Below are 144,179 nucleotides of genomic sequence, written 5' to 3' on the forward strand. Positions count from 1 at the left end.
AAGGGAAGGTGAGTAGGGGATGGGGTAACTGGGTGATGGCCATTAAGGAGGGCATAGGATGTGATGACCACTGGGTGTTATACACAACTGATGAATTGTTGAACACTATATCTGAAACTAATGATGTACTATGTGTTGGCTAATTGAATTTTTAAAAAAAAGAAAGTTGAAACATTAAGGGTAGATGACCTCCCTCAATAAGTAAAAATATACCAAAAGGAGAAAAAAAACTAAGAATATCTTAGTTTAATATCTTAATATCTTAATCTTCTGTAAAACATAGCCACTGTTAACAGTTAATTAACATAAAGTTATCATTAAGCAAACTATATTAGAAACAATGGTAACAGATACTCAAAATAAAAAATACATACCCTTCCTAATTTTTTTTTTAACCACACCACACTATCATCTATGCTTCTGAGATTATGACTGTCTGATCTTTCTGGAAGATTCCATAAAACAGTGTGCTACTGCATGTCTTTTTTGACTCCCCCAACTCAGTGATATCTCCTTAGTGGCTTGAAGTAGGTAACAGTGGAGTAACACTGTGAGTAACAGCAAATATCACAAATCAGGGCTGGACTGTTCTATTGATTGACTCTAACTTTATGACAATGAAGGAGGAAAAAATGCAGATTAGAAGTTTGCTGTGTCTACAACCATTCATTGTGGATAGCACAATGTTCTTCTGGTATTCAAAAACCATATCCGATTCCGCAAAGAAGTGCTCTTTGTCATTTCTGAGCAAATGAAGTTTCAGCATTTGTCTTTGTGGTTTTCACTTTCATCTACTCATTAATGTAAATTAAGATACCAGTCAATATTCATGTCAAAATTATACACATTCATCAACTGAAACCATAATACTTTTTTAACTATGTTAATGTATTACAAAGGGAAAACTTCTAACTAGAATATTGGTCTGTCAGGGCATCCAATGGTAACATTACTATTTGTATTTTCAAGCCTGGACCTCTGCATATTTGTCAAAAACGTCATAAAAAATTTACCTTCATATATTCATGTTCACTAGATAACATAGCCAGATTTGTCAACTTCTCTTCACTTCTAGCTCAAGAATGCCTCTAAATAATTTTATCATCTTTCTTACATATGAAGCAACATACATGCTACCACTGGAAAAAAAAACCTTAAACCTTAGAAAATATATGGCGGTGATTCCCATTCACAATAATTTTTAGAAACTGTAATACTATCCATGTCTTTTTTTCTCCAGGATGTATGCCAGTGGCTTCAGTCAAAAATATTTTCACTAGAATATTTTCACGTTTCAATTCATCATTTCTCTAATACTGGTTATGACTACACATTTTTTTTCTTCTGCAAACATCAGAGAAAATGGGGGCATGTGGGTGGCAGAGCCAGTTAAGCACCAGACTCGGTTTCGGCTCAGGTCGTGATCTCAGTGTCCTGAGATCAAGACCCTCTTCAGGTTCTGTGCTCAGTTTAGAGTCTGCTTGGGATTCTTCTACCCTCTCCCACTGCTCCTCCCTCCACTTTCTCTTTCTCTCTCTCAAATAAATAAATATTTTTAAAGTTCAGAGAAAATGGCTGAATGATAACCAATTGGGCATTATTTAAATCACTGCTTTAGAACAAGCATCAATTCTTATTGAAAACCACAAAGGCAATCATCTATAGTTACTACAGTTTTTTTGGGGGGGGGGTGTAGTGGCAACGTAATACTGGCATCTTGCTGTTCTTTTGGCATTCTTCTTTGAAACTTTTTTTTCTATGTGAATGTCCATTTTCTTATTTTTTTCATTGTTGATGTTACATAGTATCTTTTCCACATTTCCTACGTGCCTCCCTTCAAGAAATGATTTTAAAGCTTAGAGTTTCACTGTACAATGTTCAAGGATGATTCTAGCTGTCTGCAAATTTTTTATCTGATAAACTTCATCAACAACTTCACACCAGAAAAAAAAGATAACTACAAAAATCACATACAGCCATCATTATTTATTTTGAATAGCTGTAAATGCAGGAATATGGACTCTCACAGAGTAGCAAATCAACTCAGTTGAAAAGCGAGCTCCAACGATTCCAAACAATCACAAACTTACCATTGAAGAGGGGTCTCTGAGTCTATGTGTATCACAGGCCAATTATGTAATGAGCAGAACTTCAATTTACCTCCATATAAAATACAATGTTTATTAATGTTAATAATGCTAATTTTGGAGCTTACATCTATATTTTTATGACTCAGTAGTAAAACTGTGGTAATTATTTGGAACTTAAGCTGACAAAATATTCATTTGGTGAGGAGAATTTTATCACCAGTTTTTTTTTTTTTTTTTTTTTAGAATTTCTAATGCATGGTGATAACGGAAGCAGGTTAACTTTTAGTCAGGATTGAAACTGATTTTAAATTCTCTACAGAAAAATCCCTGCCCCCTCCCTCATTTTTTGCATCCAGAGGTGGCCTCTCCCATAACCTGGCCTTTACTTGGTACTTCCTGTGCTCTCAGACAGTTGTTACAGACATGAGCATAGAGCAGTTCTCAACCCCAGCACTATCAGCATTTGGGCTGGATAATTTTCTGTTGAGTCAACAGTGTCCATATAGCTAAGGTCGGGTATGAAAAAGTCTGGTAGGAAGCAACACTACAGAGTAAACCTATCTGGTAAGGCTTCTAGATCAGACAAACAGAAATGTGAGCAGACAAAGGAGGAAGGGGGTCACTGGCTCTGCCAACACATTCAGACGAGTCAATACTGGCAACAGAAAGGGGTGATATCTCATACCCTGAACACTCTAAGGTATAGTTGAGTACCTAGGAGGTCACTGATGACCTTGACAAAGACAGTTTCAGTGGAGGGGTAACAGGAATTCAAAGAGCAGTGCATTGAGGAATAGGTGAAAAGTGAAGAAGCAGAGATAGCACTTTCAAAATCTCAACTACGAGTTGGGGAAAATAACAGAGCTTCCTTCTCTAACCCTAATCCTTACCAGTAAAACAGCACTGATTTCCTTCGAAGAGAAGCTAAAGGAGCAGCCAAATCTAACTCCCCACACTATATACCTCATCTCTCTCGGCCCCAATGGACACGTGACCCAAAACATTTGCTACAAATCCCTTGCTCCTTGATGGTCATGATCATATTAAATACATTTCCTCTGAACAGGCTTTTACATCATTCGCTTGATCCTGTCCCAAATTTCCACCTTATGGTTTAAATATAACTGCTGCAAATTTTCCTTTAAATGCATAAATCCTCAGATGTTTTGAGACCCACTTCTTCTAGTCTATAAGTTCCAGAATGTTAGATTTTTGCCTTAAAAGATTTTCCTTCACTTTTTAAAAATTTTAGTAACTTAAGGGAACTATCATTTTTGGGGTGTGTCAGTGGGAAATATATTTATGAAACTTAAAAGCCTTGGGATGCCTGGGTGATTCCATCAGTTAAGCATCTGCCTTTGGCTCAGGTCATGAATCCAGGGTCCTAGGATGGAGTCCCACATCAGGCTCCCTACTCAGTAGGGAGCCTGCTTCTCCCTCTGCCTGCGGTTCCCCCTGCTTGTATACACATTCTCTTTCTCTCCCTGTCTGACGAATAAATAAAACCTTAAAAAAAAAAAAAAAGACATTTAAAGGCTTTTAACTTCCACATCTAACAATGTTTTTAAAAACTTCAAGAATGTGTGAAAAATCCTTTATATTACTTAATGAAATAAAATGTCTTTTATTACCTTGCTTTTATATGACAAATTTCCTTTGCTGAGAATTTTCTCCCGATCCTCTATTGTTTTAAGCATCAGCCTTCTTCAAAAAAAGAACACAAACTTATCTCCTCTAGGAAGTCTTCTCATTGATTTGTTCTCTTTCTTCCCTATGATATTCTTTCCACAGCACTTAATACAGTTGGCCTTGGTGTTAGAATTATTAAAGTCATTACTCTGTAAATCCATGGTGAACATGGAAAGGACAACATCTTAATCATTTATCTCCTACTGAAACCACTATAATGCTTTGCAAGGTAATGTTCAAAAATGTTGATTAAAATGAATCAAAGCCATATATTGAAAATTAATATACTGGGCTTTAATAACACTTTCTGGACTTAAATTAGTATAGGCTTTGTTGCATAATCTTGAGCTTATCTTGGGTTAACTGGAGAATAACTAAAAGAAACAAATCATATGTAAGAAGGGATATATATTTTATAAAGTGCATTCATTCATTAGTTACTGATCAATAAATAATCAACCTCATAGGATTGTTGTGATGATTAAACAAAAACAGTGTAGGTTCTTAATATTTACCTCTCAATAATTTAAACTGCTATTATTTTCCATTACCTCATTTGATCTTAACAGTAACTTTGTGAGATAGGCATAGTACATAAGATGGAGTCATATCTTAGGAGTAACAAATGTGCCTGAGGTCATAGAGGTAATAAGAGGGCAACCCAAGTCTCTTGACATAAAATCACCGGTGGCAGTTTTATTACAACTTCATGATATGAAAGTATAAATTACATTAATAATTTATGATTACTGTGCTATTCTTTCCCATTCACCGAATTATTTATTGATCAGTAACTAATGAATGAATGCACTTTATAAAATATATATCCCTTCTTATATATTGATGAAGCTCTAGAAACGAGGTGAGGTTCGGTGGGCTGAGGTCCGGAGCCGATGACCAAGAAAGAATTCTTGAGACATCTTTGGTGCAAAATGGGGGTTTATTAAGCAAGGGGACAGGACCCCTGGGCGGGAAGAGCTGCTGCCCTGGGTTGTGATAGATGGCAGGTTATGTACCTTGCGGTTGGGGGAAGGTGAGGGGAAGAGAGGTTTCAAGGGAACTTTCATATGCTAAAGAGGGCCTACAAGTTGCCGGGATACCAGGATACTGGAGGCCCTGCGGCTTGAACAATATTGTCTTTTGGCAAGCCATTCACATTTCTGCTATCAAGTGTCTTTGTTAGTGAGATTTGGGTTTAGAAGAAATTTAACTTTATTTAGGGCTTGAGGAACTGAGTTATTGGCCTCTGGAAATTGTGCTATTGATAAGGTAACTTCTTTGTTTGTAGATCTCTAGGACATTTGTAAACCAAGGGAGACTCCTATCTTGTAGGATTGTGATTTCTGCAAGTTAACTATTTGTTTATAGTTTATGGCAGTTAGGGGTGCCTGAGGAATGTCACACACATTACCGAGGGGAAGCGGGTGGAGAGGGGGTGCAAGGTGCCAGCTTTTGCTTTGTCCTCAGCCAGCCTCCTGCTCCCTCATCATTATCATTCCCATTTTCATAAAGAAAACTTGTCACAGAGAGCTTACATAATTTGCCCAAGGGTACATAGTTATTAAGAGGTAAATTAAAATTTATCAGATAGTCTGACTCCAGAGCCAAACCTCTTAGCCAAAATACTACATTGCTAACTGTCAGCTCCATTCCTCCAGATTTTGTAAAACTTGGCTATATAACATTAACTATCTTTTTCAAATTTTTAATATCCAAAATTCCTAGAATGGAAATTTTTCTTTAGCTTTCCTAAAGATATAATAACAAATCTAACCAAAACTCTCCACAAAAATTCAAATGAAATTTAGGCAAAAAATAATCTGTCAGAGGATTAATTAATAAACATCTTAGCCTAGTGACTTGCCTATTACTGTCTTCTACACAGTAACTAGTTACATTCTTCAGTACGTTATATATACCTTTAGATACATATATATGTGTGTATGTATATATATATTTATTTATATATAGATTTATTTAAGATACAGACTCAATTCTTAAATAAATCCACTAGTAGTTCACCCAGAGGGTTGATTACTGGATAGTAATTCACTCCAAATCAAAAATTAAAAACTGAGGCGTTAGTCTTAGGCATTTAAGAAATACAAAAATCTGATAGATCCAACGATTTTCATGCTATCATAAGCCATTTACTTAGACTGCTTTCTTGAACCTTCCAAATTTCAACTGTAATGTGAAATTTGGAGAACAACACTGCCATCCAGGGATAGAGAACTGAAGGTGCAGAGCCAGAAAACGAAACACTTAGCACAGTGGTTCTCCGTACTGAAACACTCAGCTGTATAGCTATCTGTTGTGAGGGAATTACTAATAACTGTTCAAGTACAAAAGATTACGAATGACACCACAGGCTTAAAAAAATGACAGGACTCCCCAAAGCTTCTCTTTCACTGACTCATTCAGTTAATAGAAAGGTGTAGAACTATAATCACTTTGTTAATACCAGCCCATAACTTGCCTTTTAAAAGCAATTTACTGAGGTAAGAATCATATACAAAAAGCTATCCACAATTAATATGCTCAACCTAATAACTTTGGAGGTAACTATTTATCAGGAAACCATAACCACAATCTAGGCCATTAGTATATCCATCACCTCCCACTTTTTTCCTGCTCTTTCTTATTGCATACTGCCTTTTTTTTTTTTTTTTTTTTCTCTCTTGAGGATAAAAACACTCAACATAAGGGGCTCCAAGGTGGCTCAGTCCTTAAGCGTCTGCCTTTGGCTCAGGTCATGACCCGGGGTCCTGGGATCTAGCCTCATGTCGGGCTCCCTGCTCCACGGGAAGTCAGCATCCCCCTCTCCCACTTCCCCCTGCTTGTGTTCCCTCTCTCTCTCCCTCTCTTTCTCTCTCTCTCTCTGTTAAATAAATAAATAAAATCTTAGGAAAAAACCACACTCAACATAAGAGCTATCCTCCTGGCAAATTTTTAAGTACATAATATTGTTAACTATAAGCACTATGCTGTGCAGTAGATATCTAGGACTTACTCAACCAAATAGCTGAAACTCCTTATCCTTTGACTAATACCTCCCCATTTTTCCCTCACTGGCAACCACAATTCTACTCCTTCCTTCTCTGAGTTTGACTGCCTTAGATTCATGTAAGTGTTTAAGGTAGTATTTGTCCTTCTGTGTCTCATTATTTCACTTAGTGTAAGGTCCTAATATCAATTGATATCTTCATATCTATCAATAGAAATGACAGTCATCATGAATGTTAAAGAAAAGATTATTTTTCAGATAATTTTCTTTTCTCAAAGAAAGTGTCCTGAATTGTGGGTCCTCCCCTCAATCCATATACTGAAGCTAAAATCCCTAATGTGATGGTATTTGGAGATAAAGTCTTAGGGAGGTGATTAAGATGAAATGAAGTCATAAAGGTAGAGCCTGAATCCAACAGAATCATTATTTTTAAATGAAAATCAATGGACATCAGAGAGAGAGAGAGAGAGAGAGACCAGAGAATTCTCTCTTTAGATGCGTACACTCTAAAGGCCATCTGAGGACACAAGAAGGCGGCTGTGTCTGCACGCTAGGATGAGAACCTTCACCAGAAGCAAACATGATGGTACCTTGAAATTGGACTTCTACCCTTCAGAACTGTAAGAAAATAATTTCTGTTGTTGAGCCACCCAGTATGTGGTATTTTGTTTTGGCAGCCTGAGTAGCCAAATAGAGTAGGATCTGACAAACTCTTGAGAAACCTGAAACTGGAAAACTGGATTCCCATTCAACATGCTGGATCCTTATTTTCATTAAAAGAACACTGTAATAAGGAGGAAAGAGGTGTTACTTTTAACGATAATAAACTTGTTGTTTCATATATCTGACACCATTTAACTGATCCAGGTTAACCCTTAAGAAGGAAAAGGTAAAGGTGGTTTGATGCGTTGCTTTTGAGAGAAACCTATAGTTTCTTTTTCTTTTAAAGATTTTATTTATTTATTTATTTATTTATTTGACATACAGAGATCACAAGTAGGCAGAGAGGCAGGCAGAGAGAGGGGAAGCAGCTCCCTGCTGAGCAGAGAGCCCAGATGCAGGCTCCATCCCTGGACCCTGAGATCATGACCTGAGCTGAAGGCAGAGGCTTTAACCCACTGAGCCACCCAGGCACCCCCTATAGTTTCTTTAATACAAAAACATTGTTATTACTAGAGGAAATGTGAATAGCTTAATAAGAGCAGTTTAATAGAATCATCTTTGCAAAGAATCAAGATAACAAGATATCAGGGACAATGGAAAATTACTCATCACTTTTAAAATAAGCATCTAAGTTTGCCAAGAGCTTATATTATAAAAGAACAGTCTCTACAGAAAAAAAATTAAAGTTAAGCTATTTTAAATCGCATAAAAATGATCTGCTGATGAGAAATTAGCTTCTGTTGGGAGCTACAGAAAGGATTCTTTAAAAGGATGGATGGAACTTAACCTAATCTTAAAAAGTAACCATTGAGAAAGCAGAGCTGGCAGAGGGAAAGGCCAAGGAGAGAGCCTGGGCTAAGAAAAGATAGAAAACAAACATTGACCTGAGAAGACTGTGCTGGCTGGAGAAGTGAGGTATTGGATAAGAGGGGTGGTCCACAGAAAACACTAAGAGCCTTTAAGAGCCACAGATAAATTTCATATTAAGAACACATTTACTGAAGTACTATGCAATCATAACAGCAGCTTTCTCCCCAGTGAGAGGACACATTTTCCATAAAGCTCTACGCTTATCTTTAAGGTGCCCTTTCCCATGTGTCTATGAATGGAGTGTCTACCACCTGCCTGAGTTGAAGAAGCCATTACAGTTCAGAAGCTCAGCTTTAAGAAGGAGAGGTAAATGAATAAGAAGACAATTACAATTCAGTGTATGGCTTGTTAATGGCAAAACTACTTTTGTGCAACATGATTCAAATAGGAAGTCAACTATCAAGGCATTTGTGCCCAAATCACACATTAAACTAAAAGAATACCAACCCAAATGCAAGTATGATTTAAAGTAATTTGAGTACAGAATCATGACTTATGAAAACGGGCTCTGGGTATGACTGATAGAGGCTCATAATGAGGCCTAGCTTAAATGTTCTTTCATCGGTCCTGAAATTACTCATTTTATCTGTGAATCTGAATTTTGTATGTGAAATCCAGAGAGACAATGAAACTTATTTCAAGGGTTCAGTCTCGGGTCATCTTTGGCCCTGCCTCCTACATCCTCCACTTGAGTACTCTGACTTCTTATTTTCTTGTCTTTGCCCAGCAACTGCTGACATCTTTTTCCAAAACACGCATCCACACTGAGTCCTGGGGTGCAGGTCCCCAGTAGCTGTAAGGGTCTGCAGTAGACCCACCCATATCCCTGTGCTTGAGAGAACACATTAAATACCAAATAAAAACACATGGCATGTCAAGGGACACCATGGAAGAAACAAAACAAAACAAAAACTCTTTCCTACTTTTTGAGTGAGGGGTCTTGCAATTTCACTTTGCACTGGGCTCTGCAGATTTGTGTCACCCATCCCGCAGTCCTGTGGCAGTGGTTGGCCTCAGCTGGACAATTACTGGTGAGACACCTGGCTCCTGGCAAGTCAGTTTCCCCATCTGTAAAATAAGAATAGTTCCTATGTCCTTACATTTCTGTGAATATTTTGGAGATAATTCATGCAGAGCTTCTGCCCCAGACTTTGATCCATTTTAACGATCAACACTACCTGGTGTTAACTACTAATTAAAAGATTACCTAGTGCAGATTTACTCCCTAATGTCTCCTCTGCCTACAGAGTAATACTTCAAACCAGCTATTCCCACAGGCAGTTTCAAATGTGCTTTAAACGTTTTTGCTTTAAAGGTTCTACTTTTTCATCTTGGTTTTCCCTTATGATTTTTTAAGATTTTATTTATTTATTTCACAGGGATCACAAGTAGGCAGAAAGGGAAGCAGGCTCCCTGACCAGCAGAGAGCCTGACGCGGGGCTGGATCCCAGGACTCTGAGGTCATGACCTGAGCCAAAGGCAGAGGCTTACCCCCACTGAGCCACCCAGGAGCCCCCTTGGTTTTTCTTTAAATTTAAACATTGATTACCTAAATTTAAACCTTATTACATTGTGCAGAAAAAAAATATGTTCGTGCTTCAGCTACAACGGGAGCCTGGAGAGAAAAAGCTGTATCCAACAAGGACTGCTTGTTACAAGCACAGGAATCTTCACAAACGCTAGATTAAAAATTCAGAGCAAAATTTGGTCACTGAACTCTACTTTCGTAAAAGGGCTTTCACCTCCCCACTGGCACACAAAAACACGATCCTTACAGAGCCGGGCCACGTCTACAAACGAAAATAATAAAATCAGCATCTTAAAGAACTTCTAAACTTGGCAAGGGCTACGGGGCACCCTCCGGGCCACCTGCCCGCGCCCGGTTTCCGCAGGAACGCGCGGTTCCAGCCGGTAACACGCCCCTCCGGAAGTTGTTCTCACTCACTTCCGTTCTCCATCTCCCTATTGCTCAAGCGTCGGCCCGAACGCGCCGCGGATGAGTTTTGGGCCGCAAAGGCTGCCGTAGAGGGGCGTGGTGACGGAGCCAGGATTTCCCGGTTCACCAATCGGCTGCCGCGGGGTCTTCTCAGACCTACCATGGCTCAGCCGGGGACTCTCAACCTTAATAATGAGGTAGGCGCCGGGGCCCGGGGGAACCTGTGGGGCTGCTCTTCAGGACCGCCACAATGGCTTCTCTGGGTCTTTCTGAGAAGCACGTGGTGTCCTGAGGGCGAGGGTGGGGAGTGCGGCTGGGGCAGCTTCTGGGTGGGCCCGGGGGGCTTTCCCGGACCTCGGAGCCTGGCCACAGTAACTTGGCCTCACGGTTCCCAGGTGGCTGCAGCAAAACGCCTGTTTCTGGTCTTCGGGCCGCACGAATTTTTATGTGTGGGATGTTGGGAAGATCATGTAATTTAATATTCAGTGCCCTCGTCTGTAGAACGAAGCTCCTGAGAGTAGCTTCTTTGCAAGGTTCTTGTGAGATTTAAGTTAATTGGAATATGGGAAGCGTTTGCACAGTGCCAGACCGCTAATCAACTCTCTCCGCATTTCCTGCCTTTTGTTGGTTGCTGGAGGTGAAGCGGAGGGCTTGCGAGCTCTTTACTAAGGGACTGCTCATCTTCAGTGCGATCCCGTCGCTTCTAAGGACGTACGCCCGCGTTTCTTACTCCAGCTACTCTCCCATTTCTTTCTTCCATGGACGCAAAGTTTTTAGGAAGAGTTGGTTATACTTTCCCTCCCTAATTCCTCTTCTCTCCTTCTTTCTTAAATTCAGTCTGAAATCAGGTGTTTCCCCTTATCACTGCTAACAAAATGTCGGTGTCACTAGGGTACCATTGCTGCCTCTGTCCCCTTTCCACTTTGTGGTTCTATTTACGGAAGTCATTAGACACCTGAAGACTTAAAGTAAGCTGAAAAAGCAAGAATCAAATGAGGACCTCGCAGCTACTGCAAAGGAAGTCCTTTATCTTCTTTATTCAGTGGCTTTTCAAGTGTTTGCCATGACCAAGACATAGTGTTCATGTTGTACAGTTGTGTGTAGACCTACTTTCTGTTTCCAAGCAACCTATGCTCGGATGGGAAAGGGTAGGCAACACCCACCGATGGTAGAGAATCATGCCGGGAAAAACAAGGAGTGAAGAAAGGTTGCCAAAGAAGGCAAAATGAAGTGATCGTTCTGTCTTTAAGGATCTTACACTTAACTGCAGTCAGTGATTCAGCGGAGGAGTAGAAAGCATTCCAGACAGGGACTGGTATAAGGCAGGAAGAGATGGTAGGAGGAAACCCCTTGGGTGGTATAGGGCTAGATAACTCTCCATTGATGAGAACTTCTGGGATTGCGTAGAAAATAAAACTAAATGATGTTACTGCCTCAGTGCCAAGTTAATTAGTCTGAATTTCACTTGAAAGTGGAGTACAGAATATAGAGAATGGGGAAATTCTGAAGTTGTTTAACATATGTGCATAAACACAGATTAAGTGAGTGCTACTTCCAGAAAACATTGGGTGGGCTTTTTCTCATCAGTTTGCCTAGGACGTGACATACAGCTTCTTTGGAGTGAATCCTTGGGCATTCTTTGAAATACTAGTGAGCGTCCCATTCAATTTTGAAATTGCTGTGAGAGTACTAATGAGAATCATTTAGGCCTCTTCACTTAAGATGTTTTCTTTTTCCACTAATTATCAGTCCTCTTTAAAGCAGTGAAAATTTGATCTTTAGGAATTCCTCACAAATTCACCTCAGTCTGGGTGGGTTGTCTGTTCCTTGTGTGACCACTTTCTACTCTTTTGTTTTTAAAGATTTTATTTATTTATTTATTTATTTATTTGACAGAGAAATCATAAGTAGGCAGGGTGGGGGGCAGGCTACCTGCTGAGCAGAGAGCCTGATGCAGGCCTTGATCCAATGACCCTGAGATCATGACCAGAGCTGAAAGCAGAGGCTTAACCCACTGAGCCACCCAGGCGCCCCACTTTCTACTCTTGAAGCATTTGTCTACCTCTTTCTCTGTTTTCATGTTATCTCTCTACCAATGTATGTGCTCTATGATAATGTTTTCCGGTGACTAGATGAGCTTATCAAATTAGGAAGTGTATATATCCCATGTTAAAGTAAATCTTACACATTCTCATATGAAGGTGGGGGGGAAAGGACAGCGAAAGTGGAAATGATGGAAGGTGTTATAATGGGAGAAAAATATCTACAAAGGGAAAAACAAATACAGATTTGTCTACATAAAAACTGCGAAACGTCCCCAAATTTAAAAAAAACAGCCAGTTAGAAAAAAATGTATAGCAAATATGACAAATAAGTGGCAAATGTCATTACTGTAAAATAGTAATTAAGAGAAACTGCCTCTTAGAACATTGATAAAAGAAATGAATTAACTTCTCCAAGGAAGAAATGTATCTGCAAAAAAAGTTCACATTCACTATTTTAATGGATCCATTACTTTTTCATTATTGTCCCATCCTAGTCCAAGTTATTCCGCTCACCAGCACTACGCTGCTAGCCTTCCAGCTACTGTCCTGACTCCTCTGTCTCCCCAGTCTGATGTCCACCGTGCAGCTGGAGTTCTGTCTTCAAAAGAGAAATCTAATCTCATGACTCCCTTGCTTACAGCCTTTTTGATGGTTTCCTGTTGCTTTTGGTAAAGACCAGTCTAAACAAGGCCAGTTTCGTCTCCCCCTTACAGTATATTACTGCTTCCCGCCCTCCTTCCCCCCTTTTGAGCCTCACTGGCCTTCTCCACTAGGTAGTATAGCACTGTTACACCTCCTTTGCACAAGTTCTTCCTTCTACCCAGAAACCCCTTTTTCTTTCAGTCCATTTCCTATTTCTCCTTTACTTGTTATTTTCTCAGGGAAACTGGGTTGGCTTTCATTTTACTCCTTCTAGAAGCTTCTGTAACACCTTTTACTTATTTTTAGCACTTCAAAGAGTTGCTGAGAGTATGTGTGTGTGGATGTGAGAGATATCCGTGTTTCCTCCACCTGTCTGTAAACTTTTGCTCAGTATCATATCCTCAATACTGATGTGTTCAGTGAGAAACTTGAAAAACTTCAGCCATCATTTTTATGATCCTTAATAACTTAAATTAGCTCTCCTTAACTGGGATTTAGGAAGTCTGGGATCCTGTAACTACCTGATATTATGTGTAAATTGGTGTTTGTGTGTGTGCCTCTTGGGGGAAAAGAGTCCATAAGTTTCATCAGATCCTCAGACATTTATAAACCTCTGATATTACCTTTGGGATATTGGTACTCATTATCTGTGCTGATTTTTAATTATGGCTTTTTCTTTTATTTATTTTTTATTTTTTTTTAAAGATTTTATTTATTTGACAGAGAGAGATCACTAGTAGGCAGAGAGGCAGGCAGAGAGAAGGGGGCAGCAGGCTCCTCGCTGAGCAGAAAGCCCAATGCTGGGCTCGATCCCAGGACCCTGAGATCATGACCTGAGCTGAAGACAGAGGCTTAACCCACTGAGCCACCCAGGTGCCCCGGCTTTTTCTTTTAAATAGTTCTGTGGCCATCTACTTTATAGCATGTTTAATTTCCCAAAATGTCTGTTTTGAACATAAAAAGCCTGCCTGCATAGGTACCTATTATTACATTATGCTAATTTTCAGTATCTTTTACCTTTAATGTTTTTATTCTTCTCGAAAAATTTCCAAGGAGAAAACCTGACATTTATAGATGACTTCCTGATTCTAAGTTCTTAAAGTAACATTTATTCTTGAGTATATAAAATCTTACCTTTCTAATTTTGCCTTTATTTTTCTTTAAAAAAAAAAAAAAGATCATGTTTTACTTCACCTTATGATTATTTATTGCATTTTCTTATTTTGACCAATACTTTACATGGACTTTGAAGTGAGAATATTTAACTGACTTATAGCATGTTCCCTAGTCTCAAGCATGGGATCTTGTTTATAGGTAATAATGAGTAAATAGCATTGGGCAGATGAAACTATGGACAGCTCAACTTGAGTTACTTTATGTTCACATGATGGAGGGAAATCTCCTAACTGTACACTTTGTTCTTCTCCCTTTCCGTTAGAACTAGAGAAAGGACGCAGAATTGGAAACAACAGCACCCTAGCATCTAGTAAATAAAGAATTTGTTAAACCAGAGCTGAATTTGCTCTAGTCAAGTTGCTTTGGGCAGCAGTAAAATGCAAAATCAGCCGTGGGGAGTGAACCAGTCTAAACATGTACTTTAATTCTGTAGGAGGGCCAAGGACCTTTATGTGAAGCAGACATTGCTGTTAGCAAATTACGAAGAAGCCCACTCACTTTCCACTTTCCATAAGATAGTAAAGGTAGAATCTAGAGTGCCGGAGAGGGGCACCTGGGTTGCTCAGTGGTTAAGCCTCTGCCTTCGGCTCAGGTCATGATCTCTGGGTCCTGGGATCGAGCCCCGCGTCGGGCTCTCTGCTCAGGAGGGAGCCTGCTTCCTCCTCTCTCTCTCTCTGACTACTTGTGATCTCTGTAAAATAAATAAATAAAATCTTAAAAATAAATAAAGTGCCGGAGAACAAAATGATTTGCCTCCACATACTGTAAAAGATAAGAATGTCAAGAACTATATTTGTGTGTGCTTTTGAAGTTACATAGCTCCTATTTCATAGTTGAGTGTGTAATACTTTTTAATATTTTTTTCCCCAAAGTAATAAATCAGGGTCTATCCGTAACAAGAGAACCATTTTCTCTTTGGTTGTTAAATTATTCTGGGAAGTTTTGCTAGGTGGCAGCATATGCTCAATAATGATTCAGTTGTAGTTAATCACCAAGCATTCTAGCATTCTTTTAAAAAAGATTTTATTTATTTAGTTGACAAACAGAGATCACAAGTAGGCAGAGAGGCAAGGAGAGAGAGAGAGGGAGAAGCAGGCTTCTTGCCAAGCAGGGAGCCCAGTGTGGGGCTTGATCCCAGGACCCTGAGATCATGACCCGAGCCCAAGGCAGAGGCTTAATCCACTGAACCACCCAGGTGCCCCGCATTCTAGCACTTTTAAATTGCTGCTCATCAAAAGTAAAAATAAGTCAACGGTGAGTTATCATCCAAATGGCCAAATTAGAATCCTTCTTTATAATTACTACCACAGTAATTAATAATAAGTAATTATACAATAATTAATTTTGTCAACTATGATGTAGTTCAATCATATCAAAAATAATATAACAAATGTCCTTATGATCTACTTCTTGTATTTATCAAGTGTCAATATTTTGCTATATTGTAATGCTTAATTCCACCCACCTTCTCTGTCTCAGAAGTAGTTCTTACTCATTCAGTGTAATTTTCTCATCCACAAATTACAAATATATGTAATTTAGTAGCATATATCAGCATTTATTATGTTATATATGCCCATAAAATAAAATATTCTGAATATTTTAAAATGTGCATATGTTACTGTATTAATGCAGTGTTACACCACAAGTATCATTATAAAAGTTACTTTTCAGGGCACCGGGGTGGCTCAGTCCATTAAGCTTCAGACATTGACTCAGGTCATGATCGTAGGGTACCGCAATTGAGCCCCACATTGTGCTCCACCTTCAGTGGGGAGTCTCCTTGTCCCTCTGCACCCCTTCTCCTCCTGCATGTGTGCATGCTCGCTCTCGCTCTCTCTCTCAAGTAAGTAAATAAATGAAAGCTTTAAAAAAATCCTTAAAAGTTACTTTTCACCACACAATTTTAGGGTTTACTCATGATAATACATGCATATCTCCTGCATTGATTCTAGAATACCACATTGCTTGTGCTTTATTTATATGCATTATTGTATCTCGTATGCAGTGTTTTATAGGAACTCCGCAGTGAACAGTTTTATGCATAGTCCTTCCCTGTTGCTGGAGGTGTAGCTTCGGGGTGGATTCCTAGAAGTAGGAATTTTGTTAGATGTTTCCAGAGTTTCCCAGAAGGAGTATACCAATTTGTATTTCTATCAGCAGTATGTGAAGAGTGCCTGTTTTGTAACAGCCTCATGGACAGAATGTTGTCTTTTTTTTTTTTTTAATTCAATCGGATTGATGAGTAATAAGCAACTAGAAGTTTTAATGTACTCTAAGAAACTTAAGTACACTCAGATTTTTTTTAGCACTCTAAGCTCTCTCAAAACAATATTAGGTCTTGGAAGAATTGTTTTCTAACAACTATGGGTTTTTGTTAGAAATTAATTTAAATGCATGGCAGAGTCAATGAATTACCAAAAGTGGCTGTCTAGTTGACTGGCTTTTAGATAGTTAACTGTCAGTTCAAAGTAGTATTTACTTTTGTCATTGGACCATAGTTTGCTCTCAGCTTTATAGATCAGAAACTTGCCATCTTTGTCACCCCCAAAACATAGCTCATTCTTTCAAAGTCAAATTCATATTAACCATAGCTTATAAGAGACTATAAAAATGAGGAAGCTAGTTTATTAAATATATCTAATGTAACACAGTAATGCTCACATTGTAGAATATCCTTTTACTAAATACTGATCTACCTTGACTACTTGAAATGTAGAACCATAGGAAGGAGTTTTAGTTATTATAGTTTGTTGTCGGGCTGTGATACATTTGTCCTCATAATTGAGTTATCCAGTACAAACTGGATTTCTCATCTCTGAACTGGGGAACACTTCTTACTCAAAAGGCTTGAATCAGACACTGCCAGCTTTTGCTCTTTGTGACTCCCATTCCTGTGTTTATGTTGACCCTTCCCCAGATGCCCACATGGTCTTTTCCCAAGCAGATATATTAGCTTTCCACTTAATGTAGTTATGATCATATTTTTGTACTGTCTACCCAAGAGGTGATCCAGGTTATATTACTGGGTTGAGATTTTACCCTTACAGAGGGCATCTGCTTGTGTAGGTTCTCAGTGACCCCTCACTTTCAGCACATGTGTTTGTGTGTGTGTGTGTGTGTGTGTGTGTCTTTGTGTGTCTTTTTCTTTTGCTCTTACAGATTAAATGCATTATTTACTACTTGGAAGCCCTTAGCTTGGGTTTGGCAGTCTTACTGATGACTAGAGATTTGTCCTTCATTTTCTTTCTTCAAACTCTTCCCTTTCACTTTTTCATTTTGTTTCTTTGTCAGCACATTTCATTCCATTATTATACCTCTGTTTTCTCCTTGCTGTCTTTCTCTTTCCCTCCTTCCTTCCTTCCAGACAGTATCCTACCCTTTTCACATTTCTAACAATGGTAGTTCTCTTTGCTTTTGGTTGGGAAACCAAAGCACATTGCCCTGAAGTAGTACATTGGCCTTCTGACAGTAGGTTTTAGGCCTGTTTGTTGACTTGTGGGTTTTCTGTCAACCAACTTCCTAATTCCTAAGTGCAAATGAATTTTGAATCCTAACTGAGAGGCTCTTGATACCTGTTTGTCAGTTTTGCAAAAATAAAGTTAAATGCTTGAAGAAAGGTAAGTGCTTGGGGTGAGCAGTTGTGAGAAAAGTAAAATATTTCCATTGTTACATAAGATGAATGTACTTATTTTTCTAATATATTAAACTTAATCAAATTTTCCTACTGCCTGCACACAAATACTGGAAAAGTAAAAAAGTTGAAAAGGATTTTTTTGGTTTTGGCATGGAACTACATATATAAAGCATTCCCTTTTCTTTTAGAATTCCCTTATGCAGTAATGACAAACATAGTACTTCTTAAATTGGAATTTTAAAATTGGAGTTTGGCTTTCCCATGATTGGAATGTAACTGAGGAACCACTCTGCTAACTGCAGTTTATTAGTTCAGTTCAGTTGACAGCAGTTAACAAATATCATATCATTATCTTATGTACCTGTGGACTACAGCAATTAGAAACAGTTGCTAATATATTTTAGTGCATACTTTATAACTCACTATTAATTTATCTCATAAGTGACCTTCAAGAAAAATGTGTTATAAATCCCCATTTTGCTGCATATGAAATGTAGCAATTTTGGCATGTGGGTGGCTCAGTCAGTTAAGGTCTGCCTTCGGCTCAGGTCATGATCTTGGTGTCCTAGGATTGAGCCCTATGTCTGGCTCCCTGCTCAGCAGATATCCTGCTTCTCCCCCTGCTTGTGTGCTCGCTCTCTCTCTCTCTCTCTCTCTCTGTCAAATAAATAAATTTTTTAAAATGTTAGAGTTTTTTTTTTTTTTTTCAGTTAAAATCTAGTCTGAATGGCTTTTTATTATGCAAGTATGAATTTTTTTTCTAAACCGAACTTCAAAATAAATTCCAAACAGGTTAGTATATCTGGTAGGAAAGAAACCTGATCACTCTGCACTTTGTTAATATATTAGATATTTGAAAAAATGAATGAACAAGTGAGTATTAAAATCTTTCTGGTCATTTATTTAACAAATGCTTATTGAAAACTCATACTGTACCATCACTATGTTAGGTATTACGAAGTAATGTTTAGTAAAACCAGACACTTGACCTTCATGGAATTTATAACCTGCTGGGAAGAAGACATATCAGATTGTATTCAGATTACAAATGAAGTATTTAACTTAAAATAATTGTCATGACAAGTTCTAGAAGCACTCCTAAGTACTTATAAAGGGGAATTTTAACACTGTCTGAAGACAGAAAAGATTTCACTGAGAAATGGCAGTTGATCCAAAATCAGAAGGATGAGATGAAAGAGTGGTAAAGAGCATTCCTACCAGAGAGAACAGCAAGTGTAAAGACTTGGTGGTAGGTGGAAGCATGGTGGAGATAAAGGATTAAAAGTAGGCCCATGTGGCCATCCTAAGACAAACTGCAAACAAAGGGAATTAAGTAAAGGTCCATCATCAGATCTGTGTATTAAAAAATGTATTCTAGGGTGCCTTGTGGTTCAGTTACCAAAAGCGTCTGCTTTTGGTGCAGCTCATAATTCTGAAGTACTGTGATTGAGTCCTGAATTGGACTCCGTGCCTACTAGGGACTCTGCTTCTCTCTCTCCCTCTGGTGTGTGTGTGCACACTCACTCTCTTTCTCTCTCTTTCTGTCAAATAAATAAAATCTTAGAAAAAAAGTATTCTGAGTTGTGAATAACTGGTTGGAGAGGGGCAAGAATGGATGTAGACAAACCAATTACCAGTAACTCACCCAAGAGAACGAGAAGGTCAAGATATGGGGAAAAGTGGTACAGTTTGGGATATAATTGGAGATAAAATTGACACAACTTGGTAACAGAGTGTGAAGAATTTAGAAAAGAAAGCTACTTAAAATGAGCCCTAGGTTTATCATTGAACAAAAGGATTGTTCTTTTTCCTGAAATATAAAACAACAAAAAAGCAATCCATTTGGGAATGAAGAACATGGCTTCAAGTGTGTGTTGTAGATGATTTTAAGCCTGCTGAACAGGAAATACCAAGTAGACAGTTGCACATTTAGGTCTGGAGCTAAAAGAGAGCCTTAGCTGAAGGCAAGAAATTACTGAGTCATCTTGTTTAGGTGGGAAATGACAGTGTACACAGGTAAGACCACTTAGGTCTAAAAAGTATGTTGTGAAAAGAAGAGTCGGCTCAGGACTGCCCTTTGAACTTAAAACTGGTTGGGATGGAGGAGTCTTCAAAGAAGAGCAAGGTCGAGTGACGAGAGAGGATGGAGGGAATCCTGGAGAGAATTCTAAGTGTCCCTTCAAAGGAGAAAATGGTCAACAGTGTCACATGCTGCCTAGATTGCAAGTAAAGTGAAGCCTGAAAAATTCCTGTTGGATTTGAGGGACTTTTAGAAATCATTGATGTCTCTTGTAATAGCTTAGGGTGGACTGATGAGAATGGAAATCCAACGGGATTATGTGGTAAGTAGAAATGGAGTTCGGGAGTTTGAGCCTCTCTGAAAGCTTGGCTCTGAGGCAGTTGTAGAGAGAGGGTACTCCTAGTGATCTTCATAGTAAGAATGTTTTGTTTGTCTTGTCTCTAGTGAAAATGAGTCAAGCATGATTAAAAATCAATAGAAACAACCATGTAAGAGATCGACAGTGCAAGAGTAAAGGGGTAGTGTGTATTACGGGTTCTAAGAAAGCAGAAAAGATGAGATCCAAAATACAACCGGAAGATGAATGTCACGTATTGGGTAGGAGAATAGGTTAATAGAGGAGAGTAGGTGATAAAAGTAAATTTGCATTCATTGTAGTGGAAAGATGATGGTTCCCCTTTGATGTTCATTTTCTCCATAAAATTGGGAAAGAGAGAAGAGGAAGGTCAGGTGTTTTAGAAGGCAGGTACAGGTTTAAAATAGTCATTGTAGAAGGAATTGAACAACAAAATAAAATAGGTTTCCTAAGAGTGTATAGGAGCCCATTTCGTGTTAGTTATAATGAATTTATTGTAGATAGAATGTCTCAAGTATTCCCCAGCTCTTGCAGGGGCTGCGATAAAGAACTCAGGATGAGGGGTCCTGGGTGGCTCAGTTGGTTGGGTGGCTGATTCTTGGTTAGCTCAGGTCATGATGTGAGGATCCTCTCTCTCCTCCTTCTGCCCTTCCCCCTGCTGACTTTCTCCCTAAAATAAATAAACGAATCTTGGGGGGGGGGGGGGGAAAAAAAAAAAAAAACCCCAGGATGATTATTTCATCCAGGATTAGCTAGAGTAATTGCTAACAGGAAGGATAGGACAGTTTAAGGTATTAGCAAGTATTGATCATGTACATAAAGTGAATAAAAGGAAAATTGAAAAGAACACGACCAATCATTTGAGAGAAAGTATAGGGGTCAGTGAACTATTGGTCCCAGTGAAGTCAAAGATGGTGGTGGTGTGTTAAGTTGAACAAGGAAATAGGCATTTTGATCTCAATGTAGACTATTTAGATTAATGGTTATAAAAATGGATCCCTTATGAGTGATAACAAGGACTACAGTGTTACCTTGGACGTAGGTGCTGAGACTGAATAGATAAGGTCATGAAGACAGGAAGTCAACAAGTGAGGGTATGATAACGGATAGGCTTTATTACATGGACATCTACGTCACCCAGAATGGTGGGAAAAGTTAGGACAGAGATAAATTGTAAGCTGATTGACAGTATCTTCACTGAATAAGGGGGTGAAATAGACTGAGGGTAAGAGACGGGTTATAGCCAAATGCGAGAGCCTTAAAGAAACAGGATGATGTTGATGTTGCTATTTTGGCAAGGAGAATTTGAGGGATTGTATGTGCCAAACACTCTAGCAATGCTCAGAAAAAATGATTTCGGTACCACAAGGTCCTGTCCTCTAGGAGTGCCCAGACTATAAAAGAAGTTGGCTATGTGAGCAGTCAGGGAGACTACAGTAAGGTAGATGCTGCCTATAAAGTATACTGGGAGTGTGAAGGTTGGAGGAGTTCTCTCCATCTGAAGAAGTCATTGGAAGACTTCTCAGGAATATCTTATCTGAATTTTATATGGTCCTTAAAGTGGAGAAAGGGAAGAAGAACATTCTAGGAGGAAGGATAAGATATTTGACTAGTAATAACAACAGACAAAATCTAAACTCAAAATGATAGCATCCTGATGTACTGAGTACTGTTGTAACATGTAGTTCATCATCTGAATATTTCCATTTTTTGGACAGTCTTTCTGGGGTTTTTTGGTCTCGGAGTTCAGCACTGTTTTCTAACGGGATGATTTAAAGCATCTGTCAGTGTGCGTGCATGTACGCATGCACCCTGGTGTTTTTCACATTTCTTTTAAAGTTAGGTTTGAAATTTATTACTAGAAACAAATGGAAGGGTTGCTGTGTAAATAAGTAAAATATTATCACTTTCACACATTTGCTTTTGGTAACATAAACATTCAGTAAATTCCTGTCATTATGGGTAAAGCTCCGTTTTAAATTGCAAGAGTGCAAAGATGAATGTGATGCTCTCTGATCGCAGGGAACGCAATCTTTTATTATGTTCAGGCACAAAATATAAGTGCACTATTAAAATACTAATCACTGAGAATGCTGTGACCTTTTAAAAAATCATAGCTTATTTCTCTTAAGTCTTCAGACACATTTTTAGAATGTTGATTTACTCTCTTACAGAAGAAGTTTGGTTTCATCAAACTGTGAATATGGTTGAAAATTTGGTTAAAGTTATTAGACTTAACCTGTAATATTCAGACTAAAAATAAAGTGATTTTCATCTCAAATTAAGAGAGAACCTTTCTAATTTTGGTTTTATTCCTCAAAGGTTGTGAAGATGAGAAAAGAAGTGAAGAGAATCCGGGTGTTGGTTATCCGAAAACTTGTCAGAAGTGTTGGCAGACTGAAGTCAAAAAAGTTAGTCACTTGAAGTCATGGTCCTATGACTAATAGAATGTCAGAAGTTGTTTTTATTCAGTATTTACAAAATTTGAGGGTGGGACCAGGAGGAATAATTAAGTATCTTACTCATATAACACTTTTTTTTTTATATGGAGAGAGGATCTGAGTGGGTTACAGTGTGCTGTGTCAGCATGTCCTTGCATAGTTTGGGCCACATTTGCTTAAAAATCACAATGAATTCTGCTGTTTTTTCAGAACTCTCCTTCTGGCCTTTTCAGAATGAAAGTCCTTCAGAGTTATTTATCTATTTTATGTTATTGGAAGTTATTTTAAGATATTGATATACTGTAATAAATCTAGTAATACCTTGAATAAATTACAAAGATTTTATATCAGTTTATTCCTTAAATTGCTAAATAATTGGAAATCTTCATTACCTTGTGGAAGTGTTTATGAAAACATTATGTTCTATTTTTAATAATATTTTGTAATTTCCTTATCACTAGGATTAGAGTAAGCTTGTTGTAGCTTTTACACTTTCAGCATACTTAGTTTTCACATATATTTTGTTCCTGATTAATTTCTTGTTCTATCATAAATAACCTTTCTCTCTGATGTAATCAGATATTCCTTTTTAGGTATTCCTTTAGTTCCAGAGAACAAAATTTTATGTAATAAAATTACATCTGACCTTTAACTATAGTTTATGAAGTTACATTAAATGCAGTGTGCCATTAAGCAGTTGATTAAAATCTATTATTTGGCTATCCATTAAGGAATTAGAAGGCCTGCTGTGTCTCAATAGTAATCATCATTAATATAATGCCAGGTAATGCTTCTGTGTGCCAAAAACTTGGGTTTGTTGATGGAATTGGTGTTGGACAGTGGGATTGTTCAAGGCAGTGCAGGATGACAGTGTTTGTTATTTACACATTATGCTTTTCTAAAAGAAATGAAGAGACTTTTAATTATGATTGGACTCGAAAATACATGCTTTTCCTGGCTGACAATATATTGTCATGTATTTTTTACAGGGGTACCGAAGATGCAATGTTAAAAAACCAGAGGCGGGCACAACGACTGCTTGAAGAAATTCATGCTATGAAGGTAGGCCTTGTGTGGGTGTGTATACATAGGTGTGTTTCCGTGTCTCCTCTCAGCTGTGTGTGTGTGTGTGTGTGTGTGTGTGTGTGTGTGGTGTTAGTTATTTGAATATTATTGCCAGTTGACTAAGATTTAATTTTATGGATCTGTTTGGTGAAGAATGTAGCACATTTAGAAAATTGTAATATGTTTAAGCTTGCATTTTTTTCATGTTTTTTACTGAATTTGTTGAAGTTCTAGAGTAATTTACATGGAAACTATGCCAAACTAAACTCATCTGTGTTTAATAATGCCTCACGCCTGAGATTTTTATTTTTACTCTAACTTCACACATAAAAAGTCTACGTTAAGTTCGAGAATGAAAGCGTTCTTGCTATTTGGTAATGCGGACGGTGATATCGGTGGCTGACATCATGCTTTTCCTATTGCCAACTCAATAAATTTTTGTGTGGTGGTGTCAGAGTTTTATTCAGCTCTGTAGTAACTTGAAATAAAATTAGTGCTGGACCAAAATGATCCATATTTTTGTTTCTTTCAGCCAGACTCTTCACTAGCATAATTTTTAGGTCTTCTCACTCCTCTTACTTTGTGGAAACTTTCATTTACCAAATGACATACTATTAAATGTCTGGGAGACTGTTTTATTGCAGAACTTAAAAACAACATTTGGTACCAGCAATTACCTTAATTGCAGGGTCATTTTGCATGTATGTTTAACTATTACATTTTGGTATAACTTCCAAGTTTTGAGATAGATAAAAGGGCAAGAGAATTCCCTAACAATATTTTAATTGAGTTAGATCATCAAAGCTTCTCACCATTTTTTTCCTTCGGAAGGGATGATACAGTGTTTTACAGGACAAAGTTATCACAGTTAATCTGAGTAGAAATAGAGGTGGACATGATTCTTTGTTGAATTTTTTTTTGTTGCGTATTTTTGTTTTATGTTCACAGGTCTGCAAAATTCGCAGAATCCATTTGCTGTATCTTTTCTTTCTCAAAGATTTAATCCCCCTTTTATCTAATCATTCAGTCAAAATATTTGTTTGTGAGTCCTTATTATTGTTTGTGTCAGTATGGATCACACATGATGTGGGCTTTTTCATGTACCTTTTTTTCTGTGAAATTCCTCTGAGAAATACAACCTTTATAGAGATTTCTGTTTTGAGTGTAGCACTGAGATAGAAAATTACGATTTATCCCATTTTTTTCTTTCACTTTCTCTTAACCAAGGTCCTTACTTAATTACATTCCTTACCTAAATTTTTCCCTATAATTTCTTCTGAATAGTCATTTTTGCAGTCCTAAATTATTCATATGCTTTGAACTACTGTGTAACTGCTGATTTTCTCTTACCCTAGAAAGGATATATTATATACAATAAACCTATATACAATGTATGAAGAGTTTGAGGTTAAAATATATTTGTTAATCTTCCTTCCTATAGCTCTTGATAGTGAATTTAATTTAATTCGAAAGAAAGTCCTGTTTGATCTGTATGTGAAAGTTGTTTTCTCTTATTCTTAAACCTCATCAGCAACAGGAAAGCAGGCTGAATGATAATTAAAGTTTATAGTTTCACAAGATTGCAGTGTTGTGACCTTGTTTGTTTGTTTTCCTAGTTTACTATGATTATTTAAGACCACTATGGGATTATTGCCTCATAGAAAGCTAAAATTTGTAACCTGTATATTCCTTGCAATTGTAAAATTAATAGTATATATATGTCTATATATACTTTGAATTCTTTTTAGTAGTGGTGTAGATTGGATACTTTTATATCAACTTTTTTCATAGTGCTATTTAAAAACTGGATTACACTAAGCCAGAATAAAAAGTATACTAAAAAAACTGTACACTTTTCTTACATTTGAAATTTTATTTCTCATTCATGATTCTTTTACAAAATTAAGCTACTTTTCTAGAAGAATCAAAGGCATAGAGGATTTTTAAAAATTGAAAGGTCATTTGTGATTTCTTAATGAAGTGTTTATCATCTACATGGGACTATCAAAGAAATAGTCACAAACAGAAAACTTACAGTCTCAAATAAATTTGGAGAAGAACCTCTACTTATTTGTTTTTCCAGATGATTTTTTTCTTTGGCTCATATACCACTACATTTTTACAGAGTTGTTCATGACATATTGTCCTATACTTATTTTCTAAGATAATAGGGTATTTTGTTGCAAGCTGACTTCCTCAAGAAGAAAACCTGAGATATTTTTAGAAATGGGAGTTGGTGTTTTCTGACCAAGAAAAAAAATGCCCTGATCTTTACGATACTATAAAATCATAGGTTCTAATTTTATAGACTGTAATGTATGAATACCAAGTCTTTGCTGCCTTTTCTAATAGTATTCATGCTTTTTACTTTGCTGTTAGTGTAAATACTGTCTTCCTAAACAGTTCTTTTTTCTTTGGAAATTAACGTAGCTTATCAACTTTTACTGATTCCTTTTAGCTAGAAAAGGAGATGGTAAAATTGAGACATACACTGAAGTCAATCAAAATGTTCAAGAAATTCCTTCTTAAATAGTAAATAAAATGACTGGCTTCTACTAAGCATTTACTATGTGCCAGGTAGTATATTGTGTGTTTTATATTCACTATCTTGGGAAGTTGGTATCATTCTTGTCCCAATCTTACAAAATACGAAAATACAAAAATAGAAATACAAAATACAAATACAAAATATGAAACTTCTTAGAGAAGTCAAACAGCTTGCCCGAGGTCAAATAGTTACTGGGTGGTGGGCTTCCAAATAGATTATGAAGTGAATGTTACTAACTACTTAATTATGCTGCTTCAGTAAGGCAAGAATTTCCTGAAATGTACCTAGATTCTAGTGTCCTAGAGATTGGATGAGAGAATATAATAATAAACAGGATACTTGTCCTATAGGGGACAAAGGCCTAAAGATTTACATGTTTTCAAATTCTTTAATTCCTTGCAACTAAGTATATTCAGTTACCTCTCTCTGCTTACTATTCCTTACTTATTCCTCACCGAGGCTATTACTCTTCCATATGTTGGTTTTCCTGTGTGCTCTCTATTTTAAAACTTCCTAATTTTGTTTCCATCTTCCTTTCTTTTGATGTGCTCAGATCTACTCAAAGCGAACTTTGAGCTTGCGTCAGATGTTAGGATTGTCTGCTCTCATGCCCCTTCATAACCTATTTCTAAGTAGTTGGCATTAGTGGAGTACAAATAGGAAAAACGGTTTAGGTTATGATAATATTTATATCCCACCATTTGAATTTCACCTCAACTCTGTAAATTACACAGATTCTTATTTCACAGGACATGTTTAGAAAAGTTCTGGGCTGCATACACCCACTGGATTATATGTTTATCATCATATATTTTCATATATTAATTAACATTTTGTACATTTCTGGTTGTATTTGCTTTTTAAAAATTTGCTGAGAAATTTCTCTGTAATTTCATATACTTTTGGTTGTTTTCTCCTATGAATGCCATAGAGTAAAAGATGCCTTATTTTTCCTGGAAGGATACTGTGCTAGTTAGTTGTATCAAATTAACAGTTCACTTAATCCTACTAAAGTAACAGTATTAAGTTTGTCCTAGATCATAATTGTTTTTGACAGTTTCATCTTTTGCCTGTACGCCAATACAAAAAGTCAAATCAGACACATATTAGAGATCTTACCTATAGTCCAGCTTTGCTGATAGTTTCAGGGCTCTGCTGTGAAATGCACGTGAAACAAGGAGAGAGATCTGGGAATCTGGGTGATTCTGCATGTCCTTTCTACATCAGACAGGCACTTTCTGGGCAAGAGTAAATGATTAGGTCTCTAAATGAGGAAGTGTAGTTATTTTCATAGCAAAGAGCATTTAGGTTTTGAAACTTCTCCATTCTGTTCCCCAGGGTTAGATGGCTTAAATTATTTTCTCCGGTGGGTCATGCCTCATAAGTCTGTAGATTTTTAAGTTTGTTTACTGTAGGCATCCTTACAAGGGACAGCTTCCTAAGAGCATTTTTCAGGTAAGGACTTTCCTCCTAATAAAAATCATTAGTCGGTTCACCAGGAGGACCAGTTAACAACATATTTTTTTTTTAAAGATTTCATTTATTTATTTGACACAGAGAGAGATCACAAGTAGGCAGAGAGGCAGGCAGAGAAAGAGGGGGAAGCAGGCTCCCTGCTGAGCAGAGAGCCCGATGCGGGGCTCGACCCCAGGACCCCGAGATCATGACCTGAGCCGAAGGCAGAGGCTTAACCCACTGAGCCACCCAGGCATCCCGACAACATATTATTAACAAGTAGGGTTAAACTCCTTCACCTGCTTTTTCTGGCGTTTCTTCCTGATAAAGTGAATGGAATGCAGGACAACTGCATTCATTCTACCCTGATTTGTAAGTGTCTTGGCTTTTTTTTTGTTTGTTGGTGTTTCCCTCCAACTGTTTGGAAAATATTTCAAACCTTAGAAAAATTGTAATTGTGCAATATAATAATAATACTACAGTGTGTCACATCCATGCTTGCTAGTGATGTTGAGTTCTAGTCATTTGGTTTGAATGTTTTCTGCCAGCTTTCTCCATTTTAAAGGCACCTTTTTCTGTTTGCAATTATTAAGTAATTTGTGAGTTGATAAACTTTGAAACTTTGTGAATATCCTGCAGTCTTTCATCCAGTGATAAATGTTCTGTGGCTGAATCGTTTAACAGTTTTTTTTTGTTTGTTTGTTTTTTAAAGATTTTATTTATTTATTTGATAGAGATCACAAGTAGGCAGAGAGGCAGGCAGAGAAAGAGGAGGAAGCAGGCTCCCTGCTGAGCAGAGAGCCCGATGCGGGGCTAGATCCCAGGACCCTGGGATCACGACCCGAGCTGAAGGCAGAGGCTTTAACCCACTGAGCCACCCAGGTGCCCCGTTTAACAGTTTTTTATTCTCTTTCTCTACTAGAATGTTTTTTGTTTCTCTGAGAAGTTGGTAACTCATTAAGGAGACTTTTTACAGATACATACACGTATGCATCACAGAGGATATTGATACTAGCCATTTTGCCTGTGGAGAATGACAGCGTTTCTGTTTCTGGTCTCTTCCTATGCTGTGTCCTTTTGGATATTACCCTCGACATAGTACCTACGTTAAGTAGTAGAGATTCTGGGTTTGATTATTTTTCTATAAAGAGTGTTTGTCTTAGCAGTTAACATTTGGGGTTAGGCATTATCCGCAAACTTTTTCTTTTGTAGGCAGCAGCTCCAGCCTCAGTTCAGACCTTTTTTGTTCTCAGACGTGCTTTGAATTGGTTCTTCACGTGAGTAGGTCAGGTTTAAGAGTCTCTTAGGTGGTTCTTTTCCTTCTGGGTTTCTTTCCCTGCTCTCTCAGTAGTAGTGTCTTCTGGCCGTACTCTTCCATAATTATTTCTGCCACTGCTCTTGAACCCTGAGGACTGCACTTAGCCTCCGCTCTGAAGAGATGGTAGCCTATTTGTATAGCTTCCCATCTTTACATACGGCTTAGTCAGCTTAGACTCCCTATCAGAGTCTTTCTGCTTCCGTTTACTCTCCGTTACCTTCAGGCAGGGCTTTTTCTCTTATGTCCAAGTTTTATGGTTGTTGCTGGGGGAAGTGAGGGACAGCGGGGTTAATTGTATGATCTGTTAATATCTTAGTCTCATACCCAGAAGACGAAGTGTGCAAAGTTGGAATTAACTGCAAGTAGCCAAGGAAAGAGGCCTGACCACCCCAAGACACTGTAGATTTAGATCTTAGCAAGATGAGGAAGAATAAGTCAAAGAGATTGAAAAAGTGTAGCCAGAAGAAGAAAAAGAGCCAAGAAAGTGTAATGTCTAGGAAACCAAGAGACTGTTTGAAGAAGGGAGTGATGAACTAGGTGGCTTTGGTGGTGGTAGTGTTTTCAAAGGTAGCAGTATTATTTTCAATGGGTAAACCCCTTTCTTTGATCATAATGATTGATGGCTTTTTAAAGTTGTAGTTCCTCTCTGGCCTCGCCTCATTTGCAGAACTGTGCTGAAAGGACGAAAATGGTTTTTGTTCTTATGCATTTGATCCTAAACATGCCTTCCCTCCTCCCCATCCCCATCCTGTTTCTTATCACTGAGAAGGTGTCTGACAAACACTGAAGGCTCAATTTGTTTCAAAGTCCCGTTTTCTTTCTTCATCTCTAAAACCTAGAAGCTGCAGACAGTGTTCCAAGTACAGAAGAGGTGTAATATTTCTCTTACTCGTCTACTTCCCAGATTCCATGAGCATATGTGCATTGTGATCTTTTATGGCTATAGGATCCTCAAGAATCCATACTATGACTTACAAGTCCCTTTTATAAATCTCTACTCTTTATATAGATTATTTTTCTCTAGTGCATTCAAGAAATCAGATAGTAAATAATTAATTGAAACCTTTAAGTTATCTTTAAAGATGCCCAGTAGAAACTCAGCATGGTATTTTTACCCAGAGGGAGACAAGTAATGCCCTTCTCTGGAAAAGTGGAGTCATCGAGGCACCCAGGAGGGTGGTACCACCTGCATGACTATTGAATTTTTCTCCTTTATTTCTACTTGTCCCATCACATTTTCTCTTCTCTTTTCTATCCCTGTTCACTTTTCTCTACTATAGTTACTGGTAATACCTATTTTGGTGGATACTTTATTAAATTAAATTAAATTATTTATTTATTAAATAATTATTAATTATATATTAAATAATTATTAAATTAATAGCTCATACAATAGGTGAAGGGATAGACTGAGCAATGTAAAAAATCAGTGGCCCTTAGACTAAGATGCATCTGAAAAATATCTCTTGTTGGAGAGGACGTCATGACATGGACAGGCAGTCTTACTCACTGTTGGTGGGCATAAAAGGTCATATGTCCTTTGACACAGATATTTGGCAAAATGGCTAATGTGTTTATTCTATCTTTTAATTGCAAAGCTACAGTTGACAAGTTTTTATATATTATTATAATACTACTTACACTTCCTAAATTCTTACTTTACTAAATTGCCAGTTACTTATTTATTTTGTATTTTTGGTAGAGTAAGGCCCTTCTAGACATTTACCCCTTTAGCATCTAATATTTAGTAATGTTAATAATTGTTTTCAATATGATCTTCCTTGTATTTTGGTATTTTAAGAGTGAGATGTGGTGAAACTCTCTAAGGTTTAAGTCTTTGTTTCTTCAGAAACTAACCCTAGACTGATATTTTTATTCTTACTGGTCGCCGGGGGGTGGGGGGGGACGGGGCTGGTTTTTCCTTTCCCCTTCTATTCAAGGCCAATGCCTCTTGGTTTGCCATGTTTCTTTCTTTTGCCCCTTTTATTACTTATGCCTTATCTCACTGATAGCTTCAGACTTTTTCTTAATGTGGGTGTTCCTCAGCTAATAAACTTGTTTAGTTTGTGCCTGAACACCCATCATCCTCCTTTAACTGACTCTCACCATCTTTTCCTTAATGGAATAGCTTCTTTGTTCCTAGTAGTATAGCCACTGCGATCTTGACCTCCTCATTTGCCATTCCCTTCGCAAGGCTGAGTTTAGCTTCTCCCTATCTGTTCATCAATATCCTTGAATAGGATTAACTCTGACCTGTACGCTGGTGTTCCCCTTCAGTTAGTTCTTTAGCTTCTCACACTATACTCTCCATTCTGGCCACTCACAAGTTTAACTACTATCACTATTCTGGACACTGTAATCTCTCTCTGAGGCACATCTTTCCCATAAGATGTGCGCTCTTAGATTTAGCTCCACTTACGTGTTTGCACATGCACCTGAAACTGAACATTTTTACCTGACTCACTGAGCTAAGCTGCAGAGGACTATAGGTTTCTTAAGTCTAAGTGCAAGAACTTATCCCCTTGCCTGAGGATAGTCGGGATGTAGAGAGCTCTCAGAAACTTAGCTGGATTGTGTAGGTGTTTCCTTCTTGCTCCTTTTCTCTTCATTTTGTGCTCCTCTCTGCTTTTCCTCAGTTTCCACCCCAGCCCCTCTTCTCCCTCTCTTTCTCTCCAGCTCCCCAGACAGCTTTCACTCCCTAGATGTGTCCAGGGCCACCTTACAGTGGCAGCCTTGACTCCATAATTCTTGCATCTTCTGTTCAAGGGAAGAACCTATTCTGGTTGAAGTCCTCAGCCCGTCCTGAATTAATGTCCATCACCGGTCTACCACCTGGGGCCCAAGCTATATGGTACAATAGAGAAGAGACAGTGAACAAGCAGGTATTCTGAAAGATACCAGTGTCTGAGTATTGGCCCTAACATTTTGTAACTCACCATGACCCTCTTTTTCACATGGTCTTTTCTTCTCTTCCTGGTTTTGGTTTTGACACTATTCATCTAGTTTCCTAACCCAGAAAACTAGGAATCACTTTGCATTCCCTTCTTCCTTAGCTACCTGCTACTCCCAAATCTTGTTTGCCAAATCTGTTAATTCTCTCTTCTAAATATGTAACCACGTATAATTTAGGTGCTGCTGCTTTCTAACATGGATCTGATCAGGAGTCCCTCTGGCATGGCATACAAAGCCCTGTGTGATCTGTACTCTGGCTCCTCCCCTCCACTTCTCTCTTCCATCAACCACATACTTTCTGTGCCAGCTATACTGAACCCCAGACATATCAACCTATTTCCTGCCTCCTTGCTGTTGATCAGGCTTTTTATATATGTCTATCACCTGAACAAAGACTTACTCTTTACTTCAACCCTTATAAGTTACTTGCTTTTGGAAACTTTCCCTCATACCATCACTCTGACCCCAGACTTGTTCTCCGCCTCCTCTGAGCAGTCTCTTACCTTGTATCAATTTCTTCTGTCATATAGCAGTCTCCTTTCATGCCATTCCTTCCTACTATTTAGACCTTCTTTAGAAAATTGGTGGTTTTACTCAAGTCTCTGTCCCCGGCACTTAGTAATGTGTCAGGTACATAGTGGATGTTGTCTAGCTAGCTGACTGAGTGAATTTTAAGCAATTTTTATTTTATTTTATTTTTTACTTTTATTGGCCTTATTTAGAAGGTCAAGGTTGTGGGGCACCTGGGTGGCTCAGTCGGTTAAACTTCTGCCTTCAGCTCAGGTCATGATCCCAGGGACCTGGGATTGAGCCCCGCATCGGCAAAGCCTGCTTCTCCCTCTCTCTCTGCCTGCTGCTCCTCCTGCTTGTGTGCTCCCTCTTTCTCTCACATAAATAAATAAAATCTTAAAAAAAAAAAAGAATGTCGAGGTTGCTCTGCATCTTCACAGATAAGTAGATTACTGACCCATGACTGAGAAGAGTCTAAAACCAGTCATCGTTTTTAATGTTAAATGTCAGCAACTGAAAATGAATAGGCTCTTCATTTCACACTCACCTTAGCCATTGCTCTTAGACCATCTGCCTTCTAATTTAGTTTTTTTAAAGGCAGAACTCTTACTGCTTCTAAAGCAGAGTAGGGTGCCCAGATTTAATAGCCTTCTGTACTCAACTTGTGACATTTGAAATGATAAACAGTGGGGTTATTATGGACATTGGGGAGGGTATGTGCTATGATGAGTGTGGGGAAGTGTGTAAACCTGGCGATTCACAGACCTGTACCCCTGGGGAAAAAAATATATGTTTATGAAATGATAAACAGGAAGTCCTAGCAGTATTTTAGAAGATCAGTATATATTGCTCTCCTCACACTCATGAAGCAGCATTTAGAAACAGATCATCACATAGGAATTTCATTTTGCTTCCCAGCATGTGGTTTCTGTGGCTTTAAGCCAGCATTCTGAATAAGTTATATTCCTGAAGCCCTTAACGGTATTGCATTATTAAGCTGTGTTGATATGAAGATATTTTATCAAGTCTCTGGTAGCCTTAAAATACTTTCATCTTTTCAGTAAGAGCATTTGTGGCAGATGAAAGTAGTACCCATCCTTGCTTTGAACCTGTGTGCTTCTATGTGAAAACAAAGGATAAGTTAGAGGTCCTGGTTGGCCCAAGTGATGAAAATGTGATTAGCATTTACTGAGTCATTACATACACCTAATTTTAAAATAAAAAACTGACTTTGGAATTGCTTCAGTTGAGATCAGCCTAGTTCAAAGGGAAGTGAATGTGTAAATAGGATTGAGGGGTAGGAAGTAAAAAAAGAGTATCACATGGCCTTTTAAAAATTATTTTGTATTTCTTTTTGTATTGTTTTTATTTAATTTTTTAAGTTTTGTAATTCTGGAAATTTGAACTTAAACCTTGGCAGAACATTCCTACTAACTGTGAAAGTACCCAAAGCCCTTTTCAACTATTAATTTTAGAAATTTGGACAGCCAATACCACTATCATAATTCCAGTACAAAATAATGTGGTGTTTGAGAAAAGAAGCAAATATTACAACATACTTTGTTGGAAATCCACAATGGGAGAGAACAGGCCCTAGGGAAAAGCAGCAATAACAACAGTAAATAACTGGTCTTCCAAAATAGGATTTTCTTTTTTATTTAAGCGAATGTCACCTGAATTTTGGTTAAATGGAGACAAATTACATTGAAACATTTACAGTTATTAACTTGAACACATACCCTACATTGTTAGATTCCTGTTGTAATGGAATCCATGTATGCTTTCTGTTCTTTCCTGTATGTTGGAATAGCTAGTATTAGTGTTTAGGCTACTCAAAGAATTATTTCGTGATAACAAAGCTTAATGATTTCTGTTAAGACTCAGTATATTAAAATAGAACTTGTGGGTTTGGGTTTAGTTAACCAATAAAAATTATTCTACTGTTCATCAAAATCTACAATAGCATCCTAGTTCATCAGTGGTCTTCTTAAAATCCATAAACTTTTCAACCAGAAAAGAAAAACAAGAAGTTACAAGTGAAAAAAAAAAATTAGGAATTTCCAGAACAGCTGTTATAAATTATTATATGCTCAGGTTAGTTAAATACATTTTAATTTAGAACCTACTGCTATGTATATAGATAAATCAGTTTCTCCTGTCGGGGAACATACTGTTCTGTGGGAAACAAACAAGCATATGAATCTATTTAGGATACATACTATACCAGTATTATAACCACATAGTGGTAGAAACCCAGGACGGGATCAGTTAGTATAATTACTTACAGGACTTAAGGAAGACCTACCTTAGTGAATGGGGGATACTGAATTGCGGCTCTAGGAATAGGTACGATTCTGCTTTGGAAAAGGCAGTTTCCGTAAAGAGAGCACACCAAGAACAAAGCATACAGGTCTGAAAGTACGTAGTGTGATTGGGAAGGAGGGCTCAATTCTCTTTTCTTTTATGGTATATAGCACATTGAACTGTGATTATTTCTTTATATGTCACCTTTTTTGAGAATACGGAATTACTCAGTGCTAGTGCATTAATTGGCAAAAAGCAGACATTCAGCTAATATTTCCTTGGTGAATTAATATCCTGGGTAGAATATGGTATGAATGGAATCACAAACAGTTGACGATAGTGCCCAAAATGGTAAATGAAATTAGAGTTGAAAGCCTTTTAGGAAATGTAGATGGTCAAAGGTTTTTGAGTCATCATATTTGTTTTCTGGCAAGGTAAATCTGAAGGACTGTGGAAGATTGATTTAGAGGGGAAAAGGGATCGGAGGCAAGATAACTAGATAGGAAGCAGTGACTGACTTAATTTTTTCCTGCACGTTTATTAAACTTGTCTCTATGGAAGGTCATATGCCATATGTTTCGTTGTTCCTGCTCTGCAAAAATCTGACACTATCAGAGAAAGAAGCTGGTGCACACAGTTTTAAAAAGAAATTGGTTTTAGCTAGTAATCAGGGAAGGTTTCCTGGGAAGAGTGACCAGTGTAATAAAAAATATTAATGTATTTACTGAATTGAGTATTTCCTTGTTATTTTCTAGTTGTATTCTAGTTAGATAGCAGGATACAATGCAACAACTTCACATCCCAGACTTACATATTATTTCTAGCCCAAGGAAATGCAACCTCGTATCTTAGAACACTGCTGCTCATAAACAACTTAATAATAATCTTAGTGGTTGTTGAGCGCCTCCTCTGTGCCAGACACTTTGCTGCAGCCTACTCGTATTCTTCCTAATCTGCATAGGAGCTCTCCAAGGTTCCTCTTTAGCTCCGTTTTACTGATGTATAAACTGGGGGTTTAAGGGATAATGGCTTTGCTTAAAGTCACATACCCTTGATCAATAAAACCAGAATTTAGTGCAAATCTATCTGAATCAGTGGTCCATGTTCTTTACTAACCTTAACCCCTTTAAGTATTAAATGTATAATTTTATCAAGAATAACTGGGTATTATGAAGAACTGTGCTTTTGCATTATAATTTTAATGATCACTATTAATAGAAAAGCGAAAACAATGATCAAATAATATATCATTATTGCTTCTTGGGGAAAAAAGTAGGATCTGTTCATAATTTGACGTAATTAGAGTAGTTGAGTCTTTCTAAAAGATAGAGTGCCTTATTATCTATAGATTTTGTGTGTGATTTTAGTATTTAGAAGTATTAAACTAAACACCAAAATAATTGCCTTGGGACCATGAATTACGAGCAGTGATTAGGTTTCAAAAAATTTCCATTTCTTGGAAAATTTGGTATTATATTTTAAACACATTCTAATGTAATGTGACTCTAATATTAATTGATAAAGACTTTTTAAATTGTTAACACACGGAGATATGATCAAGAAACAAATATGGATTTTATTATATGCCCTTAAAAAAGATTACAGAAACTTGAAGATTGTAGAGAAAATACTTTGAAGGAATAACAGTTTGACTTCCTTGGGAGTTTGGAATATTTTCCTTTATATTTTTTAGTTAAAGACCACTCTCAGCACATTCCCATATTCCTCTTAGCACATCTCTATATCTTAGTCATATTTCCAGAATTACAGGAAAAAACTGGCTCAGTCACGTAGTGTAATTTCCCTAAGGCTTTTTGATGTATTCCCAAGTTGATTCACTGAGGGGAAAAAAATGTGCTATGGGCTTAGGTAATTGTCCATTAATTTTGAGGTTTTGTTTCTGGTTGGGCAGGGAAAGCTAGTAAATATATGTAGATGAAATATTTTAGGAATAAAAATGCAAATATAGTATTTCAGACCAAGCTGTAATTTTGTCCTCTTTTTATTTGATGTACTCGGTAATAAACTAATACCTCTATACCTGCCACCTCCACTAATTTTTTTTTGTTCTTAACTTGTTATCCTGAAAAAACATAAAAATTAAGTGGTTTCAAGCCTTTCATTTACTCCTTATAAACTTGCCACAGTATGTTCTTCTAAATAACTGCTTAGATTCTGCATCAGATACAGTAAACTTTTCTCCCCAAGGCCAGCCATTTCTTTAAAAGAGATTCTCTAGAATGAAGAAATCTGTCCCCACTGACTTCTCAGAATCTTCAGGTTGAAGTAAATGCTGGACCTTATCTCTGCCTACCTCCTTAGAGTAAATAGAAGTGCCAGGAACAGTGTAGATTTCTTTTTTTTAAGTGATGAAAAAATGTAATTCAGTTTAATCAATTGGGCTAAACAAGCAATTTTGTCTTGTTTTCTGAAGGGTATTTTTACTGTGAAAGGTGGGGCTATATAATGACACGATGGTTTTGGAGCTTCATTTGGCTGAATTATTTGAAATCTCCCGTGAGGTGAAATCCAGACTTCGAAATACTGAATTATGTAAGTTGTTTTCAGTATTTGCCCATTGAGATTGTAATCATTTTCATATCAGTAATTATTTCAACCAAGATTGGATATGAAAATAATTTATAGCAGAAAAATGTTCACAGTTTAGTTGTTAGAATATGAGGATGTAATTTTAAATATGAAAGTCAACTTGGAACTGAAGTGAGACAGTGCTATTTGTAGACATTTAGTAATTGCCTAACTGGCTGCCAGCAAAAACCTGACACTAGTAAAATTTCCTAGTAGTAAAACTACTTTGCTTTATTGTATCACTCTCCTGCTCAAGAACCTAAATTCGCTTCCTGTTGTCTCCTACACCCAGTCTAATTCCTCATGCGTATTAAAAGCTTTTTTGTCACTTGGCATCTCTCATACTGAGCAGCTTTCTCTTTCATCCCTATTTCTGTCTGAATACTACAGGCAGCATTATATTTCTTGCATGTAAATATGGATTCCTGTTTTTATGATCCTCTAGCTCTATCTGATTAGGCAGCAGTCACCACCACTTCATGTATACTCTTAGAAAACTAGAGTGAATCATTGTTCTAGCCTTCATGAACCTCTAAAACAGTGGTTTTGTTAGGGGAGGCACGGGGGTAAGTGCATGAAGATTCATGCCTGGGGACATAGATCATAGTGGATGGGAGGTATATGTGCAATTTGAGAAAAGTCCCGTGGTAATTTGTATCTTTTTATTGTTCCCACCATTGAGAAGTATAGCACTAAATAGAAGTTGCCTTGCTTATTACTTCATCTTCAAATATATATACTTAGCTAATGAATTTTTAACAGTCTGTTGCATTATATTTTCCTTTGTGTTATTAGGAGGATTATTTTGAAAATTAAACTCTACTCTTTTTGTTTTTGTGGTTTTTTTTTAATATTTTTGATGGAAGTATAGTTGATGTACTTTATATTAGTTTCAGGTATACAACAGAAAGATTCAACATTTGTACATATTATGACACAATCACCATGGTAAATCTAGTTACCATCTCTCAGCATACAAAATTATGACAAGTTTATTGGCTATTTTTCCTATGTTATACTTTTCTTCCCTGTGACTTCTTTATTGTATGACTGGAAATTTATACCTCTTTATGTCCCTCCACATCTCCTTTATCCATTCATCTGTCAGTGGATACCTACACTGTTGGTCTTGGTTATTGTAAATAATGCTCTGATGAACATAGGGTGCACGTGGCTTTTCAAATTAGGTTTTCATTTTCTGAGCATAAATACCTAGAAGTGGAATTGCTGGATCATATGGTAGTTCTATTTTTAATTTTTTGAGAAGCATCCATACTGTTTTTCACAGTTGCTGTACCAGTTTATATTTTCACCAAGAGTGCACAAGGGTTCCCTTTTCTCCAGATCCTCCTTACCACACTCATTTTTTATCTTGATAATAGACAATCTGACAGGTATGAGATGGTATCTCATGGTGGTTTGATTGTCATTTTCCTGATGGTTAATGATTTTAAGCATCTTTTTATGTACCCATTGGTACCTTAGGGGAAAAGCTCTCAGTTTTTTCCCATTGAGGATGATTTTTTTTTTTTTTTTAAGATTTATTTGTCAGAGAAAGAGAGGGAGAGAGAGCGAGCGAGCACAGGCAGTCAGGTGGCAGGCAGAGGCAGAAGGAGAAGCAGGCTCCCTGCCGAGCAAGGAGCCTGATGTGGGACTCCATCCCAGGCTAAGCCAAAGGCAGCCGCTTAACCAGCTGAGCCACCCAGGCATCCCGAGGATGATATTCACTATGGGTTTTTCATAGATGGCTTTGATGATACTGAGGTATGTACCCTCTGTCCCTACACTTTGAAGAGTTTTGATCAAGAAAGGATGCTGTCCTTTGTCACATGCTTTTTAAAGCATCTATTGAGAGTATCATATGGTTCTTGTGCTTTCTTTTATTAATGTATTGTATCACATTGATTGATTTGCGGATGTTGAACCAGCCTTGCAGCCCAGGAATAAATCCAAGCGTGGGTTTATTTCTGGGCTTTATTTTTTTTTTTTTTCCCATTGATCTACATATTGATTTTTGTACGAAGACCATACTATCTTGATTACTATAGCTCTTCAGTATTGTTTAAAATCTGGGAGTGTGGGGCGCCTGGGTGGCTCAGTGGGTTAAGCCGCTGCCTTCGGCTCAGGTCATGATCTCAGGGTCCTGGGATCGAGCCCCGCATCGGGCTCTCTGCTCAGCAGGGAGCCTGCTTCCTCCTCTCTCTCTGCCTGCCTCTCTGCCTGCTTGTGATCTCTCTCTGTCAAATAAATGAATAAAATCTTTAAAAAAAAAAAAATCTGGAAGTGTGATACTTCCTGTCTTTTCTTTTTTACTCAAGATTGCTTTGGCTAATTGGGGTCTTTTGTAGTTCCATACAGATTTTAGAATTATTTGTTCTAATTCTGTAAAACGTGCTATCTGGATTTGGATAAGGATTACGTTGAATCTTGGATTGCATTGGGTAGCATAGACATTTTAACAGATTCATCCAATCCATGATGATGCTCTAACTTTCCTTTTATATGTTCCATCTTCCATTTTTTTCATCAGTGTCATAGTTTTTCAGAGAAGATCTTTCACTTCCTTGATTAAATTTATTCTTAGTTATTTTCTTTTTGGTACGATTGCAAATGGCATTGTTTTCTTAATTTTTCTTTCTGATCATTGTTATTAGCATGGAGAAATGGAACAGATTTTTTTATATAGGCATACCTTGTTTTATTGTGCTTCTCTTTATTGCATTTCATAGATACTGCATTTTTTACAAATTGAAGGTTTGTGGTAAACCTGTGTTAAGCAAGCCTATTGGCACCATTTTCCAGTAACATTTTCTCACTTCATGTCTCTATGCCACATGTTGGTAATACTTTTGAGATTTCAGACTTTTTCATTATTATATTTGTTATGATGATTTGCATTCAGTGAATACAACTTGCTGAAAGCTTAGATAATGGTTAGCAATTTTTAGCAATGGCTTTTCTAAATTAAGCTATGTACGTTGTATTTTAGATATAATCCTATTACACACTTAGTAGATCACAGTTTAGTATAAAGATAACTTTTATATGTGCTGGAAAACTAAACTATTTATTTGACTCCCTTTATTGAGATATTCATTTTATTTCAGTAGTCTGGAACCAAATCCACAATATTTCTGAGGTAAGCCTATATTGATTTTGTATCCTGCAACTTAAAGATTTCATTCAGTATCAATATTTATATCAGACTTTAAAACAATAGCTGTAAGAAGAAAAAAAAGGATATTACAACTAACAATGAAAATACAGAAAGCAAAATTAGAGAATCGATTCCATTTACTATAGAACCAAGAACCTTAAGATACCTGATAATAATCCTAACTAAAGAGGTAAAGGATCTGTACTTGAACTATAGAACACTCATGAAAGAAACTGAAGAAGACACAAAAAGATGGAAGACCATTCCATGCTCATGGATCAGAAAAATAAACATTGTTAAAATGTCTGTACTACGGGGCGCCTGGGTGGCTCAGTGGTTTAAAGCCTCTGCCTTCGGCTCCGGTCATGATCTCAGGGTCCTGGGATCGAGCCCCCCATCGCGCTCTCTGCTCAGCGGGGAGCCTGCTTCCCCCTCTCTCTCTGCCTGCCTCTCTGCCTGCTTGTGGCCTCTCTGCCTACTTGTGATCTCTCTTTCTGTCAAATAAATAAATAAAATCTAAAAAAATAATAATAATAAAATAAAATGTCTATACTACCTAGAGCAATCTATACTTTCAATGCCATTCTGATCAAAATTCCAAAGGCATTTTTTAAAGAGCTGGAGTAAACAATCCTAAAATTTATATAGAATCAGAAAAGACCCCGAATTGCTAAGGAGATGTTGAAAACGAAAAGCAAAACTGGGAGCGTCACATTGCCTGATTTCGAGCTTTACTACAAAGCTGTGATCACCAAGACAGCATGGTACTGGCATAAACACAGACACATAGACTAGTGGAACAGAGTAGAGAGCCCAGATATGGACCCTCAACTCTATGGTCAAGTAAACTTCAACAAAGCAGGAAAAAATACACGGTAGGAAAAAGGACAGTTTCTTCAATAAATGGTGCTGGGAAAATGGGACAGCTATATGTAGAAGAATGAAACTTGACCATTCTCTTATACCATACACAAAGATAAACTCAAAATGGATAAAACACCTCAACGTGAGGCAGGAATCCATCAGAATCCTAGAGAAGAGGCAGTAACCTCTTTGATATCGACTACAACAACTTCTTTCAAGATATGTCTCCAAAGGCAAAGGAAACAAAAGCAAAAATGAATTTTGGGGATTTCATCAAGATCAAAAGCTTCTCCACTTGAAAGGAAACAGTCAACAAAACAAAGAGGCAAACCACAGAATGGGAGAAGATTTGCAAATGACAGTACAGACAAAAGGCTGATATCCAGGATCTATAAAGAACTCAAACTCAACACACTCAAAACAGATACTCATGTCGAAAAATGGGCAGAAGACATGAACAGACACTTCTCCAAAGAAGACATACAAATGGTAACAGACCCATGAAAAAATGTTCATCATCGCTGGCCATCAGGAAGATTCAAATCAAAACCACATTGAGATACCACCTTAACACCAGTTAGAATGGCCAAAATTAACAAGACAGTAAATAACGTGTGTTGGAGAGGATGTGGAGAAAGGGGAACCCTCTTACTCTGTTGGTGGGAATGCAAGGTGATTGCAGGGTCATAGGGAAGCTCTATTTTTAATTTTTTAAGGATTAAAAATTAAAAATTTAATTAAAAAAATTTAAGGATTAATTTTTTAAGGATTAAAAATAGAGCTTCCCTATGACCCTGCAATTGCACTACTGGGTATTTACCCCAAAGTTACAGATATAGTGAAAAGAAGGGCCATCTGTACCCCAGTGTTCATAGCAGCAATGTCCACAGTCACCAAACCGTGGAAAGAACCAAGATGCCCTTCAACGGACGAATGGATAAAGAAGATGTGGTCCATGTACACTATGGAGTATTATGCCTCCTTTAGAAAGGATGAATACCCAACTTTTGTATCAACATGAATGGAACTGGAAGAGAGTATGCTGAGTGAAGTAAGTCAAGCAGAGAGAGTCAATTATCATATGGTTTCACTTACTTGTGGAGCATAAGAAATAACACGGAGGACATGGGGAGATAGAGAGGAGAAGTTGAGTTGGGGGAAATTGGAGGGGGAGACAAACCATGGGAGATTGTGGACTCTGAGAAACAATCCGAGGATTCTGAAGGGGTGGTGGGTGGGAGGTTAGGTGAGCCTGGTGGTGGGTATTATGGAGGGCAGATATTGCATGGAACATGGGTGTGGTACATAAACAATGAATTCTGGTACACTGAAAAGAAGTTAAGAAAAGTAAAAAGAAAAGTGTATTACATAGGGGTAAAGGAGTCATCCCAACAAGAAGATAGAACACTTGTTAATATGTACGCACCTAACATAGGAGCACCTAAATATATAAAGCAAATATTAACTCATACAAATGGAAAATTGACAATAATATGATAACAGTAGGGGACTTTAATATACCACTTACACCAATGGATAGATCATCCAGACAGAAAATTAATAAGGAAACATTGGCCTAGAGTGACACATCAGAGCAGATGGACTTAATAGATAAATCAGAACATTCTATCCAAAACAACAGAGTTCACATTCTTCTCAAGTTCACATGGAACATTCTCCAGGACAGATTGTATGTTAGGCCACATAACAAGTCCCAATTAATTTAAGAGAATGAAATCACACCAGGCATTTTTTTCAACTATAGTGGTTTGAAATTATAAATAACTATGAGAAGAAAACCAGAAAAAAAAAATATATATATGGAGACTAGATAACATGCTATTGAACAACCAGTGGGTAAAGCAAGAAATCAAAGAGGAAATCAAAAAAATACCTTTAGACAAATGAAAATTGAAACACAGTGCTCCAAAATCTATAGGATACAAGGAACGCAGCTTTAAGAGGCAAGTTGATAACAGTACATTCCTACCTCAGGAAACAAGGAAAATCTCAGAAAAGCTAACCTTAACACCTAAAGTACCTAGAAAAAAACAAAGCCTAGAGTTTGTAGAAAGGAGGAAATAATAGGGATCATAGTGGAAATAAAACAAAACGGAGACACAGTAGAAAAGATTAATGAAACTAAGAGGTGGTTCTTTCGAAAGATAAATAAAATAGATAAGTCATTACCAAGACTCATCACCAAAAAAAGAGACAACACCCAAATAAATAAAATCAGAAGTGTAAGAGAAGTATAAAATGCAAAGATCATAAGACTACTGTGAACATTTCTATGCCAACAAATTTGACAGCCTATAGGAAATGGATAAATTCCTAGAAACATAAAATCTTTCAAGACTGAGGAAGAAATAGAATATCTGAACAGACTAATTGCTAATAGTGAAATTGAATCAGTAATCAAAAAACTCCCAACACACAAAGTCCAGGATCACATGGCTTCACAGTTGAGTTCAAAACATTTAAAGAAGAGTTAATTCCTGTCCTCCTCAAACTACTCTAAAAAATTGAAGAGAAAGGAACTCTTCCAAAGTCATTCTATAGGACCAAACTTACTCTTTTGCCTAAAACAAAGACACTGTATAAAAACATACAGGCCAATATCCCTGATGAAGAAATAGTTGATTCAAAATATTAGGGAACCAGGGGCACCTGTGTGGCTCAGTGTCTCTGCCTTCAGCTCAGGTCATGATCCCAGGGTCCTGTGATCGAGCCCACATCGGGCTCTCTGCTCAGTGGGGAGCCTGCTTCCCCTTCTCTCTCTGCCTATCTCTCTGCCTAGTTGTGATCTCTGTCTGTCAAATAAATAAAATCTTAAAAAAATATATTAGGGAATTGAATTCAACAGTAGAGTGAAAGAATTATACATCATGGTCAAGTGGGACTTACTCAAGGAATGAAAGGGTGGTTCAATATCTGCAAATCTTATACAGCATGATATACCACATAAGTAAAATGAAGAATAAAAATCATGGTCATCTCAAGAGATGCCCAAAAAGCATTTGACAAAATTCAGCATCCACCTATGACAAAAACTATCAGGTGGGTAAAGAGGGAACTGTACCTCAACATGATGAAAGCCATATATGATAAATCCACAACTAACATCATACTCATTGGTGAAAATTTGAAACTTTTCCCTCTAAGATCAGAACAAGACAAGGATGCCCACTCTCACCACTTTTATTCAACATGGTACTACACAAGAAAAAGGAAAGAAAGTCATCCAGATTGCAAAGGAAGAAGTAAAATTGTCACTGATTATTGTTGTCATGATACTATATGTAGAAAACCCTGAAGCCTCTAGCTTGTGTTTTAAAGTCTGTTTTATCCGATACAAGTTTTGCTGCCCTAGATTTCCTTTCGTTTCTCTTTGCGTGGACTATCCTTTTCTATCCCTTCACTCCATCTATAGGTCTGAAGTGAGTCTCCTATGCAGCTTATAGGGGGGTCTTATTTTTTTTTTTATCCATTCATTCATCCTCTATCTGTTCATGGGCGTATTTAGTCTATTTACATTTAAAATAATTATTCGTAGGTATGTACCATCAATAAATTTTTATTGGGATATTTGTCTTTTTAGACAGTGCCTGGTGTTCTGCACAGTGGAAAGCTCTCAGTAACATGTTTCAAATATTAATATGCACATCTAAATAAATAGGTTTTTAAGAGGTTATATAGTAAAGAACAATTAGATTTTTCTAATCAGATTGAAGATTAATCTTTATCATAGTTACTGGTGAATTTTTTAGTTTACTTTTTTTAATCATTTGTCTAACAATAATGTTTGAGACTGTTGTTCATTTTTCATTTCAGGTTTAAGAATTTGAATTTCAAAATAAGTTCAGTGTGTTGATATATTTTAAGATATAGGAGACTGCAATTAAAAAAGCAAAGAAGAATAAAGCTGCTTGTGTCACATCCTAAGGTTTACAAGTCGGGTTGATACCTTTTTTGTACTTAATGTCTAATTGTGTGTTTTTTAGTCTGTTCCTTTATCTTAAAACTGGAAATATTTCCTATTTGACCTCCTTGCTGTGGGGATTATATCCATAATGGAATCCTGAACCTACAGGTAAGATAATGGTTGTCCACAGGAAGGAACCAAATTCAACAGACAGTACAGGAGAAAAAGCAAAATGGGGATAAGAACATAACAGAAGCATGACGAAGAGGCCCACAGTGTCGGATGACTCTGAGCTGTCTCCTCTAAGCAGCAGAGGCTGGAGATGCCATTAGTTGCAATAGGGAACACAGGAATAGGTAAAGGAGGAAGACAGATATTTTATTTGGGGAAAAAAAAATCCCTTGGCAATAAAGCAGAGTATACCTTATTGAAGTTCCATCTGGTAGAACTGTATTTAGGAAACAGTAGAACAATATATAAGAACAGTTTTGTTGTCGCTGAAGGGTAACCATAATGAGATTTCCATCTGTGGAAAAGCATGAAGATTTAGATGTCAGTAACTCTCTCACGAGCTATTTCAGATTCTGTATTTCAGCGAAATACATTTCTTGCCTCATTTCCAAGTAGACTCCCCCCCAAAAAATCTATAAGAATTCAGACTTCTCTTGTTACCCTTTAATTCTTTGTATCTGGTTTTACCCCTCATAACCTAAACATACTCCAATTTTAGTCACATTTTGTCTTCTATTTTATGAAGTTAAAAGCTCTACCTTAATGAGAGCCTCTTGGAATTAAAAAAGTCAGCATGGTTACTGCCTCCAAGTTACTTTTTGTCTTGACTCAGTCTCCCTGCCCACAGTGTGATTTGGAACAGTTTGATTGCAAACTTACTTCACCCACTGACTCAGAGACAACACTACAGTGGTTATCTAGTTATGAGTCAGAAGATACGGGTCTCAAAAGCCTCTGGAAAAAAGAAGGAAAGGGAGATAGCCCAATAATCAAAATTGGGATTACCTCATTCCAATTAAATTCACCATTTTGAATATAAGCAAAGCAGTAGTATCCAGCATAATGTGGAATAAAGGAACTGGAATATTCTGATTAATCTTGTTAATAGTGGATGACTACTTTTAATGTAGGAAACTTGAACAACTTTACTTGAATGTGATGAGAAAAGAATGAAAACCATTTCTGATTTATCACGACTGACAACAGAATATGGCAAAAAGCACAATGTGGTGTTTCCAGGCCCAGCCTTGTTGTTAATACCTTGAAAGGATCTCTTAAACTTTCTTGGGTTAACATTTCCTTTTAGGCTCATTGGTTCACTGGAAGGATTCACAATACTCAAAAAAAGCTTATATTCTCACAATAATAATTTATTACTGTTCAAGGATACAGATAAAAATCAGCAAAAGGAGAGGCACCTGGGTGGCTCAGTGGGTTAAGCCTCTGCCTTCAGCTCAGGCCATGGTCTCAGGGTCCTGGGATTGAGCCCCGGTTTGGGCTCCCTGCTTCCCCTTCTCCCTCTGCCTGCCTCTCTGCCTGCTTGTGATCTCTTTCTCTCTCTGTCAAATAAATAAATAAAATCTTTAAAAAAAAAAAAATCAGCAATAGAAATGGCAAGTGAGGGAAAAGTCCAGAAGATACCAGGCATAAGCTTGAATCTTGCTTCCTCTTCCAATATAGACACATGGACATACCCCCAGCAGTCATACGTGACAACACTTGCAAAGTGTTTCCAACCAGGAAAGCTGACTTGAGCCTTCGGTGCCCAGGGTTTTAACCTAAAGCCAGTCATGTAGATGTGAATTACCTGCATGGCTGCCCTCATCAGTGACTCAGACTTAACCCTTCCAGAGGGTTATTAGCCCAACATTATTAGCTCAACTCTCTGATCAAATTGGTATCCTGTGTTCCAAGGGCTCAGAACTCATCTCCAGAAGCTGGCCAATGGCCAGTTCTAAAGATACACCTTTTTCAGTTATGTACAGAGTTTGAGCAACCCAGGCCTGCTGAGTTAACCCTTTTCTGCATGGGTGTAGAATTACATAATAGCATAAGTGTCTTGCAATTTTAATGTTTTAGTGAATGGAGTGCTAATTCCTCTCATATAAATTATAAGGAATTTAATGCTTTATTTCATCTTTGAGATGGATTGGATAATTCTAATTATTTGAAAGCTTAAATAAAAAATAAATTATACTGATGTTAGAAAGTAAAGCTGGATTGAATCTTTAACAACAAAAGAAGTTGTGTTTTACACAAGTCAACACAGAGCCCTGCTCACTGATGAGTAAACTCCCAAGTGAATAAAATACCAAGATTAGGATTTTCAGACTTGAGTCGTAAGGAAGTCAAAGGAAAAGAAACTACTTAAGCCCAGTTTCAGAAGCTAAGTCAGCATTTGATTAGTAAATTACTGGTATTTTTCTATTTCCCTTGCGTTGGTGATAACTTTTTTTTTTAAGTGAAAACACTATAGGATTTCTCTACATTTGGATAAAATTGCTCAGGTTTTACTTGTCTAATTTAGCATGAATCTTTTTTAGAGTTGTTTAGTGCAGTATTCCATATTTTGCATCTGTAATTTAACTCTGGTATTTTCGTTTTCCTATTGTTTATCCTTGATCCATGGTTTTCTAGTTGCGAATGGCTTTGTGTTTTTGCCACTTATCTTTTTTTTGTTGTCACTTAATGTGTTTGCTCATATTTATTGGATTTTAAAATGTTAAAAAATTTCTTTTCCTAAATTGAAATGTATCTAGGTAGTTTTTTCCCTACATCCATAATGTACAACTTTGGTATAAAATTTGCAAATTGCCACATGGAAGAATGTTTATTGTTCTACATTTGAAATTGTTGAATATTTGACATATTCAATTTAAAATAGAGAAAAACCTTTCTAAGATTTAAGAGAACTACTTTTATCTGGAAAAAGGCTTTAGAATTAATTTTATATAAAAGAAAACTAAGTGTTCTTAGTTATTAAAAACTAAGTTATTTAGAATTAACTCCATACACTAGAAATTGCATAATGCACGATTATCCCACAAGCCCTGAACTAGTGTCTTTTCTCTCACATTTTTAATGGATATTTTCTTAACCAGGTGCATGAGGAGACCAGATAACCTTTCAAAACTAGGTACTTGTAAAATGACCTTGGAATGAATAAATAGCTGCTATGTAAAATGTCTGCTGCGGGGTCTGGAAATGGACCTTGGTTTTCCATTTGGCTTAAAATCTTTTCTGAGAGAGAACAAAGTCTTACCTTTTAGCTGCTACCTGCCTGACTTATTAGCTAATGTGGTTCATACCCATTCACAACATAAAATGTATGTTTCAGTGACTCCTTAAGTAGTAGTATTTTACCTTCTCTGGTTCCTTTTTTTTTTTTTTAAAGAAGTATATTAACGTACAATACTTTTGAGCAGTAAATACTCCACCTTGCAATACCCTAGGAGTCCTCCTTGCCATCCTTTCCAGAATTTGTTCTCTTCAGCTTTGCTTCATAAAGAAGCAAAGCTTTTCTTCATTAAGAAGCAAAGCTTTTCTTCATAAAGAAAAAGCCCACATTTGCAGCTAAATATTTGTTGGCAAATCCTGAATTTGACTTTTCTATTGATAAGAGACTTTACTGATCTGTTTTAGGTTTTCTCTTTTCTCACTAAGAAATAGGCATTTTAAATTTCTTTAGTCTGATCCAATTCTGTTCAGTAAATGTTTTGTACTGGGGTCTAATAGGCCGAGGTGTATAAAACACCTTTCTTACCCTTGAAGAACCCACACTCTAGATTTTTCATTCCATTTCTATATCAAGAAAGTAGAAGGCAAACATTAGTATAATCAAATTATTCTGAGACTGTTTTATATTGTACCTTAGGCCATTTCAGTTTGACGAGATAGCTTACTGCCTGACCATGTTCAGGTTTGTTTCCTTCCCATGCACTTGAAACAAAACTGTCCCCAACAAGCTGGTTGGTTATAGTGCACTTCCACTTCTGAATCGTTAGGCAGAAAACTGAAATTGTTGGAACTGTTTGTGGTTCAAGCCTCTCAGTACCATTTGTCTTTTAGAGTTCTTTCCTTTTTACATAAATTAAGGCTTTTTGGAGTTTTATCCACAAACCTTCCAATTTTACTTGCTTTTGGAACTCTTGCAGGGAACCATTCATTTATAACAAAAATAATAGATGCATTCAGGTAAGATAGCACAGCTGGAAATCCTATGAACTATCCATCATCCCAAGTATTCTTTGAAAATTGTGAATTACTTCATGTTTAAAAAAAAAAAAAAAAAAGTCCATTCCCAGTATCCCTAGTGGACCTTAATGAATCTTGGTATAGCAGCTAGCTTTCATAATCCATTTGCAGGGTAATTTATTCTTAAAATATGACTAAACTTGTACAGCCAAATTATAACCCATTGTTTAGTTTTTCACTCAATCCAAGAAAAATGAAAATGTTTTTTAAAACTTCTTCCTTTGAAAGTATATTAGATATCCTGAGTCAGAATGTATATAAATCTAGAATGTAGAGAAGTAAAAGACAGTTTGTGAATTCTGAAAGTTTAGCATGAACTTCCCAAGTGGACTCCACAGTGGACTCTTAGAAGGATTCAAAAGGCTGTGGGTTAAATTTCCTCTTGCCTCCTGAAGGGAATACTAACATGTGAGGTGCTTTCGATCCACTTGTGACAATACATCAGAAGGAGTCTTATTCTGAAAGCAGTACCTGATCCCTTATGAGTAAACATACAGGGAAGGAGGAATAACTTCATAATATACTGTTTATTGCCGTTTTTGCATTGTCTAAAAAGACACTTGATTTATTAACTTCTCAGTGTCTACTTATGTTAGCACTAAACAAAAATTCTAGGTTTGGTATAGCATTCCTAGCTATTCAGTTTTGCTACTTAAATACTATTTAAAAGTATTGTACGAACTAAACTTAGGAGATAGCATCCCCTGTGCTGTCATGTGCTTATATTTAAAACAAAGGCAATAAACAACCTAGTTCCAAAATACCCAAGAATGAGTGTTGTCATAAGGAATGTTTAAGTCATCATCTGCATCTAAATCTTACTTTGATAATTTAAGGTAAATATTTGACTCTGGGCATTATTTATGGTACAGAGTGTCCAAATAACATGGAATAATGAATAATATGAAGATTGGTAGGAGATAGAAAGTATGTTAGCTTCTGAGTGCTGCTGTAACAAATTATCATAAATTTAATGGTTTAAAAAACAACAAGGATATAGTATCTTGGAGTTCTAGCAGTCAAAAGCCTTAAAATCAGAGTGTCATCAGGCTTGTATACCTTCTGGAGAGTCTCGAGGAGAATCAGTCTCCTGCCATCTTCAGCTTTTAGAGGCCACTGGGATTCCTTTGCTCATGGCCCCTTCTTCCATCTTCAAGTCCGCCAGGGTAGCATTTTCAGGTTTCAGTCTCCTGCTCTTGCTCATTTCCTTTCTCCCTCCCCCACCGACACCCCGTTCTCTTTATCTAACTCCTATTCTCTGCTGCTCTCCCATGAAGACCCTTGGTTACTTTAGGATCATCTGGATAATCCAGGATAATACATACATCTTAAAATCCTTAATTTAGTTAAATCTGCAAGGTCCCTTTGGCCCTGTAAGGTAGCACACTCACAGGCTCTGGGAATTGGGATATGGACATATTTGGAAAGCCATTCAACCTAGAACATAATGTGCAAATAATAGTTACTTATGTTGAAAAGTAGAGGTTATTATAATCCTAATTTGTGTTGCTGGTTATACTGCCAAAGTAAGAATGTAAACAGATGCTTTTCCCTTCTTGGTTTTTTTTGTTGTTTTTTTTTTAAGATTTTATTTATTTATTTATTTGACAGAGAGAGAGATCACAAGTAGGCAGGGGGGGAGGGGAGCAGGCTCCCCGCCGAGCAGAGAGCCCGATGCGGGAATCGATCCCAGGACCCTGAGATCATGACCTGAGTTGAAGGCAGTGGCTTAACCCACTGAGCCACCCAGGCATCCCTGCTTTTCCCTTCTGAGAATATGTTCTCTGCTTAGTAGCCATTTTTCAGAGGTATTATATTCCTTAAAGGCTCCTTTAGTTTTGATTGTGTGGATAATTTAAGTTTATTGTCTACTGTGTGTCTGGGGTTTTTGAGTTTTTTCCGAACAGATGAGATAGAGAGCAAGTACTCTGGCACTTGAGTAATAAACCACTCTTTATCTCCGGCCCAAGAGTTTTATGTCTTCTGCTTGCATCCTTACTTACTTACTTACAGTAAGTAAGCCACATGTCAGGCTTACTTACTAATTTTCAAACCCTTCACAGATCTTGACAGTGCCTCTTGCTTGTAATTTACCCAAGAAATGCCCAGCCTTTTTTAGTGGCACTCATGTTTCTTTAAATATTCTCAGCCTCATTCAATTCAGATCAATTTCAGTTTCCCTCTTAAGCACATTCTGTATTTTGAACCTTTATAACATTTTCCCAATGGTATTTCTGAAGGACCATGTAAGTTGCTAGAATTAGGTGCTGGGGTTGCTTAGTGCCTCACACTTGTTAAAACACACCTATTTTTTGTGTTTTGAAAGGTATAATAAGTAAGCTTCTATAAATCGTTCCTACCTACTTTAAAACTAGAAGGTTCTTATACTTAGAAGATTCTGACCATGTGCAGTGCACATGACATTGTGAACCATGAGAGTTTAACTTTTGTGTCAGTTTTTACATCAATGCTTTAAATATGGTGGAAATCTTTTGGATTATATCAAAGTGGCAATAAAATAGATTATGATTCAGTAGATCATTAATTAGATCGGTTATTAATTAATCATTAATTAATTAGGTCAGTCTTACCACCAACTAACAATAGGACCTTGGACAAATCACATGATTTAATTGAGTCTTCCTTTCCATTTGATAAATGAAGAATAAAGATAATTTAGGTTCCTTTTAGTTGACTATTCATTTATTTTTGTTTCCTTATTTATATACTTGTCTCAAAAATAAAAACCACTTTCAATGTGTCCGATAGATTGTGAAATGCAGTGTTGCCTTATTAATTTTCAGAAACCCTGAAATTTCTGTTTATATTTTTCCTTTCCCAAGAGTTGTTTTTGTTGTTTTGTTTTAAAAATTCTGGGTAGATAAGCCTTTTTGTCCGTTGGTTTTCTTTAACTCCTGCTTTTTCATTGGGATCAGGGAATGTTGTTTTTAGCATTTTACTTGATGAACTTACTAATACCTACTTTGACTTAATATACGATAAATTTTTTAATGTTCAAAATAAATATAAGACAGATAAAATGTTCAAAATAAATCTGTAAGATAGGTACAGCTTATTAATTATGTTAAGATTTTCTAATGCTTTCCCCCCTATTTTCAGCTGAACTGTTGTATAAAAGTCTTCTGTTAATAGTATGTTTCCACTTTTCCATATCTTGGAAATCTCCTGTGTCTCATTTCATTTTTTTCTTTAATTATTCTTCATCTGATACATGATCTCAACTCCTGCTTTCTTACTGTTCCTATTTGCCTCATATATCTTGGTGAATTCCTTTATTTTTAGCCTTTTTGAATCGCTGTATTTTTTGTGTATCTCATATATATAGTGTAGACTTAAGTTTTGCTTTTAGATCAATCTGGAGGTCTTTTTCTAGTATCAACTTCCCCAGTATCTTGTTTCTCTGTGCAAGTTTGTAATGCAGTGAGTGCTAGGTTGAATTTGGTGTTAGTTTCTCATCTTGGAGATACTTTGAAGTTTATTGTATACTCTATCCCCTAATAATGATGAAGGCATGGTTCACAGAGTCCTTGTTGAGTTTATTCTTTTGGAGGGAGTATGCGGATTGGTTGAAATTTAAGCAGCATTATCTTCTGTACATATTAATTTCATATTTGCAATAACATTTAACTGATTTACTCTTAGAATTATTTTTTTTTTACTTACAGAGTAGAAAAAGATACTTATAGCCAGCCAACAACAACAACAAAAAAATGGATTTTAAAGATTTTTTTCTTCATTTATTTATTTGACAGACAGAGATCACAAGTAGGCAGAGAGGCAGGCAGAGAGGTGGCGGTGGGGCCAGGAGGGGGGTGAGCAGGCTCCCCGCTGAGCAGAGAACCCAATGCGGGACTTGATCCCAGGACCCTGGGAACGTGACCTGAGCCGAAGGCAGAGGCTTTAACCCACTGAGCCACCCAGGTGCCCCCAAATTTGGATATTTTTAATTATAAATAGTTTTAGTGACTTTAAACTGACAGGGAGGCCATCTTTCAAATTAGCTCATTAGTTCCTAAAGAGATATTACACACACACACACACACTTAAGAGTCTATTATTTTCATGCCCTTTATATAGATTTGTTTTACATACACATTTTTTCCCAGTTGTATTCCTGTATACAAAATATTCTGTATTATCAGAAACTGTGCTTTCTGATCTTTCTGACATTGGACCGTTAATATCAGTATTTCTTTTTTTTTTTTTAGATATTTTATTTATTTATTTATTTATTTATTTATTTGACAGAGAGATCACAAGTAGGCAGAGAGGCAGGCAGAGAGAGGGGGAAGCGGGGTCTCTACTGAACAGAGAGCCCGTCGCAGGGCTCGATCCCAGGACCCTGAGATCATGACCTGGGCCGAAGGCAGAGGCTTAACCCACTGAGCCACCCAGGTGCCCCTCATTCAGTTCATTTTCTAAAAGCATAGTATAGCTCTTTACTACAGAACATGTGGTAATTTTTCAGGAGTTATACAAATCAGCATATACAAGGATAGTTACTCCATTCTTATTTATAAAAAGATTTAAAAAATCAGAAAGCATAATAATGTCCAATAATAGGTTGGTTAAATAAATAAGGACAGCTATGTAAGAGAATAAAAAGAAAATGGATAGATATTGCTCTGTCATTAAATGATAAAACTAGTTTCCAAAATGCTATGGTCCTGGTGTTTTTTTGTTGTTTTTTTAAGATGCATTTGTTTATTTGAGAAGGAGAGAGAGAGAGCGAGTACGGCTACAGTATGTGAGTGGGAAGAGGGACAGAGGTAGAAAGAGAGGAGACTCCCCACTGAGAGGGAGCCCCAGGCAGGGCTTGATCTCATGACCCGTTATCAGGGACTGAGCCAAAACCAAGAGTTGGAGGCTCAACCAACTGAGCCACCCAGGTGCCCTGATCCTATTTTTGTTTAAAATATAATTTGGGGTCACCTTGGTGACACAGTCGGTTAAGCCTCCAGCCCTTGGTTTTGGCTCAGGTTGTGATCCCAGTGTTGTGAATTCGAGCCCTGTGGTGAGCTTCATGCTCAGTGTGGAGTCTGCTTCATACTCTCTCTCCTTTTTTCTCTGTCTCTGTCTCTCTCTCTCTCTCTAAGTAAATCTTAAAACTATATATAATTTAAATAATTTTCACGGAATAGTTTCTGTATTTTTTTTTTTTACCGTATCACACATTTATCTAACTTACTGTCACTCAGTGTTATTTTAAAACCAACTATCTGATTTTATTTACCTTTCTTCCAAATAGTATTTTGAAAAAAATACACAAATGTTTATTGTAGTTTTTCATGCATGGTAGCATAACTTGATAACTGTTAAGAGAAATTTCATTTTTGTGGGATCTAAAGCTCTCATTCTTTAGTGAACTATATTATCAAACAATTCTCTTAAAGAAGCATATAGAAGGGTGTATAATGAAATTACAACCATGTAAACACTGTTAGTAATCTTACTTATTTTTCTCTGCTTTTCTGGTTTTAATTTTCTAAAATAAATTTGGATTAATTCCTTGCACAATGTAAAAGTCTTTTGTAGGTTAGATTATTTAATCATTAATTAAAAGTATGCATTTCTCGGGGTGCCTGGGTGGCTCAGTGGGTTAAAGCGTCTGCCTTCGGCTCAGGTCATGATCCCAGGGTCCTGGGATCAAGCCCTGCATCAGGCTCTCTGCTTAGCGGGGTGCCTGCTTCCTCTCTCTCTCTCTGCCTGCCTCTCTGCCTACTTGTGATCTCTGTCTGTCAAAAAAAAATAAAAATAAAAGTATGCATTTCTCTATAAATCTTTACATTTCTCTATAAAATGATATAATTGCTAATGTCTTGAAATGTCATTAAAATAAAGTAATAATTTCTTTGAAATGTAGAAGTCTTAAATTAATATTTTGAGTAATATTAATCTTATTTCCATTAAAGAACTGTTACTAAGCTGGAAATTTTATGGCGCATGAAATTTGCTGGCTTCCATGGAATCTGAGTGTACTTGTCCTAGGAGGATTAGCTCTTGAATTCATTTTGCTGTGGTTTTTCATAGTATGGTAATTTCATACTATGTGATTGAAGTTGTTCTCATCTAAAATTAAGAACTTATTTAATATCAGATTTCATAAAAGCAAAACATGGCAAGTATTAAAATAATGAATGATGCATTAAATACTGAATGGTGCATTAAAATTAGACTCATAACTGGGTGCCTGGGTGGCTCAGTTGGTTAAGCATCCTACTCTTGATTCCGGTTGAGGTCATGATCCTCAGGGTCGTGAGATAGAGCCCCACTTAGGGCTCCATGCTGGGCATGAAACCTGATTAAGATTTTCTCTTACCTCTCGCTCTGCTCCTCCCCCACAAAAATAAATAGGTAACTAAGATTAAACTCATAACTAAAATCCCCCCCCCTTTTTTTTTTTTTACAGGAATTGAAACCTGATGTAGTAACTAAATCTGCGCTCAGTGATGATATCAGCTTTGAAAAAATCTGCAAAAAGGTATGTCTGCAGTGGATTGTCTTTCTTTTAAAAAAAAGTTACTGCTTTATATGGTTGACCAACTTTTTCTTTTCTTTTCTTTTCTTTTTTTTTTTTTTTAGATTTTTATTTATTTATTTTACAGAGATCACAAGTAGTCAGAGAGGCAGGCAGAGAGAGAGAAGGGGGGAAGCAGGCTCCCTGCTGAGCAGAGAGCCCGATGCGGGGCTCTATCCCAGGACCCTGAGATCATGACCTGAGCCGAAGGCAGAGGCTTAACCACTGAGCCACCCAGGTGCCCCTGACCAACTTTTTCTTATCACCTTTTTCCTTGAAGAAAAAAACTTAACAACCCAGTTACTATTAGAATATGATGATTTTCCCCACTTCAGCTCTGTTATTGCCGTCAAAAAAATATTTTTATGGTAATTTATGAATTTTGCTTTGCTTAGGATAGCACACCAACACACCATAAATGTATGTTGAACTTAATGTGGCCTTTGTGTGTTAGTAACAATTCATTAATTTTAATAATCATAGGAAAGAATATTTTTATTTTTTCCAAGTAATTTTTATGACTATTTCATCTAATCTCTGTATTTAGTACTTGTGAAAGATTATTTTTACCCTCTTTTTACAAATGAAGGAACTATAGGTCAGAAAGAATGAAGTGAGCTCAGTAAAGGTGTACCAAGTGGCAGTTGGGACTTTTACCCAGTTCTCCTGCTCCTACTATTTCGCCTTTTTCATTTCTGCCTGCTTTGCTAATAATGTCTACATAGGACAGTTCCAGCTTAAGAGCTGATTTTGGATTAATGGATGTTTCTGTGTTGCTTCTCTGTTTTCGCATTCATTGGCATTTGCTCTAATGTATATTATTTCATGTTTCCTGCATTTATGTCCACTTTGCTCTTTTTTCTAGTTTCTTAATGTGGAATCTTCAGTTACTGATTTTAGAGATTGCTTCTTTTCTAACAAGCATTTAGTGTTACAAAGTTGCTTTACGTAAGCACTCCTTTAGCTGTACCCTTAAATTTGATAGGTTGTATTCTGATTTTCTTTGAGTTCACAGTATTTTAAATTTCCCTTGAAACTTTGTATTTCACCATGGTGTAGTTAGATGTATGTCGTTTAATTTCTGAACAGTTAAGGGGTCTTCTAGGTATGTTTTCATGACTGTTTCCTTTGTGATCCATGAGCAGACTTTTTCTGATTTTTATTTGACCACAATGGCTTATATTGGTGACTATTTCATATGCATTTGAAAACAGTATATGTTTTCTCTTGGCATCAGTGTCCTAAAAATATCAAATAGGTCTCTTAGTTTTTGGTGTTGTTCAGGTGATTTGTGTCTTTACTGATTTTCTGCCTATTTATTTTATTGATTATCCAGAGCCTTATGTTAGAATATCCAACTATAGATGTCAGTTTGCCTATTTCTGCCCTGAGAAAAGAATGCTCTGATTCTTTGTTTTTATAGACTAGCACTGACTTTTCTGCAAGTGATATAAGACATGTTAGATTTTAAAACATTTTAAGAAAGCCAGAATATGAAAGGTTTTTATTTGCTTGAGAGGAGGGAGAACTTGTTGGTGCCATTGTCCTGATGAGAAAAGCTACACTAAATCCCTGAACATGATTTTACAACAGTTTATTTTGTACTAAAATAATTCTACAGTAAATATTCTTATTTCATGGGATTTTTTTCATAAAGAGAGGAAAAACTAAACTAAAACTAAACTGTGGTTTGGTCTGTATCTCAGACAAAATAATGACATGTTAAATATAGTAGTAATGGAATAAAAATGTTATAGAATTTTTTTTTTCTCTTGAGAGTTAAAAAAAAAATCAGGGGCGCGTGGGTGGCTCAGTGGGTTAAAGCCTCTGCTTTCAGCTCAGGTCATGATCTCAGGGTCCTGGGCTCGAGCCCCGCATTGGGCTCTCTGCTCACCAGGGAACCTACTTCCCCCTCTCTCTCTACCTGTCTCTCTGCCTACTTGTGATCTCTTCCTGTCAAAACAAATAAATAAATTTTTTTTTTAAAAATCAGTTTTCCAGAATAAATTTTTTGAGCTTTCTAAAGGTTGCTAATTTTTTTTTTAAGATTTTATTTATTTATTTGGAAGCGAGAGATCACAAATAGAGAGGCAGACAGAGAGAGAGAGAGAGAGGGAAGCAGGCTCTCTGCTGAGCAGAGAGCCTGATATGGGACTCGATTCCAGGACCCCGAGATCATGACCTGAGCCGAAGGCAGCAGCTTAACCCACTGAGCCACCCAGGCGCCCCTAAAGGTTGCTAAATTTTAAAAGTATTCATTAATGTTTAATTTATGGTTCAAGTAAAAAGCATCTTCTCTGCCAGATTGTTTTAGTGTATGCGTAATATTTATAAAATCAGTTTTTTAGGGTATCTTCTTCCATTTACAACCCTTCCTTCAACTTTCCAGTGTGTGGAATGTCATTTATCCAAAAAAAAATGGGCAACAAACATCTATATTAGCTTATCATTGTTATTTTATATTAGTAAATTCATTTGCATTAGACAGGATTTGTAGTCATGAAAATTTTTTTAATTAATTTATTTTAGAGAAACAATGCTCTGGTGCCTGAGCAGGGCTTGAGAGGCAGTGAGGGGTGGAGAAGAGGGACAAGCAGACTCCCTGCTAAGCACAGAGCCTAGAGGGCTAGATCTCATAACCCTGCCATCTGAGCTGAAATCCAGTTGGACACTTAACTGACTTAACTGACACTTAATGACACCTAACCCTGCAATCTGAGCTGAAATCCAGTTGGACACTTAACTGGCTTCAAGCCACCGAAGCCCCCCTGTAGTGGTGAAATTTTTAATATTAATTCAGATAAAAAGTTTAGGATCTTGGAGCACCTTGGTAGCTCATCCAGTTACTCAGCTGCCTTGGGCTCAGGTCATGAACCCAGGGTTCTGGGATCCAGCCCCATGTTGGGCTCCTTGCTCAGCAGGGAGCCTGCTTCTCCCTCTGCCTCTCCCCCTCTCTCTCCCCATGCTCATGCTCTCTCACATCCTGGTGTGCTCTTGCTCTCGGAAAATAAATAAATAAAAATCTTTTTTAAAAAAAAGGAAGTTTAGGGGCACCTGGGTGGCTCAGTGGGTTAAAGCCTCTGCCTTCGGCTCAGGTCATGATAGCAGGGTCCTGGGATCGAGCCCCGCTTCGGACTCTCTGCTCAGCGGGGAGCCTGCTTCCTCCTCTCTCTCTCTGCCTGCCTCTCTGCCTACTTGTAATCTCTGTCTGTCAAATAAAATAAATAAAATCTTTAAAAAAAAAAAAAAGGAAGTTTAGGATCTCACTGTCAAGGGTCAAGTGAAACCTGGTTACATTTCTGCTGTTTATACCTTCCTCTAAACAAAAGCAAGGAAGGAAGGGAAGCTGGAGAGGGAAGAAGGAGAAACAGTTCTGTTTCATCCATGTTCTTGATGGAACCCTGGAGGAATTTAAAGCCAAAGGAAACTGCCCTGCTTAAAAAATCATTTCAGATTCCTCCCAAGCTATTTGATTTCACCTATTTTGTTAGTGTTTTATTTCATTTGGGATATTCTCCCATTGGATTCAGGTTCTTCTGTTTGAAAACCTGTTAATAAATTAAACCTCTAAAAAATGATGTAGGCAACAGTGTTGTTGTGGAGAAAGGATTGATTGCTCTTCAGTGTGTCATAGGAAGTGAGCTCAGTGAAAGATAACCTCATAGGAATGAAGCCTGTTACATAGAGCTCTGTACATTTGAGCTGTTGATCAGATCAGAGCAGAGCAAACTAATTTATGTGATATACAGCTTTCACAGTTCTTCCATTCACATTCTTATCTCAGTTGATCTTAAAACAGTGATCTCACGTAGAAAGCATTCATTGCACATATGTGCACACAATGTGTGTGTGTGTGTGTAGTAATAGTAAAGTCTTCATTTTTCAAATGCAGAAAAGGGGTAGAAAGGTTAAGTAGGCAGCTAATATGTATGTGATGAAAGTTGAAAGCTAGAGAGTGGAAGAATGAGAATGTTGACATTTCCAGACAGCTGGGGCCAGGATTTCACAAACTTCGCAATTCAAAACATGTGTTGCACATGAAGCAATCAACTAGGCGGTGTGGACAATAACAAAGGGAATAGGAAACTCAGTATTTTCCAGAGGAATATATAATCTAGTAGGGAGTATAAGACAGGTATATTAAACAACTGCTGGATAAGGGGAAGCAAATTAATACTTGTGAACATCTGTTAACAGTTGCTGACTCAGTTAGGTGCTTTATATATCTTAGCTTTCTCAGAGAAGATGATAACTCCATTTAACGAAAGGACATATTGGCCCCGATAGGTCAAAAATATACTTACAGACAGTCATTAGCAGATAATAGATCCAAGGTCTAAGCCCTGGTCTCAGCCTACAAAACAAAGGTTTAGGAGAAAAGGCTCCAGTGGGTCCCTAATTTGTAAGACTCCATTTTAGAATCCTGGTGTCCCAGGGATTATAAGAGCCCAACCAATGCAAAAAGGTCTCCTGTTGCCTTCAGTGTGGACTCTAAGCCATAGGTTGCCAGAGTTCTTCTAATCCAGCTGAATGGACTGTTTCTTATTACCTGCCTACTTATTTTTAGTAAATGGACACATATATCTTTAGGTGAAAGTAGAATTGAAATTAAGTATAAATATTAAGAATACTGCTCCCAGCTTTCTGCCTCTACCAGTTCACTCTGAGTCAGGATGTTGTAGGCAGCTTTTCACAGGAAGGAACACTGCATGTCAGAGAACTTTTTCATTTTTAGACTGTTGTTTGTATTCACATGTACATTCTCAAGATTCTTTTCAGAATTGAACACCCAATGCTTGTGTTCATAAAAAATACCCGTATACCAAAATAAAATTTTTCCATAAAAAGATGAGGTGTTTTCCTCTTTTTTACCTAATTTATTTGAAATGGAAGAAACTGGAGGTGTGTGAAAACCACAATTTCCTGAGAATTGTCCATGGCAAATGTTGTGTCAGTGTTAAATAAGGAAATATGTGGTTCCCTCATACCCTCTAATATGAAGACTTTTTTCATGCAGGTGTAAAAAGTGTTCATAGAGAATGCTTAGCCTTTAGTCAGTTTTTGTGAATTTCAGGTATATGACTGTATTCAGATTTCTGTAAACCTCTGTAACATTTTTCATCTTTCTTTTTTTTTTTTTAGATTTTATATATTTATTTGACACACAGAGAGAGATCACAAGTAGGCAGAGAGGCAGGCAGAGAGAAAGGGGGAAGCAGGCTCCCTGCTGAGCAGAGAGCCTGATCTGGGGCTCAATCCCAGGACCCTGAGATCATGACCCGAGCCGAAGACAGAGGCTTTAACCCACTGAGCCACCCAGGTGCCCCCATTTTTCATCTTTCCAGTGAAGTTTATCACATTCTGTCTTGGATGAATTCATTGTTCATTTGTCAACCTTTTAAATTAGAGCAAGATTGTGAGCCTCAAAAGATGATGTTCGTGTCCTTATGTGAAGACCGTGTGTGTCCTTATGTGTAAGACCATTTATTTAGGCATGTTTGTATAAGTATAAACATCAGTGAATACAAAATGGGGAAAAGTGAGTGAGGCAGGAAGGTGGGCAGTAGTGAAATAAGGAGGAGTAAAGAATTTGAAAGGTCTCTTGACAGGTTCTGCTCTGCTTACTCTTGTGTGTTCTTACCCTCTGCCCAAAGACTTAAACTGTAGACACAGCAGACAGCTACCGAAACCCAAAGCACAGCCAAAGCTTCAGACCTCCTCCCACTTACTTTACAAGGCTCTCTTTTATGCTTATATTTCATTTCTCTCCAAAGAGATTTGAGAGGGGGGCTTGGAGATGAGTCACAGAATGAGAGAAAGTTATCTCAAATAATTTAGAAGAAAACTGCTTGAGAAAGACTGAATTCAGAAACCTGTCATTTGTCACTTCTGTTCCCAGATGGCTAGGTAATCTGGAAATAAGACTGTTAGTCTAATTATTAGATAAAATCGGTGGTCTGTATTCCCCTTTACCTCTTGTTAAAATTTGAAGTAAAAAAAATGCATTGAATGATTTCAAATTGCTTTGTCAAGAATAAAATCAAGCAAGTTGAAAATACTATATTTGACATTGTTTACTTAGGAGAAATAAGGGTTATTTAAATGATTGTTGTTGTTTATAAAACATGATATTTTAAACTAAAACTTCCATTAAATCAAACATTTTAAGAAATACATGTGTACTTTTTTTTGGTCTTTGAAGAATGAAAACTGAAATCCTTAGTATTTGTAAAGCATGCCATTAACAGTTTTTCCATTTGCAGCTTTTCCCCATTAGAATATTTTTTCTAGTCCACAAATCATAAGTTACTCAGATTTGCAAATTAGTAACTGACCATCAAGAACAGATAAAAATTAACTTAAAAAACTAGCAATTAAGCATCAAACATAAGTTTGAAGGACTAGATGTATCTTAAGAAGATCTGTACAATGCATTCTGTTTGCAAAGATTGCTGGTTAGCAAAGGCAAGAGGCTTAAATTTCTAGGAGTTTCTGCATTCAAATTAGTGTTGCTTTGCCATTAGCTGCCTGACTTCAAGACAAGCAGTTCACCTACTGTTTCTGGCTCTTGGCTTTTTTTTTTTTTTTTTTTTTTTTTTCCCCGTTTCTCTAATAAACTCTTGAAGATCAAACATTCTGGTAATGTATTTTTGACCCCCTTCAAAGGCCTTATTGTAGCAGATGTAAAAATAACAGGGCTTTATCCTTTCCGTGTTCAGTTTCATTTTGCCAAAAAAATTGTTTTGTGCGCCCTCACATACTCAAGTTTTATGGCATTTATTTGCCGTATTATCTGTTGATGTTTAAGTTTTCTTAAAAGACTATGACATTTTTTCATGTTTCAGTATAACAAGAATAGTTTTTCTCTAAGACTTTGGTGATGGTGTTGAGTAGCCAACTTTAACAAAATTTCCAGTTTATAAAAATTAGAAGCAATAAGGACATGCATGTTTTCGCAAATATAATGCTACAAAGTAGGTTTGTCACATAACTGTAAGACCACATTATTGTTAAATAGATTGCCAGCTGAATGAATGATAATTTGAGAAGCTCTTTCTTTGCTTTTTGGCCCTAACGATGCTGATATATTAATATTAAGTATTTTGGTAAAAATTTTTGTATTTTCTGTTTCTAGTTTTATTGAAATATTGACATATAACAAACATTGTGTGAGTTTAAGTTATTATACAACTTTATGGATTGATACACATATATATTATGAAAAATTATCATAATCTTAATTATCACATCGATCACCATATGTATAATTACAATTTTTTGTGGTGATTGCCTTTGAGATGTACTGTCTTAGATGCTTTCAAGTATTTAATGAAGTATTGCTGTCTATAATCACCAGACTGAATGTTAGATCTCTAGAATTTACTCATCTTTTAACTGAAAATTTGTACCCTTTGACCAAAATCTTTGTATTTCCTCCACTACCACCTCAAGTCTCTGGCAACCACCATTCTGCTCTTGCCTCTGTGAGTTTGGTTTTTTTAGATTCCACGTATAAGTCATACTATGCAGTATTTGTCTTTCTCTCTCTGTTTCTTTCACTCATAGTAATGCCTACCAGATTCATCCATGTTGAGGATGGAAGGATTTTTTTCTTTCTCGTGGCTAAATAATATTCTTTTACACAAAAGTATATGTGTATACACCATGTTTTCTTTTTGCATTTCATCTGTCAGTGGGCTCTTGGTTGTTTCTGGGTCTTGGCTATCATGAATAATACTGCAGGGAGCGTGGTATCTCTTTGAGATAGTGATTTCATTTGCTTCAGGTATATACCTGGAAGTGAGATTGCTAGATCATATGGTAGCTGTAGTTATAATTTGTTGAGGAACCTCATCTTTTTTCCCTAGTGTCTGTACTTGTCTGCATTCTCACCAGCAGTGCTGCAGGGCTCCCTTTTCTCCACATACTCGTCAACACTTGTTAGTTCTTGTTTGAGAGTAACCATTTTAACAAGTGTAAATAGTGTCTCACTGTGGTTTTGATTTACATTTCCCTAGTGATTAGTAATGTTGCACTTCTTTTCATGTATCTTTTGGCCATTTCTTCTTTTGAAAAATACCTGCTCAAGACCGCCATCCATTTTTAATCAGATTTTATATTTTTTTGTAGTAGATAATAAATGGTAACTTTATTAATTATAAGAAAGAGAATAAGTCTCTTCTACATAGTCACCATTGATATTTTATATTTATTTTGTTTTATTTATTTGCTGTTGACTTGTATGAGTTCCTTCCATATTGTGGATATTAGCCCCTTATCTGAGATATGGTTTCCAACTATTTTCTCTGATTCTATAGATTGCCTTTTCACTTTGTTGTTGTTTCTTTTGTTGTGCAATAAAGTTGTAGTTTGATGTAGCCTCACTTCTTTACTTTTGTTTTTGTTGCTTGTGCTGTCGGTGTCACATCCAAAAAAACATTCCCAAGACCAGTGTCAGGGAATTTTCTTCCCTAAGTGTTCTAGGAGTTTTCTCTCACATTTAAGTTTTTTAGTCCAGTTCAAGTTGATTTCTCTGAGTCGTGTAAGATGTGGATCTAGTTTCATTCTTTGACATACCAGTATCCAGTTTTTCCAATACCATTTATTGAAAAGACTCTCTTTTCCCCTTCGAGGATTCTTGGCCCTCTTGTCAAATAGGAGTTTACTGTATATGCATTTGTTTATTCCTGGGCTCTCAGTTCTATTCCATTACTGTGTATGTCTGTTTTAATGTCAGTGCCATACTATTTTTATTACTATAGCTTTATACTATCATTTGAAATTAGGAAGTGTAATGCCTCCAGCTTTGTTCCTTCTCAGGATTGGTGTGGCTATTTGGAGTCTTTTGTAGTTCCATACAAATGTGAGGAATGTTTTTTTATATGTGTGAAAAATGCCATTGTGATTTTGATAGGGATAACTTTGAATTTATAGATAACTTTGGGTACTATGGATATTTTAACTATATCAGTTTTTCCAATCCATAATCATGAGATACCTTTTTGATTTTTTGTGCCCTCTTCGATTTCTGTCATTAAAGTATTACAGTTTTCAATGTACAGATCTCTCTCTTTGTTGTATTTATCCCTAAGCATTTTATTGGTTTTGATGATACTGCTTCTCCATCTCCCTCTGTCTCTCCCTACCATTCTTGTTCTTGCTCACTCTGTTCTCTCTCTCTCTCTCTCAAATAAATAAATAAATAATCTTTAAAAAAAAAAAAAAAAGGCTTTGTTGGGGGAGGGGAAGTACTCTTAGCAATAAAACACTTTGAACAGAATAATATTTTTATTTACTGATGACATTTACTGCTTTTTTTCTTTAAAAAAAACACACACAAATTGCATTTAATTACAGAAGTAAAGCTGGGGTTTATATAATTCCTGATATTAAATTATTAGTAATTGTACCTGATTAGCTTAATTGTATATATCTGTATACCTTGTAAATTCAGACCTTTTATGTTCTTTGAACTCGGTACTGTTACATATGGATGCATAAGCTCTATACCGCACACTCCCATTGTGATGGCACCCCTGGTGTTATGCAATGCAACAACCTTTTTTTTTTTTTTTTAAGATTTTATTTATTTGACAGATAGAGATCACAAGTAGGCAGAGAGGCAGGCAGAGAGAGAGGAGGAAGCAGGCTCCCTGCTGAGCAGAGAGCCCGATGTGGGGCTCGATCCCAGGACCCTGGGACCATGACCTGAGCCGAAGGCAGAGGGTTTAACCCACTGAGCCACCCAGGCACCCTGCAATGACCTTTTTTTAAAAATCAATCTTAACTTCTTGTTAACCTGCTATTCTCTTCAAGTAAGTCCTCCATGAAGGTTGCAGTATGAAAGCACAGTCATAAGGGAAGGCATACAACATCCAAGGATAATGATGTCTTCATTTCTTAGAGTAATAACATAATTTTAGAATTATAAATCCTATTCTAGGGCTTTTTTTTAAAAAATAGAATTTATTGAAGTCAGATCCCTGAGTCACAGTTACTCTGGGATATCTTCCAGGGCATTGCTAAGTAAACTTGATGATAAAATGATTCTTAACAAAATAGTTTTTACTTAGAATCAGCACTAAACATGCAAGTATTATCAATGGTCTTCTAAACCTTGTTACATCTAGGATGATGGGATGTAATTAGTTCTGGAAAAAAGAATACACAGTTCATCAGAGCTTTTAATATGTTGTCGAAGAAGGGGCTCCTGGATGGCTCAGTTGGTTCGGCGACTGCCTTCAGCTCAGGTAATGATCCTGGAGTCCCGGGATCAAGTCCTGCACCAGGCTCCCAGCTCCATGGGGAGTCTGCTCCTCCCTCTGACCTCCCCTCTCATGCTGTCTCTCTCTCTCTCAAATAAATAAAGAAAATCCTTTAAAAAAATTAAAAAAAAAAAGTTGTCAAAGCAGAGGTTTGGAACAATAGTAGCTATGTTTTCAAACAATTTTTTATGAACACAGTCAAAAAATTTAGGATTCCCATAACTTCTTATCCAAAAGATGTGAAATCAGCTCGTGATTAGAACAGTTGTTTTCTAGTTTATCTGTTTTACAAATGCAGTTGTTCATATATTGGGGATTGTCTCTGAAGTGAGTTATCAGTAGCTACAAGGTGGAAATACAGTCAGTGAAAGAAGCAGTTACGGAGTAACAGCGGCTGCTGGAGGGTCTTCTTTTCCCTTGTAAGGTGGGGGGTGGGCAAGCTCTTGGGGCTTGTATATTTCTCAGAACTAATTGGTATTGTTGTCATTGTTGTTACATTTAAGTCTACTGATAAGTAAGTCCTGGCAATTAAAACATTCTGCTTTTTCACTGAATATCAAATTTTCTCTACTAAGCCAAAATCTCAAATTGTGTCACCATTTAGGAAAAACAGTTAATGCTTTAAGACTATAACTTGTTGCTTTGATATGGCAACAAAAGTCTGTTGTGATAGTGTTTTGTTTTATTTCTTTTTTCTTCTTAAGATTTTATTTATTTATTTAGAGAGCACATCTGAGGAAGGGTAGGGGCAGAGGGAGTGGGAGAGAGAATCTCAAGCAGACTTCATGTGAAGCACAGAACCTGACAAGGGACTCAGTCTCATAACCCCATACCATGACCTGAGCCAAAACCAAGAGTTGGAGGCTCAACTGACTGAGCCACCCAGGTGCCCCTGGTTTTTTTGTTTGTTTGTTTTTTGTGTTTTGTGTTTTTTTGAGGGTTTTTTAAAATTTCTTTTCACTGTTCCAGAATTCATTGTGCACCACACCCAGTGCTCCATGCAATATGTACCCTCCTTAATACCCACCACCAGGCTCACCCAGCCTCCCACTCCCCTACCCTCCAAGACCCTGATTGTTTCTCAGAGCCCAAAGTCTCTCATGGTTCATCTCCCCCTCCAGTTTCCCCCAACTCCCTTCTCCTCTTCAGCTCCCCATGTGTTTGTTTTAAATTTAACTTTAGAACATCATGAACCTGCCAGAAATTTACTTTGTAATTTTTCCTAATTTTTTAGTCTACCCCGACCAAGGATTCTATTTGCATATTATTAGAGCAGGTGTCACACTTTTTCTGTAAAGTAATTCTGTATATAATAAGTATTTTAGGCTTTGCAGGCCATATATTCTCTGTCACCTCTACTCAACTCTGCTGTGTGACATAGTAGAGTTGTAGACAGTATGTAAATGGATGAATTTTGCTGTTTCCTTGAAACCTTATTTTAAAAAACAGGCAGCAGGTGAGAACTGGCCCATTAGCCAGTTTGTGAACCACCAGTTTTGAGAAGTATTTCTACAAGACTTTTTTGTGAAAATGACAGTTCTCCATTAGTACTTCCTGACTTTGAACTTCAGGTGGTTTTCAGGGGATTTACCCCACACATTAATATGTCAGTATTAGTATATTTTAAGTATTAGCTATTGACTTCCTATGATGGTTTATAAGAATTTAGATCTCTTTCCTCTTCCAGACCTTCTATCATATATGTACCTTTCTTATCCCTTCCATCCTCCTAAGGCACTTGGGTCAAATTTAGATTAGATGAGCATTTAGTGATTTTGTCATTTTGACTGAGTCATGTCGTGAGTGATGATTATTTTTCCTTTTCTGCACAATATTTGTTTCCTATAGTTTATTTTTCCTTGGTAGTTTCCTGTCTTCTCTCTCGTGTAATACCAAACTTCTCTTCAGTTACTGAAATCTCTCAAGATGTTTAACACACCATGGATGCTTGGGTGGCTCAGTTGGTTAAGGGTCTGACTTCAGCTCAGGTCATGATCTCAGGGTCCTGGGATCAAGCCCCACATTGGGGCTCTCTGCTCAGGGAAGAGCCCACTTTTCCCTCTCTCTTTGCCCCTCACCCCACTCGTGCACGTGTGTGCTCTCTCTCTCAAATAAATAAAATCTTGGGGCACCTGGGTGGCTCAGTGGCTTAAAGCCTCTGCCTTCAGCTCAGGTCATGATCCCAGGGTCCTGGATGGAGCCCCGTATCAGGCTCTCTGCTCAGCAGGGAGCCTGCTTCCCTTCCTCTCTCCCTGCCTGCCTCTCTGCCTACCTGTGATCTCTGTCAAATAAATAAAATCTTTAAAAATAATAATAAAATAAAATCTTAAAAAAAAAGAAAAGTTGTTTAATACACCAGGTATTCTAAATCTCCTTGTCATCATCCTGAGAATGCCTTCTGCCTGCATCTCCCATTTCTTATATCCCATACATTCCTTGTCCTTTGTATCCTTCTTTACTTTATGGAGCTAGTACCTTCTAAAGAGAAGGGCTCAACAGATGTAAGCTTTTTTAAACCTTGCATGTCGGGAAGTATTTTTTATTCTTCTCTAATTTAGGAATCATTTTCCTACAGAATTTTTATTCAATTATCTTTGACCTCCAATTTTGATTCCTGATTTTATTTATTTATTTATTTTTAATAAATTTTTTCTCTCTCTGGAAGCATGTAGACTCTAGTATTCTGATGTGATTCTCAATTTTCTTTCTTTCTTTTTTTTTTTTAATAAGATTTTACTTATTTATTTGACAGAGAGAAAGGTCACAAGTAGGCAGAGAGACAGGCAGGGGTGGGGGGGGGTGGGGAGCAGGCTCCCCGCTGAGCAGAGAGCCCGATGCCAGCTTGATCACAGGACCCTGGGATCATGACCTGAGCCGAAGGCTGAGGTTTAACCCACTGAGCCACCCAGGCGCTCCTGATCCTTGATTTTCATTATCATGTTGGCCTTTCCAGCATGAAAAGTAATGTCCCTCTCAGGGGTTCTGTGTTACAGCTTTTAACATACACCCTATAAAACAAAATCGTACATATTTGACTTATACATTCAGCAGCCCATCTTGTTACTAAGTGACTCAGGATACCAGCACTAGGTTTTCTTCCCATATTCTCTCATGTATCTCCAAGGGAGATAAAATAGGTTAAGAAGTCCCGTATTGGACTTCAGGAAACCCCGCAAGGTATTGAAGAAGCAAAGGCTTATCATAACCCTGTGCATAATGAATAGTCTCCAGATGGCCTACGTTTCTTGGACAAGATTGAACAGAGGCAATATCTAAGAGCCTAATTGGGGTTCCTGGGTGGCTTAGTGGGTCAGATGTATTCCTTGGGCTCAGGTCATGATCTCAGGGTCCTGGGATTGAGCACTGCATCGGTCTCTCTGCTCATTGGGGAGCGTGCTTCCTCCTCTCTGCTGCCTCTCTGCCTACTTGTGATCTCTCTCTATGTTAAATAAATAAATAAAACCTTTAAAAAAAAATATCTAAGAGCCTAAGAAAATCAGAGTTTATAGTTACCCTAAGGCTGCTCTAGCAAAGTACCGCAAACCTAGGTGCTTTAAAACAACAAAATGTATTCTGTCATGTTTCAGGAGGCTAGAAATCTGAAATCAAGATGACAGTAGGACTAAGATCCTCGAAAGTTTCTAGGGAAGAACCCTTCCTTGCTTCTTCCAACTTGTGGTGAACCATGGCCTTTGGCAAGATAACTGCAGTCTCTGCCTCAGCCTTCTTCCCTCCCTGTGCCTGTATCCAAGTGTCCCCCTGATGAGGACATCGGTCATATTAGACGGATGACCACACTAATCCAGCATATCTGCCTTTTCATTATCTCTGCAAAGACCCTGTTTCCATGTAAGGTTACATTCTGAGTTTGTAGTTGGACATAAATTTTAGAGGGATACTCTTCAATGTACAAGGTAATTAGACCACAGATATAATTTAAAGAAGTTATTCTCTGAGTAACATTGCCTAGATAAGCCCTCCAAACACAGTAAACTTCAGACAACTATCATCTTGCATTTACTAATGTCCTCATACCTTTGTATTACTAGGAGGGAAAAAAGTTTTATAGTGGGCTATTAACAGTGAAGAGAAGTTTAAAATAAAGACACTTAAAGCTGACAACTCTATTTTGACACACACTGACATGTATTCATTTGTTTTATGGGATATTTATTGAATGCAGATTGTTAACCATTTATTGTTCCAAGCCCTAGGTCTATAGGAATGAGGAAAACAGAGCCCCTGCCTCATAGATGGGAAAGTATCTGTGCTGGCATGCAATGTTAAGTGATAAGTAGATAAAGAATTATGGGAAGTGTTGTTCAGATACCATGTGAGCAGATATGTGAATAATAAGAGATGATTGATCATGTATATATTGGGGAGTACAGTGTAGCAGGAAAAGAAGAGCTTACTGTGAAATAGCCTAAGCATCAGAAAGCAATAAAGCTTAAAGAAGAATAGAGAATGGCATATTTTGATCTGGCTACCTTTTTAAAAACTCATTGTGATGCTCTATGGAAAATTAGGAGTGGCCAAGTTTGAATGTAATACATAGGTGCTGTGGATAAGACATGTTTAGTGAATTGGTCAAAAGTGCTAAGAGTAGAAGTGGTAAGAAATGACTGGTCCTGAACATAGTTTTGCATTTAGATCCACAAGATTTATTAAAGGACTGATTGTGAGCCATGAAGGAGGAGAAATGTGATAGAAGAATTCTTAAAAGTTTTAGTCCTCAGCAACCAACAAATGTGAAATTACACATAGTAATCAAGGAAAGACTAAAGAAGTAAGTTTGAGAGGATATCAGAGCATTCTCGGGGTGCCTGGTGAGTGGCTCAGTGATTTAAGCATCCAACTCTTGATCTCAGCTCAGGTCTCCATCTCTGGGTCATGGGTTAAAGTCCCTTGTTGGGCTCCACACTGGGCATGAAGCCTACTAAAAAAAAAAATTCGTTTTTAGTATGTCAAGTAGGAGGTTCATAAACGAGCCTTGAGCTCAAATTAGAGTAGCGATTAGAAATTTAGAAGTTGTCCGCCCACAGAAGATATTTAAAGAAATTATCCCAAATCAAGAATTTTCTGTATTCATAAATATATTAAATACATAGTCAGTCCCAATTCAGTCATCATCAAATATTTATGAAATGTTCGCTCTTAGCCAAGCGGTGGTAGAAGGTTCTGAAAATACAGTAGAGATACTAGACTTTCAAAATACAAATATTTAACACCAGATAATTTACATCTCTATTAACTGGAATTTCGAACATTATAATAGTTACCAATTATATCACCCAGCTGATCACTCTCATGTTTTTTGATTCATATTAATTTAGTCTTTTTAACTAGATAATTTAACCTCTTTGAAAACACGAGCTATATTGCATTTTTTTATATATCTCACAGGACACCTTCCAGAGTTCTGGAAAGATACTAAGTCCCCGAAGAATATTTGTCGGTTGATTACATGACAAATTCATTTATTTCAGGGGCAGTTGTATTTTGCATTATGAGTTTTCTTTTTCTTTATCATAGATTATACAAGTGACTTATCTAATGAGAATAGTATCAAAGTCCTGTTTCCTAACTCTCATTTTTAAAAGTTATGATACATTTTCTTTTATTCCTTAATAGCACTCTTTTGTTTTTATTCCCATGTTTGTTGTTTCAATTTGCAGCCTGATTCTACTGCAGCTGAAAGAGCAGTTGCCAGACTAGCAATGCATCCTCTTCTGAAGAAAAAAATAGATGTGCTAAAAGGTATGTATTAAATGACTTTTAAGCCATGTACTTAAATGTGCTTATGTATATGACTTTGAATACATGGCTATTAAATGTATTAAATGACTTTTAAGCCATGTACTTAAATGCGCTTGTGTATATGACCATGAATATATGACCATGAATACACGGCTATTCTTTTATTTCTTTGGGAGTTTTTATGTTTGTTTTGAGAACCTTTTATAAATACCTCCTTCAAATATTTTTAAATGTGGGAAGGTGCCTAAAAATATGGAAGTTATCTGAAGTCTAATTAAATCTGTGTTCTTTCCTAAGTTCTAATATCTGAATACATTTATATTATATATAACATATTTGTGATAATATTGAATATAATTGATTTGCTAAATATTGATGTAATGTATGTATTGCTTTTGATATTGCCACTTAGTCACGTAATTTTCATGTGTGAAAATAATCTGTGTTGAAAGAATTAAATTTTTACTGTCACAGATTACAATATATTTTTATGTCTGAAAACATAGTTTAATGCACCATAATCATATCTATACGTTATTGCTAAAGAAATTAAAGTTGCCATTTAATTTTATTTATTTGTATTCAAGTGAAGGTTTTTTTTTTATATGTGTCCATTTTTCTTTCCCTTTTTTTTTTTAAGACTTTTATTTATTTATTTGACAGACAGAGATCACAAGTAGGCAGAGAGGCAGGCGGAGAGAGAGAGGGGGAAGCAGGCTCCCTGCCTGGCAGAGTGCCCAATGTGGGACTCGATCCCAGGACCATGGGATCATGACCTGAGCTGAAGGCAGAGGCTTTAACCCACTGAGCCACCCAGGTGCCCCTCAAGTGACGTTTTTACTATTTTTCATAGCTCCAAGGCCTGAAAGGATGGTTAATTTTAAGAGTTTTAAATGAATACTTCTGAGCATTTCTTCTAAGTTCGGTTTTTGAAATCAGTAATGTTCTTTTGTGAGTTCAGACCTGTGATATATATTTAGTCTAATTGCAGTTATCCTTTTAAGTGTTTGCAAATAATTTAATAAATACTGTACTGAAGTGGTGATGTTTTGTATTATTTGTTTTAGTGATGAAACAAATCATGTGCTTTTCTGTTGTAGCTGCTGTCAAAGCCTTTAAAGATGCAAGACAAAATGTTACTGAAGTTAAATCATCAGAGACTGCTTTAGAAGAAAATCATTCCAAGGACACTTTGTGTTCAAATGATGATGCCAGTAAGTTACAGCATGAAGGAACTATTATCAGTGAGCAGAAAGAGAAAGAAGCCAAAATATTGGCAAAGAAGCCAATAAATTCAAAAGAAAAAAGAACCAGGATGGAACATGGACCCACTGCTGTAGACATTCCAAATTCTCCATCAAAGGCTTCTGAAAGGTCTGGTATAGTTTCTTCTGAGCCCCGGAAGATACCTGCTGACCCAAAAATGAAAACCTCAAGTAAAACCAAAAAAGGGAAAGAGTCCAGTAGCTCCCTTGATGATAACAGTGATGGAGAAGAATTACAAGAAGAAGAAAAGGAGTATTTTGATGATAGCACAGAGGAAAGGTTTTACAAACAGTCCTCCATGTCTGAGGATAGTGACAGTGGTGATGACTTCTTCATTGGGAAAGTCAGACGGACACGAAAGAAGGAAAGTAGTTGCCATTCTTCAGTTAAGGAACAAAAGCCTCCACAAAAAGTGTTACCTGAGGAAGATATACTCGAAACCCATCAGAGTATAAGAAATGACATAAACAAGCCAAGTACAGAATCAAGGAAGTTTGAGTCTGTGTTTTTCCATTCTTTATCGGGATCTAAAAATTCTAGAAGGTAAGAGTTGTTTTTTTCTATCCTGAAATAATTGTTTGTTTTTAAACTTTTTTTTGAAGATAAGAAATATCTGCACATCCTAGCAATAGCAGAAGAGAATCTCTCCCATATGTACATGTAGTTTATACAACACATCCTGTGTTTAGACTTGGTCCTTTCAAACTTTATACTCGGATAGTATATGCAAATACACATATAGCGGTGCCACATCAGTCCTGTAGTTAAATAATTTGTCTAGCAAATTTCAGTTTATCCCTCTGATTGTCAATTTTTTCAAACTTTGAGTTTGCTTTTGGTGAAAACCTTTTGAAAACATATCATATCTTACTCTTTAAACAAAACTTTCTGAAAAAATGGTGGTTCTTTTTTTTTTTTCCTTTTCTTGATAACTGATGGCCATTATTGTAAACATCAGTCATTTCCTTGTGCATTGCTGTTTCAGTATATACTGAATACATATATTCAGTATATACAGTATATATACAATATATCCAGTATATTCAGTATATACTGTATATAAACAGTATATACAGTTTGCTCTAACCGCAAGTTTCTCCAGACTCCTTTATATCCAGTAATGTTGCTGTCTCTGTCCCTGCTGTTAACCACCACCTTTTTTTTTTTTTTTTTAAAGATTTTATTTATTTATTTGTCAGAGAGAGAGTACGTGCACAAGCAGGCAGAGGCGGAAAGAGAAGCAGGCTCCTCACTGGGCAAGGAGCCCAATACAGGACTCGATCCTAGAACCCTGGGATCATGACCTGAGCTGAAGGCAGCGGCTCAACTGACTGAGCCAATCAGGCGTCCCTAACCACCACCTTTCTCAGCTCTTCTGTTAAAAACCAATAGGTTTCATTTCATTTGTAGCTCTAATCTGGGAGGGAATATTTTCACATTTTAGGATAAATATCATGGTTAGCTAATTTCTTCAGTAATAGCTACCTTCTTCAGAAAACTTTATTCTATTTATGTGTAAGTCAGGGATAATTTTTGATAGAATAGAAACACATGATGTATACATTTTCCAAAGAAGAGTATGGAAAAGACACAAACCATATCTGAAACCTTAAAATTAATTTAAAAAAATTTTATATCTCCCAAACATGCTTCAGAAGGCTCCATTTTTTTTTCCTCACTTGAGAATAACACACCATTTTGCTTTCCATCTCCCACAAAATGAATTTGTGTAATATGTGACTCATTCCTCCTTTAAGAAGACTTTTGAAATTCTTTGTCTGGATAGTCCTCAAGAGTATACACAAGTAACCAAGATAGGATATTTTATGACCAGAAGTCCCTGTAAGGGCAGTGAGAAGGAAAGTCCCATGTGTCTGCGGTGTTGTTGGGGGTCTCACAAACTTTGATACAATTAAAACGTCGGGTTTTATCATTTTTTTATTGCTTGCTGGTGGGATGAGGGATTTCATTAGTCCTTTGAATGAGTTTTATCCCTAGGTTTTTTGTTTTTTGTTTTTTTGTTTTATACGTTATCTTCTTAAGGTCAATTACCTTTTTCAAGTTCTAATGATCTTTTTCCTTTTTTTAGAAATTACAGAGAACAGGCTCCAAAAAACAGCACCCCAGGTATGTATTAATAGCTGCCTGACCTTGATAAGAAATTGACTGATGCTTTGCCTGAGTAGAAGGATGAAAAGTCTTGGTTGCTCAATAGCCTGGTTGAAATATGTACCCACAGGAAGGGGACAAGAAGAGCTTTCAATTATCACTATAATTTTAAAATTTCAATTGCTCGCATATTTGTTTTTACTTGTCTACTACTAGCATGAAAGACATAAGCAAGACTTACCAGGAAATATTGGGTCTTTTTTATTTATCTTTAACTAAACTACTACATTCCTTACATTTTAAATACAACTTTAAGTTATATCTTAGCATCATGCCATTAAGCATTCAGTAACAAGTATGTTACTTTCTAGGTTCAGGGTAAAATCAAAGGATTTTCACATTAATTCATAACAAATCACATTACATATATTTGGGTAGGCTGACTTCTGTACAGAATTCCAAACTCTCGCTGGCTTAAGATAATAAAAATATAGTTTTCATGCGCATCACAGTCCACTGTGAGTTGACAGAGGGGCTGTGTTTCATATAGTAATTCAGGAGTCAGGCTCCTTTCATCTTTTAGCTCCTTCCTCCTACAGTTTCCAGATAGTCCTCCAGAAGGGAAGAGTACATGGTCAATTTTGCAGGAGGTTTTCATGGGCCAGGTCTGAATGTGGCAGGAATCAGTTCTGCCCACTCATATTTCATTAGCCAGAATTCAATTATATGACATCATCTAGCCACAAGGGAGCTAAGAATGCAATCTAAGTGTGTGGTTAGGAGGAAGAAGGAAGTTGAATTTCTTAAACACATAACTCTCTGCCAGTGACTATCCTTTCTCTCACCAGGTGCTCATTTCACTGTCCCTCCCACACAGAGCACATTTTTATCTCCTTCCCAAGGAAGCCAGCTCATAGTCCCACCCAGTCCCTGCATCCAAGCTCAAAGCCCAGCATCATCCACCAATGATGTGATACTTAAACTGTCCAGTCTCCCAGATGTGACTGCTCAAAATTTGATGACCTGTTCACTAAGACAGACTGCCTGTCCCAGCTCATACCAAATATTTATTTAGTGGCAGATCAGAGACAAGGTAACCATAATACAAACTCCCATTCAGTTAAGGGAAAATTGGGAGGTACATAACATGTCTGCTACCTGAACGAAAGTGTGAACAATCTGGAGGAACTTCTTTGTCCCTTGTTCTTTGTGTTTTCAGACTGTGGTCTGGGGAGGTCTGTGTTCCATGGGCACATCTGAAGTGGACATTTGGTATAATTTCCTTGGGAGTTTCCCCAAGTGACTGGTAAAAACACATGGTCCTAAAGATAGTTCGAAGTCTTTAATATCCAAGAGAGAGTTTTTCAGCCCAGATACAGGATTTCTTCCACAACACAGGTCTCTCAGAAATGTAATGGATTTCTGACTTCTTGGTTTCCATTTAGTCCATCCATGAGCTAGTGACCACACCAACAATTTTCCCCTAGAGCTGTTCTCAAACTTGCCTTCATTGTGTTTGAGGGTATTTCTCTCCCATCCCCACCATCATTCAGTATCTGCTGTATTAAGATTCTCAGGTTTGGTTGAGAAGACTATACTTGACTTGTAACTCTGCTCAGGGGCTGGATCTCCATAGACCTTTCCTGCTTAAAATCTTTCTCAGTCTTATCTCTTACTGTTTGAAGTCCAGAGGCTTTTCTGAACCTTAGTTCCCAAATATCTGGACACTCTGTTCCCTTCAGTTTCTGCCTGTGCACTGGCCAGTTCTTTCTCTCTTTTTAGTCCATTGCCAAAGAGCCATCAGTATACTATTTTTTTTTTATTCTTTCCACCTGCTTATTCTGGTGCTGCAAACTCCATAGGCCCATAGCCTGCTCCCCAAGTTCTCACTGGCCGCAGTTTTACCCAGTTCCTTAGCATAAGAGGCATATACATTTTGCAGCCTAAAGTGTCCCATTTCCTTGCCACCTACCACTGAACTGTGAAGGCACTGCCAAATTTGTATGCTGTTTTTATGGCTGTATCCTCCTTCCGAGTACCACTTTGGTATTCTTTGTAGTAGACTGCATGCTTTAACAAGTAACTACCACATCCTGCTGATTCATTTCTCATTCCTCACCGTCTGTCAGCTGCTTGCGCTTCTTCCTTCTTTTGCCTCCAGGAGTTTGCTTTGCTCCCTACCAGCAGAGAGTGAGGATTAAAGGATCAAGCCTGAGGTGTTTATAGCCAGGCCTTTTGTTCTTATGCCATTAGCTGGAACTCAGTTACGTGGCCTCATCTAACTGCAGTCAGGATGGGCAGTGCATCCAGGTTGTGCACCTAGTAGGAAAAGAAAACTAGGTCTGGCAGACACATGGCAATCTGCCTCACTGACCTATATTCATCAGCGGAAAACTGTAAACTTCAGGCATTCCCGTTTTTCCCGTAAGGAGACCTAAGTGATGAAAGGGTTTTTGTTTTTTGCTTAGCTTATATATTTATAGTATTTATCAGTTTGTTTACACATATCCGTTTACTTTCCATAATTATATAAAATATATTAATTTAGAATCCTGCCTTATTTGAATCCCATTTTTTTTATGTGACAGATTCATTTAACATTTAAATTCTTGGTTCTTCATTACTAGAGCCGTCCTGATTATTATATGAGGTTTTTAGACCACATGTGATTTGTACAAGATTCAGGACATTTTGAATGCCTTGTACAATAATATTTTGGAAATCTTATCCCAACCATGTGCATTTGTTTGTATAACATTATGACATTGGCTTTTTAAGAAGATTGTCGAAAGACTTTTGACAGTGAGTGTCACTCTAACCTGCAGTGGAGAACATATGCATCCCTAGGACTACTTCAAAAAAAAAAAAAATCTATATTTTTGTCTCCCCTTTTTTCCCCCCCGATTCTATAAATATGTATTGTTTCATGTGTTCTCTGGCTTGGCTGGTGTGTCTCTCCCAAACACTACTTCATTGTTCAAAATAACGTAGTGTAAAGTATCTTATACCATGAAGTATCTTATAACATCCACCTCTTATCTGGTAGATAATTTTGTGATTGGAAAAGAACTTTGTCTTCTATTTGAATAAATTTGGTAATTTATGGTAATTTTATGTTTAGTAATAGAAGGCAGTGGACTTAATTAGTAGCCCTTTAAAAATACATCTCTCCCATAAGTGTCGTCAAATCTAATATCTTAGTAAATACATGTGAATTTTCTGGCTACATCTGCTCCATGTACAGTTATCTTAAGCTAATGATGATATTCCTTTGAGAATATAAGATGCCCTTTTGGGACTTTTTTGGCCTTCCATGTCATCTGCATTCTTTCTTTTCTTACTGCAAATGTAAATAAGATAGCACAACATATATTAGGAGACAGACAACAAACATCTGTTTAAAAGATTGAGAAGAAAGATGATAGAATAGAAAGCATGTGTCCCAGAATTGTCTATTGATATGTATATTTCAATTTCACAGTGTTCCCTGTTGGACTTAGATTTTTAAACTGTGATGTATTCCGTTAAAGTAAAACTAAATTCCTTCCTTAAATACTGATGTGAGAAAATGAAGTCTGTTTCTCTTATATGCTACGTAGGTATATGGTTCTTTCTCACTGTTTTTGCTTTCTCCTCCCAGGTTTTCAGCAGAATGAACCTCAGCTCAAGAATCTGTTTAATAAGAGTGCACAAAAAGGATTTCAAAATACAAAACAGCAATCACAGCTGCCTCTTCATCCTTCGTGGGAAGCAAGCAGGAGGCGAAAAGAACAGCAATCTAAAATTGCTGTGTTTCAGGGGAAAAAAATTACATTTGATGATTGATTAGTACCTCATTTTGTGAACCAGCCCATTATTAAAGTTATGTTTCCATAAGCGTACTTCAAATCAAGTATTAATATACCCATGCTGTTACCTCTGTGAAAGAATTTTTAGATTATAGCTATCTCAGACTTCCTCATTTGTGTTTAACATGAAGGGTATTTCACAGGTTTAACTCTGTCTTGCCTTGAAAATAAATTTTGAGAAGATACATTAAAATAATAATGGAAAATATGAGGAAATTGTAGTAATGTGAAAGAGATCACCTTTGCCGAAAGTTATTCTTAGCAAAGCTAAGATAGTAACTTTTTTATGGGTATAGAGATAATAAATTAACAAATATTTTTATTTTATTTGTAGTTATTTATGGTCTACTTTTTGTCTATCTTAAAATAGATGCTGGGCAGTTTTTGATTTCAGAATTATGTCTCGGTCTTTTAGGCAACATGCATGTTTAAATGGAGCAACACAACCAGTAATTTGTTATAAATGTCACTGCATAGAAATATTTGTTTAAATCAAGAATGTATAACATGCAGTTACTTGAGCATGTACTTTTATAGAAACATTTTTTTGTGGAATCATGGATTAGAATTCAAAAGGGTAAACTCTGAAGGAGGTATGATTGAAGCAGCATTTCCAGATAACTGAATGCTGTGATGAGCTGACTCACTGAGGAAGGAACTACCCTCTATGGAGTACTGTTATTTCAAAGGAAAACGGGATTTTAAAAATCCTTGCAGATGTTTCGCTTTCATTTCTCTGGAAGAAATTAAGTGTTCTTGGTTAACTAAACAAAGATAACTAAATTCCATCTTACTGTTAATGGCAGGGAAACCCCCCTTGTTTGCAGGAATTCATAAGCTGTGGAGAGTCATTTCTGTCATTTTCAAGAGCTTAAGAATTTAGATAACCAGAGCAATGGAATTCAAGAGATTATACAGAAGAAATTATTTTTACTGTGTTGAAAGCAGAATTTTTTTCCTACTTTTGTCTTTTAAATTATGCAAAATTAATTTCAATGAAATTTTAATTATGAAAAATTATTACAGGAAAAGTGAAAGAAAAATGACTCCATGGCTATCCAGATATAGCCAGACTGCGAGGTTGAGAGCAGTGTCCTCCAGACTACCAAGTCTGGCCAATGCTTCTTACCCTGCTGCATGGAGTTAGGGTCCAGTTACAGAGTTAGAAGAGCCCCCACAAGACCACTGTCACTTCTGACAGCAGCTGCAGGTTTGGAGATGGAGTTGGTCAGGGGTGGGTTCCTCAAACACCCTCAGGTTCTCAAGTTTGCTAGAAAACCCCCGGAACTTACTGAAACCTACTTATGCACACACTGACACCTACTTGGAAGTCATTGTTTATTACAGGGAAAGGGTACAAATTAAAACCTGTCAAAGGAAGAGATGCATAGACCATGGAGGGTTCTAACACAAAGCCTCCGTTGTCCTCAGGACGCCTTACCATCCTGGCATCGATGTGCAGGGGGTATTGCCGGTCTCAGAAGCTCGCTGAAGTTTTGGTGTGCAGATTTTTTGTGATGGCTGCAGTATGTAAGCATCAGCATACATTGGATTGCTCAAATGATTGTTCCAGATGACTGCTAACACATGACCTCAAATCCCCCATCCTCAGTTACATGGTTTGTCTTTTTCAGTGCAGCCAGCTGCTGTCCTAAACAAACGTACTTCTATAAGGTATTACATAGATGCCTCCAAGAAACCAAAGGCAAAGGCAGTTCTCTCTTTGGGCAAAGCCAAATTCTTGATCACACGAAGTCCTTCACCCAGGTTCTCCAGTCGATAACATTTTATCACATTTGCTTTATCCTCAGCTCTCATCCTCCTACCTCTACCTTCCTCCTCCTCATCTTCATTCTCCCACTGTTCTCTTTTTCCCCTCTCTCTTTGCTGTTGTTTCTGTTGTAATATTGCGTATGTCTTTTTATCGTGTTGAGGTTTTTCTTTACTTCCTTGCACATACGGAATATTAGTAGCTATTTTAATGATCCTGTCTGCAACCGTTTTCTGTTTGGGGCAGTTTTACCCTTAGGGTACATTTGGCAATGTCTGCAGACATTGTGTGTCCTATCTAGTGGATATAGGCCAGGGGTGCTACTAAACATTCTACATTATATACAACAAAGAATTATCAAGTACAAAGGGTCTGCAATGCTGAGATTGGGAAAGCTTAGCCCAGGGCTCATTTGAATCCAGAGGCACTACCGTTTTAAGCACTCTGCCTAATGCTTTTTCTACTAGCAAATCTTTCTGTTATATCCAGTGAGATGAGAATACAAACTATACCTGGCCCAGTGTCAGTTGCTTCACAAACTCCTTTCTAGTGAGTTTTTTCCCCTGGCCTTGGTAGATTCCTCACACACATTGCACAGATCAGTCTTATGCCATAGACTTAAGGGGATCCTTCCAAAGATCGCCAGATCTCCAGCTTTTCGTTCTGTTCCTCTCATCCTCTCTTACATTTTGCCTCACAAATTCTAGGCACAGTAGCCTATGCAAACCCTAAACTCTGTCTCTTCAGGAAGGCCACAGAGTTACCTGGGATTCCTTCCCTCTGTAGCATAGTTTGGAAACTTCATGCAGTGAGCTAAAACACTCAACTGGTTTTCACTCTCTCAGGTATTACTGTGCTCTACTGCTTTTTGTCCATTGTCTGAAAACCTAAGTCATATTTTATTTAATCCTTTGTTCTAGTTATTTAATCTAGAATGGGAAATCTAATTCCTATCACTACAGAAGTGGAAATCTATTATTTATTTTGATGCTCAGATTGTCCTTAATTTGGCCAGTGAGGGCCAACTCAGGCTGTGTCTTGTGTCCTTTTGCCATCTAACAGTGAGAAAGATGGTTCCCATTATGCACAGTATGTTTACTTGTTTTTTTACCCTAGAATATCACAGAAGTTAGTTTCAGAGTTTCTGACTGATGCAGAATACAAGTCTACTAGCCAAAGTTCAGTATATGTTTAAGAATTCTTTTTTCTTTAGCTTGAGGTCTCAAAACTAAGTTTGAAAGTTACCTGGGGTGATGTCAGCAAAAATGGTCGGGTGAAGATGTACAGAAATTATTTTCCCCATAAAAAGCAGTGAGGAAACGGTCTATATTATCACAATCAACTTTTTTGGAACTATGGAGTTAAGCACAGGTTTACTGCAATCCAGGGAGTATTTTTCAAGAAAAGGGGATGAATCTTGATAAGAACAGTGATCTTTGTGACATTTTAATTTTCCCTACTTGCATCTTTCACTCCTCAGATCCATGGTAGTTTTGAAAACCAACAGCTCATAATTACAGTGAAAACCAGCAGCCTGGCAGTCACTAGGAGAAGCAGAACAGGGTTGGATCTTCTTCAACAATATATTCACTGAGAATTATCATTATGTGACCAAAGTGGTAGTTAACTGAAAGACCCCACTTGACTGAGAACTGGCTCAGTGTGAAAGCCTTTTTCCTGATACCACTTTTCAAAAACAATCAGAGGTAATTTTTTTGGTATCACAGTTGCTTGGGACAGTGAATAACAGTTGAGGCAAACATTTGTCAAAAAGCTTAAAAGGAAATCTGGGGAATTCGGTATCTTTAGGGATTTTAATAAGTTCTGATATATATTGGAATTAAGCAAGTCATGTATGCTTGCATAGTGCTGTGTGTATGTTCAAGGAAGAGCTGTGAAAGCCCTTAAATGTCACTTCAGCTAACCTTGAGGTTCTGCTCCAGCAGGAAATGAATGCGCAGGTGGAATTGTCAACTTCCTGGCTATGTTGAAGGTGTGCCATGCGCGCGCACGCAGTCTCTCAGCAAAATCACAGAAGTGCTCTAGGCATTTAAGGAAATCTGTCTTGTTATTAGTGTGCCACTAAACTAATGAAGCAGAAACTTTAATGGCCACACACAATAAAGAATAAAGACTTCAAAGTTCAAAACAATGCACTAAACAAAAACAAAAAACAACAAGCCCTAGGGAGGGGGAGTATCTGATTTTTAGATATGCCCTAGATATATAATTATATTACTTAAAATGACCAGTTTTCGGGGTGCCTGCATGGCTCAGTGGGTTAAGCCTCTGCCTTTGGCTCAGGTCATGATCCCAGGCTCCTGGGATCGAGCCCCACTTCAGGCTCTCTAGTCAGTGGGGAGCCTGCTTCCTCCTCTCTCGCTGCCTGTCTCTCTGCCTACTTGTGATCTGTCTGTTAAATAAATAAAATATTTTTTAAAAAGAAGACCAGTTTTCAAGAATATGCTGTAAGACATATCCAGAAACAAAGTATGCCTCATACACAGAGGGGAAGAAAAGCAAACTGTCCGCAAAGAATTCCAGATTTTGGATTTACTCAATGAAGACATTAAATAAGCCATTTTGAGAATATGTGCAAAGAACTAATGGAAACAATATTTAAAGAACTAAAAGTCTGAGAATAATGCCTCACCATATAGAGAATATCAATAATGAAATAGAAATTATAAAGAAGAAACAAAAAGAAATTTAGGAATTGAAAAGTTAAATGATAGAGAAAATTCAACATAAGTGATCAACAGCAGATTGAAGCAGGCAGAAGAAAGATTTGGTGAAACTAAAGATAGGTCAATTGAGATTAACCAATCTTAGGAGGGGGGAAAAATGAACAACCAACAGATCCTCAAAGACTCATGGGGTACCATCAAGTGTACCGGCGTCAACACAGTGAGAGTCTCATATGACCTGCCTTTTCACTAGTAGCTGTAGACCCTTAAAGAAAACATGTTCCAACAGAAACTTGATCGTGAATGTTCATAGTAGCATTATTCATAATATCCAAAAAGAAGCCAAATATCCATTGCATTGGTGACTGAATAAGCAATAATGGTATATACATACAATGGAATATTATTTAGCCATAAAAATGGTATGTATTATGACATGAAAAAACTTTGAAAGCATTAGGTTAAGAAAGAAGCCAAACACAAAATATGGTTCAACTTATATGAAATACCCAAAATAGGTTTATCCATAGAGATCAATTAGTAAATTAGTGATTGCTAAATTCTAGGGGAGGGAGGAATAATGAGTGCCTGCTAATAGGTACGGATGGCATTTTTTTTTTTTTTTTGAGTGATGAATGTGAAATTGGATGGTGGTGTTGGTGGCAGAACTTTGTAAATATACAAAAATCCACTGAATTTTGTACTTTGGAAGAGTGAATATTATGGTGTGAATTATGTCTCAATTTTTAGAGTAATAATAACAAAAAGTGACCTCGGTTAGTGCATTTTCCCTGCCTTCCTTCCATGTAGTGCTTCATTTAAAATGCACTTTAATTCACATTTCTGATGTGTTTTACTTAAAGAATTTTTCTTCCATCCCTGGTAATTTTATTTATATTTTTTCTTTACATGTGTGAAACATGTACGTTATTCCATGAATCAGAACTGCACAAAATGGTATAGTTTAAGAGGTGGCAACTCCTGCTTCAAATTGTTTCTTTTCTTTTTACCCATTTACCCCCCCATACCCCATAGATAATCCATCTCATTAGTCTCTGATATATGCTTTCTTTGTTTCTGTTTGCATAGGTGAAAACATGTATATATATTATTTCCTGCTCTTAATACAAAAATTAATATTCCTGGCCATTTTATAAACTTTGTGGGGGGGCGGCACCTGTGTGGCTCAGTTGGTTGAGTGTCTGACTCTTGATTTCAGCTCAGGTCATGATCTCAGGGTCATGGGATCAGAGCCCTGCATCAGGCTCCACACTGAGCATGGAGCCTGTTTAATATTCTGTTTCCCTTTCCCTCAGCACCCCACTCCTACTGTGCACTCACTCACTCTGTCTGTCAAAACCAAACCAAACCAAACTTTATTTTTCCATTTAAAAATATATCCTGGAATCACTGCACATATGTCCATAAGGATTTTCCTTATTTAAAACAAAAAAACAACCACAAAAAAAAAAACAAAAAAAAAAAACCTTTCTAGTACCTCATTAGGTAGACCTGTCAATTTTATTCAGCAGCTCATCTGTGTCGGCATACGAGTTATTTTCCGTATCTTGTAGTTACAAAAAATATAGCAAAGAAAATGTGTTTTCATATTATTGGAGTTAGGTCTTTGGGGTAAGTTGCTAGAGTAGAAATGTTAAGTCAGAAGGTGAGTGCTTGTGTAGTTTTGTTTACTGCTAAATTTTCCACTGTGAAGGTTCAGATTAACACCAGCCATACAAGAGAGAGTCCTGTGATCCCACAGCCTCTGCAATAGAGTAAGGTGTTCTACATTTTAAATTCTGTCCATTGGATAGTTGAGAAATGTTACCGTGGGGTAGTTTTACAATGCATTTTTCTAATTACAGGTATAGTAGAATACTCATTAAAAATATTTGTGTCTTTTTTATATCTATTTTTGTGAATTTTTTCATGTCTTGCCCATTTTTCTATCAGTGAGTTGTTTTGTTTCTTACCTTATAATTTTAAGATTTATTTATATATTACATATATTAGACCTTTATCTGTTATGTGTATTACAAATATTTATCAATTTGTCAGCTGTCTTTTGATTTTATTTCTGTTATTCACTTTTTTATCATGTTTTTCTGTCACTTATTGTATATCGTTAGATGCTTCCTTTTTTTTAGTTTCCTTTTATTTCATTCTTGCATGTGAATTTGAAATCATAGTTAGAAAAATCTTTCCCTACTGTATTGTTTGCTTTCTACTTGATCTAACATCAGTGTTGTTCTCCCTGCTTTTTTGGTGCTCCCATTTGCCTGGAATACATTTGACCCTCCTGCCCTTCTGAATCAGCTCTTTTAAATGTTTCTTGAATAGAGTATCAGTTATGTCTTTATGAGCCAACCTGAAAATCTTTCCATTTAATAGGCAAATTCAACCCTTCCACATTTGTTGATAAGTGAATATGTTTGCTTTCAATTCTGTCAGAATATCTTATGCTATAATTATTTATTATATTTACTACTTCTCTTCAAACTGTATTTGCCATACTGTCTCAACAAATTATATTTGTTGTGTGGGAAGATTAATATTTCTGTTCTAATGGTTATACCATTTTTAATGCCTATTGTCCCTAATTCTTTTAATCACAATCAATATTGTCCATTTTTAATGACATTCTCTTTCACCTAACTTACATTTTTTTACAGATTTATTCATCTATTAGAGCATATGTGCAAAAGTGGGGTGAGGGGTGGAGGAAAAGAAACTTCAAGCAGACCCCCCCGCAACTGATCATGGAGCCCAACATGGGACTCAGTCCCACAACCTATGAGATCACAACCTGAGCTGAAATCAAGAGTCAGCTCAACCAACTGAGCCACCCAGGTGCTCATCACCTAAATTATATTTAATGAGTTTATTCTACTCCTCTCATTTCATTGAGTTTATTCTCCTCCCATATTTGGTTGCATTACTTTTACTTCATTGGAACTTCTGTCAAGGTGATAGAAGAAAAAAGATGGGATGTGACAAGAATTTGTTACCTTGCAAATACTAAAAAAAAGAGAAAAAAAGTAAAAAGGTTGGGAAAATCATTGCTTCTATTTCCAAATGATAAGAGATCATGCACAAAGGTCCATTAAGACTTCTGGCTCCAGCACAGATCTGAATAAAATTGTGGTATTTCCTCCTAAACATGATAGCTTTAAGACGAGGTGAAGGATGGAAAAAGTCAACCTTGAGAATATAGAATACAGAGCATGTCCCCCTTGCTGCACCTTCATTTTCATCTCAGATTTTTTAAAGAAATATATATTAGAGCTGAATTGCTGAAGCTTTCCCAGTCATTTTTTTTTGTTTGGATGAGGTTTATTCTCTGGTAGAGTCCTCAAAGAAAGGACTCATGGAAGAATTCTTTGAGTTCTTGATGTTCAAAATCTTTTGTGGTTTTCGTACTTAAAGGGCTGCAGATAGATCCCATAATTCTGCTTCTCTTCTTTGTGACAGCTAAACTCTTCTCTGCATCTTTGGTGAATCTTGTTTGGAAGACTTTCTTGCCCTGCCCCAAGTTAGGAGATCTAGCTCATAGTCTGGGCACAGGATAGCTTCCTTACCCTTCCTTACCCTCCCCAGGGATCCAATTTCTGTATCACCTACAGTGATAGGCTTTTTCTTCAGTAAGGAACAAGAGTCCTCATGGGTATTTGTGTCTCCTGAAGTAGTAACATCTCTTTTCAGGTGTGTACCATCAGTGAAAACTTTCTCTGTTCTGTCCTCCATTTGAGTGCCCAGCATAGTCCCATGAAACCCCCATATCCTGCGAAGTTCTTGACATAACAGTTGTACTCTTTTTTTTTTTCCTTTAGCACTCTTTATAGGTTTATGTTATGTTTAGCCTTTAATCTATTTGGAAATCAACCCTATCTATTCTGACAGATTGGCATGCCTAATCAAATCAATTACTACACAACCAATCTCTAGATTTCTCAACATCTCTTGAAGTTAGGTTGAGGTCCTCTGACTTAAGAATTGCTTAGTGGAATATGGGCCAAAATTTTGTTAACCACTTCCAGGTCTAACCCATAAAATCCTCTTGTATCCTCCACTCTTCATGAATCTCTCTGCTGGATGTCAATTCACAGCAAGATATTAGAAGACACCCCCCCCCCCTTTTAAGATGTAACAACAATGATCAGCCTGGAAACCTAAGTAACAGAATCATAGTCATCTACTTATTCCTCCACTTAAACCAATTGGATCTAAGTTATTAAACACCTACCATTGTTAAACCAATGAAATTAGGGATTATTTTTTGATAGACATGTACTGTTACTCTGATTCAGAAATTGGTGGTGCAAGGAGGTGCTACTGTAAAAATAAATCCAAAGTACATGACATTCATTGGTCCAGCAGTCAATCAAGATGAGAACTAATATCTGGTATTAGAAAATGAGATTTGTGTAATACAACAATGAAACAATTTTTAAAAGTTCGTTTGTAATTACTTGGAGTGTGAACCCGTGGCCTGTGGTTCCAAGGAAAGGCTAGAAAATGTAATGCTGGTATTGAGTGTTGACTTTTACTACCTGTGTTTATAAGTTGATAGAAGAAAAGAGATGGGATGTGACAAGAATTTGTTACCTTGCAAGTAAAACAAAAAAAAAGCGAAAAGGGTGAGAAAATCATTGCTTCTAGTTCCAAGTGATAAGAGATTGTGCACAGAGGTCCGTTAAGTCTTTTGGCTCCAGTACAGATCTGAATAGAATTGTGGTATTTCCTCCTAAATATGATAGCTTTAAGATAGGAGACAAAGTTTGGGGAAAGGCAACCTTGAGAATTATATTTAGGAAAGAACTTTGGGAGATGCTACTAGCATATGTAGCTGAATAGATACCTCTCTCTCTCTCAAAAATAGAGTTCACTTATTTATAATGCAAAAAAAAAAAAAAGCAGGCCTCTTCTTTAACAGCTTTTGGATGCTCTGTCATTAGAAGTATTTGTGGGTTCCCAAATTTGCTCAGGGAGGAAATGGGTTGCAAAACTTTAGAGGTTTCTGAGGAGGGTCAGTCCCCATCATTTATTTCAAATGTGCTTATAGACAAAAAACCTGCTAAAGAGTAGATTAGAGCTATGAAGAACGTTGAATAAGTAGTTCGTTCCAGATAGCAAAATTGAAATCAAGGATATATTCTTACTGCCAGGTTGAAAGGACCTCAAAATTCCTGCCAGAAGTTTATCATAACTGCAATAGACCAGTGCCTTCTGCATTCCTCTGATGTACCCTTTCCCAGGTGCAGTTTTTAAAACAAATTTATCCTTACTTGACTGTCATATGTTGGGCCAGGTGGCAGGAGGGAGATTTCTGTAACTGGTGTTGTTTGTGCAAATATCACTGAATATCAAGGAGCTGTATCCATATATGAACCATGTCATCATTCAGAGATCTTGGACTTGAAGCTGTTGCAATAACTGGATGGAATTTGGGGTTGTCTCACTTGGGGAGCGAGGAAGCATGCTCTACTTGTGGTAGGATACTCGGTAACCAGAAAGACATACTGTATTAGAGACACTGACCAAGTGCTCACTTCATCTATTTCTTCTTTCCCTCAGGTACCTGGCTAACTTATATTTCCCAGCCTCTTGCAATTAGGCAAATGCTGACTAATGCTACCTACATTAGGTAAAATGACTACATGATGTTCACCTCCCCACAAAATGTTCCAGGCAATTCTCCACATTTCTTCCCTTGTTTTCCAGCAGGATGTTGGCAACCTGGACTCCCTTGCAACATAGCTTTTGAAGACGAAGTTTCTGCCAGCCAGGGTCCTTGCATGATTGCACGGAGCAGATCCCCTCAACCCGATCCTGCCACCTGTTGGGCTTTCCATGAGCAACAAGTAAGTAATTGGTTAAGTCATTGAGTTTTAGGGTGGTTATCCATTACTGAGCTGGGATTATTTTAATACACATATGATAAGTGGTGATGTTCTAACCGTTCTGTTTTTTCTGGTACCTATATGGTGCTAATGCTGCTTTTGAGTCATTGGATCATCCCTTCTCTACTGTCACTGTACAATCACAGGAATGTTTGTAGGCTCTCTTCTCCTCTATTTCTCTGACCTAGTATCACATGCTAAATTATTATAGCTGATAATAAATATGCTAAATATTATAGCTGAATGGGTAAAAAAGATGTGGTATATACGCAGTAGAATGTTGCTGAGCCACAAAAAAAAAGAATGAAACCCTGCCAGTGGTTACAAGAGGCGAGGCAGGTGGGGGGATGAGAGAAATAGGTGAGGGGTGTTAAGGAGGGCTTTTGCCATGATGAGCACTAGGTATTGTATGTAAATGATGGATCACTAAATTCTAAACATGAAACTAATATTACACTGCATGTTAACCAACTGGAATTTAAATAAACCCTAAAAAAAACCAATCAAACAATTTATTATAGCTTTATATTTTCCTTAGATACCCACTAGCCTGGTTTACTCATAAGTTGTTGTTTTTTTTCCTCAACATTTTCTTGGCTATCCTTAGGTCTTTTCCTTATAGACATTTTAAAATTAGCTAGTAAATTTTATTTTCAAAAATTATGTTGCAATATCCATTTTGATTACTCTGAGAAATTATCTGTGACCTGGGAAGTCCTTGTTTCTCCCACAGAGTTGCATAGAATCATAGATCCGCTTCCGTGAATGGGCCTAAGTTTTAGAATAATTGTAGAAGAAATGATATATACACGAACACGTTCAGTAGCCTAAGTATGACGTCATCATGGAGAAACTAAGTAGCCTTAAGTCAGACTCTGGAATGTTGTTTGTACTTTGAACATGTGTTTCTCTTCAAGGGAAAACTTGTTTTGAAAGAAAGTCATTCTCCATGTTGTTTTCAGGATTAAATTAAAAGGATGTTTTTTAGGAAAGACAGCCAAAACTTAGAGGGTGAGTGAAGGAAGGAGGGTTATTTGTGTTTATTTTTAAACTAAGTATGGTATAAAAAAATTCAGTGTTTGCCTCTCTTTCCCTATTATGGACAAAAGTTTGTAGTCCTCACATATACCAACAACGACCAATTTGTTTTATGTCTGAAATAGGTGTGGACTCATTCTGAATTTTCTTTTTTTTTAGTCATTGGCACTGCTTGTGGTCAAGGAGAAGTTTTTTAGGCCCTATCAAATTTTTAGAGATTTTGTAAGCACTACAGTTGCACTATCAATGCATTGAATTTACTTTATTTAGTGCTTGAATTAATGTTCTTCACACTGATATCTGCATTGTTCCTTCCCTCAGTTTCCCAGGTCTCTCTGCTCAAATGTCATCCTGTCAGGGAGAGCTTCTTTGACCTCCCTTCAAAACATCAACTGGTTATTCCTCCCTCCTTGCTTGATTTTTCTTCTTTGACATTCACCACCTGACATACATATATATTTATATAGCTGTCAGCCTCCCCATCTAGAATATAAGCTTTGTGAGCGCAAAGACTCTGTTTCCTTCTCTGCCATGTGCCAAACTTGTATATAGTAGGTTCTCAGGTAAATATCTGCCTTTCGAATACATATGCTGTAAATATTTGAATAAATGTTAGTTTGCATAAATAGTCATGGATATATACAGGTTTTCTTGGTTTATTAATGACTCCTATAATTGAGTAGCTGCAGCTCCCAGTTAGAAATCTATCAGAGGAATCCGAGTAAGAGAGAGGACAGCTTGGACTTGGGCAGTAACAGGGGAGAATAAGAATGGGGAGGAGATAATGTCTGATTATAGAGGAGAAGGTATGAATTAATTTTCTACAAAAAGTTTGAGAATAATTGAAGGAAGAAACTGACATGAGTCCTGGGCGGCATTAGGAGCCCATTCAAAGTTCACTGCCACTAATTTAAAGAAAGAGCAGTCAGCACAGTTTTAGTTTTCTTTTCTGGGACCTGTTTTTTGGTCTTATTTATTTGGGACTCTTAGTATTTTGTTACTGATTTGTAGGGCAAATAAGTTGCAAATTTATTTGGGACTCTTGGTATTTTTGTTACTGATTTGTAGGGCAATAAGCTCTTTGCCTATCATGATTTACAAAAATTTTCGTTTTATCATTTGTCTTTTGACTTTAATTTTTTTTCTAAACATAGTATTTGATTTTATTCATGTTAGAAATGATGTACTTTGCACCTTCTAACTGGTTATGGTGCATGTATGTGAAGACTGTGAACTTCTGTATATCATCAGTTTCCTCAGCCACAGTTATCAAACTCTCATTTGTTTTTATTTTTTTAAGATTTTATTTATTTATTTGACAGAGAGAGTGCGCACATGGTAGCACAAGAGGGGGAGGGGCAGAGGGAGAGGGAGAAGCAGGCTCTAGGCTGAGCAGAGGTCCCAGGACCCTAAGATCATGACCTGAACTGAAGGCAGACGCTTAACAGACTGAGCCATCCAGATGCCCCTTATAACTCCATTTCTCTTACCTAATTAGAATGGCTACTACCTCCAGTGTAACATAAAATAACAGCACTGAAAGTAGACCTCCTGTCAATTCCCGACATTAATAGTAATACTTCTGGTGCTTCATCTTAAGTATGAAGTTGACTTGTAGATGTAGATAGATACATTTTATGATATTAAGATCTATTCCTCTTATTTGGTGTATTTTTATAAATCAAGAATGGATGTGAATTTTATCAAATACCTTTTAAACATTTATGAAAATGGTCTGTGTGATTTCTGTCTTTTGTTTTTTGAAGACTTAGTGGAGAATAACTCTGAAAAAAATATTTCAAGCTGGTGCATTTTGACAACTTTGTCTATTTTTTCTATGTTAATTTGTTTAGATTTTCACCTGAACTCAATTTATACATATATAAATTAAGAATATAATTAAATATATTTATAAATGAATAAAAAATATAGAAATATAAAATATATATATTGAAAGTATTTCATTCATGATATATTTTATTTGCAGAGCAAAACAATATAATCTCTTGGTTTTTAAAATTACCTCTTCAAGTTTGGGGTACTTCACCATCAACCTTCAAAAGTAGAACAGCCAGTCATTTTACCCGTGAAATGGGTTTATTTGGGAATGACAGAAGAATTGCACATCCAGACATGCAAGCTATCGCAAGCTATAGGCAAGTCCAGAGATCAAAGGAGAGGGACATTATTTTATAGAGAAAAGGAGAAAATTGAGAGGGGCTGTTTTGTACTCAAGTCCATTGGAAAGAAGTGAGAATTCAGTGTGGTGATGGCTTTTCACTTACTTAGTTGCTGTCTGAAATTGTTGCTAGTGGAGCAGAGATCCTTCTTTCCTCCTAGGGAGCATAAAGTAGGCTTCTTCCTGTGGGGGAAGGTAACGTAGGTCTCTACTGTTGAAGGTTGGAGTTTATGATTGAGGAGGAGTGGTAGGGCATGAGAGCTCCCCCTTCTGTCCTCCAACTTGTATCTTAAATGAGGATTCTTTTATTCAGTTTCGCAAGTCTTCTGTCTTATTTTGCATGTCTGTGTTTTACACTCTTTTTCTAGATTAGATAGTTAATGGTGTGCCGAAGTAAGTAAGACACACAGTTTTTTCTTTGTGTTCTCTTTCAACCATATCCCGTGGATTCTGATACATTATGATTTCTATGCTACTGATTTTCGCTTTCGTTTTTCAGTTGCATTTCACTTTTTTTTTCTCTCTCTCATTTTCCTTCTCAGCTATTTTAGAATTTCTTTTGGCAGTTATCCTTTAAATTTTAAACTGATTGTTTCCTTAAAATCTAAATTAATTTGAGTAAGCCTATCTGCCAACACATAGGCTTCATGACTCTTAGTTCACTTTTCTTTCTTGCATGCCTATGTATCGAATATTTCAGTTCTTTTAATTTTATCTCCAAATTAGACAATATCATTATTGGTTTTTATAGTGTTTATGTTGATCTCCTCACATGCTTACCAATTTCTTTGTTCATCAATTTTTCTTTGTCTCTGACCTCATTTCTCCTATTATTTGCCTATTTTCCTAAGTACGTATTTTTTTTTAAAGATTTTATTTATTTATTTGACAGAGATCACAAGTAGGCAGAGAGAGAGAGAGAGAGAGGAGGAAACAGGCTCCCTGCTAAGCAGAGAGCCTGATGCGGGGCTCGATCCCAGGACACTGAGATCATGACCTGAGCTGAAGGCAGAGGCTTAGCCCACTGAGCCACCCAGGTGCCCCTTAAGTACCTATTTTTAAATATTGAAGACCTTTTAGGTGGTGTGCTTTCTTATTTTTTATCTGTCAGAATAAGGTCTTTATCTTAATCTCATTCTACAAGGATAGTCTAGTAGGGTAACTAATCTTGCTAATTTTCTTTCATTACTGTGAAAATATATCATTGTTCTCTTAGTTTCTTTTGAAAAGACAATTGTCAGTTACATTGTCATTCTTTTTAGGCAATTTTTATGTGTCGGTGATTTTTTTATAATATGAAATGTTTCTATTTTTTAATAGAAGCTATATTTATCCTTGTAATTGTATATGCTATACTTGATACTCTATTACTTTAGAGCAAGTGTCTGCAAACTTTCTGCAGCAGAAGAGGCAGCAAATATTCTAGGTTTTCCAGCTTAGCTCTGGCAGCTGCTAGACTTCAGTGTTGTAGCATAAAATCAGCCATAGATAATGAGTTAAAAAATGGCCGTATTTCATTAACCTTTATCTGCCAAAAGGCCTGATTTAGCCAGTGATTCTTATATGTCAGAAAATATAAGTCTGTTTGGAAAAATGATTAAATTAATCTATTTCATCTTCCTTTCAGTATCCTTTCCTCAACTGCTAAATATGAGTTTAGGGTTTATCTTTTTATTAATAAATCTAAGAATAGGCATATGGATGTATTTATCAACTTTAAATTATGTATTTTGATCCAAGCTATAAAAATATAAAGCAGCAAACTTGCCTTTTCTTTTCCATCCCTTCTCAATGTTACTTAATTGTGCCATTTTAACCTTAAGAAGGTTTAGAACAATTGCATTCTGTTCTGTCACCCTAATCTTTGCTGCTCAGGTGACATGTTGAAGGTCACACAGCAAGTAAGTGGTTGAAGCCGGGATACTCCGTGAACTCATTGCCAGTGAACTTAGATGGCCATATTGTCGACAACTATGTCATGCTGCTGTGTTTTTTCTGAAGCTTAGCTCATCTTCATAATAAACCTAAGTTTATGCTAGCAAGCATCTTTAAAAAGAACAATTGAGAGAAAAGGTTTCCTCCCTGGTTCTAAACAGACACATCTTGGTGGGACTGGGAGTGGCCCTGCAGCCACCGTGGAGCTAGAATGGGCCCTGGCTGGGTCTTCCCTCCCAGTCCCATGGGGCTTCAGGGTCAAGGGTGTGTGCCGAGCCATCTGTCAGACCCCCAGTCCCCTGACTGGCAGAGGCCTTGGCTGTGGCCACTAGCTCAGCCTCCAGGAGAATGGAACCCTCTGGGTTATATGTGGTTCCTGCCTTGGTTTTAAATGGCTATTTCTGTGCTGGTGTTTGTAAAATGTGGGCACTGGCTCCGTCTAGATGCAGGTCCTATTGGGATTCCTCAGTGCCCACCGGTGGGTTTGCACTTGTGCCCCCATCTGCCTGCACTGTGTCTTAGCGAGCATTCACTGAGTGCCTGCTGTGAGCTCAGTCACCAACAAGAGGCAGAGCGTGAGAGCAAGAACTAAGATACAGGAGTCCCGCTCCAGGGCCCTCCTGGGACTCACGATGGCCCTGAACTCCTGACTCACTTCTTTCCTATTGTGGTGTAGCAGACATATAACTGACACTGTTAAGCATGTTTTAGGGTCAATTCAGTGGCAATAAGTACATTCACCCTTCTGGACCTGCCACCTCCATCCATTGCCACAACTTTGTCATCACCCCAAACTGAACTCTACTCACCCTAACCCTAACCCTCCATTTCCCCTCCCCAGCCCTGGCACCCACTAGGTCCTTCCACCTCTATGAATCAGTGCTCTCTGTCCCTCACAAGTGAGGTCCTTCAGTATCAGTCCTTTGGGGACTGGCTTATTTAATGTAGCATAATGGTCTCAAGGTCTGTACCCATGAGCCCGGAGTTGACCTACTTTTCCCCCAAAGGAGTGGCTCAGCCCTTTCCTGTCTAAGCTGAGCCTCCTCAGTCCCCTCTGCGCCCCTCATCTTCCTTCTCAGCCTGAAGATGATCCCAACCAATCTGCAGCTGAGCTGCAGAAAGTGAGGGTACCGCTGAGGGCATGTTTCAGAAAGCTTTCCATTTTCAGTTTTTGAATCAAAGCCCTGAGATCTTCAAAATGCCAGCAGTGTTACAGTATGGGCCAGAAAATCACGTGTCTCTGTACACCCAATACCACCTAAACTATTGGCCCTTTCTTGTCACTTGAGCTGAATACAAAGGATTGGGAGTAGGAGCTTGAGGGGAAGTCCTGAGTCAGGCTTTGTGTTTGGGGAACAAAGGCCATCCAGACAAGCTTGTGCTGAACCTGAGGAGGGGGTCTGTTTGGAGACCCCAGCTGCAGACACTGCTGTCTTCTGATGCCCCCTCAGTCCACCCCAGTGCACCTGCTGCTGGGAGAGCCTCTGCCCCCTCCTCTCTGCAGAGGGCTCTCTCCTGCTCCAGTGGTGCCTCCTCCCCTGCCAGTCACTGCCAGCCTGCAGCATGGGAGGGTAGATACCCCAATGACCTCCAGTCCTGGGGACAGAGCAAATGCGGGTGGGGTGTGGTCTTCCAGTTGGCATGAGCACCAGGCCCCCATGGTGCTCACTCTCCTATGGGCTCACTGTGCTACATCCTCTCTCAGGCTCCCTAGGCTCTAGTTGTCGTCTGCTTGGGAACCATTCTTTGCCCAGGCTCCACACACTGGGATTGGGAGCGGGTCATCTGGACCTTCTGGACTTGTGCTTCCATGCCCATGGCACGGGCATAGGCTGGCCTCACAGACTCGTCAGAGAGGACCCAGTGCAGGAAGATGCAGGCTACTACATGGGAGATGCCAAGTGACTCCAGAGGGAGCACACATGCCTTTCACAAAGCACTGGGCTCAAGGGACCCAGCATAGGATCTTGACACCTGGCCACAGGGCATGGGGAGTCCTGGTGGGGGAGGCCCTGGTGGGGGTAGGAGTCCATGGAGGTGTCCCAGAAGAGGCAGGAGACAAGGAAGGCAACAGGACTGAGCTTCCCCGGGAAGTTAATGGAAGAGTCAGAGGACCACAGAGACCTTTGGGTAAACTCAGAGGTCATGGAGATATTGGCTCAAATGCTGTCATTTGGTCAGAAATGTTGTGTCACAAACCACCAGTCAACATTGAATGATTTACTCTTTATTGCTTCTAGGAATCAGTGTGTATGGGCCATTAGAACTCACATTGCATGAAGTCTAGGATATATTTACTTTTCATCATTTTTCAGGACTAGATTTTTCTTGAGGAAATGCTAAGCATGTGTCTTCCCATTCTTTTCTTTGTGAAATGGGCCTCTGTTTTCAGGAGCAGATTCCTGGTTCCCATCACCACTGCAAGCCCTGAGGATTACCCCCTGTCACCTCCCACAGTGGATGTGAGCAACATGGGTTGAGGGGGTGCTCACTGATGAAGCCCCAGTGATCAGTACAGAGCAGGGATCCCAGATCCTCCGCTGAATGAGGGAGGGCATGAGGAGGATGGGAGTGGGAGAAAGAGAGCGGGAGGGAGGAGGGGGTAGAGGGAGGAGGAAAAGGAGGATGGGAGGGAGGGAGGATGGCAGGGAGGAGGGAGGATGAGAGAGAGGGAAGTAGGAGGATGAGAGGGGAGGGAGAGAGGAAGAGAGGGAGGCAGGGAGGGAGGGGATGGAGTCAGGGAGGGAAGGGAGGGGTAGAAGGGAAGGAGAGAGGGGGAAATGAATGATATGGAATGAATAAATGAGGGAGGGAGGGAGGGAGTGAAACTGCAGAAGCTGGTCTATACATTAGGAGCCATTATTTTGGGTGAGGTCTGAGGGAATCACAGCTCAGGCCCTGGATGGTGGCTCGGGGCACGTCCATCTGTCCTCCCAGTGCTGACCTTCCTTCTCCTTGGCCCTCTGTCATCCTGGATTCTCTCCAACTCCTCCTCAAACAATTCTGAATGTTCCCGGGAGCAGGATGGCAGGAGTAGGGTCTCAGGAGGGGCTCCCCGATCGTGTGCCCCAGACAACACTGAGATAGTAGCTACAGGACATTCTGTCATGAGGACTGGGACCGGGGATCCCATCCATCTCCTTGGTCATTAACGTTGTTCCATTCCCTGCTGTCTCCACCACTGCTGTGCCAAATACTACTGAAAATACATCTGTGAAAAACCGAGCCAGAGTTTCTGGGGGTAAGTCCCAGGCTGAGCACTGTTAGGTGATGGCTGTACCTGTGGCCTGGGATGGGTTCTGCTCATTGTTTTCCCAGACAGAGGTGCCTGTCACCCTTCTCTCCAGGGGACCAATGCAGGTCCCTGCTTCCTCATGTTCTCCCCAGGGCTGCTGGTCCCCAGACCAGATACCTGCCAGTCTGAGGGTGACCAGCACTGCCTCCCCAGGGATTCCTTTGCCTGAGTCCTTCCCTAGGAGCTCCTGCATCTCCTGACACATACTCCCTGTGTGCCTATCCCCCCACCTTGAACTTGCACATGTTTGGTCTCTGTCCCTGTGGGACCCAGTGACTTGGAACATGGATTGGAGCAGAACCATGGGAAACCTTTCTCTGGTCTTGGTTGTGAGCGATGCTTTTGCCCTCTGTGGTGTGTCTTCCAACTTTCTGCATTTCCCTGCTTTCTGTGTGGGCCACAGGAGGAAACAGCCATGTCCTGTCTGGGTTCAGATTGTGGTGTCCCAGCAGGAACAGGGGTCTTGACCCCGAATTGTGCCCATAATTCCTAAAGGGACTCCTATGATTACATATCATCTGTAATCCATTGGGCATTTCAACATCAAATAAGGGAAATTCTATGTCAAACAGAGAAAAAAAAAATGAGTGCCCTTTGAAAATAGGTGGGCAGACAGAAAGGCACCTACTGAGTGATTCCACTTACAGAAACTTCCAGAACACGTGAAGGAACAGAAAGAGAAAGCAGCTTAGGGGTTGCGAGGGGCCAGGCTGGGGGAGCAATGGCCAGGGAGGACTTGGGCTCAGGGTCTCCTTTGGGGAAGGAGATATCCTACAGCGATGTTCTGTGGTGTGGTGGCACAGCGTTGGGAATGTACTTCATGCTCATGACGTGTTCAAGTGAAAACAAGTAATTTTATTTAAAATAAATAATAGACAGCATACAGGACATGGAAATCTACTATAACAGTGACTATGTACCAGAGAGAAAGAACATAGGGGGAGGGGATGAAACATTCTGGCGGGACGTCGGGGTCAGGGGATGGAACTGTGGGTAATTGTACAGGGAGCTCTCCCTGCAGAGTTGTGGGCTCTGGATGTGGCTCTGGGAGCCCCGCAAGAGCAGATGTAAGGGCAGGGGTTGGGATAGGGGTGGGGACAGGGTCAGCAGTAGTGGCCAGTGCAGGATCCAGAGCAGGAACTGGGTCAGAGACAGGAACAGGAGCACAGGCAAGGGCAGGCAAAGGAGCAGGAGCAAGGGATAGGGGCTGGGGCAGGAACAGGGGCATAGGCAGGGGCAGGGGAAGAGGCAGTAATCCTGGCAGGGGCAGGGGAAGGGATGGGAGCAGTTGAAGGGGAAGAAGCAGGGGCAGGTTCTGGGTATCGGACAGGAACAGCGGCAGAGACAAGGGAAGGGGAGGCTGTCCTGGCAGGGGCAGAGGAAGGGGCACGGGAAGGGGCAGGAACAGGGTTAGGACATGGGGCAGGGGCAGGTGCAGGGGCAGTGGCCCTGGCAGGGAAAGGAGAAGGGACAGTGGAAGGGGAAGGGGCAGGAGTAGGAGCTGGGGCAAGTGCAGTGGTGATGGCCGGTGCAGGGTCAAGGGCAGGAGCTGGGTCTGGGGCAGGAACAGGGGCACAGTGAGGGGCCGAGGAAAGGGTGGGACCAAGGGAGGATCTAGGTCAGGGGCAAGAACAGGAGCATGGCAGGGGCAGGGGAAGTGGGAGTAGCTCTGGCAGGGGAAGGGGGAGCGGCAGAGCAGGGGTGGGGGCAGAAGCAGGAGTCAGCTCTTCCTGGACAGCATCAGCATCTCTGTGGGCAGGTGCCCGGTCACCTGTCGGCTCCTGGTCTCCTGCTGAAGTCTTCTCCAGTCACCATCTCCCCCTCCAGAGTTGCTGAAGTTGAGACTGGGTCTAGCTCCTCAGCTGGAGTAGCTGTGAGAGGAGAAAAGCTCACCCACGTGCCTGCCTCTCCATGTGGCTTTGCAGAGACAGAGGACAGCCCAGGGCCTCCCAGAGAAGCCGCAGCCAGGAAGGAACCCTTACTGGGAAGTCTCCCCGACTACAGTCCACCCCCTGGGTGCTCTGAGCCAAGTCGTTGCTCCTGGCCCCATACCAGCCTGTGGGGGCTTCTCCCTGTGGGGCCCAGCACCTACCCATCCCCACACAGCCACAGGCACCCAATCCCAGCCTTCTCACCCTTGGACTTGGCCTCCGTGGGCTCCGTGTCCAGGACCGCAGTTCAATGTAGTACCGGAAGCAGTGGTCTGGGAGGTACTGGAGGCCTTCCCAGGACTGGGGACTCCTGTGTCAGGGAGGAATGTGTGTCTTCCAGCCTCCTTCCTATTTCATCCATGCCCTGCAAAGACAGAGAGGGGTAGTGTGCAAGAGGCATCAGAGCCCTGCCCGGCCATACCACCGTCCTCCTGCCCAGTCCCCCTGTTCTCCCAGATCACATGAAGACCTGTGTGTGCACAGCCCCGCACCTGGGTCAGTGACCCATCCCTGCGGGGTCTCAGGATAAACCCTGGGCAGAAGGGTGCAACCCCCACACCCCAACCCACCTAGGCAGCCTTAACCTGGGGTGTGAACATTACCTGCCCACCAGGCATTTGACCCCTCATCAGCCTGCTCCTGCTCAGGGCATCTCCACCCTACATGAGCTCTCTTTACACACACACACACAAACACACACACACACGGGGAGGAGACCCGGGGCTACACAGGTCGATCAGAAGGTGTGGGGCTGGCTGACTCTGAGCCTCCTGGTGTCACCTTTTAATTCTTCTTGCCAAATGGCCAGAGGCGTCGGGGAGCCCTGGCATGACCTCCCGAGCGAGGGGAAGTGTTTGCTGAGCATGCTCTCCTCTGCCTGCATCCTCTGGACTTCGGTAGGCAACACAAGAACATCTTGCTTGTTGGAGGATATCCAAAGAAATGAGCTGGGCAGGGGTTTGTCTCTGGAATGTGGGTGCCTGGATACGTGGGTTCCAATTTCTGTTGGGCTGTTGTCAGGGAAGTGAGGTCACCACTGCCTGGGGGCTCCTTACCTGACTTCCTCCTCACACCAGAGCTCCCTGAGAGCCCCCCTCCCCCAGCTGCTCAATGCTCACCCTCCACCCCATGCCCTGTCTATACAGTGACACCCACACAGCCTACCCACAGCCCCTGGGAGGCCTGGGTGCAGCTGTTGTCCCCACCGCGAGGGCACAGAGCTGGGTTCAGACCGGGCTCCTTCTCCTGCCCAGGACTGTGACCCCAGACACACCCTGTGGCTCTCAGGGCCTCCCCAGTCTCCCCATCTGCACATTGGGGGTGTTCTGGCTTCTAATTCTAGGGATGCCATCAAGGGTAGGACCCCTACATACGTTCCATACCCGCTATCACAGGATACACACTTGGCAATGCAAAGGTGAGCCAGGGGCTGGGCGGGGCATGGAACACAGCCCAGAGAAGTAAAAGGAGCCAAATAATTTATAAATGTGCATCTGAAAATGTCAATCCTGCAAACCAAATTCTCTGTATTTTTTTAAAGTTGTTCAGCATGACCTCGGTTAATGAAATTTTAGGAACTGAATTTGATTAAAAACATCACTGTAGTGAGACCAATAAAAAAATCTTTTTTCATCCCAGTAAAAAACTCAAAGACTCAATATATCCATTTCTAAGCAAAGCACTTAAAAATATAGGAATAGCAGGATAATTCCTCATCATGCAAACGGGCATCTTAGACTAATAGCAAACATTGTATTTAGTAAAGAAATATTAAAAGTTAGAAACATAACAAGGGTGGCTGTTATTATATCATTAGTACATTCTTACTTAAAAGTTTACTAGAAGTTGAAGCCATTACAGTTTGAAATAAAAAAAAACCTAATAGGTGTAGCTAACTGGAAAGAAAGGAATAAAATGAACATTGGTTTTCCCACTGCCTCATTTGTAGGGAAATTTCCCATGGATTTTACTCAGTTTGATTGTGGTCACACGAAGAGTTTTGTTTAGTTTGCTCTTTTAACGCCACCATATTCATATAAAGGATCCAAGTTCCCTTATCCCTTTCTTCAGGAGAACCCACAAGTGTCCAGGAGTAGGGAGTGATAGGTTCTTCATAGGTGGAAAATCAGAAAAACTTTCACTCTGGTCCCAAAACCTCTGAAAGTTTACGTCCTTCTTCCTTCTGACCATTTCCTTCTCCATCTTGGCTTCCCACTCCACTCTGTCTCTCCTCTTTCCAGTTCCAGTTTTATTTGTTCTTTTGAGGTCAGAGAAAACAGCCCTCCAAGTATGCCTGTAGGAACTCACCTGATACTTTAGGGCTACCATTTGCTTGAGTCTTGGTTCCCGAGTGAATATGAACTAGGAGTAGAGAAACGACCTCATGAGTGTGAGTGAGAAAGACGAGCGGATGAGAAATATGCTGAACACCACAAAATAAACAGAGACATGGTTCTGCCACATTTACAAATAGAATTCTGTACACAGTCCATAGGGTTCTTTGACAGGCACTCCGTGAATATTAGCTATTAATTCTTGAAAAACTCACCTGGCTGCCAAGTAATCATTTCTAAACATAAGTAACCTTTTAGCGACTTTGCTTATAATTAAAATTTTATGGTGGAAGTATATAGAGAGGTAAAACTCCTGTGTGTCCAAAGGGCAAGTAATTTACACCTTGGGGGGCAAGAGGTCTAAGGGGAATAGTGAATTGTGTAGTTTGACTAGAAGGGAAATGCACAAAAATGGTAGGGTACAGAACTGATGAAGTGGGAGGAGAGCGGCCAGATAAAGGCAGGCCTTGAATATAGTTAGGGTTCTTGAGATTTAGTTTACACTCAGCATACAGGAAATTGAGAAACCGATTTTAAAATTGAAAAGTCTGAGGAAGAAGAAAGCTATGTACTTGTGTAGAGACTTAAAGTATGTAATATATCCACCTTGCCAAGTGTCCTTAGCTTTCTTGTGTTTCCAGTAACCTCTTTGAAAATGTTCTAGGTCAAAGATTTCCCATGATATTTCAAATCAACAGATCATTTGTGTGAGGTTAAAATTCCACTTGACAATAATGGAGGAAAAACACACACACACACGATGAAAACAGCTCCAAAAACAACATTTTGGCTTTTCTTGTGACAGACCGTAGCACCTTAAATGTCTTTGATAAGGTTCCAGAATTATCTTAGATTACTCAAGCGGGCGAGAAAGGTTAGTTATCAAGTTTCGTGAAGTACATTAATGAAAGAAACAAGTTGTTCACTTCAAATGAAAAACCATATAGCCATTATAGAATACTCTCAGTTCTTTAAAAAAACAAAATCAGTGATTCTGACCATTTGAAAGTAGATCTGGCAGTGATCATTAATGGCTGCTGAAATGAGTAGCTAAAAATGTGCTGGGGAATTTTACAGTGGGTGGATCAGATTGACAGCACCGAACCCATGCTCGAAGTTAATTTCACAAAAAGACAGATAGTAGGAGGCACCCTGGGCTTCCTCATATAATGCAGATATGAAGGAGGTACCACCACCTAACAAGTCTTCGTGGTCTCCCAAATCAAACCTAACCTGCATCTGGAGGTCATACCTCCAGATCTGAGTTTCTATAGGAAATACAAGAAACAGAGAAGTTGGTTAAGTGACACCACTAGGATCCAGACTCCAAAATCTAGAATGTGGAAAATTCTGAGACAATAAGTATTCTATAAAAATCCCTATTTTTTCCATACACATTCATAACAAGACAAAGAAAAAATGATGAAAGGGAAATAAATATTTTCTAAAGAGATGGAAAACAGGGGTGCCTGGGTGGCTCAGTGAGTTAAGCCTCTGCCTTCGGCTCAGGTCATGATCTCAGAGTCCGGGGATTGAGTCCCACATCGGGCTCTCTGCTCAGCAGGGAGCCTGCTTCCCCCTCTCTCTCTGCCTGCCTCTCTGCCTACTTGTGATCTCTCTCTCTGTCAAATAAATAAATAAAATCTTTTTAAAAAGAGAGATGGAAAGCATGTAATTACCAAATTCAATGTGGCGTCCTTGTTTGATCCTGTTTAAATGTGCCAACTTAAAAAAAGTTATGAGACAGTTTCTGAAGTTTGAATACTAACTAGATTTTTGCTGATATTAAAAAACTATTACCTTAGTGATTACCTCCGTGGGTTTTATTGATTGATGACCACCAACTTAAATAATTTAAGTGGAAACAGGATGGAAATACTGATTTTGAGTAGTGATCTAAAGTATTCTGATAGGGTAAAGTCCAAGTCTTGGATTCTTGGGTTTTTGTGGGGGGTTTTGTTTTTTGGTTTTTGGGTATTTTTTCCCTAGCAGATTCAAATGAGACCAGTGTCTGAAGTTAAAGTGTTCAGGCTGACCTCTTGTTGATCACTGAGAAAGAATCCCGGAGGACCCCCTGTAGCTAAATTGTGAAATCCTGTGCATGAGGAGAGAGAAAAGGAGAATATCATTTTTTCCCCACAACGCTAATACTCAGAGTATTCTCCTGAGAAAACTGGGGTCGCAGGGGTTGGGAATAAAGCTACGTGTGCCTTGCTCCTGTTGACCCTTCTCAAATTCCGGAACTATAACAGGACAGCTCCCTGGAGACTTAAAAGCATCCCTGGTCAGCCTGAACCTCAGATACAATTTTGGCTTGGCAGGGCATTTTCCAGAGAGCAGGTTGCCTAAATTAGGGAAGAAGCCGTACCACGTTTATGTTTTTGTTCTCATCCCTCTGACCTCATCTGCTTAGATCACTGATCTGCAAAGCACACTCAGCCCAAGCACCGACACTCTCGGACTCAGGTTCAGGCACCTCTGGGATGAGTTGTCCTACCTGTGCATCACCCCTGCCTCACCCCAGCATCAACCACATGTCCATTTTTCTATACCCTGGATTTAGAAGATCGGTGTGAACACTAGAATATTAAGAGAGAGATGAGCATAACTGACAGCTAGTTACTCTCACCCAAAGCTCTCATTACCACTGCAGTTGTTTCTGGAATTTTGTCCTGCTTTTCTGAGTTTTTCCCTCTGTCTTTTTGCTACCATTGAACTCTACCCATGCTATAGGGACTGTAACTGTCTTAAAAGCACAAGGTAACTCATGGAAATAAAGAATGCAATGCCCTCTCCCCAAGGTATACCTGCCAGAGAAAGCCTCTAACTGATGCTCAAGAATTATCAACAGATGGAAGGATGGGAGAGGGGTCAGCGGGAATGGGTAGAAACTGGAGGAACAAAACCTTAAAACAATGGCTTTTCCTCTTGTTCTTTTCCCTTTTTCTCTCTGGGTTGACCCTCCTTTTTGCAATTCCAGTGTGATTGTCTTCTCACTAGTAGAGTCTTCTCACTAGTAGAGTCTTCTCACTAGTAAGGATAAAGCCAAATGTAGTCACGTGTCTGGGTGGGAGCAGCCATTCTCTTACTTGACCCTGTATCCTTGACTTTGGTGATTGAACAAGAATGAGCACTTGACTCAGTCTAGACCCATTGTAATAGCCACATGGGTCTGGATTTGGCACATGACTGAGTCTGAGCCGATGAAATGCTGTCCCCTGGATTTTCAAACTTGCGTGATAGAGAATGCTCTTTTCTTTCTGATCAACAAGCCAGGTGGACGAGCACTCAGATGTGTTATCTGTAGACAAGATTTTTTTTTCCATTCTCATGGAGAAACTAAACCATGAGAAGGAAACTGACACACAAACAGAGAAAAGGCAGTAAAAATGGGGCCTTGATGGTGTTTGATTTCCTGATAACATCTGCTCCTTAGGCAAACCCTAATTTTGCCTTTCCTCTCTTTGGTTAGATGAGCTTATGAATTCATTTTTAGGCTAAGCAAGTTTAAGATATATTTCTGTTACCAAAAACCAAAGAGCCCTAAAACAAAAATGAAGTGATCACAACTACCAGGTTGTTGGTATATCCATGAATGTTAGTTCCAGCAGCAACCCAAATATAGATTGTTATAAAAGTTTTTTTTTCCTAATCCTATTCCTCTAAAAAAAATTAATGTCATTGTAGTAACCAAAAGTAGTTGACTCTGATGTTTGCTGATAGTAGTATAATTCACCTGTTTGCAAATGACTGGTTGCGGGATTGGTAATATTGGCACCACATTTGTCAGGCTCCAAATTTCTGCGTCAGTTCCATAAAGAGAAGTGCAATGACGATCCAATATTATTTAAATCATTTGCAAAAAAGGAGTTGTTTCTTATCAGTCTCTATCATTACTCTTGTCCTTAGTTCTTGTTATATATAGTTGTCATAAACTCTGGCTTGATTTGGTATTTTAGAAATTGGGAACTAGCAATATTTTCTTTCTTTTTTTTTTTAAGATTTATTTATTTATTTGTGAGAGAGAGAGAGAGAGAAACAGAAACAGACAGAGATAATGAGAGAGAGCACGAGTGGGGAGGTGAGGGAGAAGCAGGCTCCCCACTGAGAAAGGAGCCCAGTGCGGGGCTTGATCCCAGGACCCTGGGATCATGAGCTGAGCTGAAGGCAGGTGCCCAACCGACTGAGCCACCCAGGTGCCCTGCAATGTTCTCTTTCTAACAGTGGCATAGACACATCCTTCGTCCTTGTCCTGATGGTTCACCTTTTGGTTTGTGGCTTTTTTTTCCCTCTCCCTCCAGATTTGGTGCCTATTCCCCTTAGTTAAGCAGCAAATTATTGGCAGCTAATTATAAATATATGCATATATCCTTCCAAGTCCTTCATTTCCAACCTTGTTTCTTCCTGCACACTGTGAGGACTATTAACATTTACTTGAAATTTACTTAAATTACGCTATTACATATTACAAAATTATTTCAGTTACACAAGATGAATGAACCATGAAGAAAATGAATGATTTACCCTGAATGTTATAAACAACTAATATCTGGGAGAGGAGAGATTTTAGTAAGGAGTACATAAAGCATTCAAGTTTTCTGACAGATAGGAAAGATCTATATTTCCTTCTAAACTAGCACATGGTTTAGAGACTAAAATGATTGTTTCCACTGAAAGGATCCCATTTAATCATTAGGTTTTTAGAATGAAAGGCAAGCAGTAAGTTAGTGGATTTTAGGCGTTTCTGTGTCCCACAGCCCAAATACTACCACTATCATATATTTGTTTTAATTAATTTATAAATGATTTCATTATTATGAACTGATAATTACTTAGTATGGCATATCCCAAAGTCTTCCAAGATAAATAGTTTAACAGAATAACGAGTGTCATTTAAAAAAAAAAAAAAAGAGAGAGAGATTTTTGTAGCAAAACAAGTTTGAAAGCACTGGATAACCCAGACGAGGTGGTTCGGGGGTTCTGAGATTCTTTAACATGGGAACATGTATTGGGAATCTCCACCATAGAGGTAAGGTCTCCCATACCAATTTTTCTATGAAATTCTTTCTAGTAGCATATCTTGTGAAACGGGATTTCATGTACACATGCTTTAAGTGAGTATTCAGACTCTGTGCTAATCCTCTACTAATATCTTTGGCAAGGATTAGAAATATTAATAAATGATAGGGCCCCTGGGTGGCTCGGTTGTTAGTTGGTGTCTGCCTTTGGCTCGGGTCATGATCTCAAGTCCTGGGATCGAGCCCCACATCGGGCTCCTTGCTCAGTGGGGAGCCTGTTTCTCCCTCTCCTGCTGCTCCCCCTGCTTGTGCTCTCTCTCTTGATATTCTCCCTCTGTGTTTCAAATAAATAAATAAATAAAATCTTTACATAAATAAGTAAGTAACCTAAGGCAGTCAAATTTTCTAGCAGAAGGAAAAATCCTCCCTACCCTGTCTTTGGTTCATGAGCTTTTGGTTGAATGAACAGTGCTTGAAACACTGACCACTGATGAGACAAAAGAAATCATCTTTTCATTAGTAACGGAAGTATGTTTGGGCACTTGGCCTTGAGCAGGTGAGGGAAGCATGGAATCGGTACTGTCACAGATACTGTACAACTCAGATTGGCAGAATTCCAGTGACAACCCTTACATCCATTTTACCTGCAAGAGCTTGTTAAAAATAAATTGTTTTTGTGAGGTAATTTTGCAAATTGTCCCCCCAAAGCACTTGCCCACAGTTTGGGGCCTCTTTGCCCTTCCAGGTTACCAGCTTCCAGACTAATCTGGTACACATTTAATTAAGGATTACTGTGATAGTAATGGTTCTTTCTCTCTTTTTAAAAGGTTTTATTTATTTATTTGACAGACAGAGATCCCAAGTAGGCAGAGAGGCAAGCAGAGAGAGAGAGAGAGGGAGAAGCAGGCTCCCTGCAGAGCAGAGAGCCTGATGCGGGGCTCGATCCCAGGTCCCTGGGATCATGACCTGAGCCAAAGGCAGAGGCTCAAACCACTGAGCCACCCAGACACCCCAGCATTGGTTCTCTTTTTATAAATAACTGGTTGCTTGAGTTGTGTAAGTCTGCTGAGTATTTAGGCTCAGGTATATTTCTTATCAACTCTGCTCAGTGTGGTTCTTTTCTTAATGCCTGCTCTCCATCCCTAGATGTTGTTAGTAATGGTGACAGAGGTTCGGATCCATTCATATATGAGTTTCTTTTTAAAACATCAACTAGAGGGGCGTCTGGGTAGCTCAGTCGGTTATGCATCCAACTCCTGATGTCAGCCCAGGTCATGGTCTTAGGGTTGTGAGATTGAGCCCCACATCCGGCTCAACACCTTAAGGTTCTCTCTCTCCCTCATTACCTTCCCCTCCCTCTCTTAAAAAGAAAAAAAAGAAGAAAGAAACATCAGCTAGATTCTTACCCATCAAAAACAAGTTTTGAGTTATGTGAGCTCATTAAACAATTTATTGATACAAAAAGGAGTTAAGCAAAACCACCAACCATAGACGTGGTTTTAAGAGTTTAACCTAAAATGAAAGTCCTATCATTTATTTATACTAACAACAAATGACCACTACAGACACTTGAAATCATTTATTCAAGGCATTTTTACATATCTTGCAATCCATAATATAAGCATATAATAAAAGAATGTGAGCGTGTAAGGAGGAATATAAAGCCAGTGTCTGGGCATTTAAAATAAGAGCTCTTCAAAGAAGTTACATATGTTTTACAAATAGGTTACCTGAAAATTTTGGAAGAAAGTAAAACTTCATTAAAAACACTACAATACCAGATCACATGTCACTTAGTTTGTAGCAAGCAGTTATATATTACTTAAAAGTTTATAACCTGTGAGCTAAGACTTAATACATTTTACATTCAAGTTGAAATATCTCAGCACCATTTTGGTTTGAAGGATAAACAAAATGCTTTAAGTGTTCAAAATTGGCCCAGGACTTTTGGTAGTTGGAATGAAATTGAGCTACTGATTGAATATGTTGATTGTGAATATGAATTCTAAACATAAAAAGTATAGAAAAGGGGTAATTTTTACTTATCAGTGACAGTACAGTTAATATCAAAACAAGTTATGTTTAAACAAAATATTGTCTATATTTTCAGAAAGTTTGCTGAAGATGAATTCTCATCTGCCACAATCATTTTAGTGCACTGCATTTGTTCCATAATCTGAATATTGGGGATGTTTGTAAGTGTGAATTTCCTACGAGATTTCAGAGAGAGAAAAATTGTTCATTATTACGAATAATACTTAGTGAATAATTAGATGATAGAGATTGTGAAAAAAATTACTATGTAAAAATATAAAGATTTCCTGGAAATGGGCAATGAATTCTTGTGGATACTTGTGGATTCACATGTTATAGTACTATTGGGAGACTGAAACCTAGCCTCAGATGTCTCTAACTATTCAGACTTATGAAACTGCTAAAATGGCATATGGAAGGAGTCAAAAAATTATTTTCCTATTTATCCCATTTTTTCGGAGTCTTTGTTAGTCTAAAAGCCAGACCCTTTTCAGTATTCAACATTCTTAGGTTTACTTCTACTTCCTATTATAAAAATATCTTATGTGGAATTTGGTAAGACTGGATTAGGGTTTTTATTTAAATTTTATTAGTGGATGACTTTTACCAGCTAATCATTATATGTGAGTTTTTATGGTTATTCAGAGGAGAGATCCCTTGAGGTTAAAAAATATCGAGTGTTAAATCAATACCTGTGAGTTCTTTGGGAGTGTTTAGGGGTAGTGGAAGGAAGGAATATTTACATAAGGAATAAGAAAGAATCTTTAGCCTCCTAATTGAATTTTTTTTTTTCAAAATCAACCAAATAGTAGGTGTTATATTTAAGAGGCAGACATTTCAAGGATTGAAAACATAGTTTTAATTATTAGTAACACATACATGCATATAACCATTTATTTTAACTTATTTTTTAAAATAAAATATGGTCATGAAAAACAATAGTGCTAAAAATAGAAAATTTTTAGACATGTACTTATAATTGTTAAAAATGACATAAGGTGAACCTAAAGGGTAAGAATGACATTTTTTAATACTTACTGAGGTTAGGAGATGGGGTGTTTTTTTGCTAGGTTTTTTTTTTTTGTTTTTTTTTTTGTTTTGTTTTTTTGTTTTGTTTTTAATATCCCAAGGCCTACCATGTAAGTGCCTGACATGTATCAGGCCCTCAAATGTTGATGGGTGGACAGACAGATGGAAGGCTCAGTGAATGATAGCAAATGTCTTCTCAAATGTGTCCAAGGCCGTAATAATAGAGTTTTTACAAGGGTAAGAATCTCAATGAAATGATAGGCCTTAATATGTAGATGCCAGTCTGGCTCAGTATTAATACTGACAGTAGTTTTGTTTTTGTTTTTGTTTTTAAGCAAGTATATTAAAATATCTCTATGAGGAAAGAGTATGACTTGAAAGGATCATTCTATAGTCTCAAAACTAAATAAGCAATTTAAGGTGAAGAGGTACATCAAAGAAGTTACTCCATAGCTCAGATACTAGCTCAATGGAAGTTCTGGGTCTCTATCAAGTTGCATTCTCCATTGGTAAGTATGTGCCCTAGCAGATGAGGTTGGCTTCCACCCCTGGGTCTCTAGCCCCCCTTGCTGCACTAGGCACTAGTGAGTGCAAAACGACTCCTAGTAGTTGGTGTTGACTTCACAACTCTATGATGTATGATACAGGCTTACCAACTCAATTTTAAATTCTACCAAACTAGAAATCTCTCACTTGAGATTTTTATACTGGGTAATGTAGGAAGACTTCTGCCTAAGCACCACTAACTTAAAAAGTGTCATTTGATTTCTCTCTGCACCTTTTGGAACTAGGGGAAAAAAAAAAAAAAAGGCAATTTTCCAAATTTCATTGTGGCACATGGTTTCACAGTTTTAAAATAAAATCACAGCTGTCTCATTATGCAGCATAGTTGTTTGTTTTACAGAAAATTATTTTTCCCCCCTTATTCACCAACACCTCAACTATGTAATGTTACATGCTTTTTGGTTTATACTTCAGACAACACGGAAAAAATACATATATATTACTGAGTCCTGGATGACCTGATAATGTTCCGATATCCAGGTATTATGTTATGTATCCTGGATTATTCAAATATTTTTTAGCATTCTTCATTTAAAAGCAGAACATTTAAAAAAATGTAGACAAGTTGAAAATCCTAAGGTATTTTTCATTAATGTTTGAAAGTATCTGAGGGACAGTTGTGGTTTTGGGGACTTGTTTGTATGATTTTTATGTCAACCAGGAAAATTTTTCAGTTAACTGCTATACTTACTTAAGCACATACATAGTTTCTCTAAATATATTGCATCTATCATCAGAATGACTTCCCATAGACAAAATTGTCCTCCATACACCAGTCCCCAGAATGGTGATTTTAAGAATGCCACTTAAAAGGTCTCTGCCCATAGGAAAATTAAAGAATTGAGACAGCATCAACGCATGTCAGACAGGAGTTGGGCAGCTCAGTTTCTTAATTTGTTCCAAAACAAAAGCTGACTTAAGTCAGAATGAAATTGTACGTTAAACAGAAAGACAGGAGTTTACTAACTTTAAAATGTAAACATAAAATTTTATATAGGGATGTAACTATCTGAGTACATATATTGCGACTTCTCTGCTATATAGTAATGTTTCTTGACACCAATGGTAATGTTTGTTCCTTCCTCAGCACCAAATGTGTCTGTATCTACTTGAACAGTAGGAGCCTGCTTTCTAAATTAATCTATGCAAGGACAAGTACAAGCAGTTATTGTTATGGTTCACTGAAGTGAAGAAAATTCTCAGTTAATGGTAATTTTGGCTCATTTGCTAAAATGTTATTTTCCCTTTTACACCATAATTTCCAAAGGAGCATAAGAAATTTGGATATCCGTCAATGAGCCAAAGTGTGCATCTACAGAATGGAAACACGGTTCATTCACAAAGTAATATGAATAATATTAAAAATTTCCCAAGTAATACCAATTTAAATGTTCAAAATCCAGTTATGTGCTTTGTTCTAAAACAGTCCAAACAAAAATTCCTTTGTTGTTTTCTGTTCTTTCAAAATATATAAATCCTACTGAAGTTAATCTATTTTTTCCCACTTCAGAACACCAGGCACTGATTGATCCATTGGGAGTTTTGGCTTGCTTTCTAATACCTAGATTAAGAAAACAAAATAAGACAAATTAATAACTTGATAATATTATGAATGAGTACAGTAGACAAGTTTAACGTGGACCCTTTAAAAAAAATCTGTAGCAGTTTCCCTCCACCTATGCAGTAGTCACCCTGTGAAATTACCCACTAATACATTATTTTAACAATGATTTGAAGGAAGTGACTCTGTTAGCTGCAGAAAGTGTATGCCTGATACCTACAGACTTAATGTTTAGAGTTCAAAGAAACAGCCTCTGAAGTAATCAAGAGTAAATCAAGACTTAAAGGAACAGCAGCCCCGTCCAGAGGAGTTCACTTCGTGGAGCGTGTTTACTCCATGGTGTGGGGCATATCCATCTAGAAGCAGGTCCCTGGCCTCTGCGCCATCTCGAGTTACTCCTTTCCCAGGATGGTTTTGGACCTAGACGGATGCCTTAATAGGCAGAGACTGAGTCAAAGCCATCCAATCCAATATGGTTTTTATACTGTGATCATAGATCCCCATGTAAAAAAACTAAGCACTCCAAATCATAAACCAACGATTTCCAAATATTAAGTTTTGTGTGAGGAGAACTTAAATCATAGGGTCATAAAACTGAACTGGGCCACAGTCCCTCGGTTCATATGTTTTATTGACAATGAGGAAAAAGAGGGAGAGAGCTGGGGCTCCTGGGTGGTTAAGCATCCAGCTCTTGCTTTTGGCTCAGGTCATGATCTCAGGGTCCTGAAATCCCTCCCTGCACTGGGTTCTTTTTTTTTTTTTTTTTTTTTTTTTAAGATTTTATTTATTTATTTGACAGAGAGAGACAGCGAGAGAGGGAACCCAGGCAGGGGGAGTGCGAAAGGGAGAAGCAGGCTTCCTGCTAAGCAGGGAGCCTGATGCGGGCTCTATCCCAGGACCCTGGGATCATGACCTGAGCCAGAGGCAGAGGCTTAATGTCTTGAGCCACCCAGGCGCCCCCCCTGCACTGGGTTCTATGCTTAGTGTGGAGTTGGCTTGACATTCTCTGGATCCCTCTGCTCCTCCCCCAGTGCACATGCACGCACACTGGGCACTCACTCATGCTCACTCACTCTCTCTCTCTCTCTCTCTCTCTAATAAATAAATCTTAAAAAAAAGAAAAAAAAAGAGGCAGAGTGGATCCATCAAAGGTATACCCTCCTGGGTAGTTTTTACACACCAGTACATGATTAGTATGAAAACATTAAGTGAACCAAGGTATGACAGATCTTGAAGGCTTAAAAAGGTACAATAACATCACCAAGGGAATCATATGCTGGCTGCTCTCAGAGCCACCAGACTGGCCACACAGCTTAATTAGGCAAGCTGCACTCCTTGCTCAAGGAGCTTCCAAGACTCCCCATGGCCTTCAGAATGAAGTTCAGACTTCCTAGCCTGCTCGTCAGTACTCCCTTTTGATCAGGTCCCAACTTACTCTTCCATCCTTTTCACCCAAATCTTAACTCCTTAGCCACACTAGAAGTTTTGGTTTTCCAAATATGCCTTGCAGTTTCTCCCTGCCAGTGGTGTCGACTCCTCATGGCATTCCCTTCCTGAGCTGCTCTCCCCCTACCCCACCCCGCTGTGCAGTCCTCCTCAGCCTTCAAGGCCCAGCTCTCATGCTGTCCTAGAGCCACTCCTGAATGTCAGCCAGAGGAGACGTCTCCTTCCTCTGAATGCTGATCCCTAGCAAGGGAGACCAGAAGTGAAGGTCAGAATAAAGGAGGCAGGCATCATTCTCCTGAAGGCGAGGGTTCCCCTCTCAAGGTCTCTGCACATCTCTCATTATTTCTCCCACCTCATAGAGTGGTTCTTGTCATTTGATTACAAATCACTATGGGTCCTTTCATTCCCATATTTCCATCTGATTCATATGGCTTATTAAAATGTTACCTCAACCACTCTTGCAATATAGTTATCGTCAGTAACAACTGGTTTCAAAACAAAAAGAACAACTCTGTGCTGGAGCAATGTAACCATTTTTATTTGTTCTAAATACCTGGTGATATCCAATTCAGTAGATTCTATTCATAAACATTCTATGCCACAAGAGTCACATCTCCAGACTTGTTCTCAGCCGTTGGACTGGGGGGTCACCTAGAGGTCCTTCTGTTTCCCCTGCATTTTATCTTACCAATCATGGAATTTTCATAGTGTCTCTCTACTACAGTTTTATGTGTATTTCTCTCAGCCCCTCAGTTTTCCTCATCCTAAGTTCCCTGAAGGAGAAGGTCATTTGTCTACTGTTGGAGTGTTGAATAAGAGACTACGCAGTGGCCGGCCTAACCCCAGGGTTACAGTCATAGATGAGAGTCTGGGTATAATACAGCTACAAGGGACAGGGAGGGGTCAGAAATCATATTTATCTTTGCCTCACTCTCGAATACCTCGTGTAGGACCTCAATAGATACATAGCACAAAAGTGAGAGTGCCAATGCATAAAGAGAATGAGTGAATAAGGAATCCTAAAAATTAAGAGAAATTAATTAATCCATGTATTTGACCTTATTTTCATTTATTTTAGCTTCAATGACACTGACGTGCTGAGGATTTGCATTTCCACTTTGATCGGCTCCACACAGTAGGGGCCATAAACCCAGCCAGGTTTTCTGCATGGTGTGCACGTTCAGAAGGATATACGTGGTCATATTTCTTCGGTGCTGTCCCTTTGCCATCATAGGCTACGTCTATCCCTAAAGCAGTGATAACACTTGCCGAGCACAGGCTCAGCTCCTTTATGGAAGAAGGAAAGGGCTCCCTCCAAGGTGAATGCAGCCCACGCCACAGTGCATGGCCGTGTCTGTGGAAAAGGGACTGCTCTATAGAAGCCTCACCCTCCCCCAGCCAGGAGCCCAGGGGTGGGGGCTGAGGTGAGTTTGGGCAGTCCCACAAACTACAGATTGACATGTGACCAACCAGTGTCCTGGGTTATGTATCCAGGAGAAAAGTGTATTAAGTATAAGGTGCTGGTGTAGCTCTGTGCCAAATCTCCACGTGACCCCAGAGGCGCTGGTGCCCCTCCCATGTTGATGCATATTCAGTGTCATTCTAAAGGTGTTTTCATGGTTGGTCTCAGTCACAGGGGCCACAGGTGGTTAGGCTGGCTAGTCCCGCAACACTAGAGCAGACAAGGCTTCAAGGATGGAGGAGCACAGAAACAAGCCAATCAAACTACCTAACTTTGCTCCATTACTTTCATCCCAGCGTCGCCCCTGTTAATAGTCACATGCTGGGATGCCCTCCAAGATTTCATTCACAGAAGGGTCTCAGGGCTAAGCCAACGGTGGAGGGACCTCCACACACCCCTCCTTTGTATAGGGTATTTTTCTAGTACTTGTGGTTTTAGAACTCGAATTTGTAAAATCTTGATTCCTACGGAACAGGCGGTCTGACCTCTTCAGTAGAGTACTTTAAGGCAGTGATTTTCAAAAGGCACTTTAAAGAACTCTAGGAATGTCTTCAGAGCTGCTTCATGGACGCTGGCAGAGAGACAGGAAATCCAACTGTTTGGGATCCCACAAGGTCATCCACACTGCGTATCGCATGCCTTACATATTCAGCCACCACACGGGCTTTTCGAGGTAAACAGTGTGTTCTGTGTGTATGTCTTGTCTTAGAAGCTAAGCTTTAGATTGATAAAAACCTGAGTACATCTCCCCACACCCTTTTCTAGCATCAGCAAAGAAAGATCGGCTCTAATTATGTGATAGCACAGACCATTTTACAAGAAGCTGCAGTAATAATAGAAACAGACACAGGTAGGGATTCCTGGGCTGCTCAGGCAGTTAAGCATCTGCCCCTATCAGGTCATGATCTCAGGGTCCTGGGATCAAATCCTGAGTCAGGTTCCCTGCTCAGTTAGGAGTCTGCTTCTCCCTCTCCTTCTGCCCCCTCCTGCTTCTGCTCTCTCTCTTGCTCTCAAATAAATAAAAATAAAAATATTAACTTAAAAAAAAAAGAGGGGCGCCTGGGTGGCTCAGTTGGTTTAACAGCTGCCTTCAGCTCAGGTCATGATCCCGGAGTCCCGGGATCGAGTCCCTCATCTGGCTCCCAGCTCCACGGGGAGTCTGCTTTTCCCTCTGACCCTCTCACTGTCTCTCTCTCAAATAAATAAATAAATAAAATCTTTAAAAAAAAAAAAGAAAGAAAAAAGAAAAGAAGCAGACATATGTATAACGCCTGTCAGTGAACTAAAACCCTTTGAGAAGAGAATGACTAAGCTAGGAGAATAGGACTCACGGTGAAATTGTGCAGCCCGAGGCATACGCATGGTGTCCCGTGTAGCGGATTTCACAGCGCACGACATTGTTGGAATAGTCCGATTCAGGCACCAGGTAGCTGGGGTTCACACTGACCTAGGCAATGTAAACATCATCCACATTTCAGATTTCATCAGCAGTGTTTGCTGGTTAATTTCTTCCCATTTCCACAGGGCTAGAACAAGGAAATGCTTCAACTAGATGAAGCAGGGAGGGGATTTTAAAGGTAAGGGAAGTGGTGAAATTCTGGAGAAGTTATAGAAGGAGGATCTATATTCTCCCCTCAAGTTCCTTAAAATATCTTTTTCCTATAGGTAGGTTGGTTTAGAAATATTTCTAGGGAGACATAGAATTGCTTGCAGGATCGTGATTATTTAACAGTGAATTCAGAAGGGGGAGCCCATTGAGTTGCAGTCAAAATAAATGAAAGGTTTATATTTTCAAAGTTCTCTACCTTTAAAATGTAGTTTCCAGGTTTTACATCCGTAATATCAATCCACTGGCAGTCTATGTCTGCATTATAGGTATCATAGCAGCCAGGACTCAACCCCTAAAACAAATAAAATTTGAAAATGTAAAAAGGTGGCATATGGTTAGAATACACTAAAGAATGTGATTATCATTTGCAAATTAAACTTTAAGTTAGTACTTACAAGAGTCTGACATAAAACTATACTTATATTGCATCTCCTTCGAGAAGTATATATTACTCAGCCTTATAGTACCTCCAGCTAAAAAAAATACAGGACTAATATAAGTAGTAGTACATCTAGCTTCTTAAAAGTGTCATCAATCACCAGTGATAAATACAATCTTAAGGGACAGAATAGGCCTCCATCAAAATTCTAGAATATCACCAGTTCAGGAATAAAGGCCCTGTAATAATCCACCTGTCTCTCATGACCTCAGTATGACCCTCCCCACTTTCTCTTGGAAATCACCTTCCTTTACTCTGAATGCCCCGATTTTATAGTGTTTGTTCTCTAATGCTCTGTATTATAATGTTACCGTCTAAGAATCTATCTTGCTAGAGATTAGAAACTCACTGAGGGTGACGTCTTTGTTGCATTTTTGAGTAGCTAATGTTGATAAAGTATGCAGCATGTGCCAGGAGCAGTTTTAAACATGTTACATCTATCTATAAATTCAGTTTTCACAAGTACATGAGATTGGTGCTATTCTTATCCCCATTTTGCAGGTGAGGAAAATGAGTCACTTTGAGGTCAATCAGGTCACTCAAGGATATTATAGCTAGTAAGTGGCTGAGCTGGCTTTCCATTTAGATGTTCAGGGCCCAGGGTCCCTGGGTCCCAGCCACACTATTCTCTCTCTCACATTGCCACTGAAATACATTATTGAATTAAAGGGATGAATGTATGCCTCAGAAAATGAATACCACCACATCACTCCATTTGCTAAGATATTCCCTTCAGTAAGGAAATGAGTGCCTTCTACAGGTAGGTAGGAGAAAAATTCCAGTAAGATAGGGTCCTCGTTCTCCAGAAAGTTACAGTCTGGGGAAATGTTCTCAAATTGGAGTCTGTAGGTATCTTCTTGATTCCATTAGTTCTTCTTGAGAAGTTTGAATTGTTGTATTTCCATTCAGAATACTAATCTAAAGTAAATTTAAAAGCATATGCTAGAATCATTTTAAGTCATTACTGCTATTTCATTTTAGCTCCCAAAATTTCTTTGGTGCTTAAGATCACTTTGGTCGCCAAAGAGATGCCAAAATCCTCTGAGCATGTTCTAGTGATGCTTGTGTGGTTCTTGCTGGATTGGGGAAGAATGGCACAGCCCTGTGCTCTCACACAACACATAATAGCACAGACAGGCCAACCTCAAAAGTACCTGTGCTTCAGTGGGGAGAACCATATGAAGATTTTTCAATTTCTGGGCCCAGCACATTAATTCTGATTCTGGCACATATTAGATACTCAGTAAGCATTAGCTATTTTAAGTGTTGCTACCTGTGGCTAACAACAAGTCCTACAGCCTCCCATGGCTTTGTAATACCTCCGTTCATTGGATGAGCTACGTACCTATTTAAGACTTTAAACAACGCCACAATGCTGATCTTACCTTCAATTGAACAAAAGAGCTTTAAAGAGTGCTGAAACTAGTACTCCAGCTGACAGGATTTAAGTTAAATTTTAACTTTGATTATTTGAATTAGCGCACAAGTAATGGGAATTTTTAAGGCTGTTGAAAAATCAGTCACGTCCTGTATTCAAGGTCAGACTTTATTTTTATTTTTTCTTTTATTTATTTATTTGACAGAGATCAGAAGCAGGCAGAGAGGCAGGCAAGGGTGGGGCGAAGAAGCAGGCTCCCTGCTGAGCAGAGATTCCCAATGCGGGACTCAATCCCAGGACCCTGAGATCATGACCTGAGCTGAAGGCAGAGGCCTTAACCCACTGAGCCACCCAGGCGCCCCAAGGTCAAACTTTAAAAACAGATGAAATGTAGAGCCTTGGGGCACCTGGTTGGCTCAGCAGTTAAGCTCTGCCTTTGGCTCAGGTCATGATCTAAGGGTCGTAGGATCAAGCCCCGTGTCAGACTCCCTGCTCAGTGGGGAACCTGCTTCTCCCTCTGCCCGCCTGCCACTCATGTCTCTCAAATAAATAAAATCTTTAAAAAAAAAAAAAAGAAAAAGAAAAAATATAGAGCCTTAGCCAATGCCATCTAAATTAGCTGTTTTAGCAAAAGAGAACCGATGTTTACATTAAATTAGTGAGGTTAATGTAACTGTTTCCATTTTCACATATGTTGAAAATGTAAATTTGTTAGCTCAGAACTTAAGAGTTCTGAGTATAGATATTAAGGAAGTTATATCTACTTTTCTGTTTGGATACATTCTAACAACCTTGTAATACAACTATTCTAAGTCAACACTGAGGCTTTGTGAGAGTCGTTTTGCCCCTTTAAATGAAGTCCATGTTCAAGAAACACCAGTCTAGTGAAAAACACAAATATGTCAATCACTTGCAAAGCCAGACCTGGTGAACAGTGGTTAAAAGGGACATACATGGAAGATGATTAATAAGGAAGGAAATGAGATGGGGGTCTCCCTAAGGAACTGGAAGACCAGAAGTGCCATAAATACCTATAGACGTAAAGTCAAATATTTCAACAAAAAACTGCCCAGAGTGCCTTTTTTTCTAAATGGAGAGAATAAACTCCAGGGCCCCTGCCCAGGCGGGTAGCCACTCTGGAGATCGCTGAGTGGAAAGGGAATCTCTCTGCCCACATATGTGTAATGTGTGGGTAGGTTGCATCAACTTTTAGTTAGAGAGTAAGTGCTGCCCCCAGAGCATGTGGAATTGAACCTTTCTCCCTCCAATTGCTCTGATGTTTTAAGTTCAGAGAAAGAAGCAGTGGTAACATTTAGGTCACTAAAAAGCTTCCTGCCACAGCCCTGGAATTTGCTGCCTGAGTTGCCAGCTGCTGATCCCCTCGTGCCCTGCCTTATGTACGTTTACTGCTCCTTGCCAAGATTTCGGCTGGACAAAAATTATAATGTCCTCTTACAAATGAAGGTTTCTTATGGAAATATTGGCATAGCTTTTAAGTGACACACATTTTCCCATTATAAGACATACACACTGCTTGGGTCAGCACTATTTTTAAAAATCCATCCAAAGGACATCTGACATCAATTATACTGTAGGTTTAACTACATATGCGTGGAGAAAGAAATTGTGTCCTTCTGCTCCCATTTGCATGCTTGAAAGAGACCGGTTTTAAAGTGCTTTTTAAGAAACTTAGTTTCTCTCTTTGGCTAACCCCAATCACCATTCTCTCTCTAGCTTAAGATTTGAGGCAAGAATGGTTTTGAAGGTGAGAAAACAGAAGTGTCTTTACCATTATTTACCAAGCCAGTTCAAGAGTACAGAATGAGTGCAGATACTGGAAACCAGTCCAATTTACTCAGGCACTAAACCGCTGCTTTTCACTGTAGAACACAATGATTATGCACATTGACCTTCTATGATGATGAAATTCTTTAAAAATAATTTGAGTTTGGGGTGCCTGGGTGGCTCAGTCACTTAAATGTCCCAACTCTTGATTTCAATTCAGGTCATGATCTCAGGGTTGTGAGATCATGCCCCAAGTCGGGCTCCACTCTGGGCTTGGAGCCTGCTTGAGGTTCCCTCTCTCCCTCTTCTTCTGCCCCTCCCTGTCCTTTCTCACCCTTTCTAAAAATAAATACATTAATGATAATAATTTGAATCATCAAGCAACCGGCTTCCTTTTCCCAATTATTTTCCATCTTGATGGGATGATCCCCTAAATCAAACAGTTTATAAAGGACTGGCAGGAGGAAAGAAAAAGAGAAGACCATACTGTTTTCTCTCTGAAGCCTGTGGGTTCCTGAGGTCAGGGAGCCAACCCACCTGTGTATGAGCAGTACATGCAAATCGCCTGTGGTAGCCATAGTCACAGGATGTGTCCTCAAGACAGAAACTCGCTTTGTGGCCTTCAGCCACTCTCCTCTGGGTACTGGCATCAAGGAGGTCATAGTGGCTGAATTCATCCATGCTGTGATAATGTCTGATGTCCCACATAACACAGAGACACAGGTCAGTAACACACAGAGAAAGTCATGAGGACTTTAGATGACTTCCCCACAGCCTCCCACACTTGTTTCCACATTACAAGTGAGATCCCACTTATCTTCTTAAAGCCAGATTCATGCTGGCTTTTTTTCCCCCCAGGACCATCTATCAAACTTGTAAGCCTTCAACTTTGCTTCTAGGAAAAAAGGACTTATTTTGAGTATTTTGTTTTCCTATTCCACCCTGTTTTATCTTTGAATATTAAGTAGAAATAGACACTAAATGATCTGTGTTTAAGTAAAACCTGCCATAAGCTCTCTAGTCTGTTTCTTTTGGCTGGCAGTCCTGATGTTTCATTCCAAATAAAAGAAGAGCACATGACTCTTGGGACATTTCTGTGAGATTTTTAAAAAATGTAAAACCATTACTAAAATGCAAAGGAAAAGTACTGCTGTGTTTTCCCCCACATTGTTTATACTGGTATAAACTTTTTTTTAGTATAAACTTCTATTTAGATACAAAATAATTCTATTTTATCAGAAAATTAGGTGTTCATATCTGCCTTTCTCATTTCATTTAAGGTCCTGAGCTGTGTATCTTCTCACATGAGGGAAGAACAAGAAAAAATCGGCTCCGGTTGCAGAAGGTTTCAGGGTATCCATCAGTATTTCCCGACATTATCAGGATTCCTGGGCAAGTTACCAAGGCAAATTATAGAATCACTTTATATAGAGATGATTAAATTTAGGACAGAACAGACAATTACCCTGGGTTTGACACAGGCGTTTTAAAATATAGAGGTAGGGCCTTCTCACCTCATGGAGTATATCATCCCTATCTTTCTTTGAGGCTGGTGTATGAACCCTTCTGATAAGTACTTGTGGTTTTTATTAAATGCTAAGTAGGGCAGCTGGGTGGCTCAGTCGGTTAAGCATCTGCTTTTAGCTCAGATCATGATCGCGGGTTTCTGGGATCAAGCCTCATGTTAGGCTCCCTTCTCCACGGAGTCTGCTTCTCCCTCTGCCCCTCCTCCCACCGGTTCCCTCAGCTCTCTCTCTCTTTCAAATCAATAAAATTTTTTTAAACTGCTAGCTAACTATAGATAATTTTTGTCTATAACAAGCTTTTTTAGAAATCTGACCTGTCGTACATCGGAATAAAATTCTAGTGAAGACAATTGCTGTATCCTATCAGCGGTTTTAATAAGCTGGACTTAGGACATTTTAAAAACAGGATCTGGTAGTTGATGTATGTTCTTAAAAATAGACTCCCTTGATGTTGTCACATTACACAGAGAAAATTCTAGAAATAAGACTTTGCATTTATACATCAAGAACTCTCTGAAAAAGGAAAACACTCAGAAGTACCCAGAATGCCCATCCACTTACTGGTGACAACTGTGCCATTCCCAGGAATATCTCGGTCGGCTTGGTAAGAAATCTGATGTCCCTTGGTTTTTCACTCTTTGGGGGAATCTTAGCAGCACCCTGTGATCATAATCTCTAACATCTGCTCTGTATGCTGAGCTGTGATTTGGAAAAAGAAAACATTATTACATTCACAGGGTATTCAACTGAAGACAAATTATAAGCAAAACCTTTTCCATTTTTTTAATGGCAACTACCTCCCACCTCCAACTAGACTATCAGTTGCAAGAGGCATTCTGCTTATTTTGTTTATTGCTGAATTTCCAGGTCCTAGAACAGCACCTGGCAAGGGGCCAGTGTTCAGTGAATATTTACTGAACGAGTGAATGAATGACAACTATGGAAATCGGCAATTAAAATGTGAAAAAGCGTAATAAACTTGGCATTAGAAATGTACATGTGATAAGTAAATTCTGTATTTATAATAATTTCTTGTTTAACCACAGGAATGAGTAGAAAGTATCCCAAATAATAATAAAAAAAATCCTATGTGCTTAATAAGTACTTTGAATTCAGCAATAGGTTTCTTTTTAAACACTTTCCTAAATATAAAGTGGGGAAATAATTCTAGAAGTGTACACCCAGATTAGATAAATAATTTTGTAACTTCGCTATCTTGAAAACAATGGCATAACTGTAAAAATATCCTAGGGAGCGAGTGATGCAAGACTCCAGAATAAAAACGGTAAGTTCAGCTTTCTTCTCTTCCTTCGGCCTGACAGTTATAAAGGGTCAGAGTGGGAGAACTACACAACTGAACAGATAAACATTACTCTGTCCCTTCTAAAATGTTTTGTGTGAATATATATTCACATACTGTTGAGTATTTTCACTTTCCACTTGAAAAATTTTTATGAGACCTATCAAAACATCTTTTGCTCCCTCTGCTGGTTTCCCAGGAGCAAAGTCAGAGAATTCCATCCCCCAAACTGCTATGATTTTATTTTAGGACTGATTGAAAAACAAAGCTCTTGCTTATGTTCTTATTCTGGCTGAAGTAATACCAAAACAACGAAGTTAAATTGTGGCCTCAAATAAAAGAAGAAAACCTAACCTTTGCTGATGAGGGGTGCCGCACTGGCAAGTTAGCCCTCTATTTTTTTAAGGGGTCATTCGAGCTCTTCCATTACAATGTTTTTTTTTTTTTCCACCTTATTGTACAGTTCTTTAATAGAAAGTTATGGGAAACCATTGGTTCCAAGGTTTGAGGATCTTGGAAAAAGAGCGTGAGATCCCAATTCTCCAGGATAAGGGTTTGCCCCATCTCCCTGATTTGTGTCACAGTTTGAAAGAAAGAACCCACAGAAATCTTCAGAATGTTAACTCTCCATCCAGGTCCGCATGCCCAGGAGACCACATTCCACTTCGCAGCTCTTGCCCCGCTTCCCAGCTCTTGTCTCCGTGGAACAAGAGCGATCAGAACCAGGCACAGGAGCGGCCCCTGAAGCGAGATGGGACAGCCAGGCCGCGGAGATTCCAGCCGGTACCTGGCCAAGCAGTTTTCCTCTGCGGCGCATCTCAGGTTGTACATGGACATCTTTTGCACGTACGTGGACGCCTGGATGTAGTACGGGTCTGGCACCAGGTCCGGGAGACCTAAACGTCAGGAGGCGATGGGGAAAGGTGGCTGTGAGACAACCCAGTGCCCCCTCCCCCAGCTCCGGGTCCCTCCATATCCCTCACTCTTCACCCTTCACCCAACCCGGCTACAGGAAGCAGGAGACGGGGGGGGGACGCCCAGGGCTGCAGAGCAAAGTGGAAAGAAAGCAGGAGGGGCCAGGCGCGCGGTTTGCACCAGATTCCAGGGCTGCCTTGGCAGACGCAGGGGGAGGGATCGGATCAGCGGGGACTAAGGCCTGCCGCGCCCAGGCAGCCACGTTGGGGAGCCACAGAGTTGGGGAAGGGGTGCGCGGCTGCTTCCTGCTACTTGGGGGTGCTTACCGTACTGGAAGTAGCCGGTGCCGTATCCCGGCCGGTACCTGCTCCCAGGCCGGGGCCTTTCGTACGTGTCATAGTAGTTGTAATAGGGGTTGTCGTCGGAGTACTTGTAAGGGTTGTATGGGTCGTCGCCCACCATGCCGTCTACGCGGCTGGGCGGCTGCAGGTTACTGGGCGCCGGGCGCTCTCCCAGCGCCGTCCGGTTGCCGTCTCGCGAGTCCCCAGCATCGCGGGCCCCGGACGGCGAGTAGCCAGCTTGGAACCAATGGCGGGCGGCGGGTCTGGGTCGGCCGGCGACCCCCGACGTGCCTGCAGTGCGCTCCCGTGCTGCCGCCGTGCGGTTGCGGAGCAGCAGGATTGGCGTGCGCGGCTGCGGGGCTGCGGCGTTGGCAGCGCCCGGGGCGGTGGTGCCCGGGTCCCGTCGGCGCTGCGGCTGGTACTGCGAGCCCAGGCTCAGCAGGCTGAACACCTGCCCGTTGTTCTCCCATTGGATCCTCTGGCGCCAGGCGGCCGGAGCCGCCGGCTGCTGGCGAGGGGGCTGCTGCTGGCCAGCGGCCGGCGGGGCGCAGCGCAGGAGCGCGCAGAGCTGCAGGGGCCCGAGCAGGAGCGCGGTCCAAGCGAAGCGCATCGCTGCCTTTTGCCTGATTGTCCCCACTCCGGGAGGACGTTGGTCGGAGAAAAGGAAAACGGGGCCCAAATCACGTGAGGGAGGGAGAAATCTTCAACCAGGGAGGCGGGCGGAGCGCGGGTATCTCAGTCCCTACAAGCAACGCCAAGGGTGGGCTGCAGACCCTCGTCCAGTCAAGGCAGCTGCTGGGACGTGGCACCCGCCTGTCTCCTCTTTCCCAGTCTTTCTGGAAGGCGACGGGGAGCGGCGCGGTGGCCCCGGCGAGCGGGCAGCGTCTGGAGTGAAGGAAGGAGGAGAGATTTTAAACTTTCTGGCACGTTTGCAAAGTTACACAAGCAGTTCTGGCCCGGCAGCCCCTCCGCTATTTGTTCACGTAATGCGATTGGAAACGTGCAAGGCGGACAGCTCCTCGCCTCTGCCCCTCCCTCCCCGTCCTGTCCTCCTCCCCCCAGACACGTTGCACAGGGAGCGTTAAGGGGAAAGAACAAAACGGAACACACATCCTGAGACACACTCGGCTTAATCTGGGGCGAACATGCAGGAATTTCAAAAGACTCAGACAGGCGAAGGCAGCCAGGCCATGGGGCGACGCCAAAATATGCATGAAGAAAAATGCTATTAGGTCACCAGCCCTGGAGAGGCGGGAAGTCGGGAGGTGGGGAGGGTGATGGGGGCGAGAGTCGGGGAGGGGGGCGGGGAGGGATGCTTGTGACTAACGTTTATCCATAAGGAGTTAACCAGACAAATTTCCCAATGCATACTCACTCGCTTTTATGGGAAGCGCCCTCAGCAAATAAACCCCAGGATATCAAATTTTATTTTTGTGTGTGTAGGTAATATGAGAAATGGGTTACAAATTTGTTTCCTACAGTGAATATTTTAATAACCAAAAGTGAAATTTTACAGGGAACAAAGCCATCTAACACTGAAGGGATGGATAAACCTGTCTCTTTTTCAAAATGCCGGCCTGATTTGTACTCTGAGTGGAAGGGGAGAACTCTCTTTCATCTGCGCAGTATCTACAGGGACATTTCAATAAAGGGGGCTATACCAAGTCTGCTAGGATTACACTCAGAGGACAGCTTCAAAGGAGCATTTAACATGACTTTTCTCATTCTACATCCGAGGAGGAAGTTTACCTTTGGATTAAGAAAAAAAAAAAAAAACTTAAATCATCCTTTGTTAAATTTTTGAGAAGTCAGTAAAACATCCTGTGGTGTTTGAGTGATCTTCTGATATAAGCAGCCTGGGGGTTCAGATAAGGGAGCGGGAGGGGCCAGACAAGAATGGGGGGAGGCTGAGATGGGTAGGAAGCAGGTAATGCTGACTGCAAAGAGATGCTTAATGGACCCATTTTTCACATACCGGTTGGGGCAGTGTTGGAAGCATTTCAAAGGGAAAAAAAAATAAAAATCTTTAGCCTGATTTAAAACCATGACTCAGAACCAGATTTTAATAACCTTTTTATTGGTCTCATCACTGGGCTGTTGTCTATAGAGAGACTTCATTATTCACCTCTCTGTGTTGACCTCCGTCTCCCCGCATTTAATCACCCCATTTTGATAATGTGGTGGACAGCTGCTGATTTGAATGCCTACCACCCATTTTCCCTTTTTTCTAGTGAGAACAACGTATTTTGGGAAAATTCCCCTACCCAACTGCATGGTGGGACTGACTGAGCATTCATGAGACTTCTGTCACTTCAAGCAGTGGCAATGTGATCCCGGCTTGGCTCATCAAACCATCTCCCTACCATTGGAATCATGAGCAGATAGATGGACACCAGGCTCAGAAATGTTGGAGCTTGTGCTTCCTGCCCCTGAAAAAAGTTTCTGTGATTTCTTGCTACACACATTCCCCCTACGCTGTTTCAGATCCGTACCTTTCAAGACCTGATTGTCCAGCTTTTCCTTCCTTTTCTCCACTGCGTTCCTTTGTGGCTTGACATGGTCAAAGTCAATTGTTGTTGGTTGCACTTTAAGAACCCAGACTGATACTGAGGGGGTTTGTGATTGGTTATCTCGCCTAATCAGATCTCATGATTCTGCATGTGATACCATGGGTTTGGCCCTTTTTGAGTCAAGTTAGATTTGCTCTCCCCATGACTGCACAGCTTCCCAGTAACAGAAGAGTTGCAGATGGAAGCTTGCCAGTAGCTTGACAAATCTGTTGCTTATATGGTGAAGGCAAAATCCAAGTGCACATCCCACTGATGGCCGGTGAACAGTGCCCCATCTCTGTCTGAAAGTCAGAGACATGGGGCACCTGGGTGGTTCAGTGGGTTAAGCCTGTGCCTTCGGCTCAGGTCATGATCTCAGGGTCCTGGGATCAAGCCCCGCATCAGGCTCTCTGCTTGGCGGGGAGCCTGCTTCCCCCTCTCTCTCTGCCTGCTGCTCTGCCTACTTGTGATTTCTCTCTCTGTCAAATAAATAAATAAAATCTTAAAAAAAAAGAAAGTCAGAGACGTTTTATAGAGTCGCCACGGAATTTAAAATTCAAGTATTCAATGTCTCCAAACCCACTAAGAGAAGATGGAGCAAAAAAGAAGCAGGTGTATATAATTTGGATGGACAGGCGAAATGATAGGGGAAGCAGGAAGGGAGAGAATGTAATTATCTCTCATCTCTCCTCTGCCCATGAACAGCTCATTCCCCAGAAAGAGAATCCCGTACCTGCTAGTGCTTGACCACACATTACTAAGGGAAGGTCTCTTCTGTGGAGATGACACTGTCAGACTGGCAGACCAGAGCAGCCCCTAATGGGAGGGTAGAAAGTTTATGCTGGATGCTGGATAAAATACCCTTGTTTCCCACCCTGGTGCTCAAATTAAAAAAAAAAAATAGCTGTGTATCTTTGAACAGCTGATTTACCTTCCCTCGCTCTTTGTTATCTGTAAGATTCAAGGATTAATTCAAATTCTTTCCAGACTGCTTTTCCTAGTTTTAAAGCCGCTGATTTTTGTGAAGGGCTAAGTAATTCCAGCAACTTTCCATTTATTCACTATAATGTTGCATTATGATCATTAATATTTCATTAAATAATGTCTTTAGTTGGACTTTAAAAGCCTGGGTTTATGTGTGAGTTAGAGTCTGCAGACTGCTATTTTCCCTTTTTACATACTTCTTTTCAGTGAAATTCAGTCTACATTTTGCTTTACACGTGTCTCTTGATCACACTTATGCTCTGAAATGTAGTACATCAACCATCCTGTTGATTTACACACATGCACACTCAATGAATATCAAATGATTCCCTTACTTGCAGAATTTATAGCTGAATGAGGTTTATCATTTGTTTTAGATTTGCTCTAACAGACTTAAAAATGTGTTATCAGAGTATAAATTACTAGAACAGTAGTGGTATGCAGTATGTATTTTCTTTCAAGCACACACACAGTACTTTAGGGGAGAAAACACATTACCCTTTGTCACCCATCCTAATGAGATGTTTAGTTGGCTTTCTCTCTCCTCCACTTTCTCTAAACTCTCTCTGGCCTAAGACTTAGCCAGCTGAAACAAACATATGGCTACCACACGGGGGGCAATTGAAAGTGTGTGCAAGGATTGTAGGAGACGCTCACTGGAGCCACACATCGTGCTGTCTGTGCAATGACAAAACTATTATTCACAAAACAGGAGAAATCGTACTTCCTTCTAATCGGCACTGAGATAACAACAACAACAACAATGGCAGCTGTGTCAAAATACCTTTAGCTTTTTAACTTTGGTAAGAGCCATAGCTGATTCCACTTTGACCTTGAGACTTTCTTTTCATGGACAGTTCTGCAGTATAGACCATATGAAGAAGAGTGTTGGAATGAGACTAATTCTCTTTTTTAGGTTCTGGACTATTGTTATAAAAAATTTTTTTAATTTAAAAACTTTTTTAAAAGATTTTATTTATTTCTCTGAGAGAGAGAGAGAGAACATGGGGGGTGGGTGGTGGTAACGGGCAGAAGGAGAGGGAGAAGCAGACCCCCAGCTGGGTAAGGAGCTGAACATGGGGCCGAAAGCAGATACTTCACCAACGAAGCCATCCAGGCACCCCTTAAATTTGATTTTTAAGTAGTCTCTACACTGAATATGGGGTTTAAACTCACAACCCCAAGTTACTTGCTCTACCTGGTGAGCCAGCCAAGCAACTCATTCAAAATCAAAAATTTAAACTGAAACAATGTTTGGCCCATTGACCAAAAAGTGGAATTTGTCGTAAGGCTACGTTCATGATATTTGTGAATAGTATTTATAGTTGTGGGATAATTCATAGAAGTGGAAAGTAGAATTATGCAGGAAACCCAAACCATAGAACAGTGCCACTTGAATGACCAGGGCCAGAATACTAAAGAACTCCAGGCTGAGCATAATTCGTTCTTTGGGGATCAGGAAGCTCATACAGACCTTCTTCATTAGTAAAGACCAGTGCTCCTGTGTATTTTGGTGCCATGTAGTTTGGAAACATCACAGAAAATAAAACTAAGGACACGGGAAGTTAGAGGTGTGTAGGGGGAAATGATTGAGAAAAGAGGAAGGTATGACATCAACACACGGGGGATGACTTGAGACATGAATAAGGAGCACATTTTAAAAAGTTATTTCAGGAACGGTAACAGTGAAACAAAGAGCTAGAACTCATTTTACTGGGAATAAAATGGAGAAGAAGAGTGAGCTAGTCTTCAAGTTTACAGTGCTCTTGTGTTCCGTTTTCATTCTTGTCTCCTGCCACATACCACTTCCAGGTACTCATCCAAATATAAAAAGTAGACAGTTGGTACACACTGTGTCAAGAATGGGCTGGAAAAAAATTCTGTCAACAGACTGAGTAGAAGAATTCCAGAAATAATGAATTTTAAATATATCTTCTTTGGTTACCCATCCCCTTGGGCCACCTAGGGAATGGAAATGTGGAACTGAACCATAGGGAATTGAAAAATATTCCATTCTAGTGTCTTTCTGCATATTCATATGTGATTAAGTAAATAATAGTAGCCATTATAATGAAATGGAAAAATGAGAAGAGATGAACTTAGCATAGGAGAATGGCTCTTTGCAATTCCCTGAATCAGAGTTCAAAGTAAGCTGGTGGTGTTGACCACAAAAATAAAGGGTCAGCTGCTTGGCAAGACTCCCCCAAATAAAGTCTAAGTGATTAGATCAGGCTTGATGGAAGCATCTGTTCTTCATGCCGTGCCGTGTACTGGGGTCATTCCTGCTTCTAATGGATAGCCTGACATGCTCCCGGGTCCACGTCCTGGCCTACCTGCCCCTCTGCTCTTCCTGGATTCAGCTTCACTACCACAGAACCCTGGAAGTCACTGAGTTTCATATAACCTGGATATGATCCTCTGGGACAATGGGGTAGAGGTTAGGAGGACAATTATGCTAAGCAAGGGCATCTCCATCTGCCCATCACATGCAATGATTGCAGCCAACCATTAGTCATCTCTCTGTTTTAACTTCACCATAGGTGTACTGCTTTCTTTGTTTTTTTTTTTTTTTAAGATTTTATTTATTTATTTGACAGAGATCACAAGTAGGCAGAGAGGCAGGCAGAGAGAGAGGTGGGGAGGGAGACAGGCTCGAGCAGAGAGCCCAATGCGAGGCTTGATCCCAGGACCTGAGATCTTGACCTGAGCTGAAGGCAGAGGCTTTAACCCACTGAGCCACCCAGGTGCCCCGGTGTACTGCTTCCTTTTAGGGCTCTGGAGGAACAAGATGACAAAGTACTAACAACCTAATTCACATTACATGGTGTTTTTTTTTTTTCTTTCCTCCCCTATAAAGGAATAAATCTCAGAATATTTGAGAGTGTTAATGTTGTGTTTAGAATAGAGGCAGAGTGGAAGGAAGACATTGGTGGGGCTATGAAGAGAAAAATCTGTTTCCTAACTATACTTGGGGTCAGTTTTGAGAATCATAGTTCTTTCTCTTTTTGTTATTATTAGAATACCACTCATTTAGACCATCTTGCTTCCTCTCAGTTATATGGCACCTTAAGCACAGAATCAAAGATTTATACATAATGGTTCTTAAAACAGTGAGACTCTCTTTAAAGCGGGCCCAGTTAGGACATTGTTGTAAAGATGAATTTCTTTGCCTTCTACCTGTTTTATTTTCTTACCTTTCAACTATTACGTGGATCATAGTGATTTCTTCCCAAAGGTAGCAGATAAAAAGAGAAAAACTGAAGCTCATAAAGTCTCTGGAGAGAGTGTCTCGGATAGGTCACCTAATGGCACTAGACAGTTTGATCATTCTTCTGGGCTGCTTATGGGAATATGACAGGTTTTTCTTCCAATGACCTATCTTTGATACTCTATTGTCCATGGTCTCTGTAAGATTTTAGAAATAATTAATACAATGCCTCTAACACAAAGACATATTGGAAAATATTAAAAGGAAATGTAAATATTAAATACCAAGTGAAACATCTTAAATGAATGTATACAACCTTAAAATGATCTGCAGCTCAAGAATGGCCAATCCCAAAATAATCGGGTGGACTACTCAGGGCCTTTCCAAGCTTGCTAAATTGGTAGTAGAGGAAGGAAATAATAAGGAAATATGCAAATACTAAGAAAAATAAGCACCCTAACAGGACAATGCCTGTCCCCTCATTAATAATATGCATTGCTATTTCTTGTCATTGACTGTGTTCTTGGCACAATGCAAAATGCTTAGGCGCATTACCTCATCTTATCCTCACAACACCCCTGTGAAAGTAGTTATTAATACTTTCATTTTATGGATAAAGGAATGAAACGTAGAGAGATAAAGCACCATGCTCAGTTAAAAATTGGCAGAGCTAGATCTTGAACACAGATCTATCCTGTTAAACACACACCATATTAAACTCTTGCCATGCGACTAGAAGGGAAGTATTAGGGATTTTTTGATTTTCATTGTTTTTAAGGATTGGAGAAATTTAGCTGAAGGACTCATTAAAGGTTGCATGGCAAGGAGATTGTGGCCAAGGCAAATAAATGAGTAGACTAGCAACGACTACTTACCTAGTGCCTCTAGGTAAATGGCTTTGGCATAAGTGTGATACTAGTCAACTGGAGGGTGACGTGTAGTAGAAAGAACACGGGTGATGGAGACAGTCCTTGGAGAAACTCTTACTCTGCTATTTACTAACTTACTCTGCTGTTTACTAACAGGGAGTTCTTGGACAAATTAGAGTTCTTGGACAAAGAACTTCTGAGACTCAAGTTTCTCACCCAAAAATAAAGATGGTAAGACCTGCCCTACAGGATTGTTTTTAAGTGTATGGCAGAGAATCCAGCTTATATTAGGCACTAAGTAGGTGATGACTGTTGTTACTACTTGGTACTTGGACATTCACATCTAAAAGTCAACAAAGAAAATTTTGTATGTAGACAATCATGCAGAAAGGCTTTCTATGAACATTGAAATGGAGACATTCTTCTTTACTTTTTAAAGTGCCTGTTTTATTACTTCAGAGCAGGAACAGTCTGTGAAAAACAGATTTTATTGAGATATAATTTACATAAAATAAAATGTATAGTTTTCAAGTGTACAGTTTGAAGAATCTTTGCAAATGTATCTGTGCTTTTGAAACCAGCACAATGAAGACAGATTATTTCCATATTATATTGTAAAATCCCCATGAGCCTGCTTCAACCCTGTGCCAAGAAACCACAGTTAAAATTTTTTTTTTCCCACTTAGACTACTTTTATCTCCTTTAGAAGTTCATGTAAGTGGGAGTTACACAGCGGGTACCCTTTTGTGTCTGTTTTTTTTGTTTTTTGTTTTTTCTTTTTTGCTCAGCGTGTCTGTTAAACTCATACATATTGTTGCTCAATCAGAGGTTCATTTGTTTTTCTTAGTGAGTAGTATTTCATGCTATGAAATTACGTGTTTTCCAGATGGGGCTATTATGAATAGAGCTGCTATGAGCATTCATCTACAAATTATTTTATGGTTGTATCCTTCATTTCTTTTTGGTAAATACTTAAGGGCAGAATTGTTGCATCTTTAAAGTAGATACATGTTTAATTTTCTAAGAAATTATAAAATCTTTTTATTAATAGTTGTATTATTTACCTTTACACCAGCCACGTTCAGGGTTCCCGTTGTTCCACATCCTTGCCAACCCCTGGATATTTCAGTCTTTTTTCCATTTTAGCCATTGGCTGTGAAGTGGTATCTCATTGATTTTTTTTTAAAGATTTTATTTATTTATTTGACAGAGCAATCACAAGTAGGCAGAGAGGCAGGCAGAGAGAGATGAGGAAGCAGGCTCCGCTGAGCAAAGAGCCTGATGTGGGGCTTGATCCCAGGACCTGAGATCATGACCTGAGCCAAAGGCAGAGGCTTTAACCCACTGAGCCACCCAGGCGCCCCTCATTGATGTTTTAATTTGCATTTCTTTAGTGACTAATGATTTTGAGCATTTCTTTCATGTACTATTTTTCATACGCTACACATATGTGAAATATATATTCTAATCTTTGCCCAATTTTTAATGTCTTATAATATTCTTATTGAGGAGTGAGAGTTTTTTGTACATTCTGGACACAGACTTATTTATGTAAGACGTATGTATTACAAATATTTTCTCTATCTGTAGGCTTACCTTTTCATTTTCTTAATGATGTCTTTTGAAGAACAGGAGTTTGTAATTTTGATAAAATCCAATTTACCAGTTTGCTTTCTTTTGTAGTTAGTGCTTTTTGTGTCCTGTCAAAGAAACCTTTTCCTACCCCAGGTTCACAAGATTTTCTTCCACATTTTCTTCTGAAAGCTTTGTAAGTTAATTTTATCTATACATCTGTGATCCATTTAAAAATATTTGGAGGGGGGGCGCCTGGGTGGCTCAGTGGGTTAAGCCTCTGCCTTCGGCTCAGGTCATGATCTCAGGTCCTGGGATCAAGCCCCACATCAGGCTCTTTGCTCAGCGGAGCCTGCTTCCTCATCTCTCTCTGCCTGCCTCTCTGCCTACTTGTGATCGCTGTCAAATAAATAAATAAATAAATAAATCTTTAAAAAAAATATTTGGGGGTATAGTGTGAGATAGGAGTTGAGGCTTATTCATTTCCACATGGATATCCAGTTGAAACAGCACTATTTGTTGAAAAGACTATTCCTTCTCTAAGACGCCCCTTGGCAGCTATGCCAAAAATGAGTTTGCCTTATATGTATACGTCTCTTTCTGGACTTCCTATTATTTTTCACTGATGTATTTACTTATTTTCATGCCAGCACCACACTGTCTTGGTTATCGTAGGTAGTCAGTCTTGAAATTAGATAGTGAAAGTCCTTCGATTTTATATTTTTTTACTAAAAATATTTGGATCCTCTTAAGTTCTTTGCATTTCCACGTGCATTTCAAAAATATCCTGTTAATTTCTACCTAAAATACAACTGGGATTTTGACTGAGGTTATATTGAATCTGTAGATCAATTTGGGGACCATTTACATTTTGTTAATATGAATTATCAATCCATGAACATGATATATTACTCCACTTACTCAGATCTTCTTTAATGTGTTTCAGCAATGTTTTATAATGTCCAGTATATGGGCATCTTTTGTTTTAAATCGTTTGTAAGTATTTTATGTGTTTTAAGGTTCTTATAGATGAAGGTACTTAAAGTTAATTTTCATGTTGTTTGTTGCTTGTTTATAGAAATACAACTGATTTTATGAACTTATATCCTCTTAAAAATTTTTCTTCATTAAGATTTAAGGGGGAAAATAACAAGAGGCAGCAAAAGAGGTGTGGTGGTAGATGTAAATAAAAGAAAAATAAATTGAGAAATACTCAGAATGGTTTTATGTGAACAACTTTAGAAAACAGGTAATGAAAAAAAATACCATATCAGTTAACTATTGCCATATAACAAACCATCCCAAAACATTGGGCTTAAAAGAACCTATTGTTATTTCATGATTCTTTGGGTTAGGTGAGTGGTTCTACTGCTATTTTCACACAAGCTCACTCATACAGATACATCTTTGTCTCAGAAATATATAGGATACATACTTTAGTCTATCTGTGAAAGAATCATTTTATTAGGGGAAATAATTTTGACCATAAAAAAAAACTATTGAAAAGAACACAAATAATTCATTTCACATAATCACAATATTGGTAATAACCAGATATTTTCAAAACTATTCACTTGCTATTTTATCTCAAATATTAATACTTTTCAACTAATTATGATAATTCATAAAAGGGTAAAAGACAAAAATATTATAGGGTATATTATTTACTTTTTAAATATTTTTAACCCATCACAGCATAAATAGAGGGTTGCACAAGAGGAGGCAGGAGCAATATTTGTATGTATGAAAGTTGTGTTTAATCCTGGGTAAGAAAGAAATAATTTCCAAATGTATGACCAACAATTCATTAATACATACATATCTATTCCAAAACTTTTAACATATAATATATCCAGAACATTATTTTCCTGCACCATAATTTTTTCTTTACTGTTATTCATCTTAGTAACCATAGTCCCCGCTGGCTAGTCCAGAAATGGGAAAGTCAACCTTCAGGTTGTTCAGTTCTTTAACTCAGTACCCAACCCACCAAATAGTCCATTGGACCTGCTTTAAGGTTTTAGGCATTTCTACTTCTCCCCATTTTCATTTCAAACACCCTGTCACCAATTATCTCTCTCTTAGGCAATAACTTCCTAACAGTTTCCCCCATACTCACCCATGCCCACCATTTGCAAATTCCACAGCCAGGATAATTTTGTTACAAACATACTTCTGACCATGCCATTCCTGTCATTAAAACAATTTAGGAGATTCTCACTGCCTTTAAGATAAAGAAGAAAACCCATGCTATGGCCTAATGGACGCTGCCCTTGCCTACCTCCACAGGTTCAATGGCACTCCCAAGCCCTTCTCCTCACAGACCTAGTTCCTTTACACTGCTACTGTTTGTGCAGTTTCCAGACCAAACTGTCATGCCCTCTCCCATCAGGGTCTTTTTTACATGAACCACTCTTTCCTCTTCTCTCTTGTTAGCCAACTTCATCTATCTCTTCAGATCTCAGTTCAAAGGTCATTTCTTTCTGGAGACTTTCCCTTAACCCCAAGACAAGGTCAGCTCCTTGTCTTTTGCACATACATAGTATACTCCGCTTCTTTGTAAAGATGGCCTTGCCCATAATTATGTGTTCAGTGTTTGTCTCTCCAAATGAACTATCATTTCCATAAGGGTCTAAATTTCATCAGTATATTCAGTAGAAAGTAGAAAGTGGAAATGATGACTTTATGTATTGTGTGTGGACCAAGTACAGTTTCTGTTCTCAATACATGTTAGTAAGTATTAATCATAAAAATACTTTATCCCAGCCTGGTGTGGTTTCAACAAACATGTATTACACTCCCAGAATCAGTGTGCCAAAAGAAAAGTCACTTCAGTTCCTTCAGAATGGGAACCAAAGTATTTACTCACTTGGGAGAGAAATGGGCATAATATAACCAGAAGAGCAGAAAGTCTGCTCTAGAGGTCCTGGGCTGAAACAATTGGAACCTTAATCTCACTGAAGTGACAGGGTCTTGGCGGAGGTGAATGGGAAATCTTGCCCAATACTTGACCACACCAAACTAGATTTGCTCAGGCTGTCACACAGACGTGTACTAGTATCTACGTGTTTCTTAATTTAAAAAGGATAAGGGTGGGGCGCCGGGGTGGCTCAGTGGGTTGGGTCTCTGTCTTCTGCTTGGGTCGTGGTCTCAGGGTCCTGGGATCGAGCCCTGCATTGGGTTCCCCACTCAGTGGGGAGCCTGCTTTCCCGCCCCCGCCGCCTGCCTCTCTGCCTACTTGTGATCTCTCTGTCAAATAAATAAATAAATAAATAAAATTTTTTTTTTTAAAGGGTAAAGGTAACTTAATTGTAAACAAAGCAGTTTTCTGATAGACTAAAGAATTTTAGAGTTATCCTATCGAAATTTTCATCTATAAATTGAATAATTCGTTCAACTGAGCTTCTTCTTAGAACTCTGGATATCTTACACATTGCCCTTTGTTGAGAATGGTGTTTGGGCAGCTCAACAGTAACTGCGGTGGACTGTGACTGAGACGTGGAGAAGAAACTTTACGATGATCTAACAATAAATTGCAAAGCTTATGTGGCAAAATGCATGCATGAGTGCTGAGATAGGGTTCCTAAAAATACTGTGACTTGTCCTGGGAAATAACAGAGGCCTGCTAAGAGCAGCTCCAGCGGCATTCCATATGGTGATCTTTTCATATGTGAATGCTAAATGATCGTTTAGTGATCTTTTCAACCGACCACAGAGGAAATCCGCAAATTACCATGGCAGATTTTGTTTGTGTTGACACTTATGTACACAAATAGGCTTTTCCCTAAGTATCTCCATCAAAGGCTTGATTTCAAAAAAGAAAAATATCCCCGAGTAGTAGCTGTAAGAACAAAGAATAAATGTAAACAGAAATTACTGTTTTCTTTATTAATACATTTTTACTATATTATAACCTTGTACTAATAATCGGTTTTAAATGAGTGATTAGTGAGAACAAATTGACACATTTTCCTCATTTCCTTATAAATAAATGGGTATTATCAAGTTGATTATTTCTGAAAAGAAATAATACATTTTCCTGATGATACGAAAGTACCACTAAATAAAATACTGCTATAATGTGCTGTCTTGTTCTTAATCACCTTTAACAAAAGGACTTGCTTTTCATGATGGTACTCCAAGTTAATTTCTGAGAATAGAGATCTGTCTTAAATATTCAAAGTTTATTTCATATTGGCTAGAGATTGAGACTGTGTGATGTCTTAAGTATGTACCCCCTACTTTGGCATTTTCCTTGGAGAGACTAAAATTTCTAATTGCTTAATTGCTTTTAGGATGATTGACTATTGTTTATTGAATTGACATCCTGCTGACTTGGTATGGAGCCCGTGTTCTATGTGAGTTACATGTTAAGGACTATTTTCAGAATTCTGAGGCTAGTATATAATAATTGCAAGAACTAAATACTTAGCCCATTCCTGCCTGACTATGAACAGAATAGTTATGAAGGAGAAAATGGTCCCAAAACAAGTGCTAGTGGGTTTTAGAATAATACTGAAAGCCGGTGAAATGTGGAGATGTACTGAAGCAAAACGTCAGTTGGGCCAACAGGATGCTCTTAGGAGCATTCTAGTGAGGGAATTTATCCAACATTGTAGTGAGGGAATTTATGAGCTTTTTTTTTTTTTTTTAAGATTTTATTTATTTACTTGACAAACAGAGATCACAAGTAGGCAGAGAGGCAGGCAGAGAGGGAAGGGGAAGCAGGCTCCCTGCTGAGCAGAGAGCCCGGTGAGGAGCTTGATCCCAGGACCCTGGGATCATGACCTGAGCCGAAGGCAGAGGCTTTAACCCACTGAGCCACCCAGGCGCCCCTGTGAGCTTGGTTTTTAATGCATTCTCAACAGACTCGCAATTGTTTGGAATTTTCCTTCCATTTCTTATAACACTTCCTAAAAGAAAAGAAGACAATAGTTGACATGCTTTTATTATTTTAATGTCTCCACTCACCTTCCAAAAATTTCATGTCCTCAGAACATGGCTTCCGTTGGGACACTTGAAGTCAAACAGCTTCTGGATTTACCAATACAGGCTAGTTACTACTAGGAATTTGAGAAATTCTTGGGAGGTGTCTCACCAGGAACCCAAGAAATGGAATTTTAGGTGTGGTTAGCAAATGACTTGAAACTGCTTTAGTAGACCTCCTTGGGTTGACAGAAAAATGTTTTCTGTAGGTCTAGTGGGCTCCAAGCCACACAGTACTTTCCTTTCCATAGTGGGCTTCCTCCCTGCTCAAGAATGAGTGTATGGCAGGATGGAGAATGGCGGGAGGTCATATGTCAAGTTCCTAATTGTGAGAGGGTAAGAAACTGCTCACAGAAAACCATTGAAATGAGTCATCCTCTAGGGGGCAATAGAGTCTGATATAGGCTCCGAATTGCAAGGATTAATTTCCTGAGGGAAGGATTGATTAGGAAGAACGACTAAACCATCTTAGACTTCAGAATACATTAACCAAACTTCAACTTTACTATAGTTGCTCAGAATCTCCCTGAATTTTTGTGGTTAGTGAAGCTAACTGGGGCTGATGTGGGCCAAGAGCTTCCCTGCAGGAGCATTACAGATGTATGAGCCTAAACCCCATATGTAGGGAGGACTTGAAGAAGAAATGAGGCAAGGCTGACTCAGCCTCTCTAAGTGGGTTGCTGTATTTAAAGTGAGGTTTCTGACCTTGAGGCACCTTGTCTTACCAGGGGAGTGCCAGGTTGGGAAGAGTCCTCCTCATTTAACAGCAGTATAATTTTTCAGCTACCCAATTCCTTTCTATTTCAGAAAAAAATTCTGGACCCTTTCTGATTCCCAAAATCTTGGTGGGTTGGCTTGGTCCCTCAGTTGTGTTGGTACAGGTCATCTAGGGGTCAAGTGCCCATGTAATGGAAAGAATTCCATGTAATGGAAAGACTAAATCGGTATGCCTAGGTGGCTCAGTTGGTTAAGTGTCTGACTTGGTTTCGGCTAAGATCATGATCTTAGGGTTGTGAGATCAAGCCCCACATCAGGCTCTGTGCTGGGCATGGAGTCTGCTTAAGATTCTCTCTCCCCTTTTCCCTCCCCCACCCCTGCTCCTGTGTGTGTACTCTCTCTCTATTTCAAAAAGAAGAAGAAGAATTCTGTAAAATCAACTTCATCTTGATGTTACTGAAAATGAGTATCCTGGGTGGGTATTAAAATCCTAATGCTGATACATTTCCTTTCCAATTTTATAGGAGAAATTTAGGTGGACATGAGCATGGTATGCTTTCCACCGTACATGGTAGGAACCTTTCCGCAGTACATGGTGGGAGCCTTTCCACAGTACACGGTGGGAAGCGAAGAAGAGAATCATGTCAGAGTGTGAGGTGTGGTGGTGGTGAGTTGTACAAACACATATGGCATTCTCCTCATGGTAGTGTGAATAAAGATCTAATGGGGCCAAAGGTAATGGAGAAAATAGAAAATTACTTTGCAAGTATCTGTGGCCTCCCTCAACCCTTTGTTTTCTTCCAAGGAGAAAAAAGTATTTCTGGTTGAATCTCATTTTCTGTGCAGAGTTTAAGGGATGGGATGATTCTTACAAGAAAAGCAGTCAAAGCCCAGGGTAAAACAAACATGGAGAGAAAGTCATGTAGCAGGGAGAGTGTCTGTAGGCAGCCCGAGCTGTTGGGGAGAGACTGGTAGGAGGGTCCCTCTCTACAAGGAGGCAGATGAGAGAGAGGGTAGAAGAGGGAAGATCACTTTGAGGGGCCAAGTCAAGTTATAAAGAGATGAGGAGTAAGAAAACGGTCCATTAAAAAGAATGTTAAGTCATGTGGCTTATATTAACAACACACAATCTGTTTGTAGGCATTTTCCCCCACCAAGAGACTTAGTAAAGATTCCAACTGCTTTTATTTACTATTTGAAAATAGGCCATTTGGGAATAGGGACTCAATTATATTTAGATTCTAATTAAATAACCTATCGATTTGGAATACTATTATCTACTTATTAGCCTAAATTACTTCTTCTACTACTTTCTTCGTTTTAAATTTTGATAATACACTTTCCTAAGTAGCAATAAATCTGAGAAATATTTCAGAAATGTATTTTTAAATCAATAAAAAAAATAAAGTTCTAGCCGGGTATTACCAGGCCTCCTGCCAAGTACAGTAATTGTTACTTGTGGAATTTTCTTAGAATGGCCAAGGCATTTGACTCAATAACCATAACTCTGGAACGAGTAGCTGGGTGGAGACATTCGTCTGTTGGAAAGTTGGTGGGCAGGTCAAGCCCATATGCTGGAAGAAGAGATTTATGGATGGATTCACTCAGCACATCCAAGAAATGGGGTATATGTTTCCTTCACGTTGAACATTGACTTTCACTTGCCCGTGCTCTTGGTTCTCCCTTTCTCTTAACCAGTACTTTGCATTTTATCCTCTGCTCTTCTTTTTTGTTGTTCTTTATACTGTAGCAGTACTCTGTCTATTAAATTAAACTCTTTGGGATACGTAAGTACAAAGATCACACGTCAGTCATGTTAAGAAGGGGCGGTCAGTTCTTTAAGAACACATGCGCGCTGGAAAGAAGCCCAACACTGTGAGGAACTAAGGCAGTGACAAAGACCCTGAGGCCACAGCATCACTGCTCAACCAGAGCACCACCAAATACATGGTTCTCAGCCCCAGTGTCCAGACCCAGGCTTCGACATTTTTCTCCCTGAATTTCCTTGCTGTCTTTTCCAGAGTAGCCACGTGTGGAGCAAACCTGAAGAAATGCAGGCTACAGGTGTAAGCAGCTAAATCACAAACAGCATGGCCCGAGGGCCAAAGGTAACTTAAAAAAATTCCTTTGCAAATGGGCTGGTTTATCTCCGAAGTATTAGTTAGAATGTGCCTGAATGTAGAGAACAATTAAAGGACAATTTTGAATTTTAAAGAGTTCTTTGCAGTTGCACTTTGTGATGTTCTGAACATCACATACAATACCTTTCGTTTCCTCCTCTTATTTATTTCAGTCCATTGAACAGATCTGTGAATAATTCACTGTTGCTTTTGAAAGTCCAACCATTAACCTAAATAATGAAAAACTATAAAGTTTTTCTCTTGTTTGATTAGTCCATACTTTAAAAATCTTAAACCACGAGATGTGGTTGTGCACAGGTCTTGGGAGATTTTGCATGTATGTGGCTCCATGTGCAAGGGAACTGGGGTGCATGTATGTCGCTCCTTGTGCAAAGGGCCTGGGGCTTCAGCGGGCCTCATCCATTCTTTTTTTTCCCCTCGCATGTACATCACCTTAATATCCATTATCTTGGAAAATTACTACACCTAATCAGAATATGAGTTGGCTTCTTTGTCCATTAATGTAAATTAAAAAATCACTACATTTTCTAAGAAATAGGTAAACCAACCAAAAAAGAAATGTTCAAGGAGATAATAGTCCTCCCTTCCATCTGTAGTATCTGAAATATTTCCATGCCTCTTCTACTGAGACATATAAAACCTAACCTTCAAAACTACTTTAAATAAATTTAAACATGATTTAAAAAGGATATTTGGAGAACCTTTCAATTCATGAGTCCCTCAAAGTTGATTTGCTTTGCTTAGAATTCAGCCTTGATCACATCGAGGAGGAAACATAAGCGGTAGGATAGGCCTATCTAAATGGCAGCTAGCTGGGAAAAATATGGTGCTTAAGCTGGTGCTAGAGTCAGAGCGGAGCGTATTAACACTGTGTAACTGTGAAGCATCCAAGAACTACATTTATTACAAATCCAAGAATAAATGAGGTCATTTGTTTCAGGCTTGTTAGAATTTTGCTTTGGGATTTTATGGGGGATGTCATTCCCGTTGCAAGCTTTCCTGAACTGCAAAGGTAGGAAAGCTCACATCTCAGAGCCCCCCGAAGTTAGGGTTCAAGAATTAGTGTCTGCAATCACATGGGAGGCACAAAACCTGTAATGGAGGCCAGGCAAAATTTCTCCTTCTTCCGTTTCTGCTGATTGTGCTGGCAAGCGTGATTATGTGGGAATTGGGGTTGTCTGCTGCAGAGATGGCACGGTCGATTCCATGGCTCTCTGGGGCTAGGGCTAGCACAGAGTCCAGGAAGGGTGAAATGGCTTTGGAGCTAATGGCCGTACCTTCCAGATCCCTGGACTGCAGCTAAGCTAAGTGTTCCCAGAGCAATAGTTCCAGGGAGAGCTTCCAGCTTCCCAGCTTTCCTAAATGTGGTCTAGGTAACAGCTCCTTTGGTGAGCCAGTGTTACAGAATCATTCTGCAATTATTGCTGGAGGCCAGGCTTGCGTCCAATTCTCCATCTCTTTCAAGGATTTTATAAAGACCTAATTCCCTGATTTAAGTTACTTCTTGCTTCAGAGAAAGCGTTTTCTGTTATCTCTCACTACAACCTGATTGATAACAGCATGTGAGACAATAGGTTAGATAGTCAGTCTACTTGGGTTTGAAGGAAATGAGGATTGACTTACCATGAAATGATGGAATAAAAATAATCCACGGCCCCTGGAGCAAAATGCTTGTAGAAGACATACCTCTGAGGGGCACCCAGGTGTCTCAGTCGGTTAAGCGTCCGACTCTTGATTTCGGCGCAGGTCATGATCTCGAGGTCGTGGGAGCTCCACTTCAGGCTCCACGCTCAGCAGAGAGTCTGCTTAAGATTCTTTCTCCCTCCCCCCACCTCTCCCGTCACTCAAGTGTTGTCTCTCTGTCTCAGATAAATGAATAAATAAAATCTTTCCACAAAAGCCACTCAGCCTCGATAACTGAGTGATAAGCGCCATGGCACAAGATAACGTGACAAACAGGGAAGACTTGGCTACTGAAAACTGCACTGGAGAGATTAAAAAAAGAAATGAGAAATTGGGGCTTTAAATTTTCCACTCACTACGATGAGGGAACCAGCGAATTTTGAGCCTTAAAATAATTTTCTTTTGATTTTGTGGGTTGTTGGTAGCCAGAAATCAATCACAGAGTCTGACCCTGTGGTAGCCTATCAAATTACAGCATAAGTTGAATTCATAGACTTGCCAGATTCCTTATGTGAAACTGCATCACTTGATGGAAAAGAGGAAGGCTCAGAGAATTGGAGAGGTGAACCTTGGAAAGATTTGTAAAATTCTCCTAATTCGAAACTAAAGCCACTGACCATCTATGACAGCAAATGTGGCCCCTCCTACCTCGTGTACTAGTCTTTCCCCACCTTAGAAACCTTT

At 38.9% G+C, this 144,179-nt stretch overlaps 2 protein-coding genes and 1 long non-coding RNA gene across 4 annotated transcripts; 2 read left to right on the forward strand and 1 right to left on the reverse strand.

Annotated features, from left to right (window-relative positions):
• Positions 1–10,382: 10,382 nt before the first annotated feature.
• SRFBP1 (serum response factor binding protein 1) lies at positions 10,383–79,643 on the forward strand. The gene is made up of 8 exons (XM_032844204.1): positions 10,383–10,452; positions 22,453–22,541; positions 23,561–23,633; positions 55,955–56,026; positions 72,006–72,087; positions 73,188–73,896; positions 75,443–75,480; positions 79,103–79,643. Exons 1-8 carry the CDS (start codon positions 10,417–10,419, stop codon positions 79,285–79,287), a joined length of 1,284 nt encoding a protein of 427 aa, XP_032700095.1. The 5' UTR covers positions 10,383–10,416; the 3' UTR covers positions 79,288–79,643.
• A 9,030-nt stretch (positions 79,644–88,673) lies between these two features.
• On the forward strand, positions 88,674–91,257 carry LOC116859158. The gene is made up of 4 exons (XR_004381093.1): positions 88,674–89,258; positions 89,343–89,412; positions 89,493–89,629; positions 91,028–91,257. It is a non-coding gene; the product is annotated as an uncharacterized LOC116859158 (long non-coding RNA).
• Positions 91,258–110,770: 19,513 nt separating this feature from the next.
• On the reverse strand, positions 110,771–125,424 carry LOX (lysyl oxidase). Of its 2 annotated transcripts, XM_032844218.1 has the most exons (7): positions 124,772–125,424; positions 124,318–124,426; positions 122,792–122,929; positions 121,242–121,398; positions 117,299–117,394; positions 116,825–116,940; positions 110,771–112,585 (listed from the first exon to the last, which is right to left on the reverse strand). In XM_032844218.1, the coding sequence occupies exons 1-7, from the start codon at positions 125,394–125,396 to the stop codon at positions 112,579–112,581; spliced, it is 1,248 nt and encodes a 415-aa protein (XP_032700109.1). In that variant the 5' UTR covers positions 125,397–125,424; the 3' UTR covers positions 110,771–112,578. The 2 variants fall into 2 exon arrangements, with proteins under 2 accessions (XP_032700109.1, XP_032700120.1); XM_032844229.1 differs by lacking the exon at positions 110,771–112,585 and having other exon boundaries at positions 116,821–116,940.
• Between the last annotated feature and the right edge of the window lie 18,755 nt (positions 125,425–144,179).

The sequence above is a fragment of the Lontra canadensis genome, unplaced genomic scaffold, assembly GCF_010015895.1.
Source record: "Lontra canadensis isolate GAN:19392208 unplaced genomic scaffold, GSC_riverotter_1.0 scaffold4, whole genome shotgun sequence".
NCBI classification, from domain to species: Eukaryota; Metazoa; Chordata; class Mammalia; order Carnivora; family Mustelidae; genus Lontra; species Lontra canadensis.

Coding starts and splice junctions, on each gene's coding strand:
- SRFBP1 (XM_032844204.1), top strand. CDS start 10,417: ATGGCTCAGCCGGGGACTCTCAACCTTAATAATGAG. Junction 72,088..73,187: donor AAAAATAGATGTGCTAAAAG/GTATGTATTAAA, acceptor TTTCTGTTGTAG/CTGCTGTCAAAGCCTTTAAA. Junction 75,481..79,102: donor TCCAAAAAACAGCACCCCAG/GTATGTATTAAT, acceptor TTCTCCTCCCAG/GTTTTCAGCAGAATGAACCT.
- LOX (XM_032844218.1), bottom strand. CDS start 125,396: ATGCGCTTCGCTTGGACCGCGCTCCTGCTCGGGCCCCTGCAGCTCTGC. Junction 121,399..122,791: donor GAATGGCACAGTTGTCACCA/GTAAGTGGATGG, acceptor GTGGGACATCAG/ACATTATCACAGCATGGATG. Junction 116,941..117,298: donor CTGGAAACTACATTTTAAAG/GTAGAGAACTTT, acceptor TACATTGCCTAG/GTCAGTGTGAACCCCAGCTA.